Raw genomic sequence first — 144,179 nt, forward strand, 5'->3', positions numbered from 1 at the left:
GCTTGTGCAGATACATGCTTCTCCCAGATGCAAAAAAAATAAATAAAAAAGCGCCACAGAAAAGCCCCTTTTATTGATTCAATGCAGTTTTCTCTCTAGCAGAGCACTGGACGCCTGGAGGAGTAGCTTCAAAGGATCAGTTCACCTCAAAATGAAAAAAACAAACACAATATTTTTTTCCTCTTACCTGAAGTGCTGCCTCTCAATCTAGATTGTTTTGGTGTGAAGCAGCAAGTGTTGGAGATATCGGCTGTAGAGATGTCTGCCTTCTCTGCTATATAATGGAACTGGATGTCACTCGGCCTGTGGTGCTCAAGGCACCAAAAATACATCTGAAAAACACAACAGCAATTTTTCTTACCAGAAATCATGACTCAGTTACTCAAGATAACTCACAATATTGAAGAGAAGACAAACATCTCTGTGGCACATATCTCCAACAGTCACACCAAAAAAATTTGGATTGATAGATAGCACTGCAGGTAATGCCCAGTAAGATTTACACCGAGATTACTTGAAACAGGCCGTTCTGCAATGTTCTAAAAACCTGGCAGTTCACACCAATGCAACTAGATGAGATGGTGTATCATCTCTATGCAACAACTCTCTGTATTTCCATTCTGATTTCCAGCTTTTCAGGCTTATTTTGTGGCTGTATATAATTTGTAGCTTCTTAAAATATGAAAGAGGATAGTGATACTGGCTGCAGCTGCATTTGTAGTGATGAAACGACGAAAAACAGAAACAAAACAAGCATCAGATGGACTGTATTCATAATAAATACGCCACAATAATACAAGCAAGCAGCGGCAATTAGTTAGTCAATGATTGTGTGTGTGTGTGTGTGTGTGTGAGGGGGCATAAGCACGTACAGTGAGCAGCAGCAGCAACCCACCGCCCAATACAAGCACACCTTGAGGATGGAAACAGAGGGCTTGGTAGGGATGGAGCACCTGCGGCAGCAGATGAACACGCTGTCCGCGGTCATTTTGACCTGACCAGCGGACTTTACCCCAAGCCAACTGGCTGTAGAAACAGGTGATGCGCTTTGTGTTCTAAAACCAGCCACTGGCGATTTGACCAGCTGAGTTGCACGTGACACCATCAGCCGGCTTGAGTCGAGCTCAGACAGCCAGTTTGTCTTTTCTCTGCAATGTTCTAGAACAATTAGTCTCCTTGCAAATCTTTGGTCTGAACTGGGGAAAATGAGAAGAAAGGAGGAAAAATATTTATTCTTAATTTGGGTGAACTGTCCCTTTAACTTAGAGACACATTCTTCACAAACCCAAAGACTTAAGTAGAGCAGCAAGTATGAATTGGCAACCTGCGTGGACAAACAAGTTTCCTGGCACATTCACACTCACTACCATCTGTTGCCTCCCACCTCATCTATACCTTACTCTGCTCCCTTTCCCGTCCTTTGCCAAGTTCCCTGATTAAATCATCCCTGCAAGAATTTCAACAATCAATGTTCACTGAATCCCAGTTCCTACTTGTTCCCATGGCTACTGGAAAGACAGAGAGCAGAGCTGTGGGAGATGTAGTTTGTTCTTACGTGTAACTTCTAACTACTCTGGTTCTTTGTGGCTCTGGTGGCGCGGTGGTAACGCTCATCTTTTAATATGACCGTGTTATATAGTGGGGTCAGGTGTTGGGAGCAGAATGGGGCAGTGCAAGACTGAGTGACAGAGAGGAAGAGAGAGCGATGACAGCTGCAAGAGGAAAAAAAAACAAAAACAGGAAGGCTAGATGTGGAAAGATTGAGCGTTGGGGGTTACCAGTGCAATGGTTGCGCTGCAGGACTCAGCTGTGAGCTGCTGATTTACAGGGCCTGAAGGACAGCCACAGCCTTCCACCCACTCTGTCGCCATGGGAGATGGTGGAGAGGAGGTCTCATCTCCTTTTCTTCCTCGCCGTCATTCTCTCTTCTCCACAGTGCTTATCCCTCTATATCTTTTTCCCTCCGCCTGTCTCTCTGTTCTTTATCTGCCCCCCCTTCTCATAACCCACCAAGCTCTTGTGATCATTCTGACTAATCTCACTATATAACAGTTAAGCCCAACCTCCAGGAAGGTGAATAATGATGAACATTGAAATAATTACACCAGTGGGCACATTCAGTCTTTCAGTGCATCCATCTGCCTGCGTACACGTGTGCACACGACCCATTCATTTCACCGGTCAGTCCAGCTGTACTTCCCTTGTTGGTAATGTGACTGAAATGTGTGTTATCAAAGGGCTGCAGGCCTCAGTGCACTGGCAGTAGCAATGGAGAGAAGGAAAGGAACCACAAACAGGAACTATAGCCTGCTTCCAGGAACCACCACATCATCCCCCACACTCAAACCCCCCCACACACACACTCAGAGACACAATGATGCATGTGCACACACACAAACAGTATCTGTGTCTGTCTCTATTCCCTCTGACTACACACCACCCTCTCTTTATCTCAGAAGGCAGAAGCAACAGTTAGTGATCACATGACCACAATAGTCTCCTCTCATTTCTGTGTTAGCTCAGGCTCAAAGTAAAGACTAAATAGAAGAAGCAGAGGCAAATACACTGAGCACGGTTTATTGAACATTTATCACTTTTTCAGTATTTAAACAGAATACACCACGAGAGAGAGCGTGCAGAGCTACAGGAGGTTGGGGGAGGGAGGGAGGCTGTTGCCACAGCAACCAGAGCAGCGGCGCTCGTCATCATGAGGCTTCTTCTGCATTGTATGGTTGTGTGTGTGTGTGTGTGTGTGTGTGTGTGTGGACACAGCGCGTGTGAGTTCACCCTCCTCTCTCCAGACAGGAGGCGAGGACATCCCCCTCTAACACTGTGCCAACACAGAGAGAGAGGAAGAGAGGGAGAGACACACACACACACAGCAGAGGGAGAGAGAGACTGAAACCCCATAATGCACTGCACGCTGCAGGGCTGAAGTCGTGCAGATTCATCAGTTCCTGTTCGGAAGGGCTTGTGTGTGAGCGCACACACACGCGTACACCCAGACCGAGTGCAAGTGAAACACACAGACAGCCGGGCAGGTAAGACAGCTTTTTCTGTGAGCGTGCGGACGGACACTGGGTTTACAGGATCATCTCTTTATCTGTCTGTTGCTGCCTCTTGAGGGGAGGAGAGGGGAGAGTTCCTTTATAGAGACGACAGGGTGTCATTAATATTTGACATGTTATGATTCCGACAACTTCCCTGCCTGTTGCGAGTGATTGCTGCTGTTTTTTTCTGACTTGGGATTGTCTGAGTTTGGGATTTTTGAACAGCGAGGATGGATCTTAGAGAGATGTGAAATACCTGATATGCATGTGGAATAACTGTTAGTTTTTGTCTGTTGCTGGGTTTGTGTTTTTGCATAGTTTCCCCCCCCTCCTGCCTGCAGATAGTGTTTGACTGTAGCTGATTTGAATATGCTGGGCAGGTTTTGCATGTAGGCTGACTTATATTATGGTTCAGGTGAACACAGTGTAACTTTTAGGAAAGGATAACTTGTGTGTTATGCCATACTGTCACAGAGTAAGTCATTCTGACGACCGTTTACCTTTTTGCGTGCATCATATACCATCCTGCATAATGCTATAAAATAGTTAAAAATTAATTTAAGAATTCAAAAATTATTCAACAAAACAACAGGAACTCAGCAGTAACATTAAGAGTTTGAAAGGTTTAATCAAACATCCAGCTTATGTTGCATATTTTGGCTGACATGCTTCTTGTAACACTAAAGTAAGACAATTTATGTTATTGAAAATGAAAATCAAAACCAGCTTGAGCCAGTGATGCATTATAAATTTGCTGTCATTGATCACTGATGAGGCATTCTTGGATTAAGCTCCCATAGCTCTTTGTAATAAAAAATAAACACACAGAAGTTGGTCCCACAATACTACAAATACTCTAATAAACTAAGCTTGCTTTGAGGTATACAAGTACTGATCAGTGACACTAGTACAAGCTGATTGGCGGGTACAAGTTGCTTCTCCATTATGGGTCAGTTTGTGGTTTAACGGCCGCTGGGGCTTTTGACCGTATCTGTTACGCCAGAGACACAGACAGGCTGGAGAGTGCGATTGCAGCAGCTCAGGGCAGGGACTCTTAAACTTTATTACCCCAGGACTCAAATGGGAAATTTCAGTTCACCCTGTGACCCCATCGTGTAATAATGTTTCAACACTGTCATGTGGAGACACAACGGAAGTTCAAGATGAGGGCTTAGAGTGAGAAATAGGTTTGATTATTTCTAAATTAAACTTATTACAAAAGGTCATAATTTAAATGTCTGTTAAGGAAATAACCAAACAAGGCTTCAGTGGGCTCAGTAATCGGAAGATTGGTTATTCAATCCCCAGCTCCTCTAATCTGCATGTTGGAGTGTGCTTGGGCAAGACACTGAACCACAAATTTCCCCTGATGGCTGTGCCATTGGTGAGTGAGTGCATGTTAGGCTGATGAGCAGTTGGCACCTTGTATGGCAGCCTCGGCCACCAGTGTGTGATTGGTGTGTGTATAGGTGACTGTTAGACTGGAAATCCAGACTCAAATCTAGAAAGATTTTGAGTCTGGCCCTCACCGATACACCCTTCCTACCCAAGGGACGGCACTAACTGAAGCATATTAAATGCTGCCACATGCAATTGGATAGCAAGATGGCCAATCAGAGCAAAAAACAAGGTGATGTATTCATTGCACTAAGCCCTGTTTGTTTGCCGACCAGTGGGGCTAACTGATATATTATGCTTTTGCCATATCCCGTCAGCAAAACGACAAAAACGTCCCTCCTGGAAACGAAGGCTTCTAGGGCAGTCTTCTGTTCCTCTCTCAAGGAAAAAGATAAGTGTAGTTGGCTTAGCGTTTCTTCCAAAGCTTCATTGAATGGACGCGGTCCTTAGGTGGCTGCCATCTTGGCTGTTTACCTTTAGACTCCTATGGCGCAGCGCTGTTGTCATCATATTATACTCCGCCCAGAGCAGTGCAGTGCAAATTCGAATTTCCAGGTTAGATGACTGTGGCATGTAGTGTAAAAGTGCTTGGACTGATTGGAAGACTAGTAAGTCACTAGTCTTTCATAGCCAGGCCTAAAGCATGCTTTATAATTCTGAAAAATGCCCAAGGTTGTTTGTATTTTGTTAAACCAATCACAATCATCATGTTGCTCTTGCTAAATCATGTGGGGGATGAACTTATTTTGGTGGAACATGTGCTTGTGGGAAGGCTAGCAGTGTCATTAAACTGGCTCCATAAAAGAAAACACCACAAAAACTGTGTGATTCAACTGTACTTAATAAAAACGACAAACATAATTCGATGATCGGCGCCCTAGAGGTGTAGCCTGATTGTACTTTAGCTATGGAAGAAGTCACAGGACCTGTTAGGACCACAGACAATTTGCTAGCTATGTGGCTCTTGCAGCACACTATTACAACAATATCACAGAAGCTTGTGTGAAGTGGAACGTTTCATTACATTGATGAAGTCAGTGTCTCTGGTGTATGCTGCTGCCAGGGTAAAAAGATGTGGCAAATCAACTCTGACTGCCCGTGCCAGGAAATGGATCAACATTGGGCACAAGAGTCCTGTGAGACCGAGTCCGGGCTTTTCCGAGGAGTGTTTACAAGTTGTTCTGTCTTAACATTTCACGGAGAGAACAAAGCAGGCATGATCCAGATCTTCGCCAAAACTTGACATTTTCAGAGTGTATGTTGTTAGCTTGGAGTTTGGTGTTGTTTCCTGTAGCAAAGGGGATTTTGGAAATGGTAACACGCAGACAGAAGAGGTGGCAGGTTTATAGCCACAGTCTGCATCTGGTGAGTCAGACTTGGAAGGCCCTAAACAAATTCAAGTCAATTTCACCATTAAACATAAGTTGTATTATCTCAAAATCCAGCGTTGAAATAAAATACAGCTCAAGGTAATTTTATTTAGATTACCCTTTATCACACAAACGTCTCAAAGGAGCTCCGAGACTGTTTTGCTTGTGTGTGTGTGTGTGTTGCACCTTTTTCACAGTGCGTATTATGTGTGAATGTGGGAAGCTGTTTATGCTTGAACACTGTAACAGACTATGCAAAGAGTTTCTCCTGCTTAGGAATTGAAATGCAAAAAAGCCATAATGCAGATCAGACAAAAAAATCTTTGAATATTCAGTTTGTCTCCATTTAGCTCTGACGGAGCTTCTATCTGCGCTCCCGCTGCAAAAAAAATCCACCTGTCAAAACTGAAAGTGGAGCGGCTTCTCTTTTTCATTACGATTCCTTTCATTAAAAGTCGCCCCCTCTCTATCTGCGATGTCGCGTGATAGAATTATCCAGCTGACATGCCGATGACAGCAGCATCTATATCTCTTCCTCCACTCTGTATGAACTCAGCGCTGGTATTCAGTCGACTCTAAGCCAGCTAAAAAAATGTTCAGATATGTGTCTATATGCTGTAGTCATGTGGGTATATAAGGTCTTCTTCAAAGTGAGAAAAAAAAGAAAAGCAGAAGGATATATGTGTTTAAGTTGAGAAATAAAATACTAGAGCTGTTTCAGTAGTGAGTTTAGGAGCTTTTTGAACAATAGTCATTCATATATTCCACTAGTGGTCTGTTTTAGAGCTCTGTGTTGACAGATACCCACATTTTCCACTGAGGTCACATCTTGGGGCCCCGAGACTATGTTGAACACAGAGCTGTTCAGACTAAGATTAAAGATGCAGAGGCTCTGCAAATCGTGCCGTTTTAACAGACTAAAATAGCTACTGCTTTTTAAAGATCATCTGTTTAATGATTTGACCTTAGATGCTCAACAATAGAACAGAGGTCTGTTATGAATGTTGAAAGCCTCTCAGACTCACACCGGGTCGCCCTGCTGGATTTTCCATTCGGTAAGATCCCTTTCCTGGTTCTTTGGTAGATATTCTTTTACTCTCCTTCCAGCTCTGGCTTTGCTTAGCAGCATGGATCGGAGGTGATATATGGATCCAGATCTCCTTGTCCAACTTTAACTCCTCCTGTCTTTGTTCTCTTTCAATTTTTTTTCCCTCATTCTCGTCTTTAATGGTGTGGAACACAGGGGACACATGTTCATGGATCTGTGGTCTTGTTTTGATATGATCTGAATGAGTGAAGACGTGTGAGACACCGGCTCGTGTTAGAAAGCATTGCCTCAAAAGTCCTTTTCGCTCTCTCCTCCATACACAGACATCAGCAGAGCAGTGAGCAGGAACCTTAGTGTGCATTAAATTATCTGCAATTGCAGCAATTATGTGCAAGTCCAAAACCTTTCACTGTGCCTTGTTTCTTCATCACTGCCTTTCTCCCTTTAGACTAGAAGCCTGCCGGTGGAAAGTACATTTACTCAAGTACTTAGGTATGATTCTGGCAACGTGTTATTTACTTAAGTATTTCCATTTTGTACTATTCTGCACTTGTGTTTCATCGTGGCTCAGGGTGATTGCATATTTTAAAACCTTACAATGAGCATTCAAAATATAATGAATCAGTAAATGAATCTATAACGAGTGCATGAAGTAGTTTAAATCAGCGACAACATTCGAATGCTGCTTACACATTTATGCACAAATAATAATACATATCATAAAATATTAAATAATATACTTTAACACTGAAGGGGGCCATTCTGCCATGATGGTGAGTACTTTAACATTTGATAGTTTTTAAGGTTCATTTTTTTCATTGTACAACACAGGTTTGCACAACAGTGTAGTTGTTGTCCTTTCATACTGCACAAGAAAAACAAAAACAAAAGCAGTGGGGATTTCCTGTAGTACAGGGGTCGGCAACCTTTAATATCAAAAGAGCCATTTTTGGCCAATAAAAGGAAAAAAAAATCTGTATGGAGAAGCAAAGCATATTTGAGCCTTATAATGAAGGTATCTAAATTAGCCAGTCAACATCAACAATAGCTCTAAATGAGCATTCATTAATAACTTTAACCACAGGGTTGCTTCTCTGCAGTGGACTATTTAACTTTAACTTTGCAGCATTGGCGGAGAAAGAGAACAAATCTGTCCGCACACTGTTAAATTCTCTGTTTTCCTTTTTTGGATCGGGAATCCTTAGCTAGCCACTGTCATTGAGGTTTTCAACCTGATGATGCACATTTTAGTCAATGAAATGTTTTTTAAAAAATGTAATCACATTTCTACGGTCAGAAAATGTAAACTCACTAGAACAATGTATGAAAGTTAAAATGTTTAGAAAATAACAGTTATTTATTTCCCTGTGTTTTTTTTTTTTTTTTTTGATAAACCCACAGGGAGCCACTGCAGAGGGAATAAAGAGCCACATCTGGTTCCAGAGCCGCAGGTTGCTGTAGTGCGTTTTGTTTTTTTTTTAATGTGCTTTAGGAGGAATGTTTTTGCAGCAACAAAAACACGGGGCAAATTCTCTCTAATATATAGGGGAAAAAAAGACATCAGGGATACATTGTCCATCAACTTTGACTCAGTTGAGCACCAAGCATCACTGATGCAAACATACAGTCTACCACCAGAGTCCTGCACTCTGTCAGCATGGCACATGTCCGTTCGTCAAGATCTGGGATGTCACGATGGAGCCAGGTTGCTGCAAGATGTGGGCACAACAATGTCCCATCTCCCTATGCTAAGTACATTTACCGTTTTGCAGTTTATAACTTAAAGCTGCATTAATTGATACTTGTGTAGGCCTATTAACAGTATCACTGTGCGTAATGCGGAATGTGGTGCGTTAGTTTTGAAATGTATATGTACAAACAATGCATGAAGACAGCCTGCACTCACAGTGACAAACCCACAGAAAATTATCCTCTGACTCTGCAATTCCCCTCAGCTTTAAAGAGTATCTTAGTATCTCTCACCACTCTCATCGTCATTGTTTTTTGCTGCAGCAGGCCATCGAGTGCAGACAGACAAAGTTAGCAACCAGCTACTGAAAATAGTGATGCATTTAGCAGCTAAGGAGCCAGATATTTTTTACAGGATTTGGTGGTGACCAACTGCATGTACAAGGACAATGAATACTTGACATTTGCCAGGTCACCAGAAACACACCACCGTAACACTTTATAAGCTGATAATATGTCAATTTCTTTCTTTACAGCTTTTTCTTCTGCCCCTAAATAGCTAAAAAAATATGTGAATGCAGGTTTAAGTACATTTTGCTTACAGTGCTTAATCACTTTCACCAAAGTTACATTTTGGATGCAAGGTTGTTGCTTGTAACAAAGTATTTTAACATTGTGGTATTGCTACTTTTACAGAGGCAAAGGATTTTTTTGTCCGAAGTGTGTGGTGTTAGGGGCGAAGTCAAGCAGTGTAGTTCAGGGGTCATCCCAAAACTAAGGAGTTTGGGGGCATGGAAGACTTTTCTTCCCATTCACGGCAGCTATAAGCACTATTATAAAGCCATTTGGGGTGACCGAATGCCAAAAAATCTGTTCATCATTTGGGAAAAACATGTTAGTTGCCCAGGACAAAGTATCATCCTGTAGAGTCTACATTTAATTTTGTATCTAATTTTATATCTCCAATTGTCTTTATCTTTCTAAAACCATAACACAACTGATGTTGAGGATGACTCATTTTCACTGCTTTGCTGGTGTGTTAAATTTGACGTCACGGACGGGCCAGAAAATAGGTTAGCAAACCACAGAGAGCAGCATGGAGGTCAGTGAAGATGTTACGATCTCTTACTCATTCAGTCTCTCTCAAACTCAGAGCTAACTTAATACTGAACAATGTTCGCGTGCTGCTTGGATGGGGGCGGATGGTGAGTTGACAGACCGACATTACATTACCCAGGCAAAGGGGCTAAAATTAGCGAGCCCCCCTGGGTGTCATATTTCCATCACTGCCAATTGGAGCCGATTGAAGCTGGAGCTGATTAATACCTGTGACTGCTGCACGGACATTTGTCCAGGAAGTTAATGCCAGTTGTAACCTTTCCCATGAAATACTAAAGCTAGATGTTAGTGGGTCTTAATGGGTTTTTGTCCAGTGAGAAAGGGGCTTAAATTATGGTCTTCAATACTCTGAATTTAATATAAGGCCAACCGAAGAACATTCACTCAGTTACATTAGATTTCTTAAGGAACTAGCACAGTAGGATGAACAACATGAGCATATATTTATTATCTGGATGACACAAAGTTGAAGATATTTAAAAAGCTAAAAGATTTGGGGGTTTTAAATAAACATAAGGAGCTGGAGCCCCCCAGAAGCCACCCCTCTGGCGTATGTTTGAATACAGGTGACCCACTGAAACGCCCATGACCAAGACACTAAATCTGTCGCTAACAGCTGTGCTCTGTGTGGGGCAAATGGGAATAAATATTATAACTCAGATTTACTTTACAGACAAAGCTTTCTCCAGATAAAAGTGCTATCATGTCCTGCAGCCTCAGAGTCCATTTGTATTCCAGACAATCACAATACAACATGTGCACACATAGAGACACTGCAGCTCATTCCCACCTCAGTTTAATTCTGGAAGACAACTGCAGGGCCTTTTTTGGGCACGTGTCGGCGACCTGTCAACGCTAAAATCGAAATTCCATATTACCGGCGTCTGTAATGCGTCTCTTTGACTCTATGAATGAATTGATAAATATTTATAGAAGCTGGAGCTAAACATTAACACTTAGAGCAGCACAGAGATCCATCATAGGTGCTTTTGAGGGCAGGCTGCAGGCTGCCGTTCAATCAACACCTTTCCCTTGCACTCTTACACACGCACATACACACATGCGCACATGCACACACAAGCCAATACAGTGATAAATTCCAAACACCCTGATATATTGCAGCCACAAGTCAGTGATGTGGCTCTGAGTCACTTGGTAACACCCACCTGACATACACGCCTCCGCAAACACACTCACACACACACACACACAACACCACGCACTCGCACATGCTCACATACACAAACATGCACCTGACGTAGTGTTTGATGGAGTTAGACGCCATGGCAACAGAGCTGTGACTCTTGCTGTCCTGTGAGTGGACTGAAGCTGTGGAGGAGGGAGGAGAAAGCTACCAGCTAGCACCGCTACTCAAGTGCAGCTATTATAATTCCCAATCTCTCTGTCTCTCTATTCTCTGCTTTTCCTCTTTCTTCCTCTTCACCACAACTGCTATTTGCATGCTGCATTTTTGTTTGTTTTTTTCAACTGCAATGTAAAGGCTGTAAGTTAAAAAAAAAAAAAAACTCAACGAGGGGAAGTAGAGGAGGCAGCAGAGAGGTCAGCAGGCATGTATTTTTAAAGCCATCGATTGTGCGAAACCCTGACACATCATCAGAGGGAATCGCGCTGATTCTCACAGCCGCAACCAGACAGCACTCTGGATGGCGTTTTATTTGTTGACATATTATTTTTATCTCGCCCTCCTTGCACTCTCACTTGCTGCATCACCCCGTTTCAATCGCAAAACAAAATGATTTAACTCCTTCTCTCCTTTCCTGCCTCCGTTTAACCCTTTTTAAATGTTTTTTATGTTGCCTTACAGTTTGTTTTCTCCCTGTCTCTGTTGCTGTCAGTCATGTTTCATAAAGGTAGTAGCACAGATAAGGAGAGCTGAGGGAGGTAGAGGCGCAGGGGGGGGGGCGTGCAGGTGGACAGGTCTCACAAACAGCATCTGTATGAGATTTACTGCCTGCAGATACAGATGGTGGAGAGACTGTGGGGAAGAAAAGGGGGGGCGAGGGAGGGAGGTGTTGGAACAGTGCAGGTGAATTGCATTTTGGTCTCGGGTAGCATTTTCACGGTCTGATTGTCAGCATTTGTTAACATACACACATGCACGCAGGCGTGCGCACACGCTGTCGTGCAGTGTGGGAGCGTGGCTGTTGACAGAAGAAGTTTGTCTGAGTTAAGTTCCCCCTGCGTTGCCCTCCTCCCTCTTTTGCATATGATCCAAGCGCGAGCTGTGAAAGGTGAACTTGCAGCCTGCTGTGGATAAATTATGTGTGACATGTTTAGCTGTGCTGCCTTATATGGAGACTGGTGTATCTGAATAGAGTAGGGCTCTGCCAAGAGGGAAGGAGGGAGAGAGAAGGAGCTAGGGAGTGAAGGACAGGGAGGGAAGGAGGAAGAGGAGAGGGAGGAGGAGGAAGGAAAAGAGGCAGGGGAGGGAGAAAGCGAAGGAAAAAGGAGGGAGGAGGGGGCAGTGACGGAGGGAGTGAAAGAGAGGAGTGCCGCGAAGCAAGCATGAGGTTTTCACTTTCCATTCTCCCCTCAGCAGCAGTCAGATGAGTCCTTGCAGAGATACAGTAAGTCTTTGCTGTTTACTCTGTGCATGTGTGTGTGTGTGTGTGTGTGTGTGTGTATTTGAGACTTTGTGTTTGTTTTAGACCCGACAAGACTAAGTTGTCCCTGCTTACATTTGCTGCTCTCTTCTGCCATTTTGCCTTTTTCGAATTTTTATTCACCATCTGGATGTTGCGTGTGATGTGTTGATGTGTTGTTGGAGTGAGTTATACATGTCTGTCTGAGCGTGTGTGTACATATGCAGATGGCCACCGTGCTTCACTGCTAATGTGTGGTAGTATGAGGCGGGACAGTTTTAATGTGGAAAAGAGCTGAGCAGACAAAGGAATGGGTAACGTTAGTGTTTAATGTTCCGCAGACTAGTTAGCACACGCACACACACACACACACACACACACACACACACACACACACACACACACACACACTCATGCACTGGGACACACACACACACACACACACACACACTGACACACATTCCCATTTCTGGCAGGCTACTCACTCTCTCGCTTTCTCTCTTGGACTACACTGAAATCCCTGTTGTGTGACTCCCACTGTGAACACTAAAGCTAAATATGCGCTCACGTTTATGGATGAATGAATGAAAACACACACACACACACACAGACTCACTCAGGAGCACACTTACACATATGAACAGCCGCACGCTCCTCCTGTATAATGACTGCACTACTGGTGTTTACACTACGGCTGCCCTCAGGAAATGATTAAACTCCCCCTGTACCCAGGCCGTCTGCACCAGCCTGACACACAAACACATCAACAAACGTTATGTGCACACACTAAATCATCTCTGAGATTTACATGTGGTAGAAAGGCCAATAAAGAACAGAGTTTGGATTAAATAGCTTCATATTTATATGTGCATGTACACTATTTTAATGGAGAAAATGAATAAGCAAAGCACTATAGGGGACTCTGTATGAGCAGGATTTCAAGTCATTCTTTTAGGGCTTATTAGCCTTTAATTGATAAGACAGTTGTTAGCATGAGGGGGGGGGAGAAAGGAGGGTAATGACGTGCAGCAGCGGCCATAGTTTGGAGTCGAGCTCTCGGCCGCTGTGACAAGGACAACGCCTTTGTATATGGGGCGCCTGCTCTACCAGGTGAGCTAATGGCCACCCCTAGATAATCTTTAAGTTTACAGAGACTAACCAGTTCAAACTAATTGAACACGTTGTGACAGTAGCAAGTAAAAACTTCTATTTAACAGGCAGAACCAAGACTCTGTGGTGGGCGGCTATCTGCCTCTACCGGTTGTGTTGAGTAAGAGAGGACTGGTGAGTCGGTGTGCTTCCGAACACTTGTTTGTTTTGCATTAAAAACTTAATTACTGAAATAGGGTCAGAGTATCTGGAAATTCATCAGCTTTGGGGTCTTTACTGCATCCACTACTCATTTGTCACCTTTCCATAAGGTTTGGATACCTGCACTGTGAGCAACTGTGAGCAACTGTATGATGCCAAGCGTATGATGCCAGTTTTCCAAACTCCATGCAGGAAGTTGTGAGAGGAGGTGTCACTTACTTTGATGACATATTGGAAGTTCAAGCGAACTGTTATGAATGCCTGCTGCCTGCAGTTGCTAAACTAATAAGCCTAAAGTCCCAGTGAGGCAGAAGTTGGGGCGTCATTGCTTCTGTACTGTGCTGCATTTCCTGGTGAAAAGTACTTTTTAAGGGGTGTAAAGGTTGAAGTGGGATTTTAATCAAATCCTTTGCATTTAATTGGGGCACCTAAAAGTTTAGCACAATGCAGAGCTACTGTGGACTGTTGGCTCCACACACACTTTCCTCACCGTTAGATCAGGAGCAGGACGAAAGAGAGATGCATAAATCAAACCTCCACCACATTGTTTTGGATATGAAATATCTGCCAGTATTAAAAGACACATCTCCTTCTATCTCTCTACATATTGCTCTATTAGCTATTACAACCCACAAATGGTGAGGTAGGGTTTTATCTGACTCGTGTGGCTAGCTAGTTGCCCAAAGTCTCGACCTTTTGTAAACGCCCCTGAGTGCAGCATGACTCATCAAACATTTGACACTGTTTTACCTGGTTTTACAGAAAGAGAAAAGACAGGGATTTAATGTACAACTACTCTGATGCAGATTTTTTGACATTGATGAGGCATATGATCAATGAACACAGGGACACAGGATTAAAACTGGGAGCTTTTCCAGGTTACTTTAATGTAACTTCATCCTCTCACTTGTGATGTTTGAGACTCAGCCACCGACAAAAAAGAGGGGAATCAGTTTATCACCACAGACCTTTAAAAAATTCTGCTAACCTTCATGACTAAGGCTCCACTGTCTGTAGCTACATACTTCATAAAAAAAAAACAACTCTTGCAGCAGTTTGCTAGTGGGAGACACTTGGTTTTCGATATAAATCAGAGCAGCTCCGAAAAAGAAATGGTAAAATTTAAAGTAATCCAGTCATGTTGCCTGAATGTTGATGGAAATCTGCAGGTGGTGCACCTACAGTGTAGATATAGAAGAGTATTTTGTATACTCATTAATTTTGTAATAAAATGTATTACCATAGTGATGTGATTTTGTTATTTACCAAGCTAATGCTGCACTAGACGCTGCATCTATCTGTGTATTCCCTGCTGTTTTGAGTGCACACCCTCTTCTCACCCACTGATCTCAACACCTCTGTCTCTCTTTCACAGTTTTACTTCCTCACCCCTCTCGGCCTATTCTCTGCTTTTTTTTTTTTTTTTATGGCTCTCTTTGTGTTTCTCTTTCGGCGTCTGACTCTCAGTGGGTTGAAAAAGCTTCTCTGCAGATCAGAGCAGGCAGATCTACAAGGTCATTAGAGTATAGAACAGCGAGAGCGCAGAGGCACTCAGATACATACTGAATTTCACAGCACACAACAACCCTGACTAAACAACTGGGTGCGAGAGAAGAAAGAGACTAACGCAGAAAGAGTGAGGGGGGAGAGGATGCACGGTTACCTGCGTTTGATTGTGTTGATTCTTGAAAAATGAGTTTTTTTCTATGAATTTGTCCCTCTTTTCTCTTCCTCCCCCACCTTCTGGTTTCATCCCTCAACTAATCTGTCCTTTGGAAGTGATGTCATCTCCCTGCTGTCCTCAGCAGGCACAGGGCAGTCTGTCGAATGCAGATGAGCCGCGTGCTTTTGTGTGTGTGGGAGCAAATTAGTGTGTATGTGGGTAATGACATGAGCACCCCAATACCCTGATTTACATCATTCAATTATGGTGGAAAAAAAAAAAAAAAGAAAATGGGGCGGATGCTCTGATCAAGGTGACAGCAGGAGAACGTGAGTGGAAATGACTTCAAGCCTCAGAAATTCAACGCGGAGCATATCACTGGCAGATAGACAGTCGGTCACTCAGACAAATGGTTGGGGGAGTCCTACGAGGCCATTTGGCAAGTGGCAAAATCACAGTGAGTCAGGCAGTGGCGTATGATTGCTGTTTTCCCTGCCGTCTGCAAAGCTGTCACTGGACTAATGCACACTAGTGGAAGATGTAATCTATAGTAAATACAGTTGGCTCCACGGTGGAGCCCTCTGTGATTTCCACAGATTAAGGTGTCAAACTGAATCACTGGTCATAGACAGCTGAAGAGTACAGATTATCCCTGTTTGGCCAAATGCTGCTCTGATGACAAGTCAGGGATTTTGCACTTCGTGTGTGTGTGTGTGTGTGTGTGTGGCTGTGATTTGGAGAACTGATTATTTTCTTTGGGGGAGCATCCCCTCCTCCGGTATTTCCCAATTTGATCAAAACTACCAGACTGCGGAATGTGAAGAATTCACAGAAGGCCAAATCATTAGCGTTAATCATCTCCATCTATTGAGCTCCATAATCTTTACAACAATTCTGCTATAAAGCTTTTCAGCCATTCAGCTTCTAATCAGTGATCATCTTGCTGTTACTGAACCGTCTCCTGTAAAGGATTTTCCACTGTCATAAATTATTCTTATCTCGCTGTACTTATTGTATCTCTCTCTGTCTGAATCCCCTGTCTCACTCTGCTCCCATCTCATTACACACTGAATATCTCCACCCTGTCTTTCTCGGGCCGTGCCACCTGTTCCTCGGCTGCGTCTACCTGTCTATCCATCTCTATGTCTTCCTCATTTTCGTTTTTGTCATTCTCTTACTCGCCTGTCTGCCTGCATGTCTCGGTAACTGTCTAGTTTGGCATGTGTCTGAGTGTGAGAGCAGGAGAAAGTAAAAAAAAAAAAGGAGAGACTGTCTGTATGTGTGTTTGCCTTTTTTTCCTCTGATAAAGGCCCCTGTGCTTGAAATGCCACATGCGGAGGTGGTAAATTTACACAAGGGAGCTTTTCCAAAGTGGGCAGACTACTTTTTCACTGGCATCTGTCTGCCTCCCTTCCACCTATTACATCTATATCCCTTGTCGTCTCCTTTCTATCACTCACCGTCTGTTCCCCTCCCTGTCTGTCTGTCTATCTGTCTTCCCGTCTCTGTGACTCGTCCTCTCATTCTCGCCGTTTCCCAATCTTTTTCGATCTACCCTCCCGCCCACACACATATATCATACACACACCTCCTCCATTGCTATTCCTGAGAGGAGTAGTCTAGTCTGGCAGTGGGTTGGTTTATGTCCATGAACTCAATGACACCCTGCCGCTGCATTACACCACACTGGCACTACCACAGCAGGTAGCCACACTGCAGTGAAGACAGAGTAAAAAGCAGTTGTAGACTATAGATTAAGAAGATGTACACATAGGATCCGCATAACTGTCCCATTCCCTGACACACCAGTGAATATGTAACCATGGATCTAAATGTATATTATCTCACATCCCTATTCATATGGGTGCCTACTCTAAGTGCCTCAACCCCTGTCTCTATGTGCACGTCAGGCTGTTTAAACACTTGCTCTGATATCACCGTACAGACGACAGCTTGCGCACGTGCCACTTGACTGCCCTCATCGTCTCCCCTCCCCTCTGTTTGTCTTACAGCCGAAGGAGGGGAGTCATAGATTGCGTGTGTTTATGTGTGTGTGTGTGTGTGTGTGCGTGTGAGATGGCGAGTGCACACAAGGGAGATAGTTGATGTTGTGCATATGCATACATATTACTCATATGGCCGTGTCCTGAATATCAATGCACTCACTGACCTTCCATTCATCTCTGTAGTTGTGTATCCTCCGTAGATGATGCAGATCTGCTGTCTCATGGTTTGTGGTCAATACTAATGTGTGTGTGTATGTGTGTGCTTTTGTGTGTGTGTGTCACAAGCTAGAGGATGGAATGAAGTCTAAGGTTACCCTGATGGTACAATCTGTGGAAACATCATCGTAATGGAGTATCGTTACAGAATGACCAGCACTCAGCTGAAGACTGTTGGATCAGATCTCAATCTCGCATGGGTGGGACTGGGTGTTTTTTGGACAGGGTTCACGTGAGAGGATTTTTAATACTGTTGTCCCCTCGGCAAGGTATTTGAGCTCATTAATGTTACCGAGATGTCAATCACTCAGTGCTCCTCAAGCAGCTTTAGCAGGAAGTAAAAAAAAATCATTTATTGTAACTGAGATTTGCAGTAGATTCATGGGGATGAAATGTAATATCATTGGATGAGGTAAAAGTGGAAACTTGCATAGAAATCTGTTGTTCACTGACGTGATTTAATGTTTGATGTAGAGAGTGGTGCAGGGATAATGTTTTTCTGTAGGTTAACCAGGAAGTTAGCGTCCCTGGTTCCTTACTTACATGTTTTGTTCAAAAAGATAACCCACAGAATTTCATAACTTTTAAAGCATAAATGCAATCGTCAGAAGTCAAAAGCTAATGTTAGCCTATAAAAAAACTACAACATGAATGATGTGACTTCAACACATCCACCAAAACAAGGCTGTAACGCCAGTGTTTGCCGTGATGATGCATAATGACCCCGTCAACCTCTGTAGTTTCATTTAGCCACTTGTTAGCAGCTACCTTTTTTAAGACACGTAAAAGCTTCTAAATTCTCAAGTGGGGTATTTACTGACAATATCCATTCAAAAAACCCATTGACTTTGAGACAAGGGGACTGAAAGTGCAAAAATGCTAACTCATGAATCAACCAAACAATCACGACTGTAAAGACCAAGTAAAAGTAGCTTGGCTAAATAGCCGCTGTCATTTTTCCTCTTGCCTGTAGAGCTATTTATCAAACAGATTATTTTAGTGTGAATTGCTGAGCTTTGGCAATATCGTCCATAGAGATGTCTGCCTTTTCTCCAATATAACGGAACTAGATGGCACTTGCCTGTGGTGTTTAAAGTGCCAAAAACCCCCCAGCAATGTCTCTTTCCAGGAATCATGAGCTGGTAACTCAAGACAATCCGAGACCTTGTTGTGAGTAGTATCATGTAGGAACTATTTTCTTCAACTGTATCAACACGCAAAAGGAAGTGTGCATCTTCTCATGGCGTTAATGGAATGCTCCTTGGCTGAGCTGTAACGTTAGCCAGCTGAGTGGTGCTAGGTGAGCTAGCATTAGATGCATGCTTCCTTGTGCACAGTGATTTGGTTGGCAGGTATAGTTCTAGTCCCATTACCTTCGAGAAAAGGCAGACAACTCTACTGCTGATATCTCCAACACTCTGGAACTCACACCAAAACAATCTGGACTAATTAATATTAAAGGTAATAGGAAAAATATGTATTTTTGATTTTGAATTGAACTGCCCCTTTAGTATTAAATTGCTAGTCATGACAAATTTCAGTGATGTGTTTTAAGCCTGTCCTCCCCAAAATTACGACCCCATAGGTTGTTTGTGTGAACAGCTTATCATAACTCATGCTTACTTTTATTGTTAGGCTGCCACCTGTAGTGGCCGTAGTAAATACACGAGCAAAGGATGAAGTTGCTGGACAGAGTTTAAAGAAAAACAAAGTTTGTGTGATGGAGTATAAAGAGTATGTTGGTAGGAGCAGTGGTGGATGGGTCAAACAAACACAGGATTTTCACCCAGGAGACTGCTGTTCATGTGTGGTGTGAAACCAAAAGTCAGAGTTGAGTTATTTTAAGTTACATGTGTATGTAATCTCATGATATGTACTCAACGTCATGTAATGTCACGTTGATATGTCATTACGTTGTCACCTGACTTTAAGTACGTAAAATGACAACACCCAGCCATGATCCTTTTCCTGCAGGAGCGCTACTTTAGGAAAAGCTCCTGTGGGTTGTATTTGAGAGTAGGGCAGTACAACCTGTGTGGTTTCATTGGTTGGAGGACTTGTGTCTTTTTTAAAGCACTGCTTTGTATTCCTGTTGGCAAATTGTGTCACCACAGGGTTAACTTTGACAAAAATTTGAAATTCTAAACTGGCACACAACCCCTCAGGCTCCGGCTCACCTCCTGGCCTGTGTCAAGTGATCAGCCAGCTGATGGTCAGCAGCTTTCTGTCTGTAACCCTGCCTCAGAAATAAACTGTAGAAAAACAGTATGCACCCACAAAGCAATCAAGCACACAGTAAGCTAACGCTGTGTTTCCATATAAGCAGCAAATACTGTGTTTTGTGCGTTTATAGAGAATGAAAGTCCTGCCTCTGCCAGCAATTGCGTACGAACAGCACCATGCCATTTAAGTGAAAAGGTAAGACTTGAGGAATAACGTGAGATTTTATCTGTCTGGAGGCTTCAGGGTCAGAACGAGCAGTGGTAAACTGAGAGTCGTGATTTGTGCCAGACAATCTCTTGCCTGCTGTGACATTTCTGTGCATGACTCTGCTATTTTCATTTTATTTTGGTCATCTTGATATTAAGCCTGCACTCATACCTATAAAACATGAAGGATAAGAAGCAGACTGAAAGTTACAGACACATCCACAACTCTTGATAATGTGACATTATCATTAATATATCTTTTATATCATTACCAGCATGCTGACCTGCCTGTTTTGGTGGTTTGGCTCACTAGTTTTAATGCTGTCCTCTTTTCTAATTTTCTGCAAGACTGTAAATGAATTTAGTTTATGAATCTGTCACTTTTTAAGCGATGATGCAGAGTCATGACCTTTACTGAAATGCAATACCCTTATTATTCATGCAACAGGAATAGAATAATATTGTATTTAAACAATAATCTTGTACATTTGCCCATTTGTCCTTTTGCCTTTCAGACTTACTGGTTTTATTTTCATCCACAAAAACTGCGACACACTTCTTCATAGTTTTTGTCTCCAAAGGTGTTATCAATCTTTATTTTTGTCATAGTTTTTTGCTGACAAAATTAACACTGCTCCAGGCTGATATCAGACTGTGACCAAAACTGACTTGTGAAAATACAGCTTAAGTGTGAGCAAAGTGTTAGCAAAAATAGGTCAAGGAGAATATCAAGTGGCCAGAGAAATGACTTACATTAGATTCTCTCACTCTTGTCAGTGCAATAAAATACAGGCTTCGGTGTCGTAAAAAATCTGTCTGATCTTGTCAGTGCTGTCTCTTCAGGTGACCCTGTTCCAACAAACAAATGTGGGACAAAAATAATGTTTGTGTGGGACAATGTGGGACATGTTGGCAGTGCTGAGAGGTAGTTTAAAATCTTTGATATTATGTCATCTAACCTAGAAAAAAATCTATTCTGCTCATGTACTGTTTTTCATGTCATATCCCACCCCCTGTGTGAAACTGAAATATAAAAACTCTCTAATATTCACCTCCCACTGACTTAACCCAGTTGTAAATAGTTTCCCAGTCTTTGTTGAGGCAGCATTTCCTTTTCTTTGTGGTAGTTTCCATCATATCCTGCCAAATCTGCATAGCTTGTAACTTTGTGGTGAGTTGCAGTTTTCCCTATTGGGCGTGGTGCGTAGGCCTACTGGGCTTGATTGACATCCAAAATGACCCTGTGATAACAACCTCCCCTGCTTTCTTCACAGCCATTGGATAAAAATTGTAGATAAATGTCTGGCCTGCAGGGGTTTGACTTTTGAAAACTTGAGACAATCAAAATGCGGGACACTGCCTCAATATGTGGGACATGGAACAAGGGATGTAAATGTAGTGCAGTCCCTCATGAAGCGGGACATCTGGTCACCCTGTTGTCTAGCCTGATCAGTGTGCAGACCTTGGTTTGGCTGTTTCAGGGACTTAGAGTTTGTGAAAACAAAAAGTTATTTTGAGGGATGCACGATCATGTCGGCACGCCATCGGTATCAGCCAATATCAGAATCGCCCAGCATGCTTTTTCATACTTTGCACAATGATTGAATATTGCATACATTGAAATCTGCTGGCCCATCTGCTGGTGGGCCATCGCAATAAGAGTATGCATGCATAATGTGATGTTAATTCCACCACAGAAGAGACTTGATGATCGCTGAAGTTAGATTGGGAAAAAGTGGATACAACGATATTGGTTAGTGGTCAAATAAGTTGTTATCGGCATATCGGATATCAGCAAAAAATCCAATGTCATGCTTCCCTAGTAATTTTGTATATTTTTGGTGAGAGAAATGGTTATTTGGTTTGATTGAGGGCTCTCTTATCCCCAATTTTGGAGTAAGTAAGAGGTATATTGTGAAACAGTATTGTAATGTGTCATTTTTACTTAAATGCCACTCTGCAAATTTAGCTGAAGTGTTCCACTGAAATCATTTGGTGACACAAGCATTGTCTCCTTCTATTGCACCACTTCGGCTCGCCGCTCCAGCCTCATTAATGGACAGTGTGGAAGTCTGCTGGGCGACACTGTTCAGATGTCACAGAGCTCATTTGAAGCCCCGGTGTCTTTCATATGGTTTCCTCCATATTGCTGTGATATCGGGCCGGACTTGACACCATTAACCACTTTGTCCTTGCTTTTAACATGGTTTCCCTAGTTGCCGTGGCGATGATGACCTTGCAGCACATTACTGTGGTACTGCAGCATAAGGTGTTGTGTGAACAAGGAGCGAGACGCAGAGATAGAGGGGGCCCAGACAGTGGGCGAATAAAATGAGGACAGCTGCTATTAAAAGACGGGCCACGTTCACAAAGTTGTTTGTGGCACATGATACTCGCAGTGCAACTTAGCAGAAGGCGAGCAGATTTCTGAGAAGGAGAAAGATTTGGGGAGAGAAGACGTGGAAAACACTGAAGCATACGCATGAAGAGAAATAGAAAAGGAGAACAGGTGGGGATCAGAGAAAGAAAAATGAAGAGAAATGAGAAATGTCAAGATGGTATCACAGCAGAGCGCCAGCAGTGCTTTGAAATGGAACAGAAATCTGCTTTTTCCCCACCTTTCTTTTCTCCTCTTTTATACCTGCCAGTGCTCACCTTGTTTTTCCCCTCGCACTACCAGACACCAACCTCTGTCTCTCACCAACTTGTACTAATTGCTCCTGTTTGCCTCCCATCACTCTTCCCCTAGCCTCTATCCCTCCCCTGTCACCACCTCTGGTCTCCTTTGCTCTATTTGTCCCTCACAGCCTCCCCCCTCTCTTCTTCCTGTTGCTCCTATCAGAATAAAGGGCAGCTCAGGTCGTATATAGATGATATCCTGGTCAGCCGGTGATGCAGTGTAATATGAAGCGTCGAGCATCTGCTTTTTGCTGCTGCAGTCAGCGCCCTTTAACCTCTCGCATTACTGAACTCCCCTCCCTCCCTCCATCCTTCCTTCTTCTTTTCTCTCTTTGGCTTGTCACAAGGTCCAAAAGTTTCACCACCAATCAGCCATATTTCCCAATGTCCTACGGAAGAAAGCATAAATATCTGATTCTGAATTTGTAACACTTAAGGAATCTCTGAATCACTTACTGCTGAAACAAACAAGACCTTTAGATTGCTAGACAGTGAGTCCAAGGGCACTCTTACAGATCAGAGTTTAAACTGTGACTCTCTCCGGGAGTTTGTTTTGAAGCAAAGTGTTTTCTCTTACTTTCCAGCAAGTTTTTTTCGACCACTGCTCGTTTTGTTTCTCTGTCTACTGTGCTTAAAAGGTCAGCCAGAGGAAATCAAACATGGAGGGACCTGCTTTCTTGCTTTGTTTTCTTCATCTTATTTTTTTTTTTTTCTTTACTGGAAGTCATTCAAGGTGAATAAATGGCTCCCATATCTGGCCCCTGTTCACTCCATTTTTTCCTCATTCTTTCTCTCTCTCTCTTTCTCAGTATTGCTCTCAGATGCAGGGCTGAGCGTGGCTTGTGTTAACAGTGTGAGAGGCCCCTCTGTAAAAGAAAGTGCAATTCCATGTGGCTTACACTAAGTATGACACATTAATATGTCAAGATGTGCAGCTCAGTGTTAATTTTAATTAACACAGTGGTAAAACACATCTGTCAAGTAGTTCAGGACCCAAATATTTGACTATTCAGATGTTTGTTCATTAGATAGATGATCGGTTTTCAGTTTGGGGATTCTGATAATTGTTTTAGAAATGACAATGAAGACATTATAAAATGAATAAATGTACTTAGTACTTCCTGTGCATTGATTTATTTGCGGTGGTGCACAATATCTGTGTTTATCATGAGAGCTTGCCCCACCCTGGGGGCCATTGGTGAGAGTCCACCCAGACACACACAGTCACAGTTGTTAGCATCATATGGCTAACATTACGGTTATTCATGGGTTTAACAACAGAGTCTGTGTGAGTTTGTTGGGACAGTTCGATGGCTTGTTGTTGGATGCTAGCCACTGCTGCTTTGTTAGCTCTTGTTAACCGTAATGCAGGATTTGTACTTCTGTGACGAATCGACACAAAACCTATTCTGTAGCCTGACGTGCACCTCCCCAGAAATGTAACTACACATCATGGCAACGCAGACCTCCTGTATATTTTTGTAAGGCGAAACCATTTCCCTCAGTGGAAACAAAGCTTTTATATACTTTTATTCCACAGCTAAGAAACATGAAATAGCATTTTAAGTCTTATGTGTGATTTATCCTGGCTTTATATGAGTAGAGGAAATCTCTGCTCATCGCTAGGCTAATTTATACAATGTAAAATGCCATAGGCTTGTGCTAATAACGTTAGCATGTTGTATTTGTAAAACATGTTTAGGATAAGACAGTTGTTTTGTTGAAGAGCCTTGTGAGTTGTAATGGAGCCCAATTTTATAATGTTTCCTTTGCTAAATGTTGCTGTTGTCCATGGCTTCATCTGAGTATAGGAAAAGTCTGCTAGCCTCAAGGCTAAATTATACAGGGTAAAATGCCATAGGCTTGTGCTCATAACATTAGCATGTTGTATATGTGGAGAAAATGTGTCCAGACAAAGACATATTCTTTGTCTGTGAATGCTTTGAGTTATACTGAAGCTGATTTGTGTACTTGGGTTTCAAATTGTCACTGTTAAGCCATGTTTAATGTGTGTTTTGGGTGTGTTTTGAATCAACTAAACTTCACAGCACCTCACAGAAACCCTGTTGCCAACTAGTGTTTTGGAGGTGTAACTGCAGTGTGACACGGAAACACCACTGCACAAGCATAAATGCTCACAATGGTGTACATCACGTGCATAGGCTCTGCATAGAGCTGAAGCACAAGTATAAATCCTGCTTAAGTTGTTCAACTGACTGTTCGCTGGTCGGACAGTGGCTCAGAATAAGGCTTTTCCATTGGCACTTTTGGTTGTGCCACGTCATAGTATTCCATGCCCATTTGCGTTTCCATTGTCAGTTTAAGTGGGCCCAACTGCCTAAGTGTGTAGCGGTGATGTCTGCCAACTGGCAGTAGACCGTCTCTCAGCGCTGCATTTAACCTGTGTACCAGACTTAATCTTATAAATATTAATCTCAAGTCTAAAATTTGTTGAAGCTAGTATGCTGTGTCTGTGCTTCTGTTTCACAGCACTTTTTCTGGCGTTATCTCAGATTTGGGCCGATTACTATGAGCATTCATGTCGGTCTATAATTTATCCATGAGAAGAAAAATTGTCACAATATGGTATAATGTCAAAAAAAAAGTGCATAGATAGGACCTCGTTTAACTAAATACCTTGGGATCACAACCCTCCAAAAGATTTGAATAATCACTATCGATTACTACCGAAGCCTCAGAGAACAAAAAAAGGTTTCCGGAACAGTGGTTCAGGTAGTTGAAGCAAACATTGCAGGCTTTGCTTTGCATATTCATATACAGTGATTATTTTTATAAGGAACGATGAAAAGAATCCAGTCTTTGTTGTAGAAACCACAACTTGTCAACGTCACATTCATGTAACCAGTGGTGTCACTGGAGGCTCAATCTGTTGGTTTTTACTGTAGAGTTGTCAAAGCCATGAAATAATCCAGAGTTCAGCCAAAAGAGTGGCACCATTTTGGCAGACAGATCAGGTGGCTTCCTTTAAATAAGGAGAAGACGTGAACCCTGTAACACTCTCTGCATCACACTCTGCTGTGTACAGACCACATGTCAACAGCTGAAGTAAGTCACAAGTGAACCAAAATGTTTAGCTAAGATTTTGCTCTCTATACTTTTAATAAAGTGTGTGTATGTGGGTTTGTGTCTTTTTTGGGGAGGTTGGGGGTTGCGTGCTGTAATATCCCCAGCCTTCTCCACCTCCCTCTCCTTTCCAACTTATTACCTTGGCTAGTTGATCTGATGGTGTAATAATATCTCCTGCCCCTGGCTACGGGAAATGGCCACATGCATTATTCACACATGCTGAGATGCTTATTGATGACTCCTTTATTTATATATTTCCCCAATGCCAGAGTCATTTCTCACATTTTTCACCCCTTTAGTTTTAATCCTCTGTTTTGACGTGAGCTCGTCTAATGAGGCTGACTCACTCCGGGTTTTCAAATGGGTTGTGCTTGTTTGATGGGAATTTAGTTCAAGCTTTTGGCACGAGATATATCTGTGTGAAACTGGGGCTAATAATACATGTAGGTGGAGCCCCATTTATTAAATCTACTTTATTTGATGTCAAAGCTCACGGCTGCTCATTTTGTCATAGCTGTTTCCACTGGGGAATCACACGAGTGCTGTGTGAAAACCCACAGAAAACAGAACTCCTCTGAGAAAACTAGCATGACATTGCCTTAGGACTGCAGGGTAAGTTTGTCTAATCTGATTTGTGTACATTATCCAGCTATTTCCTTGTCTTCCATTCATGCAGTTGTTGCAAATGGGGCATATTCTCTTTTATGTCAGTGCATGGTAGAGTTCAGTGCTACTGGATGTTTAGTGGGTTTTCTCTATGAACTCACATTTCCTCTCTGCTTGGACCCGAAGCCACGGAAACAGCGACAGCAAAACTGCGGTGAGCCATATTTCTGGCCCAAAACTGGTACACTAGGCGTGCAAGTGTATGTTTTCTTTTTTTTTTTTCCAGAGAATCCATTTTAAACTTTGCTGTGTGGACATTTTCAACACAAATGTCTTTTTTTTTTTTTCACAAAACAGGCCATGGAATTGAGTAACAACAAGGGTACAGAGTTGCTGTGATCCCATTTATATATATATATATATATATATATATATATATATATGTGTGTGTGTGTGTGTGTGTGTGTGTGTGTGTGTGTGTGTATAAAACAAAATCTCGCAACAAAATCTGGTCAGGCATTTAAAATAATTTCTTTAAAATTCAGATTTATTTGGGACCTTTCAGAGGCTCGTGCTGCATCCAAACATTGTATCCTTATACAGTGGTTCGTATGATAGCCTACAAAAGTGTACACACAACAGTTTGTATGATATCCTAGGAATTTAAGGCTCATAAATGACGTTACATCCCTAATGTAAAGTTACAAAATTAAGGTATGGGGTAGGTCCAGGCTAGTGAAGTTACTGTGGTTACTGTTTAGGAAAAGAAACACGGTGAGGATGTGCCCTAAAATGATTAGAAGTTCACTCTGTTCCATGTGTGCTGGGAAAAGTCCTGTGTTTTGTGACCCATCCACCACCCTAACCTGTCTCCTAATCAATCAATCAATCAATCAATCAATCAATCAATCAATCAATCAATCAATCAATCAATCAATTTTATTTATAAAGCCCAATATCACAAATCACAATTTGCCTCACAGGGCTTTACAGCATACGACATCCCTCTGTCCTTAGGACCCTCACAGCGGATAAGGAAAAACTCCTAACTAGACTGCTTGGCGAGCGTGGTCTCACTACGTGGTCATCGAAATCTGGCACGTGGGCAGTGACTTGCTGCGTCAGAAACCAACAAAAAAAGGCATGTTTTCACGTTGGCATAATATGCAGCCGGTTGCCTTTATAGTTAACTGGTGCCCGGCAGCGTCAAGGGGAAATGTGGCGGGGCAAGGATGAAATGGCGGGCGGGAGGGGTGTTGCACAGGTCCAACAAACATTGACTTTATGTAAATTTTATATTTCCTGTGAAAACAGAAGTGTATCTTGAAAGAAGAGAACCTGACATGGTGTCCTAGAACATAAACAAACCAACACACTCAGGGTACCTTGCATGTCGTATGTGGATGCAGAAAGTCCATGACCAAATGTCAATATGTGACGAGGTCGGAGTGAGAATATGTTGGCTAGGCACTGCTTCCTGTTATGGCTTATGCACAAATTACTGGTTCATCATTATGTTGGATATGTTTGAATTCCGGTGCATTACTTTGTGTAGGAAAACATTTGAATAGTGCATGAGAATAGCCTGATCCAAGTATTTTGTTTTTATCAGAGTTGTTGTATGAGTCAGTTACAGTATATCTACATATAGAGCTGGTCCGCTGTGGAGTCTGCCATGTTGTTACTACTGTAGCCCAGAATGGACAAACCAAATACGGACTTGAGATAGGGCAATTCAGGTTTTGGTATCAGCCCCTTTACTGACTGAAATTCCTCCCAAGCTTTTAGCATGACTGACAATCAAAATGGCCACACATTTAAAAGCTAGAAGGGCACTCGGAAAGCACAGACCTCTATCAAGGCCAAATACTCTATTCTGCATGTTAACAATGGAGGTAAAAAATATGCATCTGCTCTGTGATTGTGATCTGATCTAAAAATGTATACAGCCTTTTACTAAGTTACATGAAAATTGGGCCAGTAGTTTTTCTATCATCCTGCTGACATGCATACTAATAGAAACAAAAATATAACTTCCTTGGTTGTGGTGATAAGACCCAGATTGGAAAATACTAGAATTTCCCTTTAAATAAATAAAAATCCTTGAGGTCATTTGCATTTTATATGCAGGTCTTCCTGCTTTTATCTGCATGCAAGAAATTCTACCTCCCATCCTGCCATCTGGGATTAAGCAGTGCGATTCATTGAGTTTTGGAGAGGTCAGGAAGTGAGTAAGAATAGGCGATGCAGAAGACTAATTTTGCCACTCCATATTTAATGCACTGGTAATGGTAGCCCTCTCTGTATTCTCTCTCCTTTACACAGTCTTCCTGCCAGATACAGTGGGCTGCCCTGGCCTCTTTCTCTTGTCCGCACGTGCGCACACACACACACACACACACACACACACACACACACACACACACACACACACACTGCCCAAAATACCAGCGTTGGGTTTAAAAAGTAGTTCACCACAGATGTGTCCGGCCCAAATAGGAGAAGAGAGCATGACACATAAGCAATCAATGTTTGACCAAAGGAGTATTTCTACTTTTATTCTTTTTCTTCCTTCCTCTCTCATCTTTAAAACCACCAGCCTTTTTTAATTTTTTTGATTCCAGATCAAAACACAATCCTTTGATGACCACTGTTAAATATCTTTTATATAGCTCGCACTCTTTCAACCTGACTCATCCTCCCTTTAGGTGTATGATTTCTTTCAGTTTCCAGAACATATTGTGACAGTCAAAAGAGAAAAATGCCAGAATTTGTTGCGTCCACCAAAAATACAGTAGGCAGTTTTGTGGTCAAGCACAGGACCTGATGTATAACTATAGACAGAGAAATGTGTTACATTTTTCACTTAAACAAGGTTCACATAATTTTATATTGCATGTTTGAATTTATTTTGTTTCTATATTTATTTATTTTATTTTATTTTTATTTAATTTGATTTAATTTTGTTTTATTTTATTTTATTTATTTTTCAAATCATGCATTTAATTCTTTTGCAAGTGTCAGGATCCACTGTACCCAAACAGTCCCTGCTAAATGCAAGCTGATACAACGTTTTCACATCATTCATCACTGTTGCTCTTTGTATTTTCTAACCAAATAGTTTGTGAAAGTGTTTGACAACTGACTTTGGAGTCTTAAATGTTGGCGAGTCCTTCCAGCACATGAACACATATACACAAAAAAAAAACTCAATTCAAGGTAGTGTCAGCCCAGCAGACACACAATAAAGACTTCTGCTAGGTTTCTGAATACAGACCTGACCTGTGACACACAGCTGTCGGCTCAGGAGTAAAGAGCAACCTCCTTCCTTCACTATCAACACCCATGTTACTCAGTGTTATTAGAAAACATCTGAAAAGGACTCAAATTTGTGAAGATTTTTTTTAACAGTTTACTGATTCATTTGTAAAGCATTTCAATGTGTATATATAAACTGTTTTGTAATTTGTACATGTCAATTATATTTGTACAGTTCTATCACCTTGGTGTTACTGCTTAGCCTTGAAACTTTGATGAATTGTGCAATCTTCATTTTTATCTTTTTCTTTCTCCAAGGATGACTCCTGTTATGTAAGAGAGGAGGAATCTTCTTAAGCCATTTTTTGGATTCTAACCTCTTCTGCACAGTGTTCAAATACTGTATAAATCTTACAGTCCTTTTTATACACATGTAGGTGCAAATAAACTAAACTACACTTAAAAGGAGTTGAACATGCATCTTTAGGGACATGATAAATGTATAAATAAAGCGGCTACTTAAGTAGCAGAGAGGTCACTCTTAATAAAGCATCTGTATTTAATTCATGTCCATAAACTTCTCCCTGCTTTATACAGACGTCATATCGGTGCAGTGCATATCAGCATATTCATAAAAGCATTACATCTGAGTGTGGGGGACTTATTAAGTGATGTAACCACATGTGGGATGGAGAGTTAAGGGCACTTAGCGTAGCAGCTGTAGGAGTTTTGGGGGGCAGTCTGTTCTTTCAACATCCGGATTCGAGCAGAGGTCAGGAAGTGTTTGGATGAGTGGATTTTAGGAGCATGCAGGAATGTATGTGGCACAAGGAAAAAGCGGAAATAGGTTGCATTCTTTCTTTCCCTCTCTCTCACAGTGACCTCATCTAGTCCTTATCTCTCTTGCCGTACCCGGCCAGTTGCCAGGAGTGATGTGGAGCCATCTAGCCAGCTGATTGGCTGTTTCCACTCTCACCAGGGATGGGCAGATTGATTACTCACTGCTGAATAATACTATCATACTGATACACTTGCTTATTTGTTATTGATGCCCTTAAAAAGGCTGTCTTCTTGTCCTTCTTGTTTTTTAGGAAGTTATCAATCGCAGTTGTTTTGTAAAAGTCTTTAATAGTTTTATTTTTTCATTTTGTGCTAATGTTTTTGGCTTATCTGTGCATCATAAACTAGAGTTGGAATTTCTAGCGTCATCCGTTACTAGAGGTCACCTTTGTTGGACACAAACACAGATGCATATATTGAATTATTCCAGCTTCCTTCCTTTTTTTTCCTGTCTCTTGATCTCTCTCTTTTTCACTGTCTTCCTTTGAAATAAATTGTCTGCGCCTGAATGCGTGAGCTTTACTGTTAGCGATATGGTGTTTGATTTGATTTTCCAGCTGAGAGCCTGGCAGTCTCTGTGAGGGCTACTGTGAGAGAGGATGTGCAAGAGAATGACTTGGAAACATTTTCGAATGAAGCTGTGTGTATGAATCCAAATGTGTGGCTGAGTGTATTAACCTCGGCATGAGCATTTGTGTGTGTGCGTGTGTGAGTGCGTTAAGCCCTGCTCCACTGACACTCTTCCCTCCTTCTCTACAGAGAGAAGTGCCTTCTTTCGGTGACCCCCATGGCTGTTTGGCTCCACTGAAGCCACCTCTGCCTCTGTGCCTGTCCATGTCTGCCGGAGTTGCCAGCCACACCAGAAGCCCCAGGACTGCCAGGACTGCCAAACCTGTCCACTGAGCCAGTCTCCACACCACTTACACCTCACTACTTCCCTCCATCTCCTGCTCCGTCTGCCAGCTAGACCTCTCTCCATCCATGCCACTCAGCCCTCCTCTGTGGAAGTCAACCTCTCCCCCCTCCTCTGCGCGCAGACCCTGATACTGAAAACAGACAGCTTTTATCGGCTCCTGTGAGCGGAAGGAGATTGTCTCTTTGCCGTCCCCACAACCACAACCTTCTCCTCCTCATCCTCCTCTTTCTGTCCACCTCTCTCTTCCTTCTCTCTCCTCCAGCCCTGCATCTTTTCATCATGGACCAACTCGATCGATAATGTGTTTTGCCATTTGTCTCATCTGACAGTTCAGCTGAGGAGCAAGGCGATAGCCAGCACTGGTGTGTGTGTGTGTGTGTGTGTGTGTGTGTGTGTGTGTGTGTGTGTTTGAGAGAGTGGACGAAAAAGAGAGATTTCAAAGCGAAACCCCTGTGGCCGTCACCAGCCTAGGCCCTGGGTGACAGGCGGAGGAGGAGTCCTATTACAGCCACAAACACACTCTTGGGATGGGCCGCAGGTGGTAGGCGAATCCCAGGCCTCACAGGCTTCACCTCAGACTCAAACCCTGGGGACAAAACCTCTAAAAACTGGCCTTTTCCCATGTCCTTTACTTATTCTTTCTCACCATTTGTCCCAGTGTCATTAGCAACATACAGACGCACGCGTAATTGCATTTGCTGGATATCTATTCCTCTCAATCGATCCCTCCTGCCTGGTTCAAAATGGCAGTGAATGTGACACCGATCCGGGACACAAAGTGGCTGACATTGGAGGTTTGTCGGGAATTCCAGAGAGGAACGTGTTCACGACCGGACAGTGAGTGCAAATTTGCCCACCCTGCCAAGAGCTGTCAAGTGGAAAACGGCAGAGTCATTGCCTGTTTTGACTCACTCAAGGTGAGTATGACAAACACCTGTGATGTTCATTCATCACTGAACTGTCTTCTCCTTTTTTTTTCTTGTGTGCATTGTTAATGAGCATTGTCTTCAGGATGTTTTAGGTTCTATTTTAGGGTTGTAGGGATGCCAGGACCTGTTAGACATAAAGAGAAGGTGTAGTTAGTGATTCTGGGCGTTATGCATGTCTGTCACGTAAGTTGTTAGGAAAAGTGAGATATCATTTCCTTAGCCACAAGGTTAAGCCATGGCAAGAGGATAAATACGTGTGTGTATAAATACTTTTTAGTGTGTGTGTGTGTGTGTGTGTGTGTGTCTTGGTAAGCTGAGATGAGGCCATAATCACATTAACATCTGTGAATCAGACTCAGAGTTTCCTTCACTGGCACATAACTTTATTGCAGGACTGTCAGTTGGCACATCGCAAAAGTTTCTATGTGATCATCACATCAACGGGCTGAACGGGAAATATAGAAGTAGGGCAGCACAATGTGTATTTCATGTTTGTATGTGACTCCGTGAGTGTCTGTATGTGTTATTTTGAGGTCATGCAGCACAGTGGGGTGTTCTCAGAAGGCTCTGTAATTTACTGTCTATTTTTGCCCTGGCACTGGAACAACACACTCCCACTATGCAGCTCCTCTCACTCTCTGTCAGAGACGGAGGGGGGGGTGGGTTCAAATGGGGGAGCAGATGGAAAGATGGAGGAAAAGAGAATGGACTTGGTCGAGAAGTTGTAAGAGAAAATAAGAAATATAAAGTCTTGATACAATTGATGCTCCCCTCGACGTGGCCCCCTTGGCAAAAACAATTGGAGGCCAACATCACTGTCTCAAAGAGGCTGTGGCTCATTTTTTAAGTTAGGTTTTAAGAAGATAGCGGTATCTTGTGAATCTAGACAACCTAAGGCATCCAGCGGTACCAGCCATGTTGGCATAGCCTATTGGAAAGGGGGCTAAATAACACTCCAAATTTAGGCGAAATGTTGGCGAGGGAACAACTGGCATGGCCATTTTCAAAGGGGTCACTTGAACTCTCAGCTCAAGATGTCTGAGTGAGAATGGGTTCATGGGTGCACACGAGTCTCTGTTTTGTTCCTCAATCAATGTACTCCTTCAGATAAAAGCTGTATATTTGTGTTTTTAAGGAAAAGGACAACCAGCCTATTTAAAGAACAAGGCTAACATATATAAATACATAACACATTAAAAGTATTGTCCTGGAACACACGTTAACTGTGCACATTAGATAATTAGTAATATTAACTGTAACATAAGAAGCCAAAGTACACTCTCCATATGAACATAACTTTCAACCAGCCTAAGTGAATTCCTGAGATTTACTTATGGCTTTTGGTTTTGGTGTGCAACCCCAAGATTTTCAGTGGCCCCATCTGGCCACTGCTACGGAAAATTTCTGTGGGCACCACTAGATGAGCCAATTAAAAAAATATAAATGAGTTATGAGCAACACATTATCCCTTTAATCATGAACGTACAGGGCACAGTTCACAGTTATGGACGCCCATACGCTACGGATACTGGTAACACTTTTAATTTACCACAACAGTAGGAGAGTGTGTAAAGGGTCAGCTGTGTCAGCATGTGTCATGGCTGACAGCCAAGCATAAACACTGGCCTTCTGTAATGTACAGCACTTAATTGTATACGAAGCATACATGTGCGTTTACTGTACATAATGCAGAATGTAAGTCACGTACACATAATATGCACACATGTGTCAAGCAAACACACTCACGCTGCGGCCTGAGCCTATTGCCTCATTATTCCAGATGCTGAAAATGTGTTGGATACAGCGATATCAGTGAAGTCAATCTGGATATTTTGGCTCAAGTGAGCGCAATGATTCTGGATCCTGGAGTTCTGTCTACCGTGTTGTGCACATGTCCTGTAATTTGTCTCCAATCTGATTGGCAAGCAGGGTGTGATTCAGTGTAACCGGAGACCAGAGCTGGAAGTCAGTCAAGCCAGTCCAGGCTACAGCTTACCCTGCTGTATAACTATGGGGAGGGGGACGTTTCTTGTTAAGCCAGGTACTGTGTTATTATAGTTCTGGGCTGCTTGGTTGGACCTCTGATGGTTTGGTTGGTACAGGTAAGACAGGAAGGAAAAGGGGGTGCTGCAGGGGCACTGCATGGATCGGATCATGAAAACAGACGTGTAGACTGAGCCGGAGAGGGTGAGAGCAGGCACAGCAGGGAATGTGCGAGGAAGCGTAGCACTATGCTCAGTGCCCTTCCCTGCTCTCAGTGCCAGGGCATTCCACAGTCTACCTCCCCTCCCTGCCTCCATGACAGTATGATAGATCTGCTTTATCTGCAGATGAATTCATAATACGTAGCTAGGCATGGAGAGAGGGGCAAAGGGAAAGGGAAGGACAGGCAGGAGGATGTGGAGAGGAAAAAAAAGGGAGTAAAGGGATAGATGTTCTTTACACGTGGCTTCTCACTCCTGGACAATTTGGCATAGCCCGTGCCCTTAATTCCTGTTAAAATGCAGGCCGGCAAGGGGAGCAAGGGCTGTTGCTGGAGGAATAGAGAGGCACATGGATAGCTCTCCTTGCTTTTTACCTCCTTCTCTTTGCTTTAAAAAAGTCTTTGTCAGATTTAATTAATGTCCCCGTTTCTGTATTTTAAACCAGTTTCTTGCCAGTTGGTCTTTATATGTGGATGTCTTTATTTTATTAACTTCATTCAGTCATTCAGTGTTATCTGTTTGTCAAGGCCCAAATGCACTGAAAATGTCTGACGCAATCGTTTTGAAGTACAACCATTGTTTTAAGTGTCTGAACACACACACCAAAAGCATTATGAGGCGCGTCAAACTGCTTCGATGCCTTTACTCCGACCTTTTTTCGATTTTGGAGTGTCAAATGAGGACCCAGCGACTGACGTCAATGAAGCAGAGAGGAGAGACGCAGAGACAGGGAGGTGGCCATCTAGCCAGAATGAAAAAATCAATTTTGGGCAACAGCTGAAGTTAGCTCCGTTAGCTTAACTGAGAATTTTAGGAGCAACACAGTTGAAATTCTCCAATGCTAAACGAAATCTACTACCACTGCCAACAGCTATACTACCATACATCATAAATGTTCTGTTGACACGTGTCAGATGTTAGAATAAGAAAAATAAAAGGACCATAGCAGACCCACCGCATATAGTCTTTGTTTCCATGAACCTTGACTGACTGGTCATAAAACTTAACTCGCCATACGAACCTAACAGTGTGTGTTTTAATGGCCATACTGGCAAAAGTCTGAGTAACCAGTGGAGGCTGTCCTCACCAGACAAAAACAACTGCATTGGTTGGTTGGTTAAATGCCTAAGCCCAGTTCAGACCAATGATTTGCAACAAGGCGAAACTGTTTTTGAAGTTGACTCAAGGTGGCTGATGGTGTCACCTGCAACTCAGCTGGTCAAATCGCCGTTTTAGAATCTAATGCACGCCACCTGTTCCTACAGCCAGTCGGCTTGTAGTGAAGTCCAATGGTCAAGTCAAAATGACTGCAGATGGTGTGTTTGCTTGCTGTGGCAGGTGCTCCATCCCTGATGGACCTCAGTTTCTGTCCTCACAGTGTGTCAGTGTTTGATGGTGGGTCGTTGTTGCTGGTCGCTGCATGTGCTTATGCCCCCCCCCCCCCCACACACACACACACACACACACACCCACACACACACACACACCCACACATTCTCATTGACTGATTAATTGGCGCTGGATATTGTGGCATATTTATTACGAATACAATCCATATATATTGTATATTTAGCCACAAAATAAGCCTGAAAAGCTGGAAATCAGAACAGAAGTACAGAGAGTTGTTGCATAGAGATGATACTCTGTCTCATTTAGTTGCATTGGTGTGAACCAGCAGGTTTAAAGAACGTTGCAGAATGGGACATTGAAAGCAAGTGTCTGTTTCAACTTGTCTTGTTGCCAATCTTTGGTCTGAACTGGTCTTTAAAACTACTTATTTTTGTTTTTGTAACAGCATGCTACAGGTGCGTTCAGACAAAACTGGAAGTAGACTTCCCTGTCATGTTATTTGTGTGAGAAGCTTAACCAGAGACGTACCAGATTAGAAAACACCCATATTACGAAACAGTCAGACAGTTTTTGAAGACGCAGACAAACAACCAATTTTGGACTTGTTGGACAACTGTCTATGATTAGAGAAGGAAAAAAAAGAGGGGTATTTGCTTCTTCTTTTGGCTGCTGCCACAGGAATTCAGCAGCTTGTTGCTATTAGCAGCTGGATACAAAGCTGGTTTCATGTAAGTGAATAAAGAACAATTCTGGGGGTATTTAGGCTGACGAAATACAATAAACTCACCATTGTGGCTGTGATGGGAAACAGGTGAGAATGAGCCAAACATCCGCGGGAGCTCCGCTACAGCATGATGGACTGGCTACTGATGAACATGCTGAAATTTTCTCATTGGGTTTCATTTCTTTGTAATTTCTTCTCATTAAGATTTTCATCCTTTCTGTTGACATTTGAATAATTCGTCTCTGCTAGAAAATCTTGTAATTATTGGAATCCACTGTGGCTGTCGGAGGCTGCTGTTTATGAAAGGAATAATAAGAGAGTTTAATACGAAGGTGTTAGGTGGACTGTTGGGTGGGTGAAAATCCCTAGAACCCCTCTAAACTACCAAAATGGTACATTGTTAAAGTTTACATATACTCTCTCATTTTTTAATAATTTCTTTTACCATTGGGAATATATTATATCAGGAAAACATAGAAAGAATTTGGTTTTAGTTTTGGGGAGTGGCTGCGGTAATTGCGGTTTTCTATCTACAAAGATTTGTCTTTTTGTGCTGATTAGAGTTAAGCCCTAAATAGAGATTGTTACTCAGTGTTAACATGCAGTCTAACAAGCCCACTCAGGAATTACCAATTTACTTATTTACTTGCTTCAAAGAAAACAACATTACATGAAAAACTTCAAAGTGGTCATGGATATAAATTAATCGTGATTATTTTAGTGTTCTTTGGGACGAGTGATTATTTAAAGCTATTTATACTCAAGATGTATTTTCTCTCTTATCCCACTTGTTCTTTTTTTCTGTTAAGATTCAGACATACCAAACCGACATCAAAGAACTAGTGGCAACTAATGCCGGCTGTTGTGTTGCCTCATGTTGCCTGTGTCTCGGCCACAAAGCTGCTCTTGAACACATCGCAAAGACCAATGACCAACTAGTACGTATGTTCTGCACCTGCATGAGAGGAAATAACTCTCCATACCAGCAGGCAGGGGTAGTCTGTATTTTTCATTCAAAAAAGGAAAACCAAAAGACCAATAGGATGGATTCAAGACATTAGTTAGCCAGTTAACACGTTATCAACACAACCAGATGTTTTACCTGGTGCTAGCAAATAATAACACACACAATTACAAACCATTTCTGCTAAAGAGCTCAATGGCTAAAATCAAAATCTAATCTTGCATAACAAGTTTGTTTTGATCTTACACCCTGTTGACTTTAATCATTTGTTTTCCTTACGTCTCTTCTGGTACACTGAGCTAAACTGCCAGTCAGAGTGATTTAATTTACCGACGGCCCCCACAAAAACTAGGGTGACAGACGCCAATTGGCCGACACTGACCGATGGCCGACCATTAGCATGGTGTGGTAAAGCCCTTACAGATTTGAGGTATGAATGGAAAATATGTTGCGTGAACTTCATTCATTCATTCATTTTCTGTAATTGCTTATCCTACTGGGGGTCATAGGGGTGCTGGAGCCTATCCCAGCTGACTTTGGGCAAGAGGCGGGGTACACCCTGGACAGCTTGCCAGACTATCACAGGGCTGACACATAGAGACAGACAACCATTCACGCTCACATTCACACCTACAGACAATTTAGAGTTACCAATTAACCTGCATGTCTTTGGACTGTGGGAGGAAGCTGGAGTACATGGAGAAAACCCATGCAACACAGGGAGAACATGCAAACTCTGAGCACCCCCCACCCCCCGCTCAGGGTTCGAACCAGGAACCCTCTTGCTGTGAGGCAACATACCATTGTACCACTGTGCCACCCCTTGTTGTATGGATTTGCTTTTGGATATTTATTTGAATTTTTCACATGAAAGGATGGAGGTAGAGGTGGCAATTTGGACATTTTACAAGTATTCAACCTCAGTGTCCTCTAACCCGTAATCACGACCACGTTCTGCCCAGAACATGATTAAATTATAACAATAATTTAAAATTCAATTACAAAAGTTCCCACCAAAAAATGATTATGAGGAAACTCTGCCATAACCTGGTTTAATAGACTTTATTCAGAGTGTTGAAAAGATTTGTGGGAGGAGTGCATTCTCTAACTCACCCTAACCTAAACCTCCGTCTAAATTTAGTAGTTTTGCTTCCTGGATCTCTAATGTTGAGATAACTTACCCTGTAGTTCATTACACTGTAATTTAATTTGCTGTGGTATTCACAGTGGAGGAACGTGGGCTAATATTCTCACAATCTCACTCCCACGGTGTATTGGGTATTTTGTATTAAATTTATGAGTTTTGTAGAGTCAGGACTCCACTTGGTTATCTGATGTACGATAACACAAAATCCCATAATGCTTTTATGTTGGAATTCACAGTCACAGCGACACTATAATGCAGTTTAACTTTACCTTCTTGAATCTGCAACCTCCCCATGCCATGTTAAATTCCATGTTGTATATCATGTATATGTATACTATATAGAGTGGATATGAAGAGCTGCTGAAAGCGTTAATATTAATATCACACTCCTCTTACTTTTTTCTGTCTCTCTCTTTCTCTCTCTCTTACAATGGAAGCCTTTGACAGCCAATACATTATTTGTAAAAGGAGCACTTTATTCAGGGACAGTTGAGTAAATGTAGTCACACAAATTAGAGTCAATACAGCAATCTGTCTAACACTGCGGGATTTACACAAAACTACAAGTATCCTGGCTTGTAGCATTCAATGCTCAGAAGTTAACAACTGGAGTAAATACAGTATGTCACATTCTTAACAATCTGTCAGTGATTAAACATTGCCTTATGTTTCTAACAATTATTCATGTGTTGTTGAGGATAAACTGTTAATTTATGCTAATTACCCAATCAGACAGCAGGGTAACTAGAATGTTTCGATTTTACCTCTCTGTGTAAAGCCAATGAAACAAACAGCCTATAAAGAATGTGTCTGATAGAGGGCCATTTGTTTGATTTAATTTGATCGGCTCTTTGTCAGAGACGGTGTTTGGTTGTCAGAGCGAAAATTTTCAACAGAGACAAGGCAAAAGTTCAACAAACATTGGCCAGTTACTTTTATAGTTGAAGTAGTGAATTGTTTTGTTCTCCAAAGTTTTCAGGCCAGTGTGGCGCCTGACTTATTAACTGAAGACAAACCTGCCTTATATTTGGTGCTCCAGGGGTGTTAATTTCACACTCAGTCCACCTGCAGTGGCTTAAAGGTGTCATATGAGGCCTGGATCAGTGAATTGGACACTGAGACAGATGCTGCTTCAGGCTTCTTGGCCATTTAGCAAAACACTTAGTCACTCAGACGTCACAGATGTTGGTCAGCTGCAGTTTATTAGGCACCATTAGACACTCCACAGTCATGGAAACAGTTTTTCATGCACTGGTTAATTTTGAGATTTTGGGCAATTTTGCTTCCATAAAATGTGTTCTGTCAGAGTAGTGGTAAGAAAATGTCCAAAATATATATGCTGTTTTTTTGGTTTTTTTTAGATTTCTGTTCTAGAAATGTAGGCAAAAAGTGCATATTTAATTGGATGTCTGATTTGCATATTTTAACATACATTTTCAGAAAATGTGAATACAGAAAATGGTCTTAATGTGAATAATCAACCCTAATCCTGATAATCAGAAAGGTTTCATGGTGATATTAGTTAAAATGTTCACTCTATTCACCTGCAGTGTCATATTTTCTCTAAAATATGGAATTTTACAATGCATATCTTGAAAAGCCATTTTCTAAAAACTATTTTTTCCCCTCATACGCCTTGCCAAAAATCTTCCCTTCAGTAGCACAGTAGCACTTATGCAAAACTTTCAAGTTTTATTCACATCTATATTCTGAAGGTTTTTACAGAAGAATTTGTTCATATATCATTCATAGCCTGATTTAAATAACATCTTATTCCAAAAAGCATGGCGAAAATTGATCTTTTTTTTTTCTTTTGCTATCATATTCTAAATTTATAGTGTAATAAAAGCATACCCCAAATTATCTGTAAATCATTGACTCTTCATATATCAACAAAATGAAACAAGAATTTTGAACTTCACTTTATTCAGTTCAGACCACTGCTCTGGAAATGTATGCAAATTGGGGCATATTTATCAGACAATGCTGCATTTGCATATTTCATTTGCATTTAAACATCAAATTTCAGAAAACTTTTAATACAAAAATTAATTGTCTTGTCATGTTTTACAGTTAAAAGAAGACAAAGCTTTAATTGTTAAAGCTGTTTCCAAAAGACGAAAACAAGCAGGCAACAAAAGTGAAGGAGCAGACTGAAACAAAAAACAAAGAACCAGTGAATTCACAACAACAAATTTGGAAACAGACCAGTAACCAAGGAAAACGGGGAGGGAATCCAGCCCAGCAAGGAGCACAAAAGACCAACACAGACAAACTGAGAAAAGAGGTAGCACAAAGCTAAATACACAAGGAAAGCAGGGTGATAATGAGAGACAGGTGACGATGGGGCTGATGAGGAGCAGGTGCATCAAATCAGGGCAGACAATCACTAAGGCGGGAACGCACACTAGGGCCTAGTCCACACGAGCACAGGTATTTTTAAAACCAAACTTTTTTGGCCTCCAGTTTTAAAAAAATCTGCGTCCATACGAGCAGTGTAATGAAAATACCTCTGTCCACATGACACCGCAAATTCCACTATCAAGCAATATAATACACATGCCAAAGCAGTAGGCGGCAATATAACTCCTAACTGTAAGGCCATTGTAGCCAATCAGAAGGCAGTAAAACGTCATTACCGGAAAAACAACAAAAATCTCTGAACCCCTCCCCCCCCCCCCCCCACACACACACACACACCCACTCAGCAGAACGAACTCCAGAGTGTCGAAAATTCTGATTCCTCAGCAGCTCCGTGAGAATCACTGCTGTCATCATGTCACTGAGTAGCGTTAGTTGTATGATACAGCCACAAAGTGCTGATATGCTACTAAATAGCAGCAGTATTTTGTTTAGGTCCATCCTCAAATCGTCTCTCGCACACACTGGATCGGGTAATAACACAGTTGTTTTCTGTTTACGTCGCACACTGTGATGTCATACAATGGAGACGAGACAAAATAACTGCGATTATCCTGTCCACACATGACTGCTGACACCGGACCTTTCCAAAAAGTTCACCCTGGACTCCGGTTACAAATAACTCTGGTTACAGGGGCCCAAAACTGCGGTTACGTGTGGATGAAAGGCCAAACCGTGAGCAAAGAGTCACGGTTTGCATAGTGATACCTGTTAGTTAAAAGTTTTCCCCTAATCACTTGTAGTGTCTCCCGATAACTGTAAACCCAATAAAGGTGCTGTTACTACCTGGACTTAATGAAAACTTGGTGATCAGTATGTGTATTAAAGTTACCACACTGTTTTGGGTGTCATTATACACATCATTATCCCGAAGGTGAAGCTCGTGCTTGTGATGCCACTTGTCCTTGAGAATCGGTGAACTTATTACTGTAATAACACAGGGTATTCCTTAGTGTCATTACGGTGAAGCTGCTGTGTATTATGTTCCCATAATCACTTTAAACAACCTGTTCAAGGGTGTAATGGCGGTTATAAAGTGGAGCCAGTGCCAGGGTGTTTCTGAAATATTTTCTTTAAGTTGCATACCTAAGACGCGCAATTTCCATAGATGCCAAAAAGGTTATGAGTAGAAACCTATTTTAATATTTCAAAAGGTAGTTATCAGTGTGACTGGAGTGTGGCTTGGAGTGCTTTTTGTGTAGTGACTCATCAGGAATGTATACACAAATTAAAAAGTAGACACTCAGACTTGCCATTTGGGACGTTATTAGAGAAGCACATCGTAATCAAAAAAGAAAATGTCTTTTTATATTTGTTCAAAATTCCCCAAAGTACCTAAATAATTATTGTAAGATCTAAAAAAACAACTCTGCAAACTCAATGAAGTACTTTGATATACAGTATGTGTTGTAAAAGCCACTGTTTGAATCAATTAAACGTGTTCAGATATATGTGATATACGTTAATGTTTACCATTGGTCACTGTATGTGAGTTGTAGAACAATAATTATAGGCTCTATTATGTAGAATACAGCTCACATATACATATGCACACCCACAACTAGACATACATTTCCATACTGCACAGACATAGGCACTCAAACACGAGCTAAGCAATGTATTGTGACCTACATGTACACTATACCTCAGAGTCCTTGAAAAGACACAACAAATGTAGAGTGTGAGAGCGAGAGCAAGAGAGAGTGGTAAGCAAAGAGAGCAGATAACAGGAGAATAGGTAAGGCAATATGTATTGAGATGAGAGCCCAGTAGAAAACAGAGGTGTGTGTATGTGTGTGTGAGTGCGCAGTGCACAGAAGGATGCGGTATATTGGATAAGAACTCTTTGAAAGGGAAACGTACTCCAACAGTGTTAATCTGCTCCGTATCTGTATTCTACTGTCATGCTCTCCGCTCTCATCCTCTCCTCTCATTACCTCTGTTAATCTGTCTCTACTCAACCCATCCTACATCCCCCCCGCCTCTCTCTGCTTCCTTTTTTTCTCTCTCAGGCATCCCAGACACTTTCATTTCCATTTCACACACAGTGATTTTTATCTTTAGTCTTTATCACTTGCCATCATATTTTGGGAAGACATTTGTTTGTCTCTGGCTTTTTTTTACCCGCTGTGGTCACCAGTCAGAAAGAGAGGAGTCATACTTTCATGATGGTCGCTACATACTTGTCGTCATTGTGCGTCATCAGACTTTGGTCTGAAGGGGTCACTAAGGGCGTCTGTGTTTAGGCTGTTTCAACATCGACATGGTTAAATTTGAAAACGTTGTTGACATGTGAAAAGGATGTGCATCTACACTAAGGGTTTAGACTGTTGTGTCTGCACAGTCTTCATTGGTCTGTGAAACCTCATTTTTCCTGTCCACAGGACAATGTGGGGACATTGTTTAAATGTATCCGCTTTGGGGACCGTTTACTAAAAGCTTGCTTTTGTAAGAAAACAATGCTGGCTCAGGGTTGACAGAAGGCCCAAAGAAGGAAAATATTTGTTTTCAAGTTAAGTCAGTCATGTCTGAGTGTTATTTTAAATGAATGGATCAAACTTTTTCTTGTTTGATACAGAATCCAATACCTCAACTTCAACTGCAATTACCAATCCTAAAGCAGTGCCTCGTTTCCCCAAATCTAAATTATACATATGAATATAACTGTGGCGAAAACATGATTTATGTATTTATTTTGCTGACATTGACTGAGAAACTGTTTAAAGATGGGTTGCTGTGTCACTTAATAAGGTCAGTGCATAGTTTTATAGATCCAATCAGTTGGGTAATCAAATAAATGACAGGTATACACATTGGCCTATAAAAATTTAGAGGTGTAAGACATGTGATAATGGATAATATGGTCAAGGTGTACTTAAAGCTGCAAGCAGCGATGAACGGGCCCTCGCACTTTCATGCAACTCGGGGGTGCTAGCAGGACGACAGCTGACGTGACAGTTGAGGAATGGAGACTGACATGGCATATCTCTCATATCCTATCCTATATCCTAACATGACAATTCCTAGTGCCAGTAGGTGGCGCTGTACTCATTACTGAAAATAGGCATATAGATCTGTTCAGGGCAGGACTGTCATCAGTCCTGAGAAGTTTGGGGAAGATTGCCCCATGTATGCTGGAGTTACAAACCACTTCCTGTTGCATGGTGACACATGGAAGTTTAACGCCTTGCTACTGTCACACGGTTTGATGAAAAGTCAAGCTTGTGATAACTTTTCTTCTTCAAGGTCTTGGGTTGGGACAGACCAAGGTTTGAAGTTGATTGGATAAAATCTCTAGGACAAGTTTGTTAATTTACCACCCCTGGAAATGGGCTTTAGTGATGTAAACAGAAATTTAATAAGGTCAGATTATTAGGTTTCATTGTTTTTGTTGTTTACTGTTAATCCAGAGAGTAGAAGTTTGTTAGTCTAGTTTGCTAACAGTAGCCATAATGGATGGTCCTCTGTTATTACAGAAAAATAAATTATTATTAAATATCAGTTACAGTTTAACCGAGTTACAAAAGAAGACAAATGACATACGCAGGTTTCTTAGCAAAAACAAGTTCAGCTCGACTTTATAACAAGCTGTCAATCAGTTTGGGAGTGACAGCAGGTTTGAGTCTTGAGGTTATGTTTAGATAACACTTTTATTTATTTGTGTTGTGAAGTGTGCCTTTCAAGTGCCTGTGTATGTACGGTAGTGTCCTCTGAGCTGTTTTTGTAAAGTAGTGTTATTGGTGTAAGAGATGCTCAAAAACATTAGTGTTAGCAAGTGGGTGTACTCCCTCGAACTGTTATCATCGAGCACTCATGAAGAATCATGAATAGAAAGTATATTTTGGGCCTTACTAAATAAGATATACCATATCTGATTTCTCACATAGCTCAGCCTACGCAGGACATTATGAAAGGAGGCTTTTATTAGCACATTGCCATGAAGTAAGCTGTGAGCACACAGCCAACAGCTATTAACTTTGTCTGGCTCAATTCATGAGCGAGTCCTCCCTTGAAACGTCTCCTCTAAATGTCTCTCTGTCCTCAGAGAGGCCACCACTTTTACATCCATCTGTGGATACGCTGCCTCAGCACAGACACACAAACACACACATCCATCTTTAAACATGCTGCATCAGCATGGAGACATGACACAACAACATCCGGGCCAAAATACATACAAGGGCATTCAGGAATAGCCTCTCGCCACATGCAATCGTCTCTCTTTCACCTTTTGGCACCCTTCATCTACTTTTATTTCTCCACTCATCAAACCACTAATGTTGCCGCAAACTTCATCTCCCTACATGCATATTACGCAGTTTTCTAACATTATGTATGTCTTTTCCTATGAGGCTTGAGAGCCTTAGACGTTTAGGCAGTCTGAAGGTAATATCAGCATCTCTGTGCGCTGAGTCGTGATGTCCCATTGCTATTGCTGCCCCTGCTGCTCCTGCTCTTGTAAACAGAATATCTAATCAGTTATGGCCTGATCCATTCCCGTTAGTTTGTCTAACCCCCTCCTCACCTTACCAATCTACCTCCCCATCTTTCTCCAAGTACACTGATAACCCCCCACACACTTTTTTCTCCCCTCACCATCTTCCCGACTGCCTTTAAAGCACACCATTTGTAAATCTTTGAGAGTGATGCGGTAAAACAAACATTTAAATTAGACTGCAGACAAGTAAGGTGTATGGGGGTGGAGGGAGAAGTAGATGGAGAGAGGGAACAACGGAGCAATAATTCACTCCAGGACAGTGAGTCGTCTGCCAACTTCTTCTCCCGCTTCCTTCTTTCGGCGGCGCTGTAAGTCTGTCTACCCCTGTCTTGCCTTTCCTCCATCTCAGTTTCCCCTCTATCTGTCACTGACCCTCTGCTCTACATCTGATCTCAGGAGTTCGGGCGCTATGCAGTCACACTTCTGAAGCTTAATCCTTCACTTTCAACCCTGAACACATAAAACACACACATTGGCACAAACAGCAAACAAACTGTTACTCTCCACTGCAGTCACCCACACATACACTGACACACACACACACACACACACACAGACACTGATCTCAGTAAAGCAGAAAGAGTCCTGTGAAATGTGCATTCACCTCAGGTAGGTAATCACGTTAGAGTGGCTTTGGTGCCTGGTTAATGGTATTGCAGGCTGCAACAGGCAGGCATTTGGAGTCTGGGCAAGTCGCTCACTGCTGTGTTATTGGGCATTTTGAATTGATTATGTATGCGTGTGCCGTCACGGAAGCCATTGCACGATAGCTCTCGAATTATGACGTAATGGGACAGAGAAATTAAAATGGGATGGGAGAGAGTTTGGAGGATCAAAGTGAAACCAAAGGGCAGACGAGTCATTGTTTTGGTCTTCTTCTATCGTTCTTTGTAGAAAACATTCTAACTCTGTTCTGTTGCCTGGAGTTTTCACATCCACTATTTAGTATATCGGAGCTCTTACCATCAGGCAGAAGGTACAGGGTGCCAGCCCTCTGAACCAATGGGGCTTGCAGATCATTCGTGCCCACCAGTACTGCATTGTTAAACAAACTGTGAACAAAAATAATTGAACCTCTGTGTGTGAGGATGCTGCACCTTATGATATGCAGAGCACTTGAATGATATGTGGTGAATAGGTCTATAATATTTTAAAGGTGCCCTGTTGTTGATGTATTTTTTTTTTGGTGCTGTTGTTGTAGGAGTTATTATAGTTGTTTGTTTATCTGACAATTGGTGTATGACACAAAAGGAATTTCCAAAAGGACTAATGAATATCTGTCTATCTTTGGATTACATGTGCTGTATGGGGTGACATGGTGGTGGAGTGGTTAGAGCTGTCTCTTTATGGTGTTTGAATCCAGAACCGACTCTGTATGGAGTTTAAATGTTTCCCCCACAGTCCAGTGACATGGAGATTAGGTTAATGAGCAACTCTAAAATGCCCGTGGGTGTGATTGTGAGTGTGAATTGTTGTATGTCTAAATGTGTTGACCCTGTCAGAGACTAGCAGCATGGCTCTAAATGTAACAGTGTCTATCTGTTAGTTGGTCTTTCACCATTTTTGTCCAGATTGAAGTGACTATTGGTTAAAAAAAACATATGGATTGTCATGAAATTTTATACAAATGTTCTTGTTCCCAAGAGGATGAATCCTATCAACTTTAGTGATCCCCTAATTTATAATCCAGCACCACCATGAGGTTGACACAAGTGGAGTGATTGTTATGAAACTGTAGTACCTTTAGTGATTCAAAACTAATACCATTGCTATCGACTTCAGCTGAACTTTGTGTTAGCATGACAAGACACAAAATTAAGATGGTGAATGTGGTCAACATTGTACAACTGTGCTTGTGTAACAATAGCATGTTAGTATTGCCGCTGTGCACACATGATCCGATCTCAATCGCAACTCGCCAAATACTTATGCTTGGTCAGTGGCCCTCTGCACTAGTTACAGACCCATTGAAGCACCCTGTAGTGGAGGTATGAGACACACCAGATGGCATCATTTTTTGATTGCTCCAAGCAACTGCAAGAAAGTCTGTCACACGAATTCTGGACTTTCACCCTGGAGACTGTTTGCTGTTGAGACTGCTGTTTGTTTCTCTGAAGTTTGGAGTCAGTCAATGTATTAACAACTGTGCTAGTATATATATATGGTATATATGTCACATGACATTAAGCTTAACTACTGTACACACTTCGGTTGCCTAAACATAAGGAATTAAAAGAAAGTTTTTATTCACCTACATTCAAAGTTTATTTTGAAAAGGCTGTTTGCATTTAACAAGCAGAAACTGTACATTTCCTGTGAAAGCAGAAATTTATTTTGAAAGACACAATGCATGTAACAAGCATTAATTGACATCCCATCCTTGAGCGACCAAAACTAAGAGTGGAGAGGTACCTAGAGTGTGATAGTGTGATAGTGTGACGTGTCGGAAAACTGATCCATTCCTCGTATTTGTTGAGTTAGGAGTTAGAATATATTGGCACCTGCTGATGTTAGTATATACCTCAAAGCCTCTAGTGTGGCTGTAGACTCTTGGTCTTATTTGTGGTTATGTTCAGAGACACACTGCACTTTGTTAGGATTAGGAAATGATTGAGGTATTGGTGCAAAGTGAAAACCGACTTGAAGCATGGGATACAGTATGTTTAGTTTATTATAATGTAACTGAAACCACAGTCTTAAACTTAAATGAATCGTTACTTTAACCAACAAGCTTTTGTTTCCTAAACTTAAAGCCATTATGTGGCACCATTAGCAAAGAGAAAGGTTAATAAATTATAGTAAAATCTCTGACTTCTGGGCCTATTGCTCAGTGTAATGAAAAATGTTCCAGCAAATACACAATTTGTAAGCATGCAAGTCCAGCTTGATTAATGCAACTAATGAAACTCAAAACATTTTAATATTTACACCAGACACATTCATATTTTGCATTATGAACAGAATTTGATTTAAGATTTGTAATTTGTTTAAGTTTTGCGAACATTTCTTCCTGCCAAACGACCTCTGTTCCCAGGGGAGTGCGGTAAACACGGCTTGACTGAGAATGAGTTCTGTCTCTGCGTCTGTCATTACTATGTTTGTTGTTTAACCCCCCCACACACACACACAGTTATAAACATGCATTCATGAATTTACTCATTGCCCCCATCACTCACTCCTTTAATTAGAAAATAATCAGAGTTGGATGAGAGGTTCATTAAATCTCATCCTTGAGAGCCATCAGCTGCAAACACAGGAGTGGGATATTTATCATGCTTATGAAAAGAACTCAAATACCTCCTCTCGCATTGTTTTCTCTGCAGAGGCAGAACATTGCTAAGGAGGACAGAATCAACAGACTTAGAGCAATGAACAAGTGATGAAGCCACAGAAAGAAAGGGTTATAATGGAAGGGAGCAATAAAATGTAGGAGTGGGAGGGAAGTACAAAAAGCGGAGGAGTGGGGGAGGGGAGGTAGAAAAAAGAGAGGGATCATTAGAGAAGTGCTAATTAACAGAAACCACACTGTTTAGCAGCACTTTGTCTCCATGCAATATTGATCCTTCATGACCATTATGGAGCGGATGTTTTTTGCTGCTTTCAGCGTGCTCTTTCCCTCTTTCTTTCTACAAAAGTTAATACATCAACACTAAATCACCATCTTACAGCAACCTGTAAAATCCACTTGTTTTTTCACCCCCCCTGAAACATGCAAGTCATGCAAGCCTGCAGAAGCATAGAGAAAATAGCTGTGAAATGGCCCAAGAAGGCAATTTGGTCGCGGAAATGCCTGCATCTGTAATTGCATCATCATGACATTAAATATGAGGCAAAGAATGTGATCCCTGCAGAGACAGGCAGAGAGGAGGGTGATGTCAACAATCAGATTAAAGAGGACAAGAGACTGTGCATCAATGAAACGGAGGTAAAGAGTGAAAGAGTGATGGATGGGTGCAAAGACATGAAATGGTGTAACATGGACAGTGATGGACAAATGGAGAGGACAGAATGGCAGATAGATGGTGTATGGATGGAGAGAAAGTAATAACAGAGAGGGAGAGTGTGAAAGTGAAAGGGAGACGTGTCAGTCTTCTGTTCAGCATGCAAGATTGAAGAATGTCTGTAATATCCCTTTATTGTTATAGTGCATGTTGCAGGGCTTGCTGTTGGACATTGTGATTCTTCAAAAGGCTTTAACTGGATTACAGCGGTATCAGGCTCAGCCATCAGAGAGAGATGCAGCAGCTGTGTTGTGTTGGGTCTGCCGACAGCACTCTGTCTGTCACCGCGCTGCCTCTCGCTGCAGCTTCCCCGCTGATATTTGAAGTCTAGATTGGACGACATATCAAAGAATATGTGATCTAAATGACATGGAGATTACTGTCAGGTCCTTCAGTGTAACCTCAATTCAATTGTAGGTCAAATTCTTCCACATTTTTGTCTGAGCTTTACCTATTTTTAAACTAGATTGTGGCTCCTGATATACAATACTACTTTCGTGACTACATACAGCACATCGCAGTGGCATCTCTGACAACAGATGAGGCCATTGTGAGATAGGCTTAGGGAAGGTGATCACCCCGCTCTTTGCCGAAGTGGTACAAGCCGACTTTGATCAATGTGGATCGATGTGGATGAGTGTGCAGCCGGAAGGCACTACGTGGTGATGGCTCTCTGCTCTGTGTGTGTGTGTGTGTGTGTGTGTGTGTGTGTGTGTGGGGGGGGGGGGGGGGGGAATTAATACACACTGTGTCATGCTTTTCTACATGATGTATTGCACTAACAAAACATATTCTTAACCTATAAATGACTCTGTCTCAGTCCATTCTGTCCTCTTTTGTCTCTCACTTTTGCTCTCTTGTGCGTCTTTATGAGAGCACAGCATGGCTCATGCTAAACGGTCCTCTGCAGTGGTGAAACCAAGGTCCTGATGGACAAAAATGTTATTTAATTGTGCTTAATTATTCTTGGATGGAAAAGATTATCATTAAAGGGACAGTCTCACACCAAAATCAAAAATACATATTTTCCCCCTCACCTGTAGAGCTATTTATCAATCTCGTTTTTTTGTTGTGAGGCGTCAAGTGTTGGAGATACCGGCTATACAGAGATGTCTGCCTTCTCTCCTCATGGCACTCAGCATGTGGTGCTTAAACCACCAAGAAATACATTTGAAAAACTCAACAGCAACGTCTCTTTCCAAAGGTCATGACCTGATTTTTCAAGATAAGCCACAGACCTTGTTGTAATTTTTTTTTCTACTGAGCTCTGCTTACCAACCTATCATCACACAAAGGGAAGCACAGTATCTATTCAGACTAATACTTTGATAGTGCAAGGCTAGCTCACCTAAGCTAGCCAAGATATTTTTGACACTCTGCAACTCACACCAGAACAATCTAGATTGATGAATAGCACTACACATAACATAAAAAAAGGTGATAGGTGATTTTGAGGTGATAAGATTGAGTACCATTTGAATTTGAACTGATGGCGGTACGGCTTCCTGTACCTGGAATTCAGTACCATGACCTAACTGTACCTTTTTTTTTTTTTTTGATGCTTTTCTTCCTTTGCAATCACAAAAATGTAATTTTTCTGCAGGTGTGACGTAATAGACTTTATTGCAATTCTACTTCTCTGCTGTTTTCTGATCACACATAGAGCTAAGCTTCTGTGTGTGTGTGTGTGTGTGTGCGCACTCATCTAGCAGCATTAATAATATAGAAAAGAAAATAGACCAGATGCCAAAACTATCACAGTAGATCGGCGCTGCAGCAATACTATTGGCTCGCTCGGAAGCTGACGGAGTGTTAGCACAGCTCAGTGGCTAGTTTCTTGGCTTTGGGGCGCTTCCACCAGCTGTCTGAAGTTGAACCCAACAGCTCTGTGGCGCTCTGTGGCTGGCCTCCAGGCTTTTATGTAAACGTGGTGGTCTTGCCCAGATGCACCCTCAGGTACCGACATTTGGCAAGGATGAAAATAATGTGAACTGGTACTTGGTAGTGCCGACGTAACTTGGTCGGTACCCTTAAAAGTACTGAGGTCGATACCCAATACTATGGGGTGAACTGTCCCTTTAAAAGATCCGACATTAAATTCAGAAATGTGAATCTTTTTCATCTGTTTCTGTCTCTATTGTCGTCCTCGTTGGGTTTTTAAATATTTTTTTTTTCAGTTGTAGGATTTTCCAGCGCTGCAGTTGTTGGTGGTACAAAGGATTACATGCTTTAGCTCTGTATTAGTTATTTCCCTTTGTTTTTAGCTTTGGCGGTTTGTCTTTTAAAACAGAGGCTGTGCGGTGGCTTTGTAGAAAAATTCTGGCCTTGTGTGTATGTGTGTGTGCCTTGAGCATGTCTGTGCATCACTCGGTGTGTGTGCGTGCTTGCTGGGGGTATCATCACTTTATGGAGTAATGAATGCTAATCCTCTCTTATCTGCTTTAACCTCGAGGCAATGACACTATGCTGCTGATGCCAGTACAGTGACACTCTTCATCTGAGTAGAATAGGAGTGTGTGTGTATGTGTGTGATGGAGACAGTATGTGTGTGTGCTGACATGTAGCATGCAAGAAAAGATGTCTCTACTCGTGTCTGACAACTTTCCCTTACTCTGTGACTTGAGAGCTTCAGGGTGTGGTCTCATGATTATCTGCCACGTCCCCCATGACTCATCAGAAGTAGAATAGAATAGAACATTCCAGCCCTCTGACTCTACTGCATCTGATCCTGACTCGTTTCATCAGGAGGGGGAAAAAAAAAAAAAAAGAAAGACGTGTCATTTGATCTCAGATCCCTCCTGAGATCACTCGACAAAGCAGGCACATTAAAAATGTCTGTGCACTCATGCGGCTGCGTCTTGTTGTTTGTGTCCACTCATGCAGTTTTCACACAGCGAGGGCAGCACCGTGCCTGTTGCCAACAGCGTCTTTTGTTTTCACATTGGAGCCACTCAGTGTAGCTGCTAAAGATCACAGCACAAACCACAGGCAGCTGCCAGTCTTTGTCGGCGAGCATCTTTTGTTCATTCACAACTTCATCTTCTCCTTTTTATTTTTTTTTTTTCAGTCGCCGTCTTCAATTAAGATACAAGAAAACTTTTTTTTTTCTCCTTTAATAAAGCCCATGTCTTGATGAACGCTTAATGACAATGGCTGTGAAGCAGTCTAAGGAGAGCATAAAATAGGGGAAGATCGAGATATGAAAAAAAGGAGGGGAGGTTTAGATGTAAAAAAAAAAAAAAAAGAAATAGATCTATTCCCAGCAGCCAGTGAGGCCCATATATCTGCAGAATGAGCGTTACAAAGATGGGCAGAAAATAATTAGGCCTAAAAGCTGTTGAATCCTGTGTGCCTGTTCACCAGTCTTCCATTAAGGCTGTTTTAATAGGTCTGCTCTCTGCCTGCCTCCTTGGCACAGTGAATGGGAGATAAAAATGAATTAGACTAAACTTTGGAGATTGTGAAAAGAGAACGCTTCGGCTGAGAGTGAAGGAAAGATGACGGCAGAGAGGAAAGGATGAACAGATAGGGGAAAGAGGAAGAGGGTTAATTGAAAGAGAAATAGAGAAGAAGGGCCAGATCTCAGGGGCTGCGGCGTGGCCTGCCTCTCTACATCACTATCTGTGTATGTGTGTGTGTGTGTGTGTGCTGGTGAATGTGTGTGTTTGAGGGGAGATAGTGTTGTAGACCTAATAAGAACAAAGCTAATTAGAGACTCTGCCTTGCACAATTCTACAATGACGTTCCCACAGGAGCCGGGACAACACTTGCCACCTATACTGCATTCTCCAGAGAAAGAGACACACACACACACAGTGTAGACTTTGTTCATTTTAACTCCTTTTCAGGCAGATTTTACAAGCAAGCGAAAAATGAACAAGCCTAGACTGCAGCCAGGTCAGTGAAAGGAGCGCAGTGAGCAAAGATGAAAAGGAGCCTCTGCTGCTGACTCAGTGACTTTGACATTTTATTTAATCCCTTTACTGACCACTGACTCTATTTCTTTTAAATGCTAATTGTTACACCCTTGGCTGGCACCCGCCCTATGTGACTAACCCTTTCCTGTGTTTAGCATGTATGTGAAGTATAACGTGTGATACCTGGTGTGAAATCGGTCCCGAGGCTGAGATGTCGCTTCTGTCCTGTCCTTTTGGATAGCAGAACATAGAGCAGGTTGTACAGTAGGGGCTTTATTTCTTTGTTTTTCACTTGTTTCTTTTGTTTAGTCAAACTCCGAGTTAGCACCCTGCTTTTGGTTGTATTTATTTTATTGGATTTAAGCCCACAGGTCCCTTTTCCTTTGTAAATCGTATCCTTTGTTTATTTGGAAATCCAAGTTACCTGGGGCTGATCCGATAAATAACTTTAATGCAATAAATAACTTTTGCCAAATCTTTCTGGTTTTATGTTGCCTTCCTGTCCCCCTAGAGAGCTGCCTCGTAACATTACTGCTGACTTTTCTGACTGTGGGGGATGTTCGCTTTCAAAGCAGTCACCAACAGGGTTCAGGGCTGCCCCACTGTGAAATATACAAGTGCTGGGGACTGAATTTTGGAGCCTTTGATGCACACCTTTGGAAATATGGAATTCTGCAGACTTTGCACTTTTCGTAGTGTTGTGACATTAAAACAGCAATGACAGTAGGGGCGTAAAACAAAACAAAAACATGGAGGGAGTTGACAATTTTTTTTTTCTCTCTCTCTCTCTCTCTCTCTCTCTGCAAGTATAAACACACGTCAACATGTGTGCTTGTTTGCCTTGTTATAGCAAGGTGACTTCCAAATATGTTGATTTGGTACAACTCCAGTGTTTTGCTTCCAATCAGGGAGCGAACAGCAAAAACTTCATATAACTATGTATAGAATTTGATCTTCATCATACTGGCCACAGAAATGACTCTGTCCAGGTTACGTTATTTTACACAGTGCTGTCTTGTTACTCATTAGGTGTTTGGAGCGTTAAAACTGCATTCATACAATGTCAAATGGGAAGAATGGGAAAACCTGCATCATGCCAACGTGTTAAGGCATCTTTCCAAGGTAGTTACGCCCACTGCCAGCCTTGTGGTAATATCATTTAAATAGCCACTAAGTTAGCTACTTAATTGTAGTAGTACTTTAGATAGTAGCCATTTTTAGATAGGAGTTGTGCAAATTTGCAGGAAAGCCCAATCAGTCTTTTTTCAGCATTGGCAGTAGAAAAACAAAATCGGGGAGTGCGGCAAAATGCACCTTTTTCAGGGCAATGGGGGGCGTGAGCAAGTAACAAAACGTGTTCAGCGTGTTCAGCTCAGCGTGTGACGTAAACAGTGACGTGGGAGGGAACCCACAGCTAGTCAGTCCTTTGGCAATTCTCTCGTATGTTGGCCCGTTCTTCACCGTTCCTGTCATCTGACGGTTAATGGCCTCTTCATTTGCGAAGGCGCGCAATTCCTTGTCTCCCCAGTTGCTCATCTTTACAGTCAGTCTGTCAGGTTTGCGTTTCCCTCTTGCTACTAGCTGCTCGCTAATTCCTGCTATCAGCTGTTTCCTGTTTATCCACCGCCAGTGGGTCGCACGTGCGGCGTCATCAACAGCTCCTCCCATTGCGGAAGGCGGCCTCGGTCTGTTTAAACAATATGACTACCTAAGTGGGCACCTCAGGTCAACTCACCAATCCGGCTCTGTGTGTCTAAACGTTCGCAGCTTGCCGGCAAAACGGCCCAACATTCGTGGAAAATTTGGCGGTGTAAAAGAGGCTACTGTTTCTGTCCTTACTGTGTTACATGTTCGGAGCGGTTTGTTTGCGCATTGAAACTGGGCCTGTAAGCATCCATCTTTTATCTATACCATTGTTTCCTCAAATTAACTCCATTCAATTCGTTCAATCCGTTCAGATAATCAGTTTTGGTCTGGACATCGTCAAAATATTCTCTTTTACACATTAGGCACACACAACAAGAGATTGTCTGTATCAGAAGCGTTCTCACCTACTGGAAATACTCCATTTGGTTTAGGCGAGGGGTGGCGCTTGGGTTGAGCATAAGTAAGTAAGTAAGTAAGTAAAATTTATTATTATTATTATTTTATCACAGAGAGGACTCACAAAGTGCTTCACAGGATTAAAATACAAACAAGAATACATACATACAAGCATACAGGTCACATACAGAGACACAAAAATGAAAGTTGTTGCAAAACTAAATCACTTAAGACAAGTTAAAGAATGCCTGCCTATACAGTTTTAAGATGCTTCTTAAAAATATCAACCGATGCTGCGGCTCTCAAATTCTGTGGGAGGGCGTTCCACAATCTGGGCGCAATGGACTCAAAGGCCCGGTCACCTCTAGTTCTAAGCCTAGTGCGAGGAACTGCCAACAGGCCGTGATCGGCCGACCGAAGTGTCCTACTAGGAACATATACATGCAGCAGGTCAGACAGATACTCAGGTGCCTGATCGTGAAGGGCTCTGAATGTTCAAACAAGGATTTTGAACTGGATCCTAAAGCTGACAGGTAGCCAGTGTAGGGAGGCCAGGACAGGACAGCATAGGAAGCAGGACATGATGTGGATGTGGATCTTGCTGTTCCTCGAATTTCTCTGACGATATTGGCATCGGCCCTTATCAACAGAAGTTCCCGAATCTTGCCGTCTCTCCAGTTCATTATTTTTAATGACGTCTTTGTGTAAATTTCCCTTGTTCTTTACTCTTGGACAACATGCCCACTCACTTGCTGTGAATTCCCCAGACATCACCTGCTCTGTTCACACATGAGCTCAATCTGACATTACACAGGCTTCATAGTAAGGAGATGGCAGGGTGAAGTGTGTTTAATGTCCGATCCAATTGATTCGGACATTTGCATTATCATATAAAGCTACTCCGGGTAATGTCTAGATATTCTCAGGTTTGTAGTGCGTGTGTGAGGGCTGCTTGTTATCACAGGGTTAACATATAATGACATACAAACATAGTCACATCGATCGAGAGCATTGACATTTGGTTCCTGCTTCATCTCGGGCTATGGGAACCTGTTATAGGCATTTCTTCAGTATTTTCTGGCTCTGTACTGATTTATCAATTTATTGAAAAACTGATGTAAAGATGAATCCATGGAAAGATCAATCAATCAATAGGAGGACGCTATTCTAACCAGTAAGCAACATTGTCAGCCACAGTCTTTATGTTGCTGTAAAAGTAGCAATGACACATTAAGTCAGATTCAAAAACCTTTGGCAGCTAATATTGAGTTGGTTTCTTAAAAGACCAAGTTTGGAGTGTGCAGCCTCTTAACCTAAACTCAGTCACATTTAAAATGAGTAAACTGAAATGCTCTGTAATTGATGCGAATGAATTGCTGTAACAGGTCATAAATAACACACTTGTTTTTTGTCCTCATCACTGATTATGAAAAACACAGAGTTAAATATTAGTTTAACATGGGCCACTTGAACCAGTCATTTCAGCCAGGTATAATAGTGGACAGCAAACATGAAACAAACCAGCTGACAGTGGCAGCGTGCTTTCATTAGCCATGACGGCTAATGATTTTGGCCCATCATTAGCTTCCTGTGCTGTGCTAACGATTTTATACCCGCACCCATCCAAACCATGCTAACACACTGCCAGACTAAGTAGTGCTTTTGGGGGCTGTAATTGGTGTTTTGGCTAATTGAGCACCACGGCTAAAAGCTTTCTGCGGACTCCAGCGTCATTTGTGACGTAACGGAGCTTCACTTTCTGAGCAGTGTTTTTCTGTGAACACATAAGCTGTTTTATTCCTGTTATAGTTTCCTCTAGCTGTGTTCTGTCATTGTCTGTGGTTCATCTGTCCACATGTCTATCTTTGTCACTGTCTCAAAGCCTTATCCCTCTGCCCAGTAAAATGAGGTTTTAAGGTCATTAACTGATCCAGGCTATTATACTAATGCACCAGGGGTGTTCCAGATTTGATAAATGATTGGAAAGAGATAATGAGAATTATATAGACATCTAGTTTTAGCAGTGGCACATGGTGAGATGGAAAAAAAAAGAATATTACAGGATGTTTTTCTGTGTTGACTTCAAAGGAAAAAAAACATGTTTGTCATCAGGTTTACTTCCTAACACTTGTGTAATGGACCAGTGGTTTGCAGCTGGTGTGTATTGCCACATAAATGTGCTGTTTTAATGTGTGTGAATGTGTGTGTGTGTGTTATTGGCCAGTCTGGCAGCACTCTCAGTCCTCAGACAGGCCGTTCTTTGTGCTCTATCTGATGTCATAATTTGTCTGACGTATGCTTGCCAGTAGAAACCTGTGGTCAAGAAAGCACATGCACATGTGTGTGTGTGTGTGTGTGTGTGTATATGTGTGTGTTTGTGAGCATTTGTATGCTTGTGTATTCTCATCATGGCCCTCATCCAGACGGCGTTTTCTTGATTGATGGTTGTCTTTGGGAGCAGGAGGGAGAGACGGTGCCTTTGGGAGAGAATTAATAATGCACAGGGGTTTGGGACGATGGCTGTCCAGACTTGAGCTCTACAGTTGTCACACTGGTCACGGTATTCAGTAGTCTGAGGGGAGCTGAGACGCAGCGTGTGCAGGGAAAGAGAGAATGCGGAAAAGATCAGAGGCTTTTGGATTATGTGTGGTTAAGTTGGAATGAGCCATTCTGGACGGGTAGATTAAAAGATCATTTAGAATCAATGGGTGATTACTGGAGTGAACATGCAGAAGGGTCTGGTAGAAAGCAATGCGCCATTCAACCCTTGGAGGACGTAGAAATCTGCCAGTTAAGACACTGCTGAAATCACTCAGACTGCTTTGATTAATATTAATCTCCCTCTTTCTGTTTTTCGTACCTCTCTCTGACTGTCTGCCTTCCTCTTCTTCTGTTCTTGTTTTTGTCTCTGTTGCTCGTTCGTGAGTGGAATTCTGCCACGGGTTTTATTCTCTGGGATTCCACAGACACATTCCTTCAGAGGGCTGCCAAACTACCAAAGGCAGCAAATAAGACCAACGGGTCTAGGTTTTGATCATATAGTACCACAGCACATGCAGATACACACAAATATAGTAAGTCAGGGACTTCACAAACATGTGACCCAGAGTGCCTTGAGCGTTAGTTTGGAAGATACGGTTATAAGTGTCTCATACTTTTGGCTTTGGATGATCATTAACAGGACAGAACATGCATTTAAATTGTCCTTTAATCACATCTCCTCATTTAAGCGACATGGATTAAACAGAATAAAATAAGCCTTGTGAGAAAAGAGGTACAAAGAACATGATGAAAGAGGAGAATTAAATTGACTGGAGTCACGAAGAAAGTGAGTGACAGAGCAGCAGCAACAGAAGATGTATTTGTGGTTACTGCAATAAAGTAATGCCGCTGGATCATGACTGTACAGAACCAGAAATAAAAACTTAAATGGTACAGTTTTAAATGTCAGTATTATTATTATCATGAAAAAACCATGATGATGAAGATGATGATGGAGGTTTGCCTTTAGGGTATTTTCAGCATGACGGTCAATCTTTTGTTTACGGTATCTACTCCCCTTTTTAGGTCTCTTGAGAACCATTTCCTAAAAAAAATACAAGAAACTTTCATGAAGGTGACCATGTAATAAATGTGTGGCAGATGCTATTTACACCCAGGTTTCTGTAGCCATCAATGCTATTTGCGCCTAGGTATACACTCACCAGTCACTGTATCAGGTACAGGTTTTAGGTTGCTAATACCGCGTTGGACCCCCTTTTGCCTTCAGAACTACCTGAATTCTTGGTGGCATAGATTTAACAAGGTGCCTCAGAGACTTTGGTCCATATTGACATGATAGCATTGCACAGATGCTGCAGATTTGTTGGCTGCACATCCATGATGCGAATTTTCTGTTCCACCACATCTCAAAGGTGCTCTATTGGATTGAGATCTGGTGACTGTGGAGGCCATTGGAGTACAGTGAACTCATTGTCATGTTCAAAAAACCAGTTTGAGATAATTTGACATGGAGCGTTATCCTGCTGGAAGTAGCCAACAGAAAATGGGTACACTGTGGTCATAGAGGGATGGACACGGTCAGCAGGTAGGCTGTGGAGTTTAAACGATGCTCAGTTTGTACCTAGGGGCCCAAAGTGTGCCAAGAAAATATCCCCCACACTATTACACCACCACCACTTTTCTGAACTGTTGATTCAAGGCAGGATGGATCCATGCTTTCATGTTGTTTACACCAAATTCTGACCCTACCATCTGAATGTCACAGCAAATTGCCTTTCTATCATCTTGAACCAGTCTGGCCATTCTCCTCTGACCTCTGGCATCACCAAGACATTCTCACCCAGAGAACTGCTGCTCACTGGATATTTTCTCTTTTCAGACCATCCTCTGTAAACCCTAGAGATGGTTGTAGGTGAAAATCCCAGTAAATACTCAGACCAGCCCGTCTGGCACCAACAACCATGCCATGTTCAAAGTCACTTAAATGACCTTTCTTCCCCATTCTGATGCTCAGTTTGAACTTCAGCAGGTCGTCTTGTCTCTTGTCTACATGCCTAAATGCTTTGAGTTGCTGCCACGTGGTTGGCTGAGTAGCTATTTGCGTTAACAAGCAACTGAACAGGTGTACCTAGTAAAGTGGCCGATTATATTGCAGGGCATCCTAGCAACGAGTGTGCATTCAGCTGCTTTATACAATGTAGAAACTGAAAGTAATAAGTCAGTTAATCATCATAATGGATACTAGGGATTTGTGTTAATAGCTAAAAAGCTGCTGTGTGACTTTCCTCACCCAGGTGCAACTAGACACTCTATAAATGTAAGCATTTGTATGTCAGAATCTCGTCTCTGACCATTTCAATGCAGTTCTCTGAAAGTACAGTATACAACTAAAACCAATAATACCGTTTGTTGAGCACCACAGAATTGTTACAGGGAACATTTTGTCACAGTTGCCTATTTTACATCTAGCAGATACTGCTGTTGTAATCTGCACAAATTCTTAAGGAAACTATCCGGCTATTTAGCTGCTAAAGCCTTGACTAATCCCTATCTTTCTTGGTCTGCTGTGTGGTTTATCACTATGGTCTCCTCCGCTCACATTACACACAGTGGTTTGATATTTTATTGGTATGATAATATTGATTATAGCAGCTTTAAAATATGGCACAGGTGGGAATTAAAGGATTAAAAAAATCCAGTGCTCACTGTCCTGACTTCCTGTTGCTTTTGTGGACAGTCCTGTTGATGTAACCTTGTCACAGAGGATTATGTTATACTGATTAAAATCATGTTGTTGCTGAGGTCAGAAACAGCCACACGTGTGATACCTGAAACTGCAGTGAAAATGCCGCAGTGGTAATTAAGTAACTCAAGGTTAGGGCAGGTATATGTATGTGTGTACTTGCATGTATATGCAGGCACCTGGGAATTTGCTTTATTGTTCCTGTAGTACTGATTAATAAGCATCAATAACAGTCTGCTGATCCAAACTATTTTTTATATTATCCTTAAAACACATATAATCATGTGTTTGTGTTTGTGTGTGTGCGTGTATGTGTATGTGTGTGTGTGTGTGTGTGTGTGTGTGTGTGTGTGTGTGGGCTTGCATGGGCATGTAAGTGTGTGTCCAGCAGCTGAAATATGGTTGAAAGGTATCTGGTGTAATGAGGCCAAGGTGATTTATAGGTGCAGAACACTCCATTCCCCAGTGCGTACATGCAAACACGTACACTTAAGAGTGAGACTGTGACAGCTGGTTCACTTTCTTTTAATGGCTTGCCAATTAAAAGCAAGTGAAACGATACTTTGCCACAGCCAAAGCCTGGCAAAAGCAAATTGGTTCAAGTTTCAGAATCCATACTTGGTGTTGAGACATACTGGGAGGCTGTTTACCAAAACCTCACCCTGACATATTTCAAGATGTTTTGTAGCTTTGAATGAAGACAGAATATAATTTGTTTGGTGCAAAGCCTTGCCGAGCGAGAGAACAGACCGATCCAGACAATCACCTGAAAGGTATCAGAGGGAAACAAGAGACAAGAAGAAGGATGGAGCAATCTAGAGAGAGCGTGACAGAAAGACGCAGGTAGTCTGTTAGCATATTAACGTCTCAGCAGAGGACAGGCAGACAGGTGAAGGCGGAACAGAGTCAACATGAGTGGAGTCTGGTAGTCATACGCTCTTAGCCAGAGGGAACACTGCTTTGGATCAGACAGGCTCACCATTAACCTATACTGACACTGTTTAGACAGCGGGGAAAACAGCAGAGAAAAGGGGCAGGAGAGACGCCAGAACATTAGCATTGTAGGCAGTGATTGGTGGGGACTTAACGCAGGATTGAATTGTTCAACAGCATAACAAAAGATAATGGGGCTACTGGTGGAAACAGAGGTAGGACTATGTCAAGGCGCTGACCTTTGTGAATGCAGCTGATAAAATGCATGGAAGTAGATCCTCATTACCACCAGCACAATTATGATTCCACCTTCATCATAATGATAATACTTTACACGGATAATGTGTTCACAGCGGTGTCCGTTTCCAATAATCTACAGGACTTCTTACATAAACATCAGACAGTTATCCACATCAGATTGCACTGCATTATAATGGCTTCCACCCCACTGTGTTATTCCACAACTACAACTGATTAAGCAGATAACCACATGAAAGCCACCGACCTTGATCTTTGGGAAAGGAGAGGGCCAAAACCACCAAGTGGAAAAACATTTCCTAACAAAGCTTATTTGATCCATCATAATGTTGAGTTTCCTTTCCTTCAAGTGTTCTTTCATTTCCCTCCAGCTTTGCTGAAAGTACATTTCAAGGCATGACAATTCCTGTAATCAGTCTGCTGATTCAACTGCTAAACTTTCATTTATTTACCACAAATTACTCTTTAGCTTAATGCTGATCGTGTTGTCATAAGAGATGAGACTTTTTTTAATTTGTCAATTTGTCTACAAAGGGCTATTTATGCAAACCATACTTTATGTATTAGCCATTGCATAAAACTTGCAAGTTAAGAAAAAGTTTTGCAGCACGTTCCAGCATAGCTTCACATATTTTAAAAATGTCAGAAAGTGATGAATACTTTAAACCTAAAAACAGAGTTGGCAAATTGATTCTTATTTACACATTCAGCAGTGTGAAAAATGAGCACTCATTTGGAGTCATGTTTTGGCCACCTGATGAATGTTAATTCAGTATTCACTCTTTTTGCCTTAGTTTTGTTCTCCTTTGAAAAATATCTGTCTCTTTAGCTGCTACGTTCCTCACTATGCTCACCGGCTAGTTGCTAGCTGTGTCTGTCTGCTGTTTGGTGATGTGGTGATGGGGTTGTTATGTACAGTGAGCTTTTTTTTGTGCTGAAAACAGCTGCCCAAAAATACTTTGTGAGGGCGATGAGATGAACCAAAACAGTAAAGCTGCAGGCCATGAAAAATAAAACAATGAACAGAAAGATGCTAAAAATCTTCACAGGTGCATAGACACACTGAGGATAGAACAAATATTCCCATTCAAATCGACATGGCAGGATGGTCAGAGCAGCGGCCATTTTTATGTGCACCATTGCCATCGCAACCGTTGTAACGTCCTAACGTCTGTATAAACTTTCGTAAAAACAAACCAACTTGCAAGTTACTGAGGTGAGTTTTTCGCAGTTCAGATAAGAATACGCCACTTTTGAAATACTACCATTTCTGTTATTTTCCTGTGGTCTTTTGTTGCCATTATTCACATGTTTGTTGAAACATGATTTCATGTAGCTGCCTCAGAAGAACAAGTGAGCAGCTGAGAGGATGACACAGAGACCACAGGGATAAACAGATGAGCATATTTTCACATCTAACTACTTTGACTAAGGGTAGGCGATAAGGCCCTAAAACAATATCACGATATTTCATAGTATTTTTGCGATAACAATATTCTTGACGATATGAAGAATAATATTGATAATATTAGTTGAAGAACATTGAATTGGAACAAAATAAGTGAAAAAAAGTTGACCTCATTTTATCTCAGGGCACAGCCGTCGCCCCCTGAAAAATAGGCACTCGTGAGCATGTGCGCGCTGCAACAGCGTCACTAACCCTTTTCCACCAAAGCAGTTCCAGTGCTGGTTCAGGGCCAGTGCTTAATTTTGAACCGGTTTTACTGTTTCGACAGACAAAAGAACTGGCTCTGGGCCAGAAAAACCGGTTCCAAAGTGGCACCAGTTCTTTGCTTGACTAGAAGAACGAACCACATACGTCACGGGGAAAGGGGCAGGGTTATTGAGACCAACAACAATAAACGAGACCTTGCAAAGCGCACAGCGAAGAGTGACGCCATGGACGCATCGAAGCAACAGGGGTCCATCGAGGAAACAAGCGGGCTCCTTGCCTTATGGTCATCGGCATGCATCAGCTGCACAAATACGTGGTCCGCCATTGTTGTTGTTGTTGTTACTTTGAGCTTGGCGCCAGTGGAAAAGCAACGACGTAACTGATGTATACAGTGACACAATGATGTGGTTGCGAACCAGCTGTGGTTCTCAGCTGGTTCGCAAGCTGAACCAACTGAGAACCAGCACCAGCACCAGCACCAGCAGTGGAACTGCTTTGGTGGGAAAGGGGTATCTGATGGTAAAGCATGCAGGCTGCATGTCTACATTGAAAACAATGAATTTGAGGGCACAAAAAATGTGCCATATGTACGGCCCCTTGTGCTCATTTCTCCTCTAATCCTTACACTGTAACGTGTGACAGGCTGCTATGCTACTGTAACTACTACACATTCACATAAATGTAGTTCTTGTATCTAGCCGCAAGCTCCACATAGGTTTACATTACCAATGGTTTATGATAACATCGACTACCGTGTGCGCATGGTGAGAGGGAGAGATGTGGCACTGCTGCCGGAGGAGCCGCTGAATGAGTTCCCTCTGAGCTGTAACTCGCTAAAAGAGTCTGAGAAGTCCGGGGCTGTTCATAAAACATTCAGGACGCCACTGTTTATTCCATACTACTGAAGCTGCTCCTGTTTTTGGAACCACCGCAGAGTCAGTAATAACTTCGCTTTCAGCCATGCTTGTTGCTGTGGGTGACAGTATGACATCAGTATGCAAACAAGTCGAAATATTAAGAGTATCTTGATATGAATTTGATCAAGAATCATATTAAAAATTATACCGGTATTATTGTGACTGAGATGATGAGGCACACCCAAAACTTTGATGAAACCATAGCTGATTGTTGGAATAGTGGACTAGCTTGAGGACTAAAAAGACTAACTTCGTTTTATTTTGTTTCTATCGAGTTTGAATGAAGTGTGCTTCACAATGAGTTAACGTTGGTCTTAGTTTAGTGAGGTGTGGGAGTGAATTTGGATTGATGTGTGGTTGTATTTTTCTCTTAAATTGGGAAAGTAGGTGTTAAAATAGGCCACTAGTGAGTGCGACACACTTTACAGCCCCGCTGATGTGTGTTCTTTTGTACTTGTCAAATGACCGTTCAACATCCTCTCTATTTATTCTGTTTCTGTTTGGTAGTAATTGAGTGTGTTCGTCACTATGATAAACACCTTTCAAATCACACATTCTGTTGTCATTTCATCTGCGAACACGTTAAGTAAAGCAGCCTTGAAGTTGACCATTCCAAATGCAAACCGATGAAGAGATTGCCATCAAAGAGTGCTTGGGGGATTTTATCCACGCTGTGCGTTGTCACAGTTAATCACACACATACGCACACATAGGCACATACACTCACGGCTGGAGTTGACATGGTGGAGTCTAGTCACCCAGGGGGAATGTGCTTTGAAAATCAAAAGACATTAACCAATTAGCGCTGATCAATAGTCTCAGCCACACAGGGATGAGCCAGACTAGGAGCACTGTTAATGTGTGCCTCCAGGCCAATCAACAGACTGGGAGTACTATCGCTCTCAGCCAATGAAAATGCCAGGAGAACTCTTGACATTCTGCTGCTCCCCAATGCAAAGTATCTTTTCCGCTGTAGCTAGGCAGAACAGGCTGCACGAGGAAATAAAAGGCAGAGATGGAGAGATAGAGCGAGACAAGGAGAGGAATAACGAGAGGTGGGAGGAATAGAGTAAGAGTGGGAGAGTCTATGTGTTAGGTTGTGAAAGCAGGTGTCATAATAGTGGGCCGCAATGGGCAGCAGGTAATCTTACTGAGATAAGCAGTAGCATGACAGCCAACCTTCAATTCCCCATGGGAGGTGGTGCTGTGGAGTTGTCGCAGGGTTGTTCTCCCCATCCCCTGGAAACAGATTCATATAAAGGAGTAATGGGAAGACACAGATGGAGGATGCATTTCGGTGAGGAAAGATTGAGGCGGGAGGAGAAGAAAGAGCAAAAGCGACAAAGGCAGAGTGAGGGTAGTACTTCTGCTTTGCACATTCTGCACACATACATGAACATGTTCACATACGGAGATCACAGCAGCACCGCTGCACCTCAGCTGCTCTGTATTCATGATGAGGAGAACAAATATCAGCATGGGGCTTGGGATGTATAGGCGATCCAGGCAGGAGGGAATGAAGGGGAAGAGGAGGGGGGGATAAAAAAGAGGAGGAGATACCTAAAATATTACACCTATCCAGGGGAGTGTTCAGTGGAGCAGGCATTATGAGAGTGTAAATTACATTCTCTCCTTCTCCCCTTGGCTGCTGGCTGCTGGATGAATATAATCACCCACAGCTCCGAGCACCCAGACACACACCACACTGCCTATAGACACTAGCACAATATTAGATAAAGTGCCATGATGTGTTTATGTTTATTGTCGCAGAAGTCTCCAATTATATATCGATCCGGGATCAGTCTCCCAGCCTGTTCTTTTCTGATATGATGTAAAGTATCGACACACAAGTCATTTCTCTCAGTTGGGAGGAGATCAATAGTGATTCAGACGGCCATGTTAAACATCCAGCATCAAGTGGGACAGCTTTTAGGGCTGTAGGATGGAGGAGAGAGCAAGTCTTTGCTAATTGAAATTCCCTGAACAGTTCCTCCTTGGAGTTTGAGCAACAGTGCAGCAGCAGTTCAGGTAGAAGGACAAGTGTTTTTTTTGTCTTTCCTTTTAATTTCCTGTCTTTATTTTTACTTAACAACTGTCAGACAAAGAGTTATGTCCTAAAACTTTTTGAACTTGAGCCTTTTTTTCTTGTAACATAATTTATCTCATGAAAAAAAGACCTTTTGAATTAAAAAGTTCACTGCACAGGTTGACCAGAGTTAAAATTAATTGTTAATTAAACAGTTATTTGATGAATGGGAAAATGAATCTGCATCTATTTTGAAAATACTTAGGGCCGAGACACAGAAAATGTGAGGTCGGGTGCCAGGTGCTACACTTGTGCCTACTTATAGGGGTATGGAGGCAGGTTGCATCTGAAGTTGTATCGTATAGCCCAGTTACCAGAAATTTCGGAGCTGATCTTCTTTCAGGCATTTATGTGTACATTACACTTTTTCCATTGTTATGCCGCACCGATTTGTGTTTCCATTGTCAGTTTAGATACGCTGGAGATGTACCTTCTCTGGAGTAGGTCCGACAGCCAGGCTGCTCACCCTGATGTGGGTAGCAGTGATGTCTTCCTGACCGCAGCCAACCCCCAGTGACCCCCCCATTCTACCCCCTAAGCAAGCCTTCATGTTGCAAGACTTTACTCACCTCTGTCTGCAGGAGACCAGAGAGAAACATCTTTAAAAGTCTCTGTGTTGAGCTCTCAGTACTTTTGTAGCTTCTACCTGAATCTCTGTGGTTTGGAGTTTAGTTTCTCTCCTGCATCCTGTTTGTACTTTAAATATCTGCTTTATTTTACTGTTTTGTTCGCTATCTGCCATATTATAAGTTGTGTGAAGTTGCTGCTTGAAAACTCAATCAATCAATTCAATCAATTTTATTTATAAAGCCCAATATCACAAATCACAATTTGCCTCACAGGGCTTTACAGCATACAACATCCCTCTCTCCTTTGGACCCTCACAGCGGATAAGGAAAAACTCCCCCCAAAAAAACCCCTTTAACAGGGAAAAAAACGGTAGAAACCTCAGGAAGAGCAACTGAGGAGGGATCCCTCTTCCAGGACGGACAGACGTGCAATAGATGTCGTACAGAACAGATCAACATAATAAATTAACAGTAATCCGCATGACACAATGAGACAGAGACAGAGAGAGAGAGAGAGAGAGAGAGAGAGAGAGAGATATGCAGGACAGACGGTAATGACAGTAGCTTACAACAACATTAATGAAAGTAATAATATTATAGTTATAGTTCTGGCTACTGTGGTACAATATGCTGAAAGTATATATTAATATCTGACAGTATACATGTGTGATAATAATCATATGTGTATAATAACAGTAGAAGTATGACTAATGACTAATGATGGCAGCAGCAGCAGCAGCAGGAGGCATCTGGCAGGACCACGGCAGCAGCACAACCACACACGTCACGCTATCCAGGCATGCGATATGAGTTAATCTGAGAGACAGTGGAGCACAAAGGCTCCGGAGAAGAAGCCGAGTTAGTGACATCCAGAATGGCTGAGTTAGCAAGATGCAGTAATAGGATACGAGAGAGAGAGAGAGAGAGAGAGAGAAGGAGAGAAGGTGCCCGGTGTATTATAGGGGGTCCTCCGGCAGACTAGGCCCAAGTCAGCCTAACTAGGGGCTGGTACAGGGCAAGTCTGAGCCAGCCCTAACTATAAGCTTTATCAAAGAGGAAAGTCTTAAGTCTAGTCTTAAATGTGGAGACGGTGTCTGCCTCCCAGACTGCAACAGGAAGATGATTCCACAGGAGAGGAGCTTGATAGCTGAAGGATCTGGCTCCTGATCTACTTTTGGAGACTTTAGGGACCACGAGTAACCCTGCGTTCTCAGAGCACAGTGTTCTGGTGGGATAATATGGCACTATGAGCTCTCTAAGATATGACAGAGCTTGACCATTTAGAGCTTTATAAGTTAACAGTAGGATTTTAAATTCAATTCTGGATTTTACAGGGAGCCAGTGCAGAGAAGCTAAAACAGGAGAAATATGATCTTGTTTCTTAGTTCCTGTTAGTACACGTGCTGCTGCATTTCCTTATTTTGCTGCTTCACAATAAAAGTTTTTATATAACAAAATAACGGGGGACTTTAATTGTGAAGAACTTACAGGAAATGAATATGTTTCTACCCGGATAATAGCAGAACTTTATTAGCAGCTTTTCTTCAATAATGACAAGTCTAATAATATGGCAGGCAGGGTTAGGGTTAGAAACAGCCACAGTGAGATGTTGATGAAGAGCTGCAGATAACCGGCTCTTACTGCACCTCTGCAAACAGCTCACCTCCAGCAGGTAAATTTCTTTTACCTGCCTTGCAGTGGAAAAACACATGCAGCAAAAATACCAGGGGACTTTTATTTTGAAGAATCCATAGGCAGTGAAAAGTGTTATTAATTAATTAGCGGAACTTTGTCAGCAGCATCTCTTCAATGAAGACAAGTCTAATAATATGGCAGGTAGGGTTAGGGTTAGGGTTAGAAACAGCAACAGTGAGACGTTGATGAAGAGCTGCAGACAAAAGGCTCTTACTGCACCTCTGCAAACAGCTCACCTCCAACAGGTAAACTTCTTTTACCTGCCCTGCTGTGGATGAGTCGGCTGTTTTTAAACATCAGCTTCAAGAAGGTAGCCCTGTTGTAATGGAATTGCAAATGCCTGCTGTGCTGGGCTGACGGCCCAATCCAAGCCAAGGCAGCCCATGACTAAAAGGTTGCAGATGTAAAGCTCTGGGTAGCCCTGCACTAAAATGATCAACTTCTTCTCCATATTTATGATGTTATGGAAGAAAGGGAAGATATCTACTGACTGTGATTAATTGTCCTCATCACATGATATGCGGTACACATTGCTGCATTCCAAAAATTGAACTGTTTATCTCAAAAAATGTTTTGAGGGCACAAAGATGTGGCATGTGTGCTAGCCCTTAATCAGCTAAGTTAGTTTTGAAGCTAAAATGTGGAGTCTAAACTTTCTTTAGTTTCAGATTTATACAAGTGAGGATGAGCTGCATTTCTTTGTCTGATATGACAGTAAAATGAATATGTGTGGATTTTGGATGGGTGGTTTGACAAAACAAGAAATTGTGATGGAAAAAATTGTAATTTTTCCACAATGTTCTGACTTTTTTTGGACCAAATGCTTCATAGATTAATCAAAAAATGTTGCCAGATTAATAGATAATTAAAAGCATCCGTATCATCACTTGGACAGTGCATCATTCTCTCTGTCTCTTTTTCTTCTGCTCTGTGTATTACAATCTGTTAGCAGAAGCAGATAGACAGCTAATCCTCTTTATCTCTGCTCTTGAAGCTAATTTGTCTCTCGATGGGACCTAGAGGAAATAGGGAAAGGAAGTGAGCACACGGCATAGGTCACGAAGGGGGAAAAAGGAAACAGAACTGATCGGTCTTCTTTACCACAGAGCCAGTGGCAGGCCCAGATGCCAGTGATGTTAGGTCAGCGCCTGCTAAATCGGAGGGCAGCAGCTTGAGTCAAGGCTCATTACTTCTTTACATTAGGCAACAGTTAAAGGAAACACTATTCTAATTCCTCTCCATCCATGTCTCTGTCCTCCTTATCCCTTCACCCTTTCGCCCTCCTTGTCTCCTCCTCCTCTCTCACCCCATTAGGGCCGCTGTTCCAGGGAGAACTGTAAGTATCTGCACCCTCCTCCGCACCTAAAGACCCAGCTGGAGATCAATGGAAGGAACAACCTCATCCAGCAGAAAAACATGGCCATGCTGGCACAGCAGATGCAGCTCGCCAATGCCATGATGCCCGGCACACAGCTACAGCCAGTGGTGAGAGGACATAACACAGCTCACATCAACAGAAACAAAAACATATTACATCAGTTTTCCTCCACAAAGGAGAAATTCTTCACTCTTCATCTACGTAAAATGTATCTGGAGTTACTGACAGAGCAAGAACTCTTAACGAATGATTTAAGCCTGATACGCCTCTTTGAGATGGTTTCATTTTAAGTGGAAACAATGGGTCAAATATAGATAATACAGTCATATCAGATTGTTTGTAATGCTCAAAAAAGTTTGCAGCTGTTACTTTTGTAATGATTGCGTAAGTGGACTGTTTCCACCGTGCCAAAAATCGCTTTTTGGTTGTAACAATAGTTAAATATCTATAAATGATTAAGCAGGCTAGAGAGTGAAATACAATTAGTGCACCAAAAAGAGAACAAATGCAAATGTAGTTTGTTATTCTAGGAGCAAAAGACACAGAAAAAAATTGCAATCAATAATGATATTTTAATGGGAATCTCTCATTTAAAGTCAAAAGTTGGTGATCTCTGACAGATTACTGGAAATTTGTTCCGCAGCTTAGTCTGTGGTTTCAGAGTGCCTGCAGCATACTCTGTGAGAGATTTTGGTCTCATTTAATTGAATATGTTAAGGGTGAGGACGTTAATCACATTAGCCTAACATGAGGGCAATCATATGATCAACTTGTGGCCAGTTATAAAAATGCTGATCATGGTTTTGACTCTGCGTTGCCTTTGTTTCAAACTATACAAAATTACAAAATGTACCCTCTAACTGTTTGACTGCTTAAAGAGAAAGGTATGCTAGATATGAAAAACCAGGGTTGTTTAATTGGAGTGTGAAAGTTTAGTCCTGCCCCAAGGCGTCAGACGCTGAATTCGTATCGTCATTGTGGGAGTATTTTTTGTACAGTGATCAATAAAGTATTACATTACTATCATGAAATTCCCACACACACGCAGTAAATTACATCAGAAATGGCTGTGTGACGGTGCTGCATGCTCCAAGGATCTTCAAGGTGATGGCCGGAGCTCCGTTCAGCCAGTTCAAATGAATCCTTCCCTGCCCCGTCCATGAGACCTTACAGAGTCAATGAGACCTGTCAGTCAGGCTTGAAGTAATTCCTCTGTCTTCTCCTGTGTCTCTTTATGCTTAAGTGAGAGCAGCGGAGTGAATTTGTCTCAGACTATTCAAAAGAACTTCAGATGCTGCATGCTCCGACACACATACACACACACACACACACATACACACACACACACACACACACACACACTCACACATATGCACACTTAGCCGATGGCTTATCACCCTTATCTGGGGAAAAGGGGCTGAGTCGAGAGGCCCATTGAGAGGAACAGAGGAAACCATGAAAGGGTTTAAAGAAGCAATAGATCTCCCTGGGACTGCAAAGCCTTCCTTTTCTGTTTATGTCATGGGGAGAGGAGAGGAGGAGGAAGACAGGCTGACAGAGAAGGACACAGCAGAGGAAGAAAGGGAGGACCAAGCGAGGCAGGAAGAGATAAATGAACAGAGTAAAGACAGGTAGGTAAAGTGAAGGAGATAGGACGACAGCAGTGAGGAGAGATGGCTTTAGACCTCGACTACAAAGAAAAGTCAAGAAAACAGAGCCGTGTTGTGTGCAAAGGGAACAAAGGGTAAGACCGGGTACCAGCCTTTCCAGGAATCAGACTTTCTTCCTCCATCCCTCCCTTGTGTCCTTAGCTTAGTTTCCTGCCCCTATCCCTGGTGTCTCTACCAAATTATATCTGCTGCTCTCTCACTTTTTTTGTCTATAGCTGTCCACCCTCCCTCCGTGTGCGTAGGAGAGTGCTTTCATTTCACGCATGGAACTGTGCAGAGGGTGAAGTAATTAGGGTCCATTACAGCTGTCTGTGAGTGATGGTGCTCGTGATGCTTTTTATTATAGAGTCAACGTCAGCGGACAGCCCACATTACAATTATATCTATCTACAGCACTGTTTCACTCACTCACTCACTCATTCACTCAATCACTCAATCACTCACTAATTTTTGGTGTACTTGTTTGTGTGTAGAAAAAGAGAGGAAGAAAGAGCATTCCAGTGGTGTCCTACGTCTGTAATTACAGTAGATGTATCCCCATATTTGGGTGGGGGGTAGGCAGGGAGGAAGCATAGCGTGTAAAAATGGTTGCTGCTACAGCCTGCCTTGGTCTGGTATGACCAGCAGCTAAGAGAAATTAATGTTAGCTAACTTTGGCAAATTTTAGAAACTAGTGATGCATGGGTCAGGGTTTATTAAAGCTTGCACCAACCTGACCCACTGTGAAAACCAAACCACCCCACTAGAACAGTAAACACATGCATTTATCAATCACCCACACCCAACATGCAAACCGGAGCTGAAAGTTTCTGGTAATGACCATTGCTTATACCAACCTAGTTGCAGTTTGCTATATTGCATGTCATTTACAGTAAATATCACAGTGTAAAATGTTTGTTTTCTGTTTGAAACGTAGGCTACAAATGTAGGAAGACAGCAGGTACTGACCCATCTTTTAAGTGGTTTGTTTACATGACATAAGAGAAGTGCCTATTTAACAGATTGAGTGTGGACAGTAGTGATGTGCGGTTGACCCACATTGCCCAGGTCCCGCAGAAAGTTTGTGTAAGCTTGTTAGAAAATATTTTGGGTTTTGGCAGGTGAGTCATTGCGTGATTACATTTTTTATAGCTTACATAAACCATTGTGCAATAGTCCACCTTCCACCCTCTCTGTCTCTCTCAAGAAGCTTTATCATCAGAGCTGATGCACTCAGGGTTTCTGTTACCTGTTTTTGACGATAAAATCTGTTGAAGTCCGACATATTTAAAACTCTCTGGTCATAATGTGGGTGACACAGTGGTGCAGTGGTTAGCATTGTTGCCTCATGGCAAAAGGTTTCTGGTTCAAACCCGGGGTGGGGGGTCCCTTCCATGTGGAGTTTGCATGTTCTCCCTGTGTCAGCGTGAGTTTTCTCCAGGTATTCTGGCTTCCTCCCACAGTCCAAAGACACGCAGGTTAATTGATGACTCTAAATTGGCCGGAATTTGAGCGTGAATGGTTGTCTGTCTCTATGTGTTAGTCCTGTGATAGTCTGGCGACCAAGCGGTTACAGAAAATAAATGACTGAATGAATGGTCATAATGTGCAGTAAAAATACTTCCCTCTGAGAATACGAAGGCATAACACTGTGTCCTAACAGCAAGCAAACAAGCATTGCTCTATCCACACTGAATCCATGGAAAACCCATGATATTTTCCTACAAACTTAACCAGACTGCCCGACCCACAGGTCAACCCGTGGGACCAGTGGGTTGTGGGTCGACAGGCTCATCACTATTATACACATGCAGTGCTGTGCTGTGTCAATATTTTATGACCTCACGACTTTTTATCTCACATAGACACCTTGTAACAAATTTTTTAAAGTTTATTATAAGGACGTATTTTAGAGACATTGTGCACATTTTACAAGATTTCTCCTGAATAGCACAGAAATAACTTAAACTCAGACTCAGACACTAATAAAAAGCATAGCAAAATAGAGTTATTGTACAACTCTAAAGACTGTGGCATTTATCGTCTCTGTGGTCAAACATCATCAAGGTTAATGTTTTCAAAGGATCCAATCTGGTAAATGAGAAGCCAGTGTACTTGGGATGCTCACAGCACCTTTCAGTGCTAAAGGGATATTATATTCAGCACCACTGTCAAACTTATTACGGCTAAAAATACATCAACTTGCAAGTACAACTAAGAACAGAGAAGATAAATTAATTGTTGGCAGGTTTGAGGAAACATTAGTCTGGTTTTACTTTAGCCGAGAGATCAGCATTGCAGCTGTGAAAGCTAGCTACCTTATTGCTAACGGTATAGCATCTGCACCAAAGCCACACCCTGACGGTGAGTTTGCTGAAAAACAGACATATTTTTGAAATTGCACTTATTGTTCTTTCAGTCTTCAGCCTTCATCTCAGGCTATTCATCATTTGATTTGTAAATGGACTGCTTTGTAATTGTTTTCAGATTGTAAGCTACTTGTAATGTTTCTTCTATACACTAACTTGGTGGGCTTTATTACTTACAGGTTATTATGCAATGGTTTTTACTGGTCTGGCCCACTTGAGATCAAACTGGGCTGTATGTGGCCCACAACTAAAATGCCACATTGCTTTTGATCCTTTTATTCAATACTTAGAAAGGCAGTTGACTCAGATGATACCCTCATAGCATTCTGTTGTCATGTGACATTGTGATGTAGAAAAATTATCTTTGATCTTTAATCTTAACATGCGTGATCTTAATGGCTTGATTAACCTACGTATACTGTATTTGCAATGCTCGCTTTGTGTGACATGCGTTTCTAATTTGGATTCAGGGTATGTAAAAGGGGAATCATTGTAACTAAAAACAACTGTCCAAGAAGGAGCTATGCAAACTGCAGTGGCTGACAAGGGCAAATGTGCTGCAACGGGCAAAAAAACCATTTAGATCGAGAGAAACATGCTGCGACTGCGATAATGATGCCAATTCAAAAACAAAAAATCCCAAAGAAAACATGCCGCAAATGCAAAAAACGCTACATAAAGCTGTTTCTCTTTCATGATGTTGTAAAAGACTAAGGCTAAATGTGCAAAAGAAAATGATGTACCTTCTTATGACGCCTCTTTACTCAACTTTTCTTCCTGCTGCAAAAACAAACACTCTCTCGCTCTGGGTCAAAAACCAAGCTGTTCCACTTATCACTGCCCCTAGAGGCCTGGAGAACTTCTGTTGTTTTGACTGGATGTGAAGCAGCATTTTTCTGTTGCATTTCTTTTTTGGGGTTTGTGTGTTTTTGCAGCACATTTCTGCTCCTCTATTTGTTTTACTTTTTTTTTTTTTTAATTGGCATCAATTCTGGAGCTGCGTTTTTCTGCATGGAAATGTTTGGGCTGTAATAGTGAATTTGTCCTTGTCAGCCACTGTAACAGACACGACATCACTGCAGCAACACAAATTAATGACAGGAGGCGTGCAGTGAGATGTTCCTACTGTGTGAATATGCTCAAGTTAACATTACTTTTTCCAATCTGTTGTGACCGTGATTTAGAGCAAGAATCTGCAATATCCTATCATTACTGGAAATGATTCAATGCTCAGTGGGGAGACATTCCAGTAAAGGCCAAGAGCAAGATCACAAACTTTTTGCAGGATGACATCACCGCATTTTTTACAGCCTCATGACTGTGAGTCTTTTCACTGATGTCATACCAACCTTGAGCTGTGAATATCCCAAACTGATAACTGAGACACATGTACTTTTCCAGAGTACCTTGTGATAGGACATAATTCTTCAGACATTCCAGAGGGGAGCGCTGAAGGAATTAGAAAGTCCACGCCATTATTCCTGATTTTCTGAGTCATCCCAGAGCAGCGAGGAGGTTTTGGGAGGAATGTAGCTGTCCAGCCTTGGCTGCCGCTGCTCTATTACTCACTGTGTCGTGTTGGCAGGGGCTCAAGAGACAATCCTCAGACTGGGGCTGAGGTCAGGAACGTGCAGGGAAAACTTACACTGCGCTATGTCAGCTAGCATACTCCTTAGCCTCCCTCTCACAGAATGTGTCTTTCAAACTCCAGTATAGCACATACAGGCAGTACGTGTGTGTACAGTATAGCCCATCTCCACCCTCCTGTGTGCACACAGCTTGACATCCCTCAGCTATTACTCCTATATGTTGTGTGATCTCTGGTGTTAGAAGCATGTGATTCCATCTGATCCATGTAGGGAGGAGGTGACACCACATGTAGAGTCTCCTTTGTGTGTTATCTCAAATAAAAGACAAGCAGCCATTAAAGATATTGTTTTCCCATAGATGTAGGACCATTAATTGTCTATTTCTGACACCGCCTCCCAACACAGGTCATGCCCCTTGCTTGGCTGTTGATGATTATTTCACATATCTTCAGTGGGTTATTTGAGTGTGAGCAGGGGAGGATGGCATTATACTTATTGGTGGATGTGATTAAATATTCAACATTTTTATATATAGACTTTGTTACTAATCTGAGTGAGATACTCATTTTTTGCTCATCTCTCTCATTCTTCATGTGCCCACAGCCCATGTTTTCAGTCACACCCAGCCTTGCAACCAATGTCAATGCTGCTGCGGCAGCGGCCGCTGCGTTTAACCCCTACCTTGGCCCCGTGTCGCCCGGCCTGATGCCCGCTGACATCTTGCCCAGTGCCCCCGTACTGGTCACCAGCAACCCCAATGTCCCCGTACCAGCTGCTGCTGCTGCTGCTGCACAGAAACTCATGAGGACAGACAGACTGGAGGTGAGCAACACACACGTTCACACACACACACACACACACACACACACACACACACACACACACACACACAGACGCAGGTATAAATGGGATGAATGTGACTGCGCAAGCACACACACCACAGACCACACAGATGAGGGGATTTGCATAATTATTTTTCCACTTTCATATCACAGATTAAAAGATAGATTAACAAAACTCTAGTAAACACTGCACCCGGTGAGGGTCTTTTTCCCAGCTATGCAAACAGATTGAGCTTTGAAATGTGGACTGTGCCTATTTGAATATTAAAGGCATGGGTTGGAAAATCTTGCCTCAACAGTTTCTGTTTGTAGACTTTAATTATGTATCTGGTACACAGTTTCTGTTACAGTAACTACATCCCATTACCATAATATAGTCATTACCCGGACCTGAGCAAAGAGAGAGAGACGTTAATTAGAGTAACTCTCTACAAACACTACCGCTGTCGATGCTGCATCCCATCAACAGCCAGGAGAAAGTATTGTTTGACACAGGCTCAAGTTATACTCTATCAGTGTGTAATTTTCAGAAAAATCTTTAATTCTTCCATGAAGCCAATCAGTCATTTGATACCTGATGAGTGCAGCTCCTCTAGCTGTGTTCAGATAATCATTAATTGGACAGTAAGTCAATCTCATCCATTATGCAGCCCCACCCGGGAAACACTCGCAGCCGAATAATGGGCAAATCGTTGGAGGCAGGCAGGAGGCGTGTGAGCACGTTAGGAAGGTTACATTTAAAATGTAACATTGGGTAGCTGGGTAATTAATGGGGGTGAGGCTGAGGAAGTCTCCAGGCCCGATGAACGAGTGGATGACATGCAGAGCGAGGGAATGGGTCAATGACAGGAAAAAGAGACGGAGGGGGAGATAGGAAATCAATTTGGAGACCTGTTGTGGTCATCAGGGGAGCGGTTGGGGCAAGCAGAGACAAAGATAACAGAAACAATGAAGGGAGTTATGATTGAATTTCATAAAGGAGTCGTGACTGGTGAGAGGAAGTTACAAAGGTGGGGGAAAATTGGAGGCAAGAAGTTGTTAAGAGAGGACGAACATGCAGCTCTCAGTTCAGGCTGAGATTGAAACGGTTGTCTGGCAAAGGATTGATAGTGTTCTGTGCTAAAGTGCAGTGTACCGCCCAGCAGATGTGTAATATTTATCAGCCAAATGCAATAACGGGCTGCGGAGAGAAAATCAGCTCATTTTCACTGTTTTCCCTCAAAGATATTTAGGCCCAGTGGTCAACGCTGCCTGTAGTGCTCAGCCTGCGTGTGCTGCTGAGGCTTTTTGATTGGGAGAATTCATATCCTAGCCTAATTTGTCAGGAACTAGGTTTGCTAAAAATATCTGAGAGAAAAGGGCCAGACATATTTCAGTTTCTGGTGTGTCGTCAAAAAAATAAACATAGCTGGAATTCTGTGGACCGACACACATACCAGCGAATAGATATGTTACAGGCTGTTTCCTTGAGACTGAGAGAAATTCCTATTTTAGAAGACAATCCTCCAGACTGTTTTTCCCGAGAAATATTTTCAGGCAGCCTCTCCGTCTCGATCTTTTATGGAGCTATACTGCAGCCTTTCAGCGTGCATAAAATCATATGTAGCTTACCTGAAACCATGGCGATGTAAATGGCCCAGAGGGACAGTTACCATGGGGACAGAAATATGATTAACAGGCGCTTTATTTGTTTGTCCAACTAAGCACTTTCGCAGGGTTAGCTCTCTCTAATGCACGATTAACCACTGTTAAGACAAACACACAGCTCCGCACCTGCAGAGCATGTCAGATTGCTTCCATTTAGTCTTCCCTTTCGTCTCTAATTTTTTTTTTCCATTCCAGCCACGCTCGTTCGATTCCAAAGACTCTCACTCTGTCTCCTTGATCCCCATCTGTCTGTCCTTTACTCTTTATTCATCAACCACTCTAACATTTTCCTCTCTCCCTTGTTTCCTCCCTCCCTCCCTCACCCGCCTCTCCAACATCTGCCTGACAACAAGGCAGTCTCTCTCTCTCTCTCTCTCTCTCTCTCTCTTTAAAAAAAAAAATAAGACCAGTAGCAGCGGTGGGAATTAATGTGCGAGTGGGCACGTGTAGGTGTACATTCATATGTGACTGTGTGAGTGCGTGACAGAGGTGCCTAAGAGGGAGAGGAGACAGACAGACAGAGAATCCTGCCCCACCGCTCGCACAGATCAGTGATTGGGGATGATGAGCTGTCATGACAGGAGACAGAGCAGGGTTAGTTTGTAGATTACGCCATTGGTGGCCTTTTGTCTGGCAGCCGCTCCGCCACAAATCAAATCCCTTATGCATGCAGACAGTGAGACTGGTAAGCAGACATTTGGTAAATGGCTTGTTCTGTTAAAATAACTGATAGATCGATACAACCTACCATGAAATTACATTTCATTTGGGGCCGGATAGGATTCGAAAGGCGTTCAGACGCAGCGGTGTCTGCCTGTGCTCAAACAGAGATCCTAAGTTATTGCACAGCTATTTATGTGTCAAAATTTAATTCTGAGGAAAAAATGCTGCCTCATAATTTATATGTGCACCCACCTTGTGTGTGTATGTGTGTGTGTTTTATTATGCGTGGGCTGGTGATTACGTCAGCTGCAGCCTACCTTGAGTGTAACCAGCCTCATATTTCCCACGAGCCTCATTGAGTCCTTACATCCAGGCTGAGGCAATCAGTTTCCCAACTGTTCACGCACATGCTGCCCCCTTCTGTCTCCACGAGGAAGAGCAACAACACAGCTCATTTGAATAATGGATAAATGCCGTGTGATTAATGAGTCTGTAAACGCTGGTTACGGTCTGTTCTGCTTATCAATCAACAGTAATGGCCGAGCCTGTCTCTAAGATTGGTTAGCTCTGTCTGGTAAAGTGATTGTCAAGTTCTGAAATGACTGAACAGATTGATTACTTCATCAGATGTGAAGTAAAAGTGAACAGTAACTTCATAATGTGTGTGTGGGTGTGCTGTCTGTGCGCATTTATGTGTGTGTTTTACTGCAGGTTTGAGATCTTATCGACATGTAAACAAAATTAAAGCAGTGAAACGTGTGTTTGTTTGTGTGTTTCTTGTGCGCCAGGTGTGTCGGGAATACCAACGGGGTAACTGCACGCGCGGGGAGAATGACTGTCGCTTCGCCCACCCTTCGGATAGCACTATGATTGACACCAACGACAACACAGTCACTGTGTGTATGGACTACATTAAGGGCCGCTGCTCGAGGGAGAAGTGCAAGTACTTTCACCCTCCGGCTCACCTGCAGGCCAAGATCAAAGCCGCCCAACACCAAGTTAACCAGGCTGCGGCTGCTGCAGCCATGGTAGGTGTCTGTCCACAGACTGCAACAGCTAAAGAACATGCACTGTGTCAAAGCGTCTAACTAACAAAATCTAACCTAGAGTAGCGTTCATATTCCAGAAATCAAGCCAGATCTCATTTCTCATGTGATCACCTAAAACAAGTCATTAAGCTCTTCTAATGTTGATGTGGGCTCATTCAACGTGACCTGCACATGATCACACACAGCGCACCACAAACACTCCTCTGATTTTCCAGTCACTTATGGATGTAGTTGTTTAAGTCAACACCTTCTACCCTGTTGTTTTACTCAGCCTCCCAGCACACATCCCAGTCTCCCCTGCTCCTGCTCTCTGCAGCTCTGACCCCACATGCACTGAGAAGACACAGAGGGTCAATGTGTGCTTCATTAGCAGCAGGCTGTAGCAATCATGCTAGTGTGTGACTGAGCCTCCTGCTCCTCCTTAGTTTGCTGCTTTGTTAGTTGTATATTTTGCGCTTGTTTGCAGTCGATACGTATGTTACATTTTTTGCTGAAAAGACAGCTGTGAAGACTGCCGGTAATTTAAATTTAAGGTTTTGCTTAAACAAATTCTGTTATGCAGCAGGTATTCCAGTAAGGAGGATAAGCTTGATGTCAGTTAACCTCTCACGTTAAAGCCAAATTAGGTATAATATGATCACATTAGCTTCCTCATTAGAACAATAGCTTCCCTTTTTAATCATCTCTTCTCTTTAAAATGTTAAAGCTTGGGTAGGCGGTTTCATTTTGATGTCACTGGGCAAAAATCCCACGATAAAATATGAGCATATTGTAATTCGAGTGGACTGAAAGAACACTTCTGCAGACTTCTGCACCTCCTATTGGCTCTGTTTCAGGCTTTAAAAAGACAGAAAACTGTGGCCAATTTCAGGTCATTTCAGAGAGAAGGAACTCCTTTTGGCTGTTCTACGTATACAGATGCACATGTACACCTGATTCAGTGGAGGAGAATCCTGCAGAGGAAGTTGATATTCCAGCATTGACAACAACTGCCTGCACTGCAAAGCAACCCAAAAAGGGAAGATGGACAATAAACTAAATAAAATGCATGTTACTATCAGCAAAGTGTTTCAGAGATTGAGAGAAGATGTTGCTAATAGTTTAGCTCTCTGCTGCCCCCATAGCTATGGCTTTAAGTTCACATGTACAGTATGTAGCTGCAGAAGCAGCAGTGTGAACTGTGGTTGTTAGGTCCACAATTCAGGTGCCATGCAAGTAAATACATGATCTACCCTTAGTAGCAAATCTTTACTTTGGCTATTAAAATATATTTTATAAGTGATTAACAGATTTTTAAAAATGTATTATTGAAGCAAAAATTAAGGAAAGAAAAAAATCCTCTTAACTTTGGTGCAGGAAAGTTATCTTTACCTGGTTAATGGCAGATTATATCTACATTAATTGTGAAAATTTCACAAAAACATTTATGATTTTGATTTATAACCACTGTATGATGAGATTAGAAGGTGCAGAACTGAAGTGAAAACACAGTGTCTCATTTTGTTCAGATGGTTACGGCAGTTGCAGCCCTTTTTTTAGAGTTGGGTTAAAAACTGGTCTGGGATCAGGGGTCAGGATCAAGTTAACCTGAGGCCTGTACTATGAAGCAGGATTTGGAGTCAGCAAGGTAACTTCAGGGTGAACTCTGGGTTTTTAGTACAGCAAAGCTGGTTCTCTTTTTACCGGGATAAATCACTGTGGCAACATATGCAGAACAGCTATACTGCTCTGGAGCAGGTTAACCTCAGGGTATTGGATCACAGTCTGTAAACACCCCGACCTCTGACCAATCACATCACTGAAGAAAAAAATCATCTATCAACAAAAGTCCGGAGTCTCAGGTAAAATAGAGTGGCCATACGCTGTTATAGGTCAGTAGAATCATTTAACTGTCCAATGGCTCTATTTCCACTGGTTTTAAAACAGAGCTTCTGACAGAGAGATCTTTTACAACATTAAACACACGATGTTAGCTGTACTTTAACTTATGCAATGTTTATTTAAGTCTGCAGCAATAGTGCTGCTACTTTTACACTCTGATTCCATCACTGCTGCTCAGAATAACATGAGATACCATGCATCATGAGAACTAGGAGAAGAGATAATATTTTATCAGAAAAAAAATCGACGCTGTTAACTGGCTCTCGTTATCATAAATGCAAGACTTCGGTCAAATACACCTCATCCATCATTAACTACTTTTCCACCCTTTACTTAAGTAGTAGAAACAGTCTGGCATCACTTTAAAGTGTTTTATGTGACATATTCAGAGTATTTTCATCATCATCCAACTAAATAGGAAAAAATACCAACGCCAACTATGGTCAAGTGATACCTACACGTAATTTAAGTCTCAGCCAGTGGTGTATTTTTGGATGGTATTTTCAATGTTTCTGCATTTTCTGTTATAAGATTACAAAGTATTATTTACATCCCATGCCACTGAAATTTTACTCTCTCGCAGTGGCAAACACCTTCAGTGCTGTTTCATCTCATATCATATGAAGTAACCTTTCATTTATGGATCTGATGATGTCACTCGTAGTTAACAACCCCACGCCTTTCAAATGAACGTGCTTGTGGCTGGATAGGGAACCCAGAGTTGACTGAACTAGTTGATAACCAGCTTTGTAGTACCGGTCATCCAGACAGTCAATATTAGGGTTAGTCACACCAGATAACTAAAGATGTTGTGGGTAAGTTGAAGTGGCTTCGTAGTACAGGCCTCGGGTTTAGTTCCAGGGCAACAGTCATGTAGATGAGTCATCACAGACTGAGTAAACCCAGTTTATGGAGCAGGAGCTTCCTTTGTGAGCCAAGAATATATTGCTTGATATTTTAAGTGTGTGTCAATACAATAATCCAGGGCTCCTTAAATTTGAATTTAACAGATCTGATTAACTGGCTCAATGTTCTGTCTGGACCAAAACACCATTACACTCAATATTATAACATAATTTTCCTCTGACGGTAAACAACGTCCAGGGCCATAACTCTTTTCAGTAACCCTACAGCCATTAATGTGCATGCCCTAGTCTTGTTATTGTTGTATATTGCATTCCAATGATTTGTTTTTATTTGTTTGTTTTTATTTTTTTGTTTGTTTGTTTGTTTGTTTGTTTTTTTCTCACCAACCCACACTGCACTGCTGCCCCCATGACGCACCTTCGCTTGCTGGTTTATGTTAATGCGCTTGAACCCCATTGGCCCTTTGCCATCATGTGCTCGCTGCCTGCTAATTAAGACTCAGTCGGCTGTCAAATCACTGAAGCGACCCCTCGACGCAACTTTTGACCTGGTACTATGACCTTTCACCTTTTAGCTTGGCATGTAGCTGTGGTGTATAGTGGATTTGTAGTTTTAAAGATATGTAATGATGAAACAGTGACGGGTGATGAACTGATCATAACCAGTGGTTTTGTAGCATGTTGTTTATAAAATACCTGCTTGAATTTATTTTAGTAAGAGAAAGAAAAAGACTTAAAATAAATATATAAACAATTTTTTTTTTTTTTTTTTTTACTGTCGGTGATCAGTTCATCACCTTAAGTGCAAAAGCAGATATTTGGTGGCATGAAAATGTAATATCTAAGTTACTAATAAGGTATTGTAGTCTTTGCATGGTTCTGTCATTTTCCATATTGCATGTGTAATTGTTGAAGAGGTGTCTTAACACAGCTTATAGTGTACTATTATCATGGAGCTGGCGGTGCAGCTTTCCCTAACTACATCATTCCTGTTGTTGGTCCAACAATCAATAAAATACTACTCTCCTAGCTGTCATTATAGTTATGGTTACAGAGAGATCTAGCTATGCCTTAGCCTTCAATTAAATAATGATGTATTGTTTTATTCAAAATTATATATTACCTGTGATATTGTGCAGAGGACAGTTTTTTGATAGACAGCACCACTGTCCTGTCCTGCTCTGACAGAGGTAGTGCAGTCCACTGCTTGCTTGCCAGTGTGTTGTAATAGCTGTTCTGGAACAAGCAACTTTATCTTCTAATGAAATTCTTTCTTCTCTCCTGTCCTGAATGTCACTGCTGCCATTCTTTGGTTTCCCTCACTCCCATCCCTTTATTTTGGTGTTGTCCCCTCTTCAGGGGCTCCCTCCCGTCTTGCCTCCTTTACCAAAGAGACCTGCACTTGAAAAAGCCAACGGTGCCACCACTATGTTCAATGCTGGCGTATTCCAGTACCAACAGGCCCTGGCCAACATGCAGTTTCAGCAGCAGGCTGCCTTCATACCATCAGGTAAGGCCCTGAGCTGTTCTTTAACCCATGTTGTTGGCGCTGATCCCATCCCTGCTGACTGTCAAATCATGTGTTGTCTCACACGACTGTTTGGCTATCAGCAGCGAATGGCTGAATGATGTGTAAATTTGTTGTTGGTCAAACAATTTGCATGGATTTAATTGTACTTATATTTGTACAGCATGGGTGTAGGTTGAGTGTCAGATAATGACTGCTCATTTCTGCATGTATGTTTATCAACTTAGTAAATTCACATTGTGTCTGCCACAATAATGGTAGTCTATATTCTGTTAATGTCATATTAATGGCCTAAAGTAAATACTTTAAATCACACCCTTAATGTTCAGCATGTGTGCATGTAGAGTATGACATACACACACACACACACACACACACACACACACACACACACACACACACAGGCATGCACATCTCCTCTCTGGCCACTGCACAGCCCTTGTACACTGTGTTCCATATTCTCATCTGTCTCACCTCATCTGTCTCACATGTCCCACACTATTGGACTGTCAGGTCACTGCAGCACACTTTAAGGACTCTGAAAGCAGGCCATCCAAAACTGCCACTGTGTAAACAGCTGTTAGGCTGCTGACAGGAAAATGGGACCTCTGGTAGTGTTTAATTTCCCCTTCCTTTTTCATGCAGCGGTGAGAGTTGAGACCTCTGTATCTCATGCATATGCTTCATATGCTGTGCAGTATGTGTGGCTGCAGCAACTGTGATGTTTGCAAAGGAATGACTCTTCTGTGTAATTATTAATAATCAATATTGGCACATAATCACCTGTTGAACCATTGCACTGAGCCCAGCAGGTTAACATATTCACAGCACAGTTTGTTCATATCCACGTTCAATCCAATATGTCTGACTTTATAACACTTGTAATGGGTTTTTCTTGATTTCTTCTCCCTATTCACTCCACTCCCTGTTGCAATGCATGATGGGCAGGCTCGATATTGTGCATGACACCTGCAACAAGTGTTGGTAGGTGCCAGCTTTCCTTACCCGTTATCTCTGAGCCCATTGTAGTCACTCACGTGTCATTCAACTCACCACATAATGACCACGTTTACATGCACAAGATATTCTGTTTTTGCCCTTATTCTGAAAAAGACAATATTCCTTCTGAGCTGTGTACGTGTTTAATGAAAACGACCATCCCACTGATAAAGCTGTCCACATGCAGCCGTGCATGCTCCAATTAACTTGCCCTGACGTGTCGTTTATCATGTTAAAGTATGGAAAAGTGGAACGGTTGAAGCAGCTTGTGCCACTTTGCTCAAAGTTTTCTGGACCTTGCAAACACAGCCTTGGTCTTTTATTCCTTCAGTCACGTTCTTGAACGATCAATGTTGTGATATTTGCGCATATCCAAAAACCTGTTGATATCCAAGTCTTTGATTTTGTTACAAGAAGGTGTGTTTCCCCAAAATATGGGACTTTCTTTTGAGCATGCATCTCTATCCCAGCCCTGCAAACTGTTGGATATTGGCTTGTGTACAATGCATCCATGACAATGCACAGAGCCAACCGTAAACAGGCAAGAGGCCGTGTGTCGCAAACTGCGTATTCAGGAAGCACTGCATTCTTGACTAAAGAACGCTCCTAAAACCTAAATAACACTGACGTATCCCGTCTGTCTTATTCGGAAAATGCTGCATTACAATATCCAAACCGAATATGCTGTTTACATGTCCCTTAATAAATCTGGATTATTGTCATATTCTGAATAATAGTGGAATATTAGTGTGCGTGTAAACGTAGTCACTGTGAGCACATTCTCCATCTTGTGAATTCAGACTTCAACAGCCTAAAATGTAATCTTGTTTCCAATGCATCTGACAGGCTGATAAAACAAGAATCTTGATTTCAAATTAATTTTGCAAATTAAACTGGAAGTTATATGTGTATTATTATGCTCTGCAGTACATGAAATGAACCCCCTTCTTGCTCCGCCACAGGTCTGTCTGTCACCTAATGCTTGTTGCAGTTTAAAATCCCCTGACCCTTGCTTCATTACACTTCCATCCCAAGCTCTCTAACTTCTCGAGCACCTCATTATACTGTCTGGTTATACATACCATATAAACATGAGGAGTTATTTATTGGTAACGTTGTAGATGCTGTTGTAAGTTTAATGTTTGAATTATAGTCATAATTAATTGTAAAACAAAAGCCAATTAAGTAGCCTGTTCAGTGTGAATGCCAAAAGAAAGGCTGTTTTCTTTTTCTTGCTCCGCAACACAGTGAAGTTCACTGGTAAATAGATTTGATTTAAAGGTCCAGTGTGTTGGATTTAGTGGCATCTAGCTATGAGGTTGCAGATTAGACAGATGGACATAAGTGGCTCATTGTAAACTAACGAAAGTAATGAAAACACCCCATAAATCCCACACACTGGACCTTTGAAGCGATTTAGAACTACAAACAGATTTTCTCATGTTTATCAGCACTCTGTAGACAGACAAATAAAGTGTGAACATAAAAAGCTTTAAATCTGCTCTGGTTCAACTGCCTGTGTGATCTTTCCCTCCCAAGTACCCATGATGCACGGTGCTAATCCAGCCACTGTGTCTGCAGCCACCACATCTGCCACAAGTGTTCCCTTTGCAACCGCAACAGCCAATCAGGTTTGCTCCTCTCCTGCCTCCTCTCTCTCTCTGTTCTGGTATCGGCTCTGACTGTTCAGTATCTGTTAGTTTTCTTTTTTTTTCTGATCTTATGATTCCCATGTGCCTCGTAATGAAAAATGCATGAATGGTGCACAAAGCTCATCTCTGATCTTTGCTAGCTTTTCAAGGCGTCTTATACTGTGATTATTTAGCAGTGCTTACAATGCTTATCTTTATCATCAGTTTAGGTTGAAGTGCTGTTTGTCCTCAATTTAACTGATGTCTGTCTCCCTCCTTCTTTTTTCCTCATGTTCATTACTTCCTGTCTTCTCCCTTCTCTCTCCTCCTCCTCTCTCTTTTTCCCCCTCTCAATCAGATTCCAATAATATCTGCAGACCATCTGACTAGTCACAAGTATGTGACCCAGATGTAGGAGTCTCAATCAGAACAGTACGTATTGTACCTCCTCTAAACATTTCACACACTGCGTTTGGACCAGTACTGCTGCTTTGCACCCAGACAGCTAACTGTTATGTGAGGGATTTGCCACAATTTCTTTCTTTTTTTTTTTCCATTTTTATACAGCAGACAAAGTTGTTTATTCAGGCAATTTTTATTTTATCTCTACCACTCATTTTATTCGAGAAATGTAGAATTTTAAGGAATAATTTCATGTTCTTGTTAATACCCTTGTTTATTTTCTTTCCAAGAGTTAGATGAGAAGATTGTTACCACTATCTATGCTGTGCTAAATGTGACGTTAAAGCTGGAGACTGTTGTCTGAACAAGGGGCACAGCTAGCCTGGCTCACAAAATCCACTTACCAGCATCACTAGAGCTCACAAATTACCATGTTACATCTTGTTACTATGCCTAGTTATGCACTGGAAGGAATGCAGTAGAAAGGAAGAATTTATTTTATTGTTTTTATTATGCCATTTGATGTAAAAATGTTGCCGTTAAACATAATTTATTTATTTTCTAGAATTGTCCAGTATTGATTTTCAGCCTCCTGATGTGAATTAAAGATCTGATCAAGTGTGGGGTTCACAAAGAAAAAAGGAGGAAATGTAATGTGTACAGCGGAGGCTTCATTTACACTGAAATTAAGAACCAATATATCAGCAGGTGCATTTTCATATCCTGACTAATTTGCCTAATTACCAACGGAATATTGAGAGACCAGACACAGGTCCCAGCTATTAGCATTCGAGCTCATCATTAACGTTTTCCTGGGGCAAGTAAATGCTCTGTTGTGGCAAGAGAAAAATAAATGTGATGTCTAACTTTTATGTAATGTTATCTGAAATTAAACTCCATATTGTATGGCCGAAGCAAAGCTTTACATACTGGACACTATACAAGTTAACACTGGGGCAGCCAATGTCATATACAACATAACATTAATGTTAAATATCCCTGGAATGCTGCATGTAAGGGACTTACTTTTTTTGCCCAGAAGCTAACGTTAACCGTTGGGCTGTTCAAATGGAGGCTCCAGTGCGATCCTATCCCTTTCAGGAGCTTTTTAGTCTTTTTGTAGACTTTGTAAGATAAATTCATGATGATAAATCTGACACTTGACATCCTCTGTGATTATTTATCCATTTTCCAATATCGAAAACTGTTACTGTTGTTGTTAGCCATCCATAATGCCTTGGGTTGAGTCTTTTCACAAGTCTGAGGCTGAGTTTCTGACTGTGTGGGCTACGCTTACCTTAGAATTGTCCAAGGCATTTAATTGTACCTGTTAGTAATGTGTTTTTGTCTGAATCAACACATTTTCACTTTGACCTTGTCACATATTGACGTTTGTTCATGGATTTTCTACACCCACATACGACACGCAAGGTACCCTGGGTGCATTGGTTGTTGACGTTCTGGGACACCATGTCACCAGTTCTGCCTGTTACATGCATTGTCTTCTTTCAAAATACACTTCGGATTTCACAGGAAATGTAATGTTTATATACAGTCTCTTTCAAAATAAATGCACTACTTGGGTACAACACAACAAACACACATGGTTGGGCTCAGGCAACAAAAGCACGTGGTTAGGTTTAGGAAACCTGGGTTTAGAATCTTACAGGACGTGAACACCGCTCTCGCGTGAAAGTCTGTGTTTTTGGACCCGTCCACCAAAACCGCTCCACCCACCCTACTTGGACTTTCACCACCTTAACTTTCGTCCTTGTCCTGCCATTTTCCCCTGACACAGCCGGGGGCTATTTAACTACAACAGCAACAGGCCGTGTATCATACCAACTTTAAAGGGTGCCTTTTTCGTTGGTTTCTGATACAGGAAGTCACTGCCCAAGTGCCAAGTGATTTCGACAGCTTCAGAGACTGGGCTCTCTAAATCGCTGTGTCCCTGCAAGGCATTAATTCAAATTATTAGTTCTATGGCATTAAAAAGTACATAGCCAAATACATATGTTTAATTTCAAGACAATAAGAAACATCTAATCAAAGCTTTGTTGCAGCTTGTCCTCTTCCTTCACATCTAATTCGATGTGTTTTACGAACTTCTTTCCAGGTGGAACTGGAGCGCGCTGGTGTCGAGTCCAAGATTAGTGGTCACCCTTCATGCCTGTAACATCAAGAGCAAAACGGAGAACCAAATCTCAGTTGGTTTGGGATAAATCTGCATGTTAACATAGGAGGCACAGTTTGTTAGGATTGTTTTCATGTGTAATCCATGCACACTATAACACAACAACAGAAAAGAACATCATTTGCATTAAAGACTGCCTTTCGCTCTGTGGAGGCAACTTACCTTTATTCACCGGACACACTTTGAATGTCAACATGAGGTAAACGAGTGGAGCAGTCGTTTAAAAAAAAAAAAAAAAAAAAAAAAAGACTGGATTGGTACGTCCATTGACCAAGAATCATGACGTGTTGTTTGTTTATTGGTTGGTGGTCTTTGACCTAAATGTGTTCATTTGTTTACACGACGGTGCACCTTGTCTTTCATTTGATTTAAAAGAAATGAATGATCTGACTGAATCACATATGCATGCACAATGATTTTGTTTATGCTTTTATTCTGTTAAACCAGTGATAAGGGAAATTACACGAGTGTGCTCGGAGGCAAAATAGCAACTGAATGTCTGTGAGGTGTCTTTCAAACCTTTGTAGCCTACTTTTCTATCTCTTAAGCACATGTCTTTAACCTTGCAGGTGTCCCTGTAAAGTGCCATACATCTCAAAACACATGAATGGTATTAAAGCAGTTCTACAAAGTGTTAAACTCCACAGTTCCCTTTAATACGTCTATTTTCTCTTTTGGACAGCATGTAGTGTCCAACGCCGTGACCTGTTATTTCCTGTGACTCCCAATAGCACCACTGCTGATTAGATCAGCTTCCCCCGGATTGTCTGCTATACTCAAATCTACTGAATGAAAAACTTTTTTTTATTTTCCTCTCAGACTTTGTTGTTGATGTCAGTTGTTCAGACAGGAAATGACTGGATATATGCTTACACAGATCTCTCCATGATCATGAAGTCTATTGACTCTAAAAGTCGAATGAGCTGTATGTGGGGTCTTGGCCTGCGCGAGAGACCAAAGACTCTCCTAACGATGATGTTACGAGGAATAGCTTTGAAACAACAGGGCAATTAGTTGGTATCCAAACTGCTGTGAGACAGAAGTTAAAATGGACGGTGCAACTGGCGATGGATTTGTATGACCTGATTTGTTTTTCATTTGTATGGTTATGCATATATTTTAAGGCAGATTGTCAAAGTGTAGTGTATATATAGTCCGACATATTTAAGAATATTTGTTTAATGAGTCTGCCTGAGAGCTGTTTTCAGATAGTCAGCCAAAGTCTTTTTGTGTCACTGTTACTAGATATCGTGGGTTGACTAGCGGGACAAAGTTTTTAAAATGTGCGGGCTGCACAACGAGCCCAAGTAGGATCGAGTGTATTGAGTAGATCTCTAGAACTCTTTGTTCTTGTTGTGTTCTGGGTGTTCTTCAGGCATATTTAAATTGGTGGATAGTACAGGGAAAGTGGCAAGAATATAAACGATTGTATTACTCATCCAAAGCCTTAGAATGTACCATCGGGTCAGCACAATGCAACATGCCATTTTGAACCATCCAGTTGCCTAATCCACGCCATATTAAAACACACACACACACACACACAAACATACACATACACATACATACACACAGAGCACTATGTAATTGTCACTTTTTTGTCAGTGTTTTCTTATCTTTCTTGTGGTTTTTCTTTAGATGAGAAGTGTTTTACTTTGTTTTGTTTGGATGATATTTTGATATTTAGTTCGGATTTTGGCTCATTCTATTTATCTTTCTTATAATGACTGTAAGGTTTAAAAAAAAAAAAAAAGTGTGTGTTTGTGTGTTCCTCATGCACAGTTTCCTGAAATTCCATGTAATGTTAATTTTAGTATGATTATGATTGTAAACTCAATATTTTCTACGTTATGCATATTGTTGAACTGTATGCATATTGTTAATTTCTCTAGTCTTTTTTGTGTTCTTTGAACAAAGATGTTTTATATGAGTATCTAACAGTGATGAAATAATAGAACAGAGAGGCTAAGTTGTCACTGTGGCAACCACCGCCGATAACCGAGTAATATTTTAACGATTGTAAGGTTTGTAACTAGTCATATAAGAAAAAAAAGATTATTATAAAAAATCTAGTTCTTAGATGTTTAGAGTAAAGATGTTATTTTCTACTGTATCCATTTCAAATAGTAACTATTGTTTTAATATTTTTACTCTCCCTGGAAATTGGGCCATGTTGGAAAACAAGCTGCATATTTGATCACTTTTCGGGGGCGTCGCTGGCGGGGTCAGGTGAACGTGGCGAGTGGGGAACCGAGTCTGCACACTCGTCTCTTACTTAGCCAACTGCAAACAACAAGGGTGGGGTGGGGAAACTTGAGGTGATAAAGGTGATAAAGGTTGACTTTTTTGCACTTCTGTACATAGTCAAAAAAGAGAGAATCATGTATATTGAGATCTTATTTTGAATAAAAAAATAATGTCTATAAACGACAAGGAATTTTGCTAGGATAACACAGAAAAAAAATCTTATGAAAGGCTGAACAAAATTGCTTGCATCAAAGGGCACTGAGTTCTCACTCTCCGACCCGTTTCAGAAAAGGCCAAGTGTTGCTCTTCTTTTTTGTCAGCAGCTTGTAGTTTGCCAGGTAACCTTCCGGAGGAGGCGTCCACTACCCTCCAGCGTAAGGGCCTGACTGGGTTTGTCTGGTCCCCTAACCTGCCTGTACTCACAGGTCTGTGTGTCATGGCCACGCCCTCCCAGGCCCAACCAATCACAACACGTCCTGTCTCCTTACTTTACTCAGAGAGGAATGCATGTTAAAGGAAATACATATACCGTTTAAAAAAAATCACGACAGTAATATTGAATAAGAAAACATGTTACACAGAAAGATGTATTTACAGTATACAATATTCTATCAATGTAATGGAATAAGATATATATAAAAAATACAAAAATAGAATAGTGGTTTATTTAAAAAAAAAAAAAAAATCCTGAGAATATACTCACTAAAGTTTTACCACTTGGAGAGTTAAAATACATGCAACACAAACACCATAGCTATAAGTATGTTCTTTATGTTTATGTAAGCTGTGCTTCTAGTAGATGAAACTGACCAAACATGAATGTAGTTCAACATCCGGCAGAAATTAAAGAATCATTTCAGATTGAAATACTGTTTTGTGGTTTGGTCATAAAGTCGTTAGTTTGAAAATTGTGTTCTGATCATATTTGTCATCTCTCATCTTCTACAAGCACGCATGCTTACGTTTATGATATAATGTAAACAGAACTTTTTTTTTTCGTTTGTTTCTTGTTTGTTTTCTCTGCTCGTAGTGCTAATATGATGTATTCTGTCTCCTGCTGCAGTTTGTTTCTGCTTGTTTTACTGCTCCGGGCCCGCTGAAAAGATGTGTCATGTTAGCGTGGCGGCCACCTCCTCTGAAAAGCACCCATAGAGAAAACTCCAGATTGTCACAGTCTAAAGCCATAAAATATATAATCTCATCAGAGTGAAACGTGTGAGAAGAAACCAGAAATGAAATCGAGGTGGGCGAGTGTACCTGCTGAAGCTGGTAGAAATATGTGTTTGCTGGGGGTTTTACTAACTACAATATCATGTGATAATGGTAGCTAATATAACCTGTGGTGTGCTGTGCCAACTTTGATGGATGTGTTTGGTTAAGATAGAAATGTTCATGACACTTTTTTTCACAGGGCCTGCAATGCTATATTTGATTCTTGCTGTTATGAATTTAAAAAATGTAATAAAAAATTACAAATGAACTGAATAGAAATTTGCTTAAGATGAATTATTTCATATGGGGATTGTAGCAAACTGCTGTTCAATTAGCTCCACATTTCAGAAGATACACACATTTGCTTTCTTGGGTTTGATTAAAAAAAAACAAAAAAAAAAAACTGATACCACGCTCATATTGAACACATAAAGCTGCAGCCAGTCAGCTTAGTTTGGCACGCAGGCTGGAAAAATGGAAAAACAAATAACCTGGCTCTGCTAGCAAAATCCACCTTCCATGACTAAAGCTCACTAATTATTTCAGTTATATCTTGTTTGTTTTTTCTGCACAAAACAGAGGTTTAAATTTGACAAGCTGCAGTTTTACATCAACAAAGGTTACAATATTGTAACCCTAGTTCTATTAGCACATGTGGAGCCCTTTACTGAATTCTATGGGCAATTCTCTCCTCCAATCACAAGCACACATTTGCCCAATGAAATGTGCATAAATGTTGCTGACCAATCAGGATGCGCCTCCCAAATATATGCCATTAGCTATCCCACACTCTCTTCAGAGAGTGGTGTAGTAGCGACAGGGCCCCTAGGTATCGGGGTCCACCTGTGCTAATAGAACTGGGGTTACAACATGTAACCTACATTCTCGCACAGGTTACACTCTCTACTGGACTCTATGGGTACAGTTGGTGGAGCCCAGTGAATGACACATAACACAGACATAACATTGACCCTGTCACACTGATCCTGACTGGCTAAAGGTTACTCAGTGGGCAGTCACCATCGCTGAAGAGAAAACATATAGCTGACGGCATCAGCTCTGCACATAATCAGACAGGCATGTCCTGATCAGTGCTCACAGTCGGAGAAGAGTATTATCCATGGAGTCCAATCGACGACAACATCTTCGTGTGCAGGACTTTATCTTGGGTCTTGGCCACCTTGAAACTTGTTGTCACCTTGAGGTTGTCAGGCAACTCCAAGAAGTCTCTGCGCCTGGCCAAGAGATAGCTCTGGACATAACCTTGCATAACTTCTCATCAAGCTAGACAAAGCAAATAAGCACATTTCCCAAAGTTCTGAACTATTTCTTTAAGTAAAGCCAAAATGTAAATGATAACAAATCACCAATAAGCAGGAAAACAGAGATGATGATGTCACATAACAATGAGCCAATAAACTATCAAAAACCATCTCTTAAATTAGTGCTGTTGATCCTCCAAATAAGAGAACACGTTAAAAATGAAATGCAATGACATGTGTTGCCATAATTAAAGATTCACTGCTGTGACCAATCACAGATAGTAGTATTTGTATTATTGCATAGAGGCCGTTTACACGTGGCCGGCTATTTTCATAAACGGACATTTCTTCGTTTTCAAAAAGATCTTCGTTTACACTTGCCCGTGTATATATACACAAGAGTTTTTAGAAAGACTCGTTTTCAGAGGAGAAAACTCTGTTTGCGTGTAAACGAAGGGAACAAACAAAGGAAGATGTCTGCGTTTATCAAAATCACCGTGTACGTGATAGGTCATTAAACAGGCTATTTGCCAGCTACATTACAGAGGCCACTTTTAAAAGGCAGTCCAGTAGAGCATGATACTATGATGAATAAACAGGACTAACTGATCACCAACTTGGTGAAATATGTCTAACATTACTCATTCAGATACTTTGGAGTGCAAGTCAAAAAGCAGCTAAATCAAACACACGATGTTTTCACCCTGACAAAATGCCTAATATATCTTCATCTGTTAATCTGACATCTTAACATTCTCTCTGTGTATTACAAACAAACATTGGTCCAACAAGTTACAAATACATTTTTAAATGTTTTCATCGCACTTAGTGACTCCAAATCAATATTGGTATTCATTAAACGCCTATTACAGATATCTCTCTGCGTGATGCAGCAATTTGTCCTACCCACTGAAGCTTCTAATTAGGAGCAAAGATTTTAATTGAGATAGAGATATGCGCCTCATTTCTTTGGCGATACATCGATAAAAATCTGACTTAATTAAGATGCAGTTTTTTAAAGAAGTAAATTAAGCCAGTGGGGTGAGGAATACCTTGAAACTGTGAGGCATGTATGCACACTGTAGAGGAGACAAACAACATGATATATGTTGAATTCAAGCCTCTGTCCACCCCTGGTTCACTAACACAGGTGTTTTCAGTTAACGTGGCTGATTAGACCTCGAGCGCAGTCAGTGCATGTCCACACAGAGTCCTCAAAAGACGTCTAATTAGCCAAAATGATAGAAAACACCTGTGCAGGTTTGCAGGACCTTCATGTTTGTCTTTTTGCAGAAACCAGTGGCAGGTAAGGGGCCTTTCTCTCTACATCTAAAAATATAAACTACAGCTGTGATACACAGTGCAGCCACCAGATAGCACCATCTCTTTGTCAATTGAGGCTCAGAGTCCAGCACTGACTGCACAAGGTAGGAATCTGCAATCACCTGTTAATCTCTCATTTAAGCTCTGCATATATTGAATCTTTGGATGTCTTCTTTAATCATAACAGCATATTTAAATAGGCTCAAATCATTGTCCCTGATGTTTTGTCTTCCTCTGATCATACCACGATCTAATCAGACAAAATGAAGCGACAGTTGTCAGGGAAAATGAAGATAGCTGAAAGGGAATTATACTCTGAAACTTGGATGCAGAGAGCTGCCGGAGGGTTTGCCAACTCACTGCTTGAGTTGCTGTGGAAATGTTGACTAAGCCAGCATTAGCAGGAAGCTGCAGGCTATTATCTCTAATGCATTGTTTCCTTACTCGCCGATTTCTACGTCAGATTATCCGTTTGATAAAAATCATCAAATCACATTGAATTAAAGAAAACTGTAGATGGTTGTGGTGTTGTTTCTTTTTCACTTTCAATCTCAGTCTTCTTTCTCTTTCTTCCCTCCACTGTTGGCTCTCTCTCCTCCTTCACTCCATTGTCAGCTCCCTCTGCCTCCATCTCCTCCTCTCCATCTCTCTCTCCCTCCCAGCTTTTGTCCTTTCTTTCCTCCTCAGTTCTCTCTTTCTTCCCGCTCCCCTCCACTCCATCTCTTTGTCCACAGGCGTTAGCAGCAGACTGTGTCGTGTGGAGACTTAATGAAGCAATGCTGATCCAATAATGGCAGCTTCTGTCGCCCGCCTCACAAAGTATGATGTACGACCTCATGTCTGTAACGCGTCATGAATCTCACTTACCACTGCCCCCTCAACATGCCCGGTTTTTCAATTAGGGCCCTTTTTTCAAACAACAAATAAGGCTGAATAGTGTGTGAGTGTGTGAATTGTGGACGTGTGAGTGTAAAAAGATTGCACCGGCAGCCAATTTGAAATGTGGGGGGGTGCAAAGAGAAAAAAAAACAAAAGTTGCACTGTGAACACTCAGCCGTAAAAATGTCCATTAATAGACAATAAATGTCATTTAATGAATTATGTCTCGGGGGAGGGAAATACTGAGAAATAACAATGAAAATGTAAATGCTTTTATTTGTGAATTATACATACAGAGACACAGTGATGAGGGGTTAGATCTTTTTTTCACCAGACTGACCCCATGATGGACTAATGTTCTGACCTCATAATGGAAGCAATAATGAGAAACGAGGGGAGGGGGAGGAAGAGAGCATGAAACCAAGGGAAATAAAGAAGAGAGGAAAAAACAAGAGGAGCCCATTGAAGGCGACAGAAGTGAGTCTTTAAATTCACTGAGTATTAGATGCGACAGACGGTACAACAGTGAAATGCAAGTGCATAAAGAAATAACGATGATGCGTTTCCTTTGAGATCATAGATAAACAACAGATCAGAGACAACAGGCATCACAAGGGGGTTTTATGTGCAAACAAAAAGAGACAGAAAGGTAATTCCAGGGTGGATGCATGATGATCAAAAAGTAAGACAGCTTAGATTATTATCATCGTCGCTTTCTGACACCTTTACTTCAAAGTAATCATTTCATTATTTTTATGCACCATCCTCCCCGCCTTGACTTAAACCCTGTTGCTGCTCCTCCCTCACTGTTATCTGTCTGCTGAGTCACCACTTGACTTTCACTGAGTGCTACTTGGAGCACGACTCAAACATCCAATTTTCTCTAGGGGGTATGTGGGAGTGTGTGTGTGTGTGTGCATCCAGGTGTGCGTGATTACACTAAGTGTGTTTGTGTGTGTATGTGTTTACCATTAAGTGTCTGTGAGCACTTTTCTGTGCTGATGGAAAAAAGAGAGTGGGAGTAGCAGGTTAGTCTAATATCATCCTCTCTTGGAAGAGAAGCTGTATCGATCTGGCCGGTAGAAGTCCATCACAGAATTCAACACCAGCCGTCTGTTGCGCAGCCAATAATGACTGTGATTTGGATTGTGTTTTGATGGAGTCATGTAAATGAATCCCTTGTTTCATTCTGGCCACTTTTTTTTAGCTTCCTTTTACCATGTAGCAGCACCTACTGTGTGTGCCAGCCTTTGAAAGTTGGAAGCAACCACTGGGTATCCTGAAATGTGTTGTTGATAATCACCACTTTGATGACAATTTTGGGGGACATTTTAAACTTAAACCTTTCAAGAGGACTGCCTGAATACACAATTAGTTTGGCTCGCTGTAAAGCTGCACCAGAGAGGGTGCAACAAAGGTAAATAGGAGCTTGGTCTCTTTTCAAAGTCATCAAAATCCGATGCTTGGCCAGTGACTTGCGGCATCAGAAACCAACAATGCATGACATGCAGCCAGTTGTTGTTATAGTTTAATGGTGCCAGGCATCCGGAGGAAATGTGGAGGGACAAGGACGAAAGTTAAGGTGGCAAAGAGTAGTGTTTGCATGTTGTAAAATTCTAACACCTAACCCTGTTCTTTTTTCCTCAACCTGCCTAAACCCAACCATGTGTGTTTGTTGTTGAAGGGGAAAAAAACACCAATACGCGGTGTTGTACCGATGTTAATTTCCTGCAAAAACTGAGGTGTATGTTGAAAGAAGACAATGCATGTAACAGGCAGACCTTGCACGTCGTATGTGAACGTAGGAAGTCCGTGACCAAAATGTCCACATGTGGCGAGGTCGGAGTGACAATGCGTTGTAATTAGCACTCCTGGAAAGGCTCAGGCTGTTCTCATGCACTGTTTTCTATGAAAAGCAATGCACCACAACTTGTGTACAGTCAATGTCATTATTAGAGATACAGTAGGCCTATATCAAGACATTCTGGTATGACAATACCATATCATCACATGGACGCCAAGTATTGTTTTTTTTTAAATTTTATATATTACTAATATTACAAATTAAACTTTTGGTAGCCTATTGGAATAATATAGTCAATTGCCTTTTCAGTCCTCTAGATACATTTTGCTGCAATAAATATAATCGAAGTGAGAGGAACAGACTGAAAAATTGATCTTATTAGATAAAACAGATGGTTAAGTTTTCCTTTGGGCAAATAATTTTCAGTTGAAAAAAAGGTAATAAATATATATCGCAATATACTGCAATATATTTTATCACAATACTCTGCATATCGCAACACATTTAAAATGATAATAATGCTAATATCGTATTGTGGGGCCTCTGGTGATTCCCACCCCTACTAATCATAAGCCAGTAGTTCATGTATATCCAACATAATCAGGAAGGGTGCTATCATGTGACCAATGACACTCTAGCAAAAGTTCAGTCAGGAAGACAATACTTTTCATGCTCAGGCTGCCATTCACTCCTTGCACATATGCTCACTCACCATCTCTTGGTGTCATTGTCCGGGGCTGCCAATTGAGCCATCCGCCGATTCATAATCAACCAATAACACAGTGACACCCCTTCTCTGTCAGCCTATCATTGTCATGCTCCTCATTTGAATTGCCATTGTGCGCGCCCTCCACCTCTCCATCACCTCCAAGTCTTTACGGATTCATTAGCCTCATAAGCCTCAGAGTCATCAGCCACCACAAGCGCCTGGACTCCATGGGGGGATTTATCCTGCTGCCGCTCAGATGTCCCTCGATCATGAAATATCTCCCTCTGGTGTCCAAGCACCAAAGATTTCTGTTAAATCTTAATCAGCACAATTCATCTGTTAATCTGTACACTCATATTCTGTATTAAACGTTATCTTTACTTCACTCTTCTGTCTCTCCCAATTGAAATGCACTGACAGAAGTAAAAAAAAAACAAAAAACAGGAAATAGTATAAAGACTGAAAGTCCATGTAGGGAGACAGGTTGGGATGGTGAATGGGTCAAACAAACACATGACTTTTTTTTAGGAGACCAGTGTTTAGAACCATGTGAGCTCTGAGTTATTTTCTTTTCCGAAACCTAACCTGCTCAACTTTACCACTAGCATATAACATAATTTCTGGGTGCTTATACATCAGATATCATATGAATGGTTGTATGTGTATTTTCATGATATCATACAAACAGCTGTATGAAGACACCTTGAAAGGCTTTACATTTAGTGTCCTTCAAAGGAGGGAGCCTCAATCTGAAAAAGGAGCGTCAATCTGTAGGTAAAATAATCAGACTTTGGCAGCCCAATGGAAATAAAGCCAAAACATCTTGATAGCCCCCCAGCGACCGGCTGCAGTATAGGCTACAATCCTGTCCATTCCACGTTAGCGGATAAGACATGGGTCAAACTAAAAGATCAAAGTACACATCGAATAATTTTTTCACAAAGACAGTTTCTGCCATTTTAAGCAGTTCTTATCACACTGATGTAACTGATGTAACACTGACTGCGACTGATGCTTATTTGAAAGTTGCTTTTGGAAGATTAAATCAGCCTCTGGAAATCTCTCCAAACAGCAAATAAAATGCATGTGCCTCTTGTGTTCCCTCTTAATCCTCAGTGTTGACTGCCACATCATAGAATTACATAATTTACAGGACTAAAATTATCAGACATTATCAGAATAAAGCCCCAAATCCACTTAAACACTGTTTAAGCAAACGTGTACACATTTATTTCTATTATTGTTTTTAGTTGTAATAGAAAGTTTCATTGACCATCAACGATGTGATGGCCACAAGGGGGCAAAGAGGGCACCAGTCTGTTAGTGCTGACCCTCATTCACCCTCCATTGGGGTCAGCGACTTCAGTCTTCACAAATCCAACAATGTATAAGGCTGTGCACGTGGCATATAGATAATTAAATTCTCATTGTGGATTCTCATAACTCATACATGACAAAGGGACCATATTTGAGACAAACAGATCCATCATGATCAACGGCAGAAGTTTGAAAATGACCCTTTTGCTTTCATTTTTGCCGAGCATTATCGCAGAGGGTTTAATGATGCAGCTGAATTACAACCTTTAAACTACAATCAGATGACACATGTGACTTTCTGGCGCATGGTATGACCTTGTGCCTTTACCAAACTTCATTGACAGACTTTGCAGTTTACTGAATATTTTCACTCTTAGTTAGCGGAAGAAGAGCAAGTCAGGGGGTAGTGCCACGGCATTTTGCTAACAGAATATGGGTCATACAAAGAGGGTACTGAGGGCGCAGCTGTACCCAGAGATGAACGGCCACCATTCACATGGTGACAGGATGTCCCTCGGCGTTAAGTGCAGCACACAAAGACGGGAATAAAGGAAAGAGAGAGGAGGTCAGGGGAGGCACGATGTAAGTCCTATTCACATACCGTGCGATATCCTTCATTGTGAGTTAATTAGCCCGTCATTTGTCTTTAATGGACTTTGATGCTATTTGAGGACGCACGAAGCAGCAGAGTATGACAGAGAATGAGAGCCGTACACAGAGACAAAGCCTGAAGAAAGATACCACTGTGACACCAGAGCCCACAGGAAGAAAGAGAAGGAAAAAATCTGTTGCAACAGCTGTGGTGTAGGCTAAACTTCATCTTTGTGACAGGACTCTGTGGACAGCTTGGAGGATGAAGTGAGCAGTCACATGAGTGAGGAGCCAAAATGGATTCAAGTCAACTCTGCCACAGCCTCAACCTCCAGCTTGTGAATGTGAGGAGGGGAGGAGAGGGGAGGCGGCGATCACCCTTTCAGTCCGAAGACAGATTATTTGAAGCTTTAATACAAGTCTGCACTTCAGGATAGACCAATATAAATCAGTATGCCGCTCATGTAAATGTGTGTGTGTGTGTGTGTGTGTGTGTGTGTGTGTGTGTGTGTGTGTGTGTGTGTGTGTGTGAAACACCCCTAATCCATCCCTCTCATTAATGAGTTTCCTCAACAGCTCCTTCTCTCTTTTTCTCTCTCCCTTTTCCTTATCTCGTCGATCTCTGCCGCCCGTGCTAAGCTCATAAAGCAGCCTGTTCACTGAGGCTATCATCAGGCTAACGGCACAGTAGTAGCTGGCACTTAAATCACCGCTGGTGTAATTAATTCACAGTGATTTAAGAAGAGTGAGAGGGCCTATTGCTGAGACAGGCAGTTTGGCATGTAGGACCTATAGGCGATATGCAGCTCTCCCCTTCTCTCAGCACTTTGTCTCCGACATTTTATCTCAACAGATTTACCGAGATCTCATCTCACAGCGGCTGCATCGTGTGCTGTATAACTTTAGTTTCAAATTAATGTTACCAGAGTAGCTCTGTAGCTTCCACTTTCCTGAGACAAAAAAAGTGATTAGCTTTATTAGCCACTGTGCTTCTTTGCCAGGGTTTCTTAAAGGAATGATTTAACACTTATTAGCCTTCTTGCTGAGAATTAGACTGCCCGTTCAATATGAAGCTGGAGCCAGGAACAGGATACCAATTAGCCTGGTAGGTAAAAATACCAATAAAATACTTTTTTTTTTTTTTTTTTTTTTTTTTTAAAGTAGTAGAGATTAAACAAAATTGGTTTTCACATGCTAATCAGTTGCTAATTGCTTTATAGGTGCCAGTAGGTGGACTGTTTGGACATGGCCAGGCTAGTTGATTCCCCCTCTTTCCAGTTTATGTGCTAAGCTAAGCTAATCATCTGCAAACTGTAGTCTTAAGGCTCAGACACACCAAACCAACATCAAATAACTAATGATGACCAAGGTCGACTATTGCATTGCTTCAAATTGCCTGTGTCCTGGCCAAAAAGTTGCACTTTCCTCACTTCCACTTCCTCAAGCTGAACGGGAGCTGCCCATTGGTCCGACAGCCCATTGGTCCGACATCCCATTGTTCCGACCATATTAAACCCATTGTTCCGAAGTCCCGTTGTTCCGAAATCATCATGATGCCCTGGGGTCCATGTCATTGGTCCGACAGCCCATTGGTCTGACATCCCATTAGTCCGACGGTCCGCGGTGCTGAACGGCTCCCAGCGGGCGTATTTCTACCTTGATGGTGTGCCACGACCGGCTATGGGTCAGCTGGGAAAGGCTTGAGGCAAAGCAGGCTCACAGCTTATGTGTTTGTCACTTTCTTGATCTTTTCCTGACCCTAACCAAGTGGTTTTTGTGGCTAAACCTAACCAGACCTTAACCACAGGACATCATGATGATTTCGGAACGGACTTCGGAACAATGGGTTTAATATGTTAGGAACAATGGGATGTCGGGCCAATGGGCAGTTCCCATGCCCCCATTGACAAATGGCCAACCGTTGGCTTGGTGTGTCAGGGAAATTAAGGTACTTTCAGACAGTGAGCAGTTGCCGCCACCATTGATTCTGCTCTTGAGGTTGACGGCAGTGCTATTGCTAGCCTTTTCGTCTAGTATAATCTAACAACCCATTATGTTTACCGCACAGTGCAGTCAGGGGATAACCTGTAGAGTATCGTACAAGTCGTTACTAGAATCAGATGTATCAGTAGCTGATGCCAGGGAGTTGTGCACTGGTTCAAAACACAGAACATCAACGCAATGGCAACTGCTCACTGTCTGAAAGCACCTTTGTATTTAAACTGTAGATTCATACAAAAGCAATCCCTCTCAATAATCACTCATGAGTGTGTGGTGGTATCTGCAGAGACTCTTATTTTCCTCTTATTTTGCTTCTTTGGTGAGTTTCGGACTTCGTAAAAAGGTGCCAGAGCCATAAGGAAGCTCCAAATGCTGTGGAAACAGCTCCAAAAAACTATAGTGAGGCAAAACACCAAGCAGGGAGAATGTGGTTTTGGTTTTCACTTTTGCTGGCAATGCCTTTTACAAACAGTATCCAACAACTCCTGCAGAGTATACCTTTTACAGACAGATATCAGAGTGGTATCAACCTTTCTATCTAACTCACAATAACAGTAAACATCCCAAAATGTCTGCTCCAGCAGATAGTTTAATCTCTTCAGCCACGCCACATTTTAATAAACATTACTGCATTTTTACATTTTGATCAACAGGAAGCAGGAAATGTTTCAAAGATAGCAATCACAGTGCAGGAGATGTGCTTTGCCAAAGGCTTCTTTGCCTAGGCTTGACTTCCCTGGCCTCACTTAGCATGGACCAATATTTGTTTTTCCTGAAAAGAGGTTTTATTAGGTTGAAGCTATCATCACACACTTGAAAAGTATTTTTAAAAAAAGAACCTGCTAGAGGACAAAAATGCAGTAAAGACAAATAGTGACTTGATGTTTTATTTAGAGCCAGTCAGTCTAATTTTTCTCGGCTATTTCCTGCTTCTGTGCCCAACCCACCACCGTGCTTCTCCATATGACCTTCAGCTTGAGTGTATTCATGTAGGCAGCCAAACCTGAGGCAGGCAGTTTCTCATGAACCCGTGTGTGAATAATTCTCAATAGCACCGTGACTCAGACAGGCACTTTATCACACAAGAACAAACAGCTGCTCAGGAAGCTCTGTGTTGTCTGAGCCACTGTTGGATTGAGGTGGATCCTATTTATCAACTTAATCCTGTTGTGACTAATCTATTTTTCTGTACTGTAATCTGTATTTGTCAAACTAATATTAATCAACCAATGAGAACAAGCCAGTGGATAGAAGTGGAGAGGCAAAGTGTTTGAGGTTGTGCTAACTTCCTCGTCATTCTTTCTGTCACCTTATTAGGCTTGGAAAATGGTGCTCACCAGACCATACAGCTATCTCATATGAAGATTTCAAGGAAAAAAAAGGGGTGCATATCTGTTCTTTGAGAAAATAGGATTGGGTGAAAGACTGAGGGAAGAAGGAGGAAATTAATCTCCCAAAAGTTACGAGAGACAGGTAGTTTAATATACACTAAGTAGCATTGCATACACTTGAGATTATTTAAGAACAGGAAATTAGTGATTTTTAGGGTAAAATATGCTCTTATATACTGTATAGAGAGCCAGAGTTATGACTTCACCCTCAGGCCAGCTGCGGTTTCACTAGCCTCTATAACTCAGGGAAATATCTCAGTGATTGGTTTAAAAAAACATCGACCTGACTCATGTTAGTTTAGTCTGTGTTGGCTTTGGGCTTATGGAGATGATGTTGATTAAATGCCAGCTAAAAACTGAGCCAATTATATCTGGAAAAACAAGATAAAGAGTCTAGAGCCATGCTAGCAGCTCTATGAGGCTTTTCTTGGGCACAGTGATGTTTTGAGCTAAATACTTAAGGGTGACAAATGCTAAAATGCTGATGTTCAGCAGGTACATTTTCATAGGTACGTATTCCATATCTGATGATGGCGTTGGAGGAACAAAGGATACAATATTGTAACCCTAGTTCAAGTACAGGCAGAGCCCTCTACCGGACTCCACTGGTAATAGGCTACTCTCTCCCAGTCATGAGCATGCATTCACCCACTGAAAACTGCATAAATGTAGCCAGCCGATCAACTTGAATAGGCATGAAGTGCTGCTGTCTGCTATCCTGTTCTCTTCCTGTTTACCCACTGATCAGCTTTCTTCACAGATGAAATCGCAACGTCAGGAACGTCATCAGTGCCTTGGCACTGATCTTGCAGAGTGCGGTGTTCAGTGGCTGCCAGCCTGCAAGGCCTGCCGGGTGCTGCCCGAGGTTAGACACCAGCAGTGGCATGATAACTTCAGATGCTTCGAAGTGATGCTTCATTGTGATGAGAGTAAGCAGGAGCTCAAGATCAATGACACTGAGACCTGTGCTCCAACAGCCAACATTCCTCCACCACCTCAAGTAATCCCCCTTGACAAAACAGCGTGGTTTGTAGATGATGACATTTTATTGGTGTCCAGTGTATCAGCACCCCGCCGAAGTCCGCTGCTGACATCTCTCCGCCAGGACTTCCTGTTGGTAATGACCGTCCCATGAGTCATGTTGGGCTCCCCTTCACCCTTCACTCCTACTCAAGCTGTTAAATCATCTTTGTTATGGTTCAGCTCACCCAGCTTGGGCTGGCAGCTGGCAGGTAGGCACGTCCCGATTAGTTGGCTACATTTATGCAAATTTCAGGGTGAATGCGTGCTTGTGATTGGAAGAGAGTACCCATAGTGTCCAGCAGAGGGTGGAGCCTGTGTGAGATTGAATTTAAAGGATCAAATTTAATAAAATTCATTCTGAGGGAAACATTAAGGTCCAAATTAAATCATATGACCATCTATGTAATACTTGTTGAGGTTTTTTAATCTAGACCAAAGTGGTGGAGTGACGACAGACCGGCATTACTAACTTACGAGCTGCTACTAGCGTAGCTAAAAATGATTATCATTATGTGTGTATCGCCCCTTTCACACTTAGAGCCTATCTCTGAAATGGTCAAGAACATTTTCTGCATGAGGTCAAGTGTGAATAAGAGCAGGGATGGGTACTCAGGGAAATCTGTACCATTAATTTCCCACCAAGTAACATTTTGGGGACAATGCGGACAAGGCTGTGTTGTGAATGAAAGCAATAAAGCCGGATTTATACTTGTGTGTCAGCTCCATACAGAGCCTACGCCATAGCTTATGCATGTGACCTACGCCTCTGTGAGCATTTATACTTGTGCATTGTAGTGTCTGTGTCACTCTGCAGTTACCTTCAAAACACTAGTCGGCGTCAGAGTTTCTGTGAAGAGTTGTAAAGTTTAGTTGATTCAAATCACACCTAAAACAAATATCAAACACAAATACACAAATCAGCTTCACTATAACTCGCAGCATTCACAGACAAAGCACTTGTCCTTTGCTGAACACATTATTACCACGAATACAGCATGCTAATGTTTTTAGCACAAACCTATGGCATTTTTCATTGTATAAATTAGCCTAGCAGCTAGCAGCCTTTTTCTCTACTCTACTATGAAGCCAGGGACAACAGCAACATTTAACAAAGGTAACGGTACATGATTTGGCTCCATTACAACTCACAAGGTTCAAACAAAACAACTGTCTTATACTAAACACTTATTCCAAACAAATACAACATGCTATCATTATTAGCACAAACCTGTGGAATTTTACACTGTATAAATTAGCCTAGTGACGAGCAGAGATTTCCTCTACTCATATGGAGCCAGGACAAATCACACACAAGACTTATAATGCTATTTTGTGGAGGTTTAATTGTCTTTACAAATTATTGTTTCTTAACTGTGGAAGAAAAGTAAATAAAAGCTTTGTTTCCACTGAGGGAAAAGGTTTCAGCTCCTTGTCCACCATGTTCCTGAAAATAAGAACAGATGTCTTCCACCGCGTACACATACACGTACGCCCAGCCTTGCCTCATCTTCTTCAGCTGAGTTTTCTGGTGGTTGGAATCAATAAGTGCTGCACCTGGCTCCATCTATTCTAGCATTGTCATGAAATGTGTGAAAAGGAACAAAATGGTGATGTTTTTAAATGTAGTATATGTGCGAGTTGTGAAAATCAGTAGCTGTGCCTGAAAGGTTATCCCAGTAATTTACGGGTAACTATGTGTGAAAAAGGGTTTTTACTCATTTGCATGGTCAGTGTGATTTAAACAGAGGTCTTCTTACTTCTAAATGAGAACTTGAAAGTTTCTGTCTTGAACTTAAGAGTGAGATACAGCTGATTGTTCTTCCTTAACATCAAATTATTTTCTTCAGTGCTTCTCAGTTTGAACCTGGCTCTTAGCCTGCTTCTCTTCATCTCCAATTAAATGCCTCAGAACTCCCATGGTGCACTGCTGCCTTCCTGTCCTTTTCTTTGCCTCCAATAACAAGAAAGGATGGATTGTTTCGGTCTTGGCGCTCCCTCCTCTCCCAGATGTAACACTCTGTTACTTCCTTTCTCTTTTCATATCTGTCAGTTTTCCTTCTGTTTTCAGCTCTATATTCAGACTCTTCTCCCCTTGTCCTCTCTCCCTGCTTCTCTTTTATTCATTCACCCTTTGGTCCCTCTCTCTGTCACTAATGCGCCCCGTTGTCACATCTCCCTTCTCTCTGTGTGCTGTCCCTTCATCTGCCTTTTAAGTCTTCCTCCCTCCTGTGTTTCATCCATTCCTCTCCCTCTACCTGTCATGGTGCAGAATATTGATAAGCAGCAGTGTGACAAGTAGAGACCCTTAACTGCTGCTCCTGAAAAACCCTCCACATGACATCTAATGTTTTCTTTTTATGTCTCAGGCATTAACTCGAGACTTGTTTAATTGGCAAGCTGCCTGGCGGCTTTATGTAAGCATGCCATTTTGTAATTAAAACTTTTAAACATCAGTTTTTCTGTGCATGCAGCCACAACCATTAACTGTGTCTTTCTCTTGTCATGGCAGCAGTGTGCAATAAAAACCCTCATGTTCATTATGAGAGTCACTTACAATAAAATAAAATGTGAGTGGCTAAAAGCTTTGGAATGTGGTTGATCTGCCATATGGATTTCTTGAGCAAATGTGGCATGCATGCAGACATGCAGGTGTGTTTGTGTGTGTGGGAGTGGGTGAGTAAGCGCGTAAACTTGTTGCATCATGCAAATTCCACCTCTACCCGTCAACCTCTCATGTTTAATTTTTTTGTCTGTCTTTCAGTCTCCCTCTTTTTTTCCTCTTCCTCTCTTGCAGTGATGCTTCTTAGCATGTTTAGACACGCTGGTTTACACACCATACAGTAAATCCCCACAGTTACTACTCAAGTTTTTCTGCCTTGTCTCAAATACACCAAACACACGTTATTTTTCACCTCGTCAACTTGGTCATAAAATGCACAACCTCTGTCGCTTTCCACTCTGAATGTTCAGCAATTTTACGCTGCCTTGGTCGCCAAATGGGAAAAGTTTGACAAAGTCATTTGCTCCTCGCTTTTCTCCCTTTCTCCCATTTGTCAGAGCCCTCTTTCATCATCTGGCTTTATTCCATTAAGGATTTAGTGAATCAGAGTCATTCTGATTATGGTTTACAGACAGGACAATAATGTTAATGTGGTTAGGTACTATACATTCAGATGGCGCCATTCATTTACTCACTTATCTCCCTCTACGGAAAATAGGATATTTCACCACGGCACTTACACACTCACTGAAACATACACACAAACACAAACAGAATTACAGCTGCTGTCCACTAAGCACCACCGCAGCCTCGTGCTAGTTGGGTAAAATTGGAAGTCATCAGGGAGATATGTGATAAAAATTGTATTTAGCTCTGTGAGGATATCGGCAGAGAGTGTAGATCGATGTGGGGCTCTCCTGGAAGCATCGTAATGTACATCCTGCGTGTCTCACCAAGCTCCGGAATCTCTGTGAGTCAGTGTTAGCGACGCAATACAGCCACACAAAGAGCTTTACGCTAATGTGCACCATTAGCCCCTTCTCTTTCACCCCCACTTTGCTCTGGACTCAGCATTTCAGCATCCTTGTTTCCATCAATGGGGCAACAAATTATCGAGTAACAGAGAACCCTCTCCATTAGACAACCTCTTTACCCTGTAATCCTCTCCTTCCATCCCTCCACACTTCTCACACTTGACATTTAAAGCCCTGCACTTTGGAAATGTTTTGTCATTTGACCCGACTCTTTTCATAAATCATGTTAGAGGTATAATTTCAGTCTGTTTTTACAGCTTCACTGTTGCAAATTCAGTTTAAAAATCTGCTTGTTTTTGTAACAAAAACACTGAAGCAGACTCAAAATATCTTTTTGAAGGTTGTAAGATATTGATCAGATAAAAAAAAGTTCCCTTTTGAGGCATTAGGATCGTGTTGGCCATACCTTACCTAATTATATGTACCATTATTTGACTGGTGACATACAGAAAATCTTTTAAAAATGTGGAGCGTGGACTGGTGGCTGTAGAGGTGCCAGTTCACTTCCTGGGCACTGCCGAGGTGCCCCTGAGCAAGGCACCGAACCCCCCAACCGCTCGGAGCACCTGTCATGGGCAGCCCACTCTGACATCTCTCCACTTGTGCATGTATAGGTCCAGTTTGTGCATGTGTGTGTTCGGACCTGTGTGTAATTGACAACAGAGTGAAAAATTGAATTTCCCCTCAGGGATTAATAAAGTATATAAAATTAAAAATTTTTTAAAAATTTTTTAGCAGTAAGATCCATCCAACCTAAATTATGCATCTAAAATTGATCTCACAAAAAATACATAAAATGACCATGACCTCTTAGTAGTAACACATTGTTAAAATGTCATCACAAATTAAAATTATGTGACATAAATAAGTTACATAATGTCACATAATTAGGTCATGTTATGCAACATAGGCACATAAAGTACCCAAGTACATAGTTTAAAGAGGTCAGCATTCACTTTTAGTTTCACATGACACATACACAGCAGTCTCCTGGTTGAAAGTCCTGGTTTTGTTTGACCCTCCACCACCCCGACTCCTGTCTATGCAGACTTTCTCTCTCTTCATGATATCTGTGTAGTGACATCATGAAACAGGCTGTTCTCATGCACTGTCGGTCATTTTTCCTACGAAAAGTAATGCACCAAAATTCGTACATATTCGTTATAATCATGGCCAGCCAATTTTTTGTGCATAAGCCATGTATTTTGGAAGGCTGTGGTCATGTGACCATGCAGTGATGGCAGTTAATAAGGAAGTGGTTCACATAAGGAGGCAGGTTGAGGTGGTGGATGGGTCACAGAATACAGGAGACCAGTGATCAAAATTGTGTGAACTTTGTGTCTTTTCCTAAACCTAACCTATGTAACTTTATTTCGCTAAGCCAGTAACTTTACATTAAGTTAGTAGTTTTACCTCAAGTACATAACGTCATTGTTGGGGCGCTAATTTGTAGGATATCATATGAACTGCATTTAATCATACGAACTGTTGTATGAGGATACATTGTGTTGAACCAGGGACTTTGTGTGCCCACCACGACAAGTGATTTTAATTGACTTTCCACTGACATTGTTTCTGTGGTATTGGCACATATTTAACACATTATGTGCCACCAGCATGCAATTCAGCATTAAGATGCCATGGTCATTTCATGTGTTTCTGTGAGACCAGGCTAGTCTAGTCAGTTATCCCCCCTCCTACAGAGAAAATTGTTCAAATCCAGTTGTCATGCCAAAGGTCCGCTGTCACTGTTTGTCTCGTAGGCTGTAAGGCACTAGCACACACTCATCTATGGGATGACAACCCCCTTATCTATTTATGCAACAAAAACATCCATCCATTTTTGTAGCCGCTTATCCTCTTGAGGGTCGCGGGGGGGTCTGGAGCCTATCCCAGCTGACCCTGGACCCTGGACAAGTTGCCAGACAATCTCAGGGCTGACATATAGAGACTGACAACCACTAATGTTCACATTCACACCTATGGACAATTTAGAGGCACCAGTTAACCTATTCCCAACCTGCATGGGAGGAAGCCGGAGTACCCAGAGAAAACCCACGCTGACACAGGGAGAACATGCAAACTCCACACATTGAACCAGGAACCGTCTTGCTATGAGGCGATAGTGCTAACCACTAGACCATCGTGCCACCACAAAAACATGTGAACAACTATTCTCTTCATTACCAGGACCAATTGTTTCTTAATGTTTCCAAAACTTTCAACCAAACTGTGAAAAAAGACTTTTATATAAGTTGCCTGGAACCAACTGCAAAAACTGATCTCTTGTTGTGAATTCAAATCACTGCTGCAGAAGCTGTATGCTCTCACTTCTGGTGTATTTTAGAACAGTGGTTCCCAACTGGTGGGTCACGGGTCCATCCTAAAAGGACCGCAAGTGACTAGCGAACCTGTCAAATTTGTAAAAAACACACTTTATTCTTAAGTATAGTGAATCTCTGGTACAGAGCTTTTATTTTGAAGTGCTGTTTCCTGCTGTAGAATGAGTGAATGCTGGACAGCTAACAGAGACAGCAAACTAGCTCAACGACATTGGCCAAACATAAGTATGACACTGAATATATTAAACTGTGTGGACCTTGAACTACTAACTAAGAATAAATCTGGACCACATGGCTGGACCAGTTGGAAACCACTGTTTTAGAATATTTCTGCATTAGTCTCATGAAGTTACTGTTTTGGATCTGTCTTAGTTATTTTTATGGTTTTTGGTTAATATTTATTATTTTTCAATTTATAGGATTATATTGTCCCATTCACTCCAAAAAGAAAACTGATCCATATAAATATTGTATGATATTATGTTTAATATCTTCTCATTTATTGAGAGGAGTTAGAAGTTTGAAAACAACATCTAACCTCATACATAAAGAACTCTCTGTGCTAATAGCAGACATGGTCAGATACAGGTTTGAACTGTGTTAAACATCAGTTTAAGTAATACTAGGCTTGTCCTGACTTGTCCTGATTTAGACCACAGTATCAAGGCCAATTAAAGGCCAATCACATCACTGTAGATATTTTGGTCTATCATTTTTAGCGTCTCCTTAATAATGTGTCAAAATCATTTTTCTCCCCAAACTCATTTGTGCTTTAATTAAATTTACTCCAGCAGCACGCTCCATTAGAGCAGTCACTTTGTTAACTGCCATGAGACTTATTCCCATATCCTGAAAGCAACCATCACCACCTACCCTTACTACACGCATTAAATATGCATGTTTTAAAACAGGAAATATTAGACTTAAAAGGAGATTGTGAGAATTTATGATGTGGAACACCAGTTTGTTTTTTCATGTTCTCTTTAACTATTATTTTCTTTTAGCTTGACATTGATCTTTAACTTATGTATCACAGGCTCCTTCTGCTGCCGTTATATTCAGGCATACATTCTTATGTGTCCTTTTCAATGATGGGATTTGTCTGATTGGGATTTATTAGGGAATTGTTGATGGGCTTAATGGTGTGGGTGCTTGGTGCAAGAGGGGCAGTAGAGTTAAGTTATCATAATATACTGTAAATGGACAATCTTAATGTCTTCTGAGTATTTTCATTACTGTTTTCTTTCACATATTGTGTCTATTTAATTCCCAGTGGTGAAAGACATATTCAGATCCTCCATTTAAAACACTCCAGTAAATGTCCTGAAGTCGTCATTTATTTATCTTAAGAAGTTGGAGAATTTTATTAACACATAAAGGAACACTTCATCCTTAAGTTTATTTTTTAAAAAAAGATAAATGTAGTGAAGTAAAAAGTACAATATTTGCCTCTGAGATGTGGAGAGGAAGTATAAAGTCATATGAAATGAAAATACCCACAGTACATTTAAGTATTCACGTAAACGCACTTAGTTATATTCCACCACATTTAACTTTATAGTTACATGAAACCAATAACAAATGTTGTGTGCACATGATCCTTTTCACTCTGAAGCTGGAGTCACTGTAATGAATGTGTGTAGACTTCCAGAAGGATCTCATTTAGGTTTATTTGGTTGGTGTAAAAAGAAGAATGATGCAGGGAAATAAACAAGCGAAGAAAAAAAAAATACATTTAACTAGGCTGCGATGAGTAGAATCCCATCAAACTGGGGGTCTGTTCGAAATTAAGGTCAGCGGATGCCATTATTGTTCACTGGAAAAGCTGATTCACTGCATCACAGTTTATAAACAAATTCTTCTATTTTTTTCCTCAGATGAGGTGTTTGTTACCTCCTGGGTCCCTGTGAAGAAACTGTTGGGTTTGGGAAATGTGATGGCAAGAAATCTAGAAAATGGAAAACAAAAAGACGGCAGAATTTGAGAACACATCCTCATCTTGCAGCGCTCCCCTCATGGCCCATGGAGGGGAGCCCCCAGTGTTTCCCGTATGTTGATTTCATTGCACTGATGCCCACAGTGAATTCACTTAAAGCTACTCTTACCTTTCTTGCATTTCACACAGCACTTAGAAAAAATTTGAACATCCACAACTCCTGCCTTCCTCCAAAGTCCATCCTCCTCCTCCTGCAACTCCACCTCATTCCAAAGGCCCCCCTCCATCACGTCCTCATTACATCTATGATAGACGTAGGCATTGGCAAGGTAGCGTTAGATACACGGAAGAGGAGAGCAAGTGTAACGTTACAACCAAGACAGACAAACGCAAACGCGGAGTTTTAAAACTCAACTGGAGTCAGTGATGACTGATGAGTTTTAGAATAAGGTTACAGTGCTAACATTAGATAGTAGTACATTAGAGGCAAACTAAAAATACCTGACCAGCAGAAACTCTGCGACCATCTCATCCCTTTTAAGCTCAGGATGAAGCTTCATCAGTCTTCGTCATTGCTCAAAAGCAGAGCTGATGCTGACCCGAGTTTTGGCTCTTGTAGCATCGAGTTCTCTCGTAGTGTTAGCTTTTTGTGCTATATTCTTTCTTTTGCCCACTGATTTCCCGCGAGCGCTTACATCAGTCGGAGGCCTCCACGTGGGGAAGACAGACAGGATGCTCGACTGCAATGATTGGTCGGAGTTTTCTTAGAACCATATGAGAATTGTATAATTATGAGTTTTTATCTCTGGTGGAATTCACTTATGTTTTAGTATGCCATCAGCTTATTAATAGCATTTTCCAGAAAGTTAAGTGTTGCTTTAAGCATCATATCGACGCCATACATCAAAACAGAGCTGACACCATACCCCACGCCGAAGCCTGACATGCACCTCCCCAGAAAGATAAGCGTAAGCCACGTGCATAGGCTATGGCATAGCATAGTATAGAGCTGACGCACAAGTATAAATCCCGCTTCAGCCCCTCCTTGACCCGGTCTCTCTTACTGTTTGTCAGACCAAGAATGGGACAAGAATTAGCTAGCTAGCCCACAGTTCCTTTGCCTGGCTCCCTGCTGCCATGGACAGCTCCCCCAGGAGGAAAGACGGACCTTCAGTTGGCGACTGTAGCAGCTCAGATTCAGCCAGTGCAAACCCCCCAGCACCGAGGGTCACAGCAGCACACAGCAGTGTAATGGCAGAAACAGAAAGTTTGCTAATCCGTTGGGAGTCAGGGCTTTTTTGGGTTGATTTGCAGTGTTGGCAGTTCCTGTCAATGCTCCAATAGCAACTTTCTCTGCAATTTCCACCATTGAACCAGGTTTTCATCCAACAGACGTGCACGGTATCTGTATTTGTAGAACAGCCAATGGGAACGTTCTCTTTGAAATGACCTGTGATTGGTCAAAGCCTACCATCATAATAGCCTAGACTTTCTAAAGCCTGGAAACAGAGCCAAGAGGAGGTGCAGAAGTCTAGTTTTCTCTCAGTCCACTTGATTTACAATATGCTTAAAGTTTATGAGGAGATTTTTGTTCAAGAAGCCAAAATGAAACCACCTACCTCAGCTTTAACTGAAAAACCATCAAACTGCATTCACATCGTGCTTCCCTTGCTACAATGCACAAATATCAGCCATACTTACTTTGACTCAGTCCACTGTAAAAAGCCTGGCAGAACGGTGGTCCGGGAGCTCCATTTCTGTGGTATTTACACAGAGCAGACACACTGACCTTCTCTCTGCTTGATAGAAAACCTCTGTGACATTCAGCTGCATTGATCTGATTATAGAAAAGTCAGTCGCTCAATGTGGACCAGCAAAAGTAAATGATACCTTGCCATTCGGTTAAGATAGACTGATAGTGGGTATGAGAAATGCAGATAGAGTGATAGGAAGGTAGCAAGAAGGACGATTAAAGAAAGAGGAAAAGAGGGAGCCCATAGGCTGCGTGTGGGGTCTGTCATAAGGTTTAGCCGGTTGATCCCAGTTGCAGTCGGAGGAACCCTAGGGAGCAGCTGACCTTTGTGTGTGTTTATATGATATTGTGTGTGTGTGTGTGTGTGTGTGTGTGTGTGTGCATGTGGGAACACACCCAAGCTGTTTACTGAAAACTAAAGAGTCCACCTGACTTAACTGACCTTTCTTTTAAGGTCCGTCCAGTGTGAATGTTAGTTCTCTGGCAATCACATCGGCAGAACAGAAGAACACGGTACTTTAGATTAGTTACAAATGTCAGCACAAACTTTTCAAGATTAATGTGTCGATGGGTTTGCGACTAACATTACAATCTGTCCAGTGTATCTTCAGTTGATCTAATTAGGTTTTTCTGTTGGGCCACAAGGGCCAGCAAAACAAGTTGTAAACACAGCACCGACATATTAACATATATAGTGTTGGCCTATTTACATATACAGCATATACAGAACAGCATTTGCATTGGGTTGGAGTCATGTTTCTGGCCATCTGGGAAAAGCAAGTCCTCTAACTCATACACACAACACATGATCACATGAACTGTTTGTTCCTTCCCTCTTACACCAGCAGAGTAGCGTTTCCTGTAATGTAACTTATTACTTTTTTCAAATATGCTTGTTAGTTGTTACTTTGGTCTTGATCATGGCAGAAAAATGCAGCCGTTTTTTCCCCTGATCTAAAGTCATCCATGGGGCTCAGGTGAGGCAGTGCAGTCCTTCTGTCCTGTGTTTGTGTGTGTGTGTTTGTCAGTGACAGAGAGACTCAGAAAGGGAAAGAGAAGGTGAAAAGTGAACTGTTGCACACAATGTTTCTGCACATCACTAGTCATCATGAGTTAACTGTCAAAGTTTTGTCATGCAGATAATGTTAGGAAACAATCACAGCTGCACCAGAACTACTCTGTTAGGTTCAGTGGTTAGGTTTAGATAAAAAATGATTATGATTTGGGTATGTTTGTTGCTAATGTAATGCGACATGAGGTATGTCGCATGACATACAACACATGTCATGTGACACACCTACTTACCTAATTCAACAATGAGTTTTGGTTTCACACAGGACACAAACAGCGACCTCCTGAGTAAAAGTCCTGTGTTTTTTGATGTCACCTAACTTCCTTTTTGGTCCCGTAATAAATACTACAGTCACTAGAGGTCGCTGCTCAACAATAAACATACATGTGAGTTGTAATATGTAGAGGTGTAAATCACCAGTTTCATCTCGATACGATGTTATATCAATTTTTTTGGACAACAACATACAATTCAGGGGCCAGCAATCAATAAGAGACGACATTACATGCCCATTTAACACAATCTGTTACAGAAGAGGGCGGCAGGCGGTGCAGTGGTTAGCATTGCCGCCTCACAGCAAGAGGGTTCCCCGTTTGAACCCAGGGTGGGGGAGCCCTTCCGTGCGGAGTTTGCATGTCCAGTGTTAGCGTGGGTGTTCTCCAGGTATTCTGGCTTCCTCCCACAGTCCAAAGACATGCAAGTTAACTGGTGACTCTAAACTGGCCGTAGGTGTGGATGTGAGCTTGAATGGTTGTCTGTCTCTGTGTGTCAGCCCTGTGATAGGGATAGGCTCCAGTCAAACACGTTGAGTCTTATCTCACAATAGCATTATTTACATACTGCACATACTTTTTCTGTTTACCTGTATTTTCTCAATAATCTGAAATATTTCCACACTGCTGATTTATTCCTGAGTAAATAAATGTTATTTTCATCATCTGTCTCTCGACTGCTTGCCATCTGTCTGCTGCTGTTTGACAGTGACACAAAATTAAGTAAAAGCATAACCTAAAGATAATGATACAGATCAATGTTTTCACTTTGCATCGTTGATCATTGAATCGATATATCGATCCAGAATGATGGATCATTAGACCCCTAGTATTAAGCTGCTTGTATAAATGACCTACATGGTCATATTTTACAGGAGGACAGTCTGGGTAAAAGTACAATGTTTCCTCTCCTTTTAGTAAAGTTCTGATGTGCACTAACTAGAGAAATATCTCTCTCCTAAGCAGTTAAATACTCCACTGTGTTTGCAAGCTAATTGCAAACCTTGACAGTCTGCTGTTCGGTGCAGGGCAGAGAGCATACAGTGGGTTCTCACTGCGTTTTTAATGAAAACAGCTGCCGCTGGAAACAATGCTAATGAGAGCGGTGAGACTGAACCAAAACCAAAACAGTAGATCTGTGAGCTCTGTGAGGCTGGGAGGAACTGCAGAGCCAAGTGATCATTCTCTATGGCTTCATGACAACGCCTTTCACACACAAGTCATTTGGTCTATTGTTGATATAAAAATTGAGTATAGCAGCTTTAAGTAAACTGTGCCTTTCTATGATTACAAAACTGTACAATGAAAACTAATGATGGGTGTGATATTTGATCTCTTATAGGATAAACACCCCATGAATAAGATTTATGATAGTCTTCATTTTGTTATACAGTGTACACTAAGCTGTTTATAAAAACATGAGTTTATATTCATGTGGATTAAACAGATCATCACTATTAGGCCTGCATAATATGTTTATTCATTAAGTATACACAGTGTATTTTCAACCATCTTTCACATGTCATATTCCCTGTGAGGCTAACATTAACTCACAAAACGCCTGAGTTTAAATATCTGATATAAATATTATGCTTTGATTCCAAATGTGCAAGATTAAAAAAATTCAACACTGTGATCGAAGTCCTGCTGAACACGGCTCACTACTACAAACACAACATGAACATTTTTGACAGCTGACACAGTGTGATCACAGTGTGCTTGGTGCCAAGTTTGTTACCAAGTGAGCCATGCAGTGTCATTACAGCAAGAGTCCCAGGGGGAAAGAGTCAGCCCGCCTATCAGACATGCTATTACTGGAAATGGCTAAATATTTCGCTCTCCCAGGCCCTCGGTGGTAATTGCTGTTTAGGCTGGCAACACAGAAGAAGCACGGCAAAATACAGGCTACTGCGAGTTTCCATCTGTGTAAAGCTCTCCTACTAAATTCAAGTCAGCTCACCTATTTAGGGAGGAGAGCAGGGAGGGTGGATGTTCATCTGAAATGAAGGATAATTGGAAGGGAGAGCAAGAGGAACATGAAAGAGGGTTTGCAAAAGGAAACAGTGGAGTGATGCAGAGTGACAGAAAAAGAGAGGCAAAATAGGAATTAATTATTTTCCCGGCTAGTCTGTTGGACGGCTGATAAGAGAGTTCAATACCAGCGGAGATGCTCATCAGAATCACACGTGCTTTGTGTGTGGTGGTCTTCCTCTGAGCATGTGATGAGCTTGGAGTTGGATGAAGCAAAATAAAGAAACCAATGAATTTAATAGGAGAAGAAAAAAAAAAACTATAGCCTGGGCACAGAGGCAGACAAAGAAAACAAAAAGATGAATGAAGGGACAGACACATGCAGATGAATGGATTAACGGGGAAGATAAAATGGGGCACAGGAGCTTGAGACAGTGGAAAATAATTTTCCCACAAACCCACTAATTTGTAAATTAAATTTTTCCTAATGAGACAGATGCATGCTGGTCTAAGAATGTCAATGCAGCTTGGGGTCTGATTTTCATCGCCCAGTGCTGCTGCAGAAACCTGCTCCTGCCACGCTTAATGAGAAAGACACAAGCAAGAAACGCTATTAGCCACCCCGACTCTGATGGTGATCGGGTTGTCAGAGGAGCCAGCCAAGCGGGATGCAAAGAAATACAGGTCAGAGCCTGAGACAAATAGAATTTCTTTTCTGTGCTTCACACTTGTCATTATGATTACATCTGGGACACGAGGAGAAGTGTTACTACATCCAATCAGTTTCTTTTTCAATGGGACTAAATCCACTGGTGCAGCTGAGAAACAACAGGACCTAGTGGGCTTGTTAAAGTTAAGCAAGTATTTCAGCTGTAACTCTCGAGTAATAATTTAAAGTGTCTGCAATAATGTCACGTTTCTACGTTCATTCTTTTTTCTGTTCTGCTTTTTTTTTCTTTTTTTTTTTTTTTTGTACACACTTGAGGCCAAATGAGGCAGGATGTTTTGGCCTGGGAGGCAGTGATCCGTAAACTGCACTGAGTGAGCGGATGGGAGCTGCAGAAGGTATTTTTTAACTTATCCTTATCTAACTTCCACACCTGGAAGCATGTGCAGGGCAACACTGCTTCCCTCAGACATGGATTGGTTCTGACTGGGAACACCTGACTCACCAAAATCTGTGACAGCGTGAGCAGAGCAAGTGAAAGTCAGGTCAGGTTTATCCATAAATAATGCTCATCATGCAGCGGGGAAACAGAGAGACTCCATTATATTTTCATTTGTCTTTATTGGTAGAAATTGAAATTTAATGTATGACTTGTTTTTGTTTAAAGCATATCTGTGTAACTCTTGCTGAACAGCAGCCACTGTAGCCACAAATAACAATCACTGGGGATGCTAAAATATAATAAAGCAGTGGCATCATAAAGTCATAGAGTGAACAAAGGCAAATCTATCTAAAGTTTACTTCATGAGTCACCATTAACTGGTCATACCAGACCAAATGTGTTACTCTTTATTCAGGATCCCCAAAAGCCTAGTTCACATTACACGATTTTCACCCCGATTTTGACGTCGCAGAGGATCTTGAGAGCCACCTTGGGTCCGAGGTGAGTCGGCAGGTAGTCTGCCACGACGAGTCCTCGTATGAACAAGCCTACGAGCAAGTCGCCCCCTCGTCTGTGACTGGGACTGGATATCTGGCATGCTAGAAAACTGGAGAAGTCTGACCCGACGGACGAAGAGCATAAGCCAATGAGAGGTGGGATACGTCCCACGTCAGCATGCAGGAGGATGGAAGAAATGTGAGGACAAAGGTTGCCACTTCCCAGGTCTGCTTATTAGCCTCGACTTTGGGCTTGTTTCTAAAGTGGAGTTGGTTATCCTCTATATGCATCCATCTAACAAGTAATTTAAATGCATGATAGTATGTCGGACTGCAGTCGCTTCTTTTGGGCTTATTTCCATAGCCCTGGTTGCTTGTTTCTCTCCCAAGATCCGGCAACACTGACAAGCCGGCCAGCAAGCAACAACAACAATGGCGGCATCCACAGGATCACGGGGATCAAAATATATAAAAAGAATATCCATGCCTTTACGATGTGTTGTCTCCAAGTTAGGTGACGTCACCGCGTTATCTGGGGCTCTGTCAGCGAGGGCTCGGTGGAGAAATCTTGGTGTGCACACACAGGTCGTAACGCAGTTGGCGACACTCCTGCTGACAGAAACACACGTCGGCAGGTATGAACAATCAAAAGATTACGATAGTCTCCACGACGCAAAATCAGGGTGAAAATCGTGTAATGTGACCTAGGCTTAAGTTGTTGCAGCAGCAATGGCTGCTCTTCCTGGGGTTCATACAAAATGCAAAAATGGGACAAAACATTAAATTATGACATCGTGGACAATTTACAACATAGACAAATTTAAATAAAGCCCAAACAAGAGACAGCAGTTTTTATCTTTATAAACCAGTAGAGCCCATAATCTGGGCTCATAGGCCAAATAGGATTGGTTAAAAACCATGGGAGTGTAATGAATTGAGCAAGGATGGTTGTCATTGTTTATCAATTTAAATTTTCAATCATAAAAGGAAAACTGATATTTGTTTATCAAAAGTCACATGGGCACATTTTGGGGTATCGGATTGGATACAGGTACTTACGGTCTGATTTTCTTTTCTCTCTCCACTAACTCCTGTTGTTAGTGTCACAGTGTCTGCTCATTCATACAATATATCCTCATACAACGGTTCATATGATATCTAATGAATTACCCAAGAATGACTTTACATACTTTAATGTGAAGTTACTGTAAGGTTTAGGTTAGGCTAAGGAAAAGACACATGACGGTGAAGTACCTTAAATAAACTCAAAGTTCAGTTGGTTTTAGATGGGTCTGAACACCTGGTTAAAGTCCTGTATTGTCTGACCCATCCACCACCCCAACCTGCCTTCCTAGGCAAACTTTCAACCTCCTTCTTTGCTCCCATCAGCGCATTGGTCACATGATCGCAGTCTCCCTAATTATGTGGATCAAGCTATGCATGAGTGCTATGAACAACTGGCTCATGATTATATGGGTTATATATGAACTGTGATGCATTGCTTTCCATAGGTATACATACAAACAGTCTGATTCATAACATCACCTGAGGCTGAGGAAGATCGTGTGATCCCATACAATAAGAGGCTCCAGAACAGCTACTAAAGGGACCTTAAGGTTAGATCGTTTGGTCGACTGCTGTTTCTTAGTTTAAGAATGAACTTAAAAACTTATCTTTTAGCCAACATGGTCAGACAAAAATGTAAACATCTACAATTTCATGTAAACAAGGCAACATCCCTCTGCTAAGGGAGACTGTGAGATATGACTAAAGGCTCCAGAACAAGCACTCAAAGGATCCCAAAGGTATACTCTGCATAACTGTCATTTACTGTTTGTAAACACGCTCGCCAGTGAAAGTGAATGTAAAAGCCAACCCCAGATTCACTCTTGTTTGGCATTTTGCCTGGCTATATTTGCATTTTTTTCAATGCTGTGTCTGTGATTTTCAAGGCTTCCTCTTGGATGCAGGCAAGTTCCGACCTCGCCTGCCTGCTGTGCCCAGAACAAAGCAAAATATAGGCAGAGAGCTGGTCTGCCCGTTGTACTGACGGCCGATAATTTTAAGTCTGAAAAATTTCCCACTTGGCCAAAAGCCCATTTCTCTGATAGCCTGTTGTCCCAAAAACAATTGCCCATTGCTCCAAAGTCCTGAATCTCCAAAGATACACACTCCCCGCAGTTAGACAACCAAATCTGCAGAAAAAAAACATGTTTCATTTCTCATCAATGCTGTGGTGAATGGGTGGTTAGCTTTCGGTGAAAAAATACAAAAAATGCTTAGTTATATTTAGGAAAGGCTGATACATTGGCATAAAATACCCACATTTGGTGGTTCAAACTCAGATTAGTAAAAAACACCTGCAATCTGAAATGCAGCTGGGAAACTGAAACTCACTGCAGGAACCCAGCAAGCATTTTTTGGTTTAAAAAAACATCTAATAGCTGTCTACATGAAGACCTGACGTCTAGGCTAAATCACGACTGAATTTGGGCTGTCAGTGAAAATTTGGTAGACATCTAACCACAGCCAAAGTGTAGACGTCATCAATTATACGGCTACGTAGAGACCATGTCCAAAAAATGGAGATAAACATATTTTAATTACTGTTGACTCTCCATATGTGATTGAATATCATACTGGACGCCATCTGCAATGGCAAAAATTACATTTAATCAATTTCAAAATTAAATCGGCTAGATCTGGGTTACATGTAGCTAGACTAAATTGGAGCTAAATATAGCCAATACGTTTAAATCACGACTATTGCTTGCTGGGAAGTGTGTAATTTCAGAGAAACAGGACTTAACAGGCTGGCTTTTGGTCCAGTGTGATGTTTTTGGGGTCATCAAATGGGGGTCTGGAATTTGGGGAGCTAGAACAATGGCATAGTACTCAAAGGGCAGAGTCTCTTAAGATTTTTCATAGTATACCTTTAAAGTGAAATGACTTCTTAATGTTGACAGTGTTTAGTGCTTTAGACAATATTGAATAAATACAATAGATTGTTTTTTATCAGTCTTCATCAATCCCATTGGGCCACATAAAAACCCTAAAACATAATGCTTCACAGTGTCTGAAATCCCTTTTTAAAACAGGCTTAGAAATTAACATCACACAGCAGCTCCTATGACAGGTTGAGGTACACTGACCTCGCCAATGTCGCGCCAATGTGCGCTTAACACATTCAAATTAATCTAACAGTGAGCGTCCAGCCGTGCCCAATATGTCTCTGTCCCTGTCAGCCTGTGGGGCAGAAAATGGAGGTCAGAGCCAAATAGGATAGGGTCCTTGGCAGGAAATGTAATGGCAGTGAACATTTCTTAGCTCATCCTGCCTTGAGACTTTGAATATTACATCCCTGCTGATATAAGAGAGAGCAGATAAGCAGGAGCACTCTAAACGTCGCATGTCACAGTTTCTCTCCAGCTAAGTTTTAGGAATGAGTTTGCTCAGTCAGAATTCCTTCAGAAATCTCTCCTGATTGAAGTCTTTGTCTCAGTGCCAACAGATGCACATCTGCTGTCTTCGCAGAAAAGATAAACCACAAGGGACATATTTCATCACTCTTCTTGTGTTTGTGTTGGCAGATGTACGCTGTTAGATATCTTGAACTGATTATGTACAGTGAGTCGTCACGCTGGCAGTTTACAATACAGTGATTCTCAAACAAGCCTGTACATTTGAATGTCTGCATCTGTTGTGCAAATAAACACAGAAGCAGCATAATCTTGGTTCAGTGTACTCAAATGTTCATCTGTTTTTACCTCATTTCCTTCAAATATTTTAACATTAAATGATTTGACACAATTGGGACTGGTACAGTTACACAGTGGTCACTTCAGATTTGTGAATATAAAGAGTTGGTACTATGCAACTCTGTGTTGAGGAAGCCTCTGTAGCTGAAATGTCAAACCAACTGTTAGCTGACTCACTGCACTGCATTTGTATTTGTAATATTTGTACTGTTTTTGTATGATTATTTTTCTAATAAAAACAAATTACTTTTGTTTTTACACCAAAATTACTATATTATTTCTGCTGTCTTAACTTACATACAAATGTATGTAAAATGACAATAATTATCTGTAATTAAATACGTAGCTCATTACTGTATGTACAGGTTTATGTCACTACAAACAATTTAACATTTCGAAGTGTCTATTTGCACCCAGCTGAGGATAGTCACTAGTACTACAACCTTTAAGGTGCAGACACACCAAACCGACATCAAAGAACTAGCGGCAACAAAACCCAACTGTTGCGTCGTCTACGTCGCCCTGTGTCAGTTGCATGTGAACACACTACACGAACTACATCCGACACCCAAGTAGCACGTACGTTCTGCGCCTGCATGAGAGAGAGTGGAGTGAGAGAGTTGTACATCCTGTCAGCCGAGGGGTTACACATCTGTGCAGCAGAGCACCGCAGCACCTCCACGGACAATTACATCCAGACGGTCCCGGTGCTTCCTCTGCAGGTTCCACTTCACTCAGCTGTCCGATAAACCCGCTGCTTCTTCCCACATTAACCTGAATAACAAACTGGGGCTCGGTGCTCCGGTTGGATCCAAACAGACTAGCTGGGAAGCTAGTGGAGGCTAACTGGCTGTGCTTCCCTCTGACATGCTGTGGCTAACGCTCCGCTAGCCACACAGCTAGCCCCGCATTGTTATTCAGGTTAAAGTGGGAGAAAGCAGCGGGTCTGTCCGGCAGCTGAGTGAAGTTGAGCCTGAGGAGGAAGCACCGGTTAGCCCCGGTTTCACTACAGGCAGATTCACTTGCTACATGGACAAGGAAATAAAACCTGAACAGCCAATCAGACTGATCTCTTTCACCGACAAGCTCCACCGTCGATTCAACATGCTCAATCGGCTGAAAAGCCACTGACGCCGACACTGAAGTGCCGATGGCGCGGGACACACCGCAAAAACTAGGCTGACAGACGTTCACCGACGGCCCGACTTTGGTCGACGGCCGACCGTCGGCTTGGTGTGTCAGGGCCTTTACGTGTCAAGGTCGTAGCGATGAGGATTAGGCAAAAAAAGGGTCATGGTTACGGTTAGTACTGCTAGGAAGGTGATGTGGTATAAAGAACAATAGTGCACAGATATGTGTTGAATGAAGGGGTTAAGCACTGGGCTTTCTCACAAGAGAGTGGGGTGTGAGTGAGTGTTGGCGTATTTAGTTAATATATTATTTTCAGTTTTAAGGATGTATAAGGCTGCTGATTGCACACAGTTTACATAAACTTCAGGAGAACAGCGGAATAGACCCTTTTGTGTTAGTGTCATATTTTGCCATCGCTGGCACGGCCAGGAATAAACACCTCAGTGTAAACAGCAACATTGTTTTTTTACACCCCAGGTGCAAATAGCAGAGTTGGCTACGGACACCTTAATGTGCCAGCAACATTTGCCTTGACATTTTTATTTGTAATTTTAGGTAAATCTTATCAGATTCATGTTTATGTGTACTTTTTAATTTTGAAGTTTCACATGAAATAAAAAATATTATCACTTAAAACTAAGAATTACTATCAGGTTTTCTTGGTGGTACTATCTAATGTGTTGCAAACAAAATTAGGCGACTTTGTGGCTTTTTTGGTTGTGAGTACCAAGCTGTAGTCTTCACTCAAACAAAGGGCCTATTTTGTTTTATTGCTTAACACACCATGTTTTCTTAGATCTAAATGTATTCTAGTGATATTTGTCATTTTTGCTCCGTGTGGTTGGTTTGGTGGGATATTGGGCATACTATCTGCTTAGTAATGCTTTGTTGTACAGGTCCTGCAGTTACTTGGTTATTTCCAAAGACAGTCCCTGGAACGAGACAGTGCATTTGTTAACTAGAACAGATGGTCTGAGACATCACACATAGTAAATACCAGCTTTAAGAAGGAACCAGAAGCATAATGTTGTCACAACGGCCCCCAGTGCATGTTATTGTGCAGATATCATATTGTTACACAATCTGAGACTTGACACTGGATAACATTTACATGTATATCATGCTGCAACCATCACTGCATATCTGTATATCACAAGACATACCAAAGAAAATGAGAAATTATTCATTTCATTTCACAGTGTTACTGGTTTATGATAGTTTATTTGAAATAAGCATAGAATTTTGTTATAGATCCTTTTGACTATTTTTACCAAAAAAAGAAGAAAAAAAAAACATGACAGAGATGAGTTTGCTGTTTCCAAAGGCCTATTAGCAAATGGCATTAGCAAATGAGAGTTCCTCTACAAAACAGGCATATTTCCAAGGTGGCAATCACTCATAAGGGCCCATTCTTCACCCAACACATTGTTGGAGGGCCCACTCTCTCTGTGAACCCCCCTGCCTCACGGGCCCAAGTGCAGCAGCACTGCCTGCACTGTGTGTCACCCTTTTTAAACAGGAGTTGTGCAAATTTGCAGGAAAGCCCAATCAGTCTTCTTTCAGAATTGGCAGTATAAAAACAAAATGCAAAATGCTGCCTACCTACTTTTGTTTATACAGAATGCGCCTTTTTCGGAGCAATGGCGGGCGTGAGCAAGTAACAAAACGTGTAGCTCAGCGTGTGACGTAAAGAGTGACGTGGGAGGGAAGCCGTGGCTGGTCAGTCGTTCGGCGGTTCTCTCGTAAGTTGGCCCGTCGTTCACGGTTCCCGTCATTTGGCCTCTTCATTTGTGAGGGCAAGGAGGGCGCGCAATTCCTTGTCTCCCCAGTTGCTCATCTTTACAGTGTCTGTCAGGTTTGCATTTCCCTCTTGCCACTAGCTGCTCGCTAATTCCTGCTATCAGCTGTTTCCTGTTTATCCACCGCCAGTGGGTTGCACGTGCGGCATCATCAGCAGCCACGTTCTTTTTAAACCAAATAGGGTTCCGCCCATATGACTACCCTATGAGGTGGAAAATTGGGCACCTCAGATCAACTCGCCAATCCGGCAGTGTAAAAGGGGCTTATATTTACACCCCTGGATGAAACCAGTACAGAAGTAGTATTGTAGAGTTTGGAAGTAGTTAATTTCTGAAGAGATTTCCTTCCCACTGTAACCATTTTCCCTATAATTAGCACCATATATGGTACCTTTCTAAGACATCATTTTTGCATGAGTTCCTTTCTAGGAAATGATTAGAAACTACAACTCGATTTAATTGTATGTGTACGTTGCTTCCCTGATACTGTATGTTCTATTGCTTCAAGATTAAAAATAAAGTAAGTTGTTGAGGAGTTTCATGACACACAGGCCACCATGCCATACTTCATTTAATATCTTGTGGTGGGCCATAATGTTACAATACTAAGTTTATGGCCAACATTTAATTTTCTGTCTCATTAATAGCATCCATTAGATTATTGCAACAGCCTTGGCTCTTTCTACAGTTTTAAGATGTTTGGCATCACAGTATAATTAACTTAACCTTTGGCTCTCTCTCCCCACAGTCCGCTCCCTTCACTATTCCTCACCATCCTCCCCCTGTCTCCTGCCTCTGCCAGCGTCTGTTTTGTCCTTGGCCGTGTCGCACACATCCAGCTTTTAGAAGACACAAAATGACCGCCTCAGTGTAGAAAACAGTAATTTATTATTGGCTCCTGCCCTGTCCAACCTTCTGCTGTTTTTGTTTTAATCAATGGCTCCCCGACTTGTCACGATTGACAGTCATTGTGGAAGGATGTTTAATACAAAAATGAATTGCACTGACAAACCCATAACCATGACATATCACTGTCCATTAAAGCTCTGTCCACTGCCCATTGAAACAAATGTCTTCTCAGCACACTGCTGTATCACTTCAAAACCATTATGAAATCATTAGTCTCACTGTGATTTGGGAGCTAGTACATTTGGGGCTCACCCACCAATACTCAAATGTCCTCAAAATGCCCCTAAAAACAGGTTGATTCGCAAGTGCTACCATCAAGCTTCCCTAATATGATGGATAAGTTACCTGCAGCCACATATTCACCCAGCGACCACAAATAGTGCTCACAGGTGTATAAAACTTAAGTTATGTCTTTATTATGTTTTAGTCAACATATTCCCATCCCAACTCGTTAAATATTGCTGCTTTGTCTGTGGACTTTCACATCGACATACTCCTGCATCTGATGTTCCGGGACACTGTGTCAATGTTTGTCACACGCATTATGTCTTTTCAAGGAACACTTCCTTTTTTCCAAGAAATGCACAGTTTCTGCACATTAAATACCTGCAGCCTTTTTCAAAATACACTTACAACATTGGTTAAACACCTCGTGTTTACGTTTATTTACTTGTGCAACAAAAGCACATGGTTAGGTTTAAAAAAAAACAAAAAACATCATGGTTTCACTCATGAAAGCAAACACAAGCTCCCAGGTGACAGTTGTAGGTTGGACCCATTTATTAGTATTTGCTCAGCTGAAGGCAAATTACTTTCAAAGAACCAGCATTGGCGGTTAGCCACCAAGAGTAGCCACCGGGACTAACAACAGTCTATGGGACTAACTAGCTTACTGCTACTTTCGCTTTCTCACTGGAAGTTGCGCCTTTAATCATTTCTCCAGTAGTGCGCTCAGGAATAAGGTGGATAGGGACTTTCCAGCTCCTTGATTTACATTGTTACTGGCGACATCACAAACTGCCGTTGATCGGTGCATTCAGTAACACCACAAAAGGTGCCTTTGTGCATTGGTATCTTATGTGGATGTCCACTGATATAGCACCATGATTCAGCGACTTTAGTTGGTGCATCAACAACTGCTGCCACCCAGTGCATAGTATACTGCCCCAAAAGGCGCTTTCGCTCAGCGTTCACCCTTGAAGTGAACACGAGCTCCAAGGTGAAAGTCTGGGGTATGTCGGACCCCTCCACCTCCCCTCCTGCCTGTACTATAGGGACTTTCCAGCTCATTATGCTGTTACCGGTGACATTACAAACTGCCACTAGCTGGTGCATTTCATAACACCACTAAAGACTTATGTGGACGTCCACCGATATAGCACCAGTATTCGACAACTTCAGTTGGTAGCCGCTGCATCAACAACTACCTCCGACAAGTGCGTATTATAGTGCTGCAAAAGGTGCCTTCGCTCAGCATTCACCCACGAGCTCCTGTGTGAAAGTCCGGGGTATGTTGGACCCATCCAACTCCCCTCCCTTCCACACTATAGGGACTTTCCAGCTCCTTATATTACATTGTTACTGGCGTGCATTTCATTACATCACAAAAGATGACTTTGTGCATCGATGTGTTATGTGGACGTCCACTGACATAGCGCCAGTATTCGGCAACTTGTGCGTATTATACCACCGCAGATCACTGACAAAGCAACGGTATTTGATGAGTTCAGAATGAGAACGGGCTGTTGTAGTTGTCAGATCGCCTGTGTGAAGTTCAGTGTCAGTCATTTAAGCTACGCTGCATGTAATTCTTATGTAGACAGTAGCCTAGTTAGTGCATTGGTATGGTATATTGTGCACTCAAAGGCTAAGTGGCAGCTTAATGTTGACTCAATGGCTAAAGCCCTGGGCTGGTATTTCTTGTTTTCCTTTAAATATCAAACTGAAACTGCAGTAATGTCATGAGGTAAAGCTGTGCATTATATGTCTAATATCACTACTGCCTTGCACAAATCCACACATATACATGTTCTCGTAACTTAACAGGGATGCAAAATAAGAATGCTGTGATTTTACTCTTTCTAACCAGAACGCAAATGGACTCATCTCGGCTAATATTAATATTTCTACACCAATATCCTGCACGTGCTGGCAGGTCAGATCTGTTCAGGGTCCAATAAGGGGAGGGAGGAACATAAAGAGCGCGTTTGGAGACGGGAAGCTACTCACTGGTTTAGTGTTGTGCGCACCTCCCCTCTCCACAGTGCGAGGAGCCTCCTCTCGCTTTACGGAGGAGCCTGCTGCTTGCAATTCCTGCTCTTCGTGCCAGAGCCTGCAGCTGTCTCTGGTGCGTCCCACTGCCGCTGTTGTGGGAAATCGTCGCCCCGCGTGACGAACCGACGGCGGACTCTTTTCCCCCTTGAAGTGTCAGCGTGAACCTGAAGGATATCGCAACTTTTCAACAATTCACAACACAGTTAGGAGGCTGAATGAAGACACCTGACAGCTCGTAACGCCCCATCCGCGTGCTGACTGAAATCTTTGCAACTGTGAAGGCTATAGGAATGTGGAATACAAGTCTCTCTCAGCGGTGAGTGTTGTAATACGTTTGTAATTCCTGTGTGTGTGTGTGTGTGTGTGTGTGTGTGTGTGTGTGTGTTACACTGCGCGTAGGCATTCGAGAAAATCAAGTTTGGAGCTCAAACGTCGAGTATCCGCATGACTGGTTTTTCCATGCAAACGCCATTAAAAACGGAAAAACAAACACCTATGTGACAGAGCAACACACCACTGATACATTCAACCTATTATCTGTGTTTAAAGCTGCACTTAACTACCAAAATATAAGCTTAAATATGAATTCTGTTTGTCCCTCTCCTGCAGTAACAGGACCTGCTTCTGCCCCTGACACCATGACCACAGACCTGAACCTGACCTATATGCTGAATGTAACAGATCTCCACAATCACACACGAGGATGTTCCCTCAAGACAGGTTTCCAGTTCTACTATCTGCCCACCGTTTACATCATGGTCTTCCTCACGGGGCTGGTGGGCAACAGCCTGGCCATTTGGATGTTCGTGTGCCACATGAGACCGTGGAGCAGCATCTCCGTCTACATGTTCAACCTGGCTCTGGCTGACTTCTGCTACGTCCTCTCGCTGCCCTTCCTCATCTTCTACTACTTTAATAAAACAGACTGGATATTTGGGGATGTTCTGTGCCGGCTGCAGCGGTTCATATTCCATGTGAATCTTTACGGGAGTATTCTGTTTCTGACCTGCATCAGTGTTCACAGGTACACTGGGGTCGTGCACCCGCTCAAGTCTCTGGGCAGACTGAAGAAGAAAAACGCAGTGATCACCAGTGCGCTGGTGTGGGTGGTGGTCGTTATAGGTATATCCCCCATCCTGTATTATTCCAGGACTGGTTTGAAGCGTAATGCAACCACTTGTTACGACACCACCACTGAGGATGAGTTACCTGGTTATTTTATCTACAGCATGACGTTGACTGTGTTCGGGTTCTGCATCCCCTTTATTATCATATTTTGTTGCTATGGCATGATCGTCAAAGCGTTAATCTACAATGACATGAACAACGCGCCCCTGCGGCAGAAATCCATCCACCTGGTTATCATCGTGCTCGCGGTCTTCGCCGTCTCCTACCTGCCTTTCCACGTGATGAAGAACCTCAACATGAGGGCCAGGCTGTACTTCCAGAGCCCCGACATGTGTGAATTTAATAACCGCGTCTACGCCACCTACCAGGTGACGCGAGGGCTGGCCAGCCTCAATAGCTGCGTGGATCCTATTCTTTACTTCCTGGCTGGGGATACCTTCAGGAGGAAGCTGTCACGGGCCACTAAAAAGCCCTCAAGGAAGGGGGACAATGTCCTTCAGTCCAAGAGCGAGGAGACGGCTCTCAACAGCCTGGCTGAGTATGTGGAGAATGGGAACCGGAGGCTGTGACATGGCACCTCTGTGTGCCCGGTCATGGGTGTGGATCTCTATTAGCTTTAGAAACCGTGATGGACTTTGTACTGAATAAGTAAATGCACTGTGTGGACTGAAGGCTGTGTGTAAAACTTCATGGTCGATAGTTTGTAGAACTGTAAGATAAATACATTTAACCCTGTGATAACCATCGCTCGCTTGCAGCCTGTCGATGTTGATAAGCTATTGTACTGTATCGTCCTGTATTGTACTCTAAATGTCACAGCCATCACTCTTCGTTCTTACTGAGTAGTCACTGTTGCTTACACTCTGGACAAAATGAACATTAAGATCAGGCAAGCTGGGGAAATAGGTTTCCCTCCAAGCTATAACGTCCCGTTCATCAAATTTGTTCTGGAGAAATAGGACTGAGAATGGATCGCACCTCCTCTAGCCACTGAGCTGATGCTTAATCAATAGCTATTAAGCAGGTGAGAGCTTGTGGTTAGGGAAGTGTACCTGAGATGGCTTTTTAGAGGAAAAAAAGTAAATGCACTGAACTTGAGACTGCTGCATGGATGTGCCGTGTAGACATTGCAATGCACTATGACCGGGGACTCTCTGCTCAGAGGGCTACCTATCACTCCTCGTTTCGTTCCCCATCTATTACTGACTAGGCGAGGAATGTGGTCGTGTAGTTTTTCATGTTGACAGCTCTGAGGTTAAGGTCTGAAACGGCTCTGTTACCACAATCTTTCTCTCCTTGTTAACTTGTTCAAAAAAGAGAAGATAAAACTTACAGTATTTTCTGTGTATATGATAATACCATGAATGTTTTTTTAAAGGTGTGCTGTACAGGATATTGTGATGTTCCAGACTGTGTTGTTAACTGTTTTGTTCAAGTCAGTATCACTAATCCAGACCTGTAGTGCATGAGTCCGGTATCAAATCACCATCAGTGAAACAGTGACTAACCACAGCAGGTTCTAACCATTGCAGTGTTTATTACAGCGTAGGAAATAAATAATAGCTTCTTAACGAGTATAAACGACACACACTCACCTGCTTTGTGACTCCAACATATTGAAGACTTGTTTGTATGAGATACCTCAAAGTAAATACTGCACTGTGTCCATTTTGACAGGTGGCCATTTCTCTTTTGCATCTCTTGTATTCACTCTGGAGAAATGATCGTGGAGCTCTCACCGTGTATATTTCACCCTGGATTACGTAGGTGTTTGATGTCTGTGCTAATACCTTTGTAAATCTCTAATGTGGTCAGCTATTGTCAAGAACGGAAGTGAATCACCTGTACAGGATATTTGGGGCCACGTGTATCTTTGTCAATAAATTTTTTATATTTAAAACATCCCAGACAATGTAGAAAAGACTCGCATACTTTATTTAAGATGGTGGCTCATTTTAAATCTATAATTTATCACATTTATGTGTGAGTTTTTGTGTGTGTGCCCGCTGCACGTGTTCCTAGCTGAACGCATGCACGGTTACAAGTGACCAAACACTTGGTTGTGAGTCGTTCGTGCAGAGTTGTGTCCCCTCACCGCTCCTCTCTCTCCACGCTCCTGTTGACTTTGTTTTTCCAACACAGCCAGGAGGAAGCGAAGGGACGAGGGAGGAATAAAGAGTGGCACCTTTTACTCCTGGCTTACCCTGAGACAGCTTTTGTGTCTGTCACAATGGTGTGGGGTTATTGATGCAGACAAGGGTGTGAGGCTGTCACCAGGACCCCAGGGCTGCGCTGTGTTGTGGGCACAGGAAACCAACCAACCCTCTTCCTCCAAACAGAGCCCATGAATACAAACGGCTTTTGATTTCCTGGCTTTGAGGTGCAAACTGCATAGCTGGACTTGGCAAACGCACGCGTGTGTGTCTGTGTGTCTGTGTGTCTCTGTGTTGGAAAGCCTGAAGGCAACTGAGACCTTATTCGAGTAGGTGGCTGCTGTAGCCGTTATTTCCCTTTGTTGGTCAACGGTTGTTTCATTATCAAAAGAAAGCCCACACTGTGACATGCACACGGACCACAGGAATATTAATGTGTATGTATATCGGTTTATTTGTAGAATATATATCCTGTGTGCTCTGTGTACACGTGATCACATCAAAGGAAGGTTAGATTCAGCCAGCGCCAAAACCCGAGCCAGCGTCAGTGCTTTTGAGCCTGAGTGTCAGATCTTGACTTGCAGAACGTGGGCTGCTTGCCAGTGTCTCCTCCCTCCCTTTCTTAGCCACCTTTCACCTCTTTTCTCTCACATCCTCCTCTCCTTAATCTCAAATTCAAAATAGCCCTTTCTGAGCACCTTCATGGGAATACTATTTGAATAAGAGACAGGAAGAGACAGAAGGAAGAGTCGAGAGCACAGAGTAATGGCAGCTTAGGAGAACAAAGTTTGTGTGTGTGTGTGTGTGTGTTTGTGTTTTTTCCCGAGGACACTGTTGGTGGCAGGGGGCCCCAGTGGGTAATCACAGTGAGGACAGCTTAACTAAACCACCAAGCTTTGTTTTTGGAGATTTACAGTGGGAGTCGGCACGACCACATCCATCACAGGGGCACCGACTGCTCGAGCCAGAAACTACGGCTAACCGCACAAATACCACGATCAAAATGTCAACTTTTGGTCTTTGGTGAATAACCCGTGGCACAAACAACCATAGGACAGAGTGATCAGTGGTGAGGTTATACTGCAGCGTTCAGTGGGTCCATTAACACCATGTGATTTAGCTGCAAAGACCACATGGGCCGTTAAAAACTCCCATGAAAGTTCCCATGCTGTTGCTTTATTGTAGTGAATCATGCATTAACCAGAAACATCATGAGGCTTTATTCTCTGATTTTACATGTAACATTACACATGTGCATGATTTGGTTTTGCATTACACAGTACTAAGTGGAAAACAGCATGCACTAGAGGCTTTGCAGAGCCTTGAGAGCCATGCATGAGGTGGGAGTTCAGTGTTTGTACACAACTTGATGCAATTTTTCAGAGGAAGTCACACAGTCAGGTACATGCTTTCCAGCTGTAGTGGTTAAGTAAGCAAGTTAGCAAAATATTTTTGTTCAATGACTCTTGGTTCCAACGCTGTGCTACTGCTGCGTTACTTGCTCCAAATCAACCTATCATCCAACACCAGAGCTCCCACTGAATGCTATTGCACTTATATGGTAATCTCAGACATATTTTTGGACATTATTGTGAACTTTAAAAAAAAAATAGCAAACATTTAAACCAGCTGTATGTGCAAGAAATGATCTGAGAACAAACACTGCTGGTCAGGTAAGGATAGCTCGCATGTTACTGACAGCCTGGTGGCGCATGCACAGATGCAAACAAGTAATGCCTGTGTGTGTGTGTGTGTGTGTGTGTGTGTGTGTGTGTGTGTGTGAATGTGTGTGTATGTGCTTGGAGCTGTTCATCAGAACTCACAGATAAGTCGTTGCCTGGCAAGTTATCTACTTGCCAGACCAGCACAATTAAATGCAGGTGCAGCTGGGGAGAGAGTGCATGCAGCTGAACACAAACATTAACAGTCAAGCAGAGTAATAACACAATTTCACAGGTTTGATGAAAGAAGTCAGCGGAGACTAAACTGTCCCATTATCGCTGCTGAAGCTGGTCGTCAATGTGTGAAGGCGGGATGACACGTAGTCTTTTAATAGACCGCACAGATGAATATGTACTTAAATGTTACATTGTTTGTTTACTCTGAATTTGCAACCAGCGGTGGAAAGCAACTAAATACATTAAGCCAAGCACCTTATTGAAGTGCACTTCTGAGGTAGCCTTCTTTTACTTTACCAGAGTATTTTAATTGTATGCAACATTTCAGATATATTATACCTTTTACTCTGCTCTGAACTATTATTTTTGCAGAATATACTTTTAAAACATATGAGAATATGAAATGGGATTCGTATATATTTGTATATATATATATAGCTCCTAAGGTGAAAACCCGGAATCCAGGAAGATGTCTTATAAAGGTAATCAAGGGCCCTGAGTTCCCAAGCTGATGGTCGGCCATTGGTCAATATTTGGCTGTCGGTGAGTGTCTGGAGCCCTAGTCTTTGCAGTCTGCCCTGCACCATTGGCAGCAGTCAGCTAAAATTGCAATGAGATAATTATACGTATATATGTTTATATAAATACGTATAATTAGTGCCTCTGCAACCAGCAGCAACATGCAAATGCTTCTTACATAGTAATGCATTAGTAATAATAATTCCATTGTATGATATGTAATGATGTACCACCGAAAGAAGCAACTTTGCATCGTAGGTACTTTTATACTTTTGTACTCATAAGTATTTGCTGATAAAACTGACAAGTAAAATTTGAATGCACTATTTGTAACTGAGTATTTACTTAAACAAGGGATCTCAGGTTACAAAGCTTCTGAGTACACAGAGCTACTCTGATGACAAAATTAGATAAACATTCAGAGAGTTTCCTAAAAATTTGATTCACAAAGCATAGTAGACCTGAGGAGAGCTCCTAAGGTGAAAAACTGGAATTGGAAGGAGGACATCCCATGGTCCACACTGGTCAAAGGCAGGCTGTCAGCGAGTGTCTCTCGCCCTAGTTTTCGCAATCTGTCCCTCATCGTTGGCCCTAGTCAGCCCTTGTTTAGCATGTTGAATTGGCACAGGAACTGGCGGACCCCATCGGAGAGAGAGAAATCACATGGATTGCCAGTTCAGCTCAGTGTATGAGAAGAGGAAGTGAGGAAAGCAAACAAATGACTAAAGGATAGAGGGTGTAAGTTCGAAACCAACTTGCTCTATAAGACTTTTTTTTTTTTGGCCGCTGGCCTGTTTGCTAGCACCTGGTAAATACCCTTTGTTCTAACAACATCAGGCTGTGTTGTTAATGTGCTAACTCTCGAATCCTTCTTGTTGTGCATCTGGTTTCACTTTTTGAATGATGAATACAGACGGTCACCGTCTGCTGGTATGGAGAGTGATTTCCTCTCACGTAGGTGCAGAATGTACATGCTAGTTGGCTTCTTGGCCGACGCAACAGTCAAACTTCATCACCACTGCTTCTTTGATGTTCATTTGGTGTGTCTGGGCCTTAAGAGTTTCTTAAGAAAGAGATAAAAATGGTGTAGGTAGGAAAAACATTCTCCAAACGCTGAATGACAGTAAGTTAATAAAATACTACAGATTAGATGGTGCAGGGAAAATGTTTGTGGTTGATCTCATTACAGATGCGCTCACATCTCCCATCCGACCCAGTGACGATATAACGCCAGAGATGAAAGTGATCAAAACATTGAGATATGGAAACTGAAAAAAATACAACAGTGCAGCAGTGATGACTTGGGTCTGCTGAAACTCTCCATCAGCACAATGATCGCACAACATCACAACACTTTCACAGTTTCATATTTTAACGCAATTCATTTCATTCCCACTGGGTCTGCAGACCTAGCAGACTCCCCACAGGCATGTTTGTAAAACCAATCACATCTTTAAAAGGGAAAAGTTTCTGTCCCGTCACTGAGAAGTTGCCTAAATCACTCCTTCACTAGGACTCCTTGCTATTTTTTTTTAGCGAAGTTAGGGGCTCTCAATGTTTGTGAATATGGCCCCAGAATACCTCTTCACCACTAGATGTAACACATAAGTCAATGTATGATTTATTTATTTATTAAGCACTTTGCTTCACAATAAAAGCATTAAACTTAAAATATTCAACGGCTAGCATTGTAACAAGCACAAAATAGAGTTAATAAAACTAATATAACATTAGCATAAAAGTACAACACATGTCTAATAAAGATCATCCATTCCATTGTGTTATAAGTCAAAAGCCAAAATAATACTGCCAGGATAAAATATATATATAGCCATGCAGCGTGAACAATAGCCCATCAAAGACACAGATGACCCCAAGGCGTGGCTGCTCTTCACAGTAAAAGCCATTTGAAATGATTGTCTTCAGGGCAGTATGTTCTCCATCACCTGGTGCTGGCCTACTTTGCTCTTGTGAAATGACTTCATGTTCATCATGTTGTCAGAAATACTGTACATGCCCCGGCGTTAAAGCTAAACGTAGACCTTGATCTCAAACCTGTATGGACATGTAAGGACAAAGTCTCTGCGACTTTACAGCTGGTGTAAGCATAATAATTAATGAGAACTGTCGTCATTATAAACTCTATGGCGTGCTGTAAAGTCATGCTTATGGCTTGAGCCACTGCCAGTAACAATAATATTAGACTGGCATTGTATATAAGAAGTGCAGGGATTAGATGGGGCTTGAAGAGGAAGTTGGAGAGGGTGTATGAGCGAGAGAGAGAGAGCACTGGCTGTCATATTTCTGCTGTCATAAGGTTTATGATCAATATCTGTGCAGCCACTCCCGTCTGGCTTCTTGTTGATTTTCTGCCGCTTCTTGGCATCGCCATTGATCATCTTGAACGATCGGCTCACCGGCTGACATCCACTAACCTATGTCTTTGATTTCATACAATGGGGTTACAATGATGCGATCGAGCAGTTTGACCCGCAGCGAGAGGAAGACGTCTACGGTTTGGACTGCTGGACCAAAATTCGAAATCATTTTATCATAATCCTCTAACTCTCATGTAATATACTGTATACTTTTAGTAAAGGTAAAGCTCTTCGCCGTTTTACAGCTATCAGAAGAGGCAGTTTTGCAAACAGACCGACGTGGCTGGGTGACTCAGGCAGAGTGAAGACGAGCTGGCTCGTGTGATAAGAGTTATGAGATAGGAAGTGGAGCTCTGAAATGAACTGAGGTTAAATAAAAGGATGCCCGCTGCTTGAGAGGACAGAGAACGGACAAGATAAGGCAAGGTGTGAGAACAAGAAGCTGAGAACTACGGCGATACCAGATGTGCCGTGGGCATATAAAAAGCTGCGGGAGAAAGAGAAAAGAAGTATTAAGGAAGAAAAGAGTAGAGCTAAAAATAAAAGGGCACATGCTGTTCTGTGCAGTATACGTATAAGATACTGTACAGAGGTAAGTGAAGGATGAGAGAGGAAGACAAATGGATCAAGGTCACAGTGTAAAATAGAGAATATTTGTTGAGAAGTAAAGGTACAAACAAACCCTTACTTAATGTAGGTTGCAGGTCAGGCCGATCACATCTATAACTTTATATCATCTGCATGTGTTTTAATATCTGAAGCTCCTTTCTCCAGACCTGAAAAGTAGAATATGTTTATTTGTGTGTCTGAATCCACACTGAAATCAAAGTGAGACCAAGGGTCATCCATCATGACGCCAGAAAGGAAATAGTTGAAATAGTTTCTGGGAATACTTCTCGTACTTTCTGAAACAAAATACACCCATAATTAAGTTAGATTAGAATGGATTAAAGGCGTCACTGGAAGGCCTTGCTGTGAAGACAACTGTGACAAAAAAAGACGTTTTTCAGAAGTATGAGACAGTATCCTTCCTTTTGAGCTCCTCGCTCCCTGCAGCTTGTCTGCAAGTTGTGAAACTACTGTAAAGGGTGATGAGCTATGCACTCCACTGAGAGTCCAATGCTTTTATTAGCTGGCAACCCGTCAGTCTGCTCGCTGCCCCGCTGCAGGCTGGATGATAAATCTCTTAAGACCAAAGTTTATGTACCGGCACATTACATCCACCGCTCCGTATTCACAGTGTGTCAGCCTGTGTCTTACAAAGAGTGGGAAAAAGCTTGTGTGTGTGAAAGCAGGAGGGAACAAAATCTTTGCAACAAGCGGTGTGTAGGCATATCTATATATACAGCAGGTGAATAATGGAACAAACATCACCATATATGCCATCAGAGGAAGGAGAAGGGTCGTCTCTCGCCTTCACAGGTTCACCGCTCCTCACTGCTTTTGGTTCGCTGTCATGCAGGTCTGTGTGTGGTGGGAACGTCATGAGTCTCTGTTTCTGTAAGGGGGTTTGCAGATGAACTTGTACACACCCTATGATTCAACCGGGCAACCGACCATGAACATTCATTTTTGTTAAAGGTATACCATACAGAATTTTCCTAGTGCAGTCTCTAGGGCTGCCCCTGACTAAGAAGTTTCCTAGTCAACCAGTTTTTTGGGGCGGGGCAACACAATTGTTTGAACTGAAGGTGTGAGAAAGAATAGTATCAGTAACATTGTTAACACTGTGCTACATTACAGTGAAATACAAAACCGTACTAATGAACCTTCATTAATATAGGCCTATATTTTAGCTACAAGTGCACGTCACACACTGAGCGAGCCGCCTGTTAATGAAGCTGTCAGCAAAGCAGTAATGATTGTGCTAAGTGGCTAATGGGCATGTAGCTACTGACATGTTTCAGATGATACGTCATGTTTGTAGTCGACCAATGAAGATGAGTTTACATATCACCTTGGGTTTGTCCTTCACCTTCTCAAAATGATCCCACACTTTGGATTTCCTGCCCGACATGTTATAACTAGCCTGTGGAATAACCGCAGGCACCAGCCCTGGAAATTAGAGGCCATACATATGCTGCGTCTTTAACTGCCTGGAGAACGTGATGTTGGGCGCTAGGTGCTACTCTTGTGCCTTTCATGTGCCAGCTTTCAAGAGCGCGGCAGCAGGTTGTCTGAGATAGTGAAGCAACCTTAACAAGCATCTGAGAGCAGAGCTGATCCTCTTCCAGGCGCTGTTTATAAGTCTGTAGGCCTGTCGTCTGTGGCACAGATGTTAAGCTGTGGGTAGCCCTGCACTAACATGATCAACTTTACGTATTTATCACAGACTGATATTTACGGAAGAAGGGAAAGATATCTGTCGGCTGTGATTGGTTTGTAACATGTCTCCTGTCTGACTGCTGAACGTGGCCCCTTCCTGTGTCTGTCCTTTCAAATGAAATTCCCACATGGTCCAGTCATACAGGTTTTGATTTTGACTAACATTTGGGCGACTATTAGGGGGCAGCCCTAATAGACTAACACAAAAGTAATCAGAGTAATCAGAGACCCTACCGTCCGTCTGTATTTTACTATTATGGTCTTATAGTGATGTGGCTGGGACGTTTACGGGCATGTAGCCCCCAGCCAATAAGAGTGCTGGCTGTAATTATATAAGAAGCTAGCGACCGGGTAGTAACATGCCAGGTAGCATGCATCCAAGAGGAAGCTACAAAAATTGTGGACACAGCACAAAAAACAGGAGTGGAGGGTGAAGAGTGACGCAACTGTAATGTTCCTACAGTATAACTTGCAGTGTACATGTAAGCAGTGCAGGCATGAGGGGCCAAGTTTGAATGTTTTTTATACAAACAGTAAGCGATAAGCCCCTGCACAGCATGTCTTTAAGATCTATCTAGAAGGGTGTTAATGAAACCACTCTATAAGCTTGTTCTCCAGACTTTATGGGTCTATTATTATCTTAGAATGGTCGCTCTTAAGAAAACCAATAAAAGCTTGGGAATCAATTGCATGCCATATTTACTGGCCATTATACAGCCCTGCAGGGCACTCATCAAAATGGGTGACTCCTATGAAATGGTCTCCTAAAGAATCAGTGTTTAGACAAAGTCAAGCCTTTTAGAACTTTGTCGCAAATATTTCAATTATTTGTCTATTTAAATATTCATAAATAATCAACCTCAAACCAGTAAGAAGGGCTCGGAACAGAAATGAAATGTGGAAATCTCAAAATAACCAAAACATTTCTAATTTGGGGAAAAAAAATGTGTGTTCATTTAGGATTCATCCATCCATTCATCCATTTTCATCCGCTTATCTGGGGCAGCAGGCCGAGCAGAGTGCCCCAGACATCCCACTCCCCAGCGACGCTTTCTTGCTCCTACTGGAGGACCCGAGGTGTTCCCAGGCCAGACGAAGTATGTAATCCCTCCAGTGTGTCCTGGGTCTGCCCCGGGGCCTCCTCCCAGTGGGACGTGCCCAAAACACCTCCAGCGGGAGGTGCCCAGGAGGCTTCCTGATCAGATGCCCGAACCACCTCAACTGACCCCTTTCAGCGCAAAGAAGCAGCAGCTCTACTCTGAGCTCCCTCCGGATGTCCGAGCTCTCCATGCTATTTCTAAGGCTGATCCCAGCCATCCCACGGCATTAACTTATTTCGGCCACTTGTATCCGCATAGGATTCAATCACTCCTAATTCCTAATTCCTAGCTCCTAACTCCTAATTAGAAGTTGATGGAGCCTTTCAGATAATTGCTTAAGCCAGGATTGAGTCATGAGTCCAAATTGCCACATGTCCAAATTATTTGCTCCATAACCATTGTGTTCTGACTGGTAGCTATGGCCCTAAAGACAAAGGTGTATACCCCGGTGTAACGTGCACAAAAAGCGGAAAGGGAAATTAGGAGACTTAGGAACCTTTTTCTCTGCTGCTCCACACTCATAAATTTATTGCACTGCGTATATTTCATCGACCTGCCCTCTGACTGACTGAAAACGGAGCAAAAGTGCATCTGAGCTCATATCTAACTCATAAATGTGCAATAAGTTGTCTGTGTTTATTTTATTTTCTCACACAAGCAGCTGTGCAGCCACAAACAAGTCTTAACATTTTGAAATCCTCTCTCTGTCCATCTATGTGATAATCTGGCACAATAGCAACACGCTTGACAGTCGGTCAGAATCTGCAGCTGCAGGCTGTTGAAATTTTGATGACACTGGACAATACGTAATTAGCCTGTGTTTCCTGTTGCTTCACGATCACGGTGGATTATGAAACACACGTGAAATGGTCACAGTTTTTGTTCATTAAAAACAATCAATCACTTCCTGTCCAGCTTGGTCTGTTTGCGTACCTAACTTCTGCACCACAGATCAGGATCTGATGCTTTGTTAGTTACTAACAGTCAGCTGTTAGTCAGCTGTTAGTAACTTTAATGCAGACTCATTTTATACACTACAAAACTGATAAAAAAAATGTTAGTTAAGGTCTTAAAAATGCCTCAAAATCTAATTAACAGCTGCAGCTTTGAAAACTCACATGAAAAAGCAGTGATAGCAAATCTCTTTTAAAGCTGACACGTGGTGCTAATTGGCATTTAAGTTTGCCTTTGTAATTGTGATTTAGCTTCTTCAAAGTTAACGACTTCAAAGTTCCTTTTCTGTGCCTCCGCTGCTGCATCACTTCACCCCCCCCCCCCACCCCCCCACCCCACCCCACCCCCCAACCCCCTCCATACTGTATGTGTGGAAGCTGCAGATCCCAGCACATGCACATCGACACAGTGCACACTGTAACATCATATTCTGACTTGTGAGTGTTAATGATCCACCATGGTAAAGCTGTTATCAGGAATCTAGCCTCCTGTTGGAGGTGTGTTTAGACAGCTCATTAGATAGATAGATAGATACTTTGCATGCTTAGCAGGTGACTCTCGGATGTTTAGCTTTTTTATCGCAGCTGCATTGTTAGTTTGGGTGTGTTTAAAGTCCGAAAAGCGCCAACGGAAGGTCGAAGCTTTTCCCATTGAATATAAATATAGAGATATAAATATTTTTGAGCTCACACACAAATGCATTCACACGATACACATGCACACACTCCTCCATTATCCATTAGCAGAAAGAGGTGATGAGCAGTGGAGTGCCTTCTACTCTCCAGAAAATAGCTGACAAAAGATTTTGCCCTCTAAAACTGCTGCACTAACACCTAAGCACATCTACGCTGTGAGAGTTAATCAGAGAGAGACAGCCGGACAAAATTAAATTTGTATTTTTCCACATTCAACACACTTTGCATTACCAATTTCAACTCTGACCTCTCCCTCCCTACCATAAATTCACCTCTCCTTCCCCAACGTCCTCCAGTGATAAGTCGCTCTCTCTCCAGACGCCTCCACTTCCTATTTCGCCTTTCCTCTTTTCTCTTCCCCATACAGCCTCCTTGTTTAGATTCTATTATCCTGTCTTGCTTGGCTGCCTCACCCTATTAATCCTAGCAGTTCAGTGTGTGTGTGCGCGTGCGTGCGTGCGTGCGTGTGCTTGTCAGTGAGTGTGTGTTTATAGATGTCTGTGTAGGCTATAAGTGGTGCCAGTGTGAGTGTGTAGTGGCTACCGCATGGCTGCAAATGATTAATGGTCCGGGTTAGGTGAGGTGCATCATAGCAGCACGCACAGACACATGCACCGACACACGTGTATAAACACATATACACGCACGCACACACTCACCTCGCGCAGGTGTCCTGGTAATATCTTGTCCGGAAAGGTTTTTTCCATCAGGACAAAAAGAGCAAGGGTGTGTCTCTCTCAACAGATTGTGTCAAACAGAGAAGTGAAATGGGGATGCAGTTAAAAAAAAGTGGAAGTGATGTGCTCGACAAGGAGCCACGGGTCATTAAAGAGGATTTTACTGTAATTGTGAAACTACTGTTGCTGACCGTAACAGCTTGAAATGAGGTGAATGAGTGAGACAGTTAACAAAAAGAAAACTGCATGAGACAACAGATTTGCTCTACACTCCCTGTACAGTTTTTGTGCACTCAACTTTTAATCCCTCTGTTTGGGATTCCCCTCGGGGCTAATACATGTGTGTGTGTATGTGTTTGTGTGAGAGTCTGTAAGATGATCTATTTGTCCTGGATTCCCTGCTAAACTTAGCTGAGTGACTGTGGTCATGACTGAGTGGTCATCAGCGTGGTTCACTAAGCAGGTCTTGGCCGTGGCCGGGCACTGAGTACCTGTCGCTTCACTCTGCTGTTCTCGCACAGCATGAATTTACCAATCGAATGAATATCGATCCATCTGGGAATAACAGTGGGTGGCTGCACCGTGAGTCACAGAGGCTGGACTCCAAGGCTGACAGTGGGTTAGAGGTCATGTCCTCATTAATGTGCACTGCTCAAAAAATGAAGGGAACACTTAATCCTCACAG

At 42.0% G+C, this 144,179-nt stretch overlaps 2 protein-coding genes across 11 annotated transcripts; both read left to right on the forward strand.

The window, feature by feature from the left end:
- The first annotated feature begins 2,888 nt into the window (after positions 1-2,888).
- Positions 2,889-93,283, forward strand: LOC125889357 (muscleblind-like protein 1). 10 transcript variants are annotated; one of them, XM_049577245.1, is made up of 11 exons: positions 2,889-3,041; positions 31,132-32,205; positions 70,179-70,349; positions 76,453-76,671; positions 79,790-80,029; positions 83,295-83,348; positions 84,157-84,307; positions 85,274-85,309; positions 86,864-86,955; positions 87,314-87,387; positions 89,474-93,283. In XM_049577245.1, the coding sequence occupies exons 2-10, from the start codon at positions 32,032-32,034 to the stop codon at positions 87,368-87,370; spliced, it is 1,194 nt and encodes a 397-aa protein (XP_049433202.1). In that variant the 5' UTR covers positions 2,889-3,041; positions 31,132-32,031; the 3' UTR covers positions 87,371-87,387; positions 89,474-93,283. The 10 variants fall into 10 exon arrangements, with proteins under 10 accessions (XP_049433202.1, XP_049433201.1, XP_049433203.1 ...); XM_049577244.1 differs by lacking the exon at positions 2,889-3,041 and adding an exon at positions 12,110-12,262; XM_049577246.1 differs by lacking the exons at positions 2,889-3,041; positions 85,274-85,309 and adding an exon at positions 12,110-12,262.
- Positions 93,284-129,624: 36,341 nt separating this feature from the next.
- p2ry1 (purinergic receptor P2Y1) lies at positions 129,625-132,697 on the forward strand. Its single transcript, XM_049577255.1, has 2 exons — positions 129,625-129,983; positions 130,277-132,697. The coding sequence occupies exon 2, from the start codon at positions 130,306-130,308 to the stop codon at positions 131,362-131,364; it is 1,059 nt and encodes a 352-aa protein (XP_049433212.1). The 5' UTR covers positions 129,625-129,983; positions 130,277-130,305; the 3' UTR covers positions 131,365-132,697.
- Positions 132,698-144,179: the final 11,482 nt, after the last annotated feature.

This window comes from Epinephelus fuscoguttatus, linkage group LG5, assembly GCF_011397635.1.
Source record: "Epinephelus fuscoguttatus linkage group LG5, E.fuscoguttatus.final_Chr_v1".
In the NCBI taxonomy this organism is placed as follows: domain Eukaryota; kingdom Metazoa; phylum Chordata; class Actinopteri; order Perciformes; family Serranidae; genus Epinephelus; species Epinephelus fuscoguttatus.

Coding starts and splice junctions, on each gene's coding strand:
- p2ry1 (XM_049577255.1), top strand. CDS start 130,306: ATGACCACAGACCTGAACCTGACCTATATGCTGAATGTAACAGATCTC.
- LOC125889357 (XM_049577245.1), top strand. CDS start 32,032: ATGGCAGTGAATGTGACACCGATCCGGGACACAAAGTGGCTGACATTG. Junction 32,206..70,178: donor CCTGTTTTGACTCACTCAAG/GTGAGTATGACA, acceptor TCACCCCATTAG/GGCCGCTGTTCCAGGGAGAA. Junction 76,672..79,789: donor TGAGGACAGACAGACTGGAG/GTGAGCAACACA, acceptor CTTGTGCGCCAG/GTGTGTCGGGAATACCAACG.